General features: G+C 33.0%; 3 protein-coding genes across 5 annotated transcripts; 2 read left to right on the forward strand and 1 right to left on the reverse strand.

The window, feature by feature from the left end:
- The first annotated feature begins 3,212 nt into the window (after nucleotides 1–3,212).
- On the forward strand, nucleotides 3,213–57,812 carry LOC126884521 (zinc finger protein 235-like). Of its 3 annotated transcripts, none has more exons than XM_050650463.1 (3): nucleotides 3,213–4,411; nucleotides 16,664–16,741; nucleotides 54,360–57,812. In XM_050650463.1, exon 3 carries the CDS (start codon nucleotides 54,380–54,382, stop codon nucleotides 55,694–55,696), a length of 1,317 nt encoding a protein of 438 aa, XP_050506420.1. In that variant the 5' UTR covers nucleotides 3,213–4,411; nucleotides 16,664–16,741; nucleotides 54,360–54,379; the 3' UTR covers nucleotides 55,697–57,812. The 3 variants fall into 3 exon arrangements, with proteins under 3 accessions (XP_050506420.1, XP_050506421.1, XP_050506422.1); XM_050650464.1 differs by having other exon boundaries at nucleotides 3,213–4,215; XM_050650465.1 differs by lacking the exon at nucleotides 3,213–4,411 and adding an exon at nucleotides 10,658–10,755.
- Nucleotides 32,913–33,545, reverse strand: LOC126885502 (general transcription factor II-I repeat domain-containing protein 2A-like). The gene has a single exon (XM_050652082.1). It carries the CDS (start codon nucleotides 33,543–33,545, stop codon nucleotides 32,913–32,915), a length of 633 nt encoding a protein of 210 aa, XP_050508039.1.
- Nucleotides 57,813–89,435: 31,623 nt separating the features above from the next.
- On the forward strand, nucleotides 89,436–93,134 carry LOC126885503 (uncharacterized). The gene has a single exon (XM_050652083.1). It carries the CDS (start codon nucleotides 89,436–89,438, stop codon nucleotides 93,132–93,134), a length of 3,699 nt encoding a protein of 1,232 aa, XP_050508040.1.
- Nucleotides 93,135–111,304: the final 18,170 nt, after the last annotated feature.

Here is a 111,304-nt window from a genome sequence, read left to right on the forward strand (position 1 = left end):
GCATACAACATATCCCACCAGAATGAAAACAATGGGAACCTTCTCTGGTTACACCTCCGAGGCTTCTACAATTTGCAAGCCATACGGATGCTGAGACTAAGGAAGATGAGGGAATTCTACAATTTACAATTCACGTCACATCTGCTCAGCGCGGTAAAGTTCCAACGAGACTGGTTCCCTTCATACTCCACACAGAGTAAATGTAAATCAAAAATGAATAACCATTTTCAATTTCGTTGCAAAACGAAAATACAGCCGAACCATATTCCAGTCCAATCAGAGAGTGCTGCAAGCACCTCTACCGGTTTCGAAACTTATTAGTCTCTCATCAGGAGGCACATATGCTGCTCTCCCTGATCCAACCAAAACATACCCCAGCGTGCAGTCCCGAATTGCAACGAACGAAATGGCATAGATGCCCTAGCGGCAACTGCTAGCAAAAGACTAAGTTTTCACTCTAATGGCATACAACATATCCCACCAGAATGAAAACAATGGGAACCTTCTCTGGTTACACCTCCGAGGCTTCTACAATTTGCAAGCCATACGGATGCTGAGACTAAGGAAGATGAGGGAATTCTACAATTTACAATTCACGTCACATCTGCTCAGCGCGGTAAAGTTCCAACGAGACTGGTTCCCTTCTTAGAAACTTAGTCTTTTGCTAGCAGTTGCCGCTAGGGCATCTATGCCATTTCGTTCGTTGCAATTCGGGACTGCACGCTGGGGTATGTTTTGGTTGGATCAGGGAGAGCAGCATATGTGCCTCCTGATGAGAGACTAATAAGTTTCGAAACCGGTAGAGGTGCTTGCAGCACTCTCTGATTGGACTGGAATATGGTTCGGCTGTATTTTCGTTTTGCAACGAAATTGAAAATGGTTATTCATTTTTGATTTACATTTACTCTGTGTGGAGTATGAAGGGAACCAGTCTCGTTGGAACTTTACCGCGCTGAGCAGATGTGACGTGAATTGTAAATTGTAGAATTCCCTCATCTTCCTTAGTCTCAGCATCCGTATGGCTTGCAAATTGTAGAAGCCTCGGAGGTGTAACCAGAGAAGGTTCCCATTGTTTTCATTCTGGTGGGATATGTTGTATGCCATTAGAGTGAAAACTTAGTCTTTTGCTAGCAGTTGCCGCTAGGGCATCTATGCCATTTCGTTCGTTGCAATTCGGGACTGCACGCTGGGGTATGTTTTGGTTGGATCAGGGAGAGCAGCATATGTGCCTCCTGATGAGAGACTAATAAGTTTCGAAACCGGTAGAGGTGCTTGCAGCACTCTCTGATTGGACTGGAATATGGTTCGGCTGTATTTTCGTTTTGCAACGAAATTGAAAATGGTTATTCATTTTTGATTTACATTTACTCTGTGTGGAGTATGAAGGGAACCAGTCTCGTTGGAACTTTACCGCGCTGAGCAGATGTGACGTGAATTGTAAATTGTAGAATTCCCTCATCTTCCTTAGTCTCAGCATCCGTATGGCTTGCAAATTGTAGAAGCCTCGGAGGTGTAACCAGAGAAGGTTCCCATTGTTTTCATTCTGGTGGGATATGTTGTATGCCATTAGAGTGAAAACTTAGTCTTTTGCTAGCAGTTGCCGCTAGGGCATCTATGCCATTTCGTTCGTTGCAATTCGGGACTGCACGCTGGGGTATGTTTTGGTTGGATCAGGGAGAGCAGCATATGTGCCTCCTGATGAGAGACTAATAAGTTTCGAAACCGGTAGAGGTGCTTGCAGCACTCTCTGATTGGACTGGAATATGGTTCGGCTGTATTTTCGTTTTGCAACGAAATTGAAAATGGTTATTCATTTTTGATTTACATTTACTCTGTGTGGAGTATGAAGGGAACCAGTCTCGTTGGAACTTTACCGCGCTGAGCAGATGTGACGTGAATTGTAAATTGTAGAATTCCCTCATCTTCCTTAGTCTCAGCATCCGTATGGCTTGCAAATTGTAGAAGCCTCGGAGGTGTAACCAGAGAAGGTTCCCATTGTTTTCATTCTGGTGGGATATGTTGTATGCCATTAGAGTGAAAACTTAGTCTTTTGCTAGCAGTTGCCGCTAGGGCATCTATGCCATTTCGTTCGTTGCAATTCGGGACTGCACGCTGGGGTATGTTTTGGTTGGATCAGGGAGAGCAGCATATGTGCCTCCTGATGAGAGACTAATAAGTTTCGAAACCGGTAGAGGTGCTTGCAGCACTCTCTGATTGGACTGGAATATGGTTCGGCTGTATTTTCGTTTTGCAACGAAATTGAAAATGGTTATTCATTTTTGATTTACATTTACTCTGTGTGGAGTATGAAGGGAACCAGTCTCGTTGGAACTTTACCGCGCTGAGCAGATGTGACGTGAATTGTAAATTGTAGAATTCCCTCATCTTCCTTAGTCTCAGCATCCGTATGGCTTGCAAATTGTAGAAGCCTCGGAGGTGTAACCAGAGAAGGTTCCCATTGTTTTCATTCTGGTGGGATATGTTGTATGCCATTAGAGTGAAAACTTAGTCTTTTGCTAGCAGTTGCCGCTAGGGCATCTATGCCATTTCGTTCGTTGCAATTCGGGACTGCACGCTGGGGTATGTTTTGGTTGGATCAGGGAGAGCAGCATATGTGCCTCCTGATGAGAGACTAATAAGTTTCGAAACCGGTAGAGGTGCTTGCAGCACTCTCTGATTGGACTGGAATATGGTTCGGCTGTATTTTCGTTTTGCAACGAAATTGAAAATGGTTATTCATTTTTGATTTACATTTACTCTGTGTGGAGTATGAAGGGAACCAGTCTCGTTGGAACTTTACCGCGCTGAGCAGATGTGACGTGAATTGTAAATTGTAGAATTCCCTCATCTTCCTTAGTCTCAGCATCCGTATGGCTTGCAAATTGTAGAAGCCTCGGAGGTGTAACCAGAGAAGGTTCCCATTGTTTTCATTCTGGTGGGATATGTTGTATGCCATTAGAGTGAAAACTTAGTCTTTTGCTAGCAGTTGCCGCTAGGGCATCTATGCCATTTCGTTCGTTGCAATTCGGGACTGCACGCTGGGGTATGTTTTGGTTGGATCAGGGAGAGCAGCATATGTGCCTCCTGATGAGAGACTAATAAGTTTCGAAACCGGTAGAGGTGCTTGCAGCACTCTCTGATTGGACTGGAATATGGTTCGGCTGTATTTTCGTTTTGCAACGAAATTGAAAATGGTTATTCATTTTTAAAAAAGTTAAACTTCATCAAGCAAGTGACTATTTAGCGTGGGCAGTGACTGTATATTTTGATACACGCTATTTTGATATGTTTAGTGTTTGTTTGATAGAAAAATATTTGTTATGACTTTTAAAAGGGCTAATTCTACCTAACTTTTTTATTTGCGTACACGGTAGCGTATACCCTAGACACAACGTGTTTGGAAAATTTTTGACGTTTTGACGTCACACTATCATGGTCCCTATAAAATCTTGGAATTCCTAGCGGTTATTCGCGAACTCAAGCGAGGGTGCTGCCGCTTATTTGGAACTAGAGGAATTGGGATGAAGATTTAAACAAAACATCCGTTAATCTATGTATCAATTTTGTCGATGATTGTCGATTAAATGCTTGTCTGGTGTGTTCATTTAATGAATGATTTATTTATATTAATTAATTACATCAATAAAAATATTAATTATATCAAAATGCGTTATCCCAATTACATCGGCCATTTTCATGCAACTGCACTGCCACCTGTAGTCGACTGAGTTCGCGAATTAACGCTTCGTGATTCAAGTTCATATTCAGGCAACCCAAACCCAAATTACTCGGCACAAAGTAGTGGGTCAGGATTTAGACAAGATACTTGTTTTATGTTTTTTCTTATTGTGGTTCTGTGGTTGTCTAGGACTTTTCATGGATTGTCATTTGTTTCGAGCTTCTGTCATATGTTGTATAATCTGTGTCTAATATTAATATACACGGATTACACGACATTTGGCAGACGCTCGAAACAAATGGCTGTGAATGAAAAGCCCTACTGTTGTTGTTTCTTGTCTGGAATTTGAATTTGGTTTTGGTTCTGGTTCCTTTGTTTTGTTTTTTTTTTGTTGATCCTTTGTTTGGTAGTTTGGCCATTGGTTTGGTCTTGGTCTTGGTCCATCGTCCATCCATTTGGTCGTTTTCATAGATAAGGGGGCTCGTTTTGTGGCCATTTGTGGCAAAAAAGTTCATGAATGGTTAATGTTTAAAAGTGTAAGTTTCTTTATAGTGATTTCACTTTTTGGGTGTAAAATTATTCTTGTATTTTACATAAAATCAAGTTTAATAAAATGGAAGTACCTACATCAAGAAACTTATAAAATAGAAATAGTGGGAAGAAAACCAAACAGTAGTAAACTTAACCCATTTGAAAACCAAAAAACTGAAAAAGGTTAACCCTATATTTAAGGTAGGTATTAAGAAGTAGTTTATAAGGTATATTTTTAACCCTCCAACATAATGTTGATTTAATTTAATGGAATATAAGACATAATTATTGGTGAATAATCATAGGCCCATTAGTATAACTAATGTAATACCAAAAATATATTTGAATGTTTAGTATCTGACTTCTAGCTATCTAAGCTATCTTAAAGCTTCATTTGAAAAAACATCTAGTAGACCAACAATTTGGATTTCGGAGTAACAGATCAATCGAATGTAACATACTAGTGTTTGTGGACTCCCTGAGGAAGGCCTTGGAGGGGGGCTGTAAGGGTACATAATAATAATAATAATAATAATAATAATAATCTCCTTCATCAGGAGATAGCTATCAAGCTGGGACTTCTCCAAACCGACCATCTCCCATATTATCAATACGTCCCTGAGAGTATGCTTGAGGATGGCAACTACAAGCTATACTGGGACCGAACTGTGCTCACAGACCAAACAGTGGCGCATAATAGACCAGATCTCGTATTAGTCAATAAATTAACGAGACAAACAACCCTCATTGATGTGGCGATTCCTAACAACAATAATCTACGTACTAAATTTACTGAAAAGATCGCCAAGTACAGAGATCTGGAAATTCAAATACGGAGACAATGGAGAATGCAAAGTACCCAGACGATACCGATTATTATGTCTACTACTGAAGTCATTCCGAAGACCCTCCTCGAAAGCATAAAAAAGCTGGGTCTTAATGAACATCTTTATAAGACCATGCAGAAAGCAGTACTACTCGCAACGGCCAGATGCGTACGAAAATTTTTGGGAGATACACCTGCATACCAAGTCACCTAGGGCTCGATAACACGGAAAGAGTCCCACCAGAGCTCAATCCTTTTGATACCGTAGGTATCTGGGATGAGTCAATTTTCCCCTTAGAGGGAGTGTGAGCCGTAAGCCGTATGGCTAAATCTGGATAATAATAATAATAGCCTTTATTGCCCAACAGTTTCCCATTTACAGAGCAAATTTTACAATGATTTTTATAACAGCACATACGAATAAAGATACTAAAGTAAAGAAAAATAAAAGAATACTAAAATAAAGAAAGAAACAGAAAAAATAAAATACATACATAAATTTATAACTTACTTTCACACATTCAAAATATGTGCCCGTGATTTATTTTTAAGTTCACATTCGCTGCACGTGAATATATCACAAACACCTACTAATTTATTAGCATTACGGCACATTAGATTTAATGGTGATTTGTACAAAATATTAGTTTGTGCTCTGTTACATAAAAATATATTATTTTGTTGTCTGGATGTTAATCTAGGAACCCATATATTAATTTGTGAAAGTAACTTAGCACAATCTACCTTATTGTTTAACAATTTATGAAGAAATATGACAGAAGCTTGATTTCTACGCTTTTCTAACGAGACAAAGTCAAACTGATTGAGTAAGTTCAAGTAATTACAACCTCTAGGAGGATAAACTCCTGTCAGTTTAAAGCTTAAATGTTTTAAAAATTTCTTTTGAACTTTCTCAATAGTGGATGCATATTGAATGTATATTGGGTTCCAAATAATTGATCAATATTCTAATTTCGGTCTTATTAAACCAGGGTTGTTAACTCTACGGATTTTTCCGTAGATCTACGGATTTTCGAAATTATTTCGGGTTTTCAAATATCGACCACATTTCTACGGATTTTTCAGTTTCAGCCATCAAGAAGCTAAAATGAGGATTTTTTTACTCTTAAGGTGTCATTCTTCTTCTTTTTTGGTCTATCAAGTACCATTCTTCTTCTTTTTTGGTCTGTCAAGTGCCATTCTTCTTCTTATTTGGCCTATCAAGTGTCATTCTTCTTCTTTTTGGTCTGTCAAGTGTCATTCTTCTTCTTTTTTGGTCTGTCAAGTGCCATTCTTCTTCTTTTTTGGCCTATCAAGTGTCATTCTTCTTCTTTTTGGTCTGTCAAGTGTCATTATTCTTCTCTTTTGGTCTGTCAAGTGTCATTCTTCTTCTTTTTTTGGTCTGCCAAGTGTCATTTTCTGTCAGATTTTTGCACTACGGATTTCTACGGATTTTTGAAGCGCCCTCTACGGAAATATTCAGTTGCGTTGTTAACAACCCTGTATTAAACTATTAGGCAATCCAAACCACGTGACCTCTGGTTGGCACACAAACTAAAGAAGAGGTTATGTTTGTGTCTATTTTTCAATGATTTTTCATTGTTTATCGTCGTATTTTGGATTCATTTGGATTTCGTTTCCTGTTTTTGTGAACTTTATAAACTTTACCACAATGCGAACTGATTATTTAAGGAAATTATTATTGGAAACTCCAGATGTTGCGAGAAAGGTAGGCGAAACAATGTTTATTTACTGTTCATTTTGCCCCGATATTTATCAATAATGATGAATTTTGCAAGCAATAACATTATTTCTTTTATTGTTTTAGATATTTATTGAAGCTGAAAATAATTGGGGGGTAATTATTTAGTGTTGACTCACCGCTCCCACAAGTCTGACAACTGTATATATGGTATCTGCCTTACCTTCTTATCATTTTAAAATTAACAATTAACTGCGCTCGGCGTTAATTTTTGTATTTATCTCATTTAAAAATGTGAAATTTTCACATCAATTTCAAATTATGGCCGCCATTACAGTATGCACAGATCGCTTACGTATGGATTGATGACAGTTTATTTCTGCAATGTTTATGTCTGCAATTGATATAATATGCAGTTTATGTCTGCAATTAATATAATATTAATTATTAATAAAATTAAAAAATTAATATATTATGTATTATACAGTACAATTTCTCAAAGGAGGAAGACCTAACCCTTCGGTCCAAACCTAACTTTCGGGTATTAGAGTGTAGAGTGTTTTGTTAATTATTAATAAAATTAAAAAAAAAATAAAGCACCTTCCGTCTTTGCACAAGAAATTATAAAAAATTTTAAATTAGGCAATATTGCAGAAATAAACTGTCATCAATCCATACGTAAGCGATCTGCGCATACTGTAATGGCGGCCATAATTTGAAATTGATGTGAAAATTTCACATTTTTAAATGAGATAAATACAAAAATTAAAGCCGAGCGCAGTTAATTGTTAATTTTAAAATGATAAGAAGGTAAGGCAGATACCATATATACAGTTGTCAGACTTGTGGGAGCGGTGAGTCAACACTAAATAATTACCAATTGGGGATTTAGATCCATACGGAATTGAGTCAGAATTGGATTTTACAGTAAAGTGCAGTCCATCAAGTTACTATTATAGATATGTATTTATACAGATCTGGTGGAGTCTCACAGTTGCTACTCTAAGCAGCAGATGAAAGCATACAAAAGCCTTCAGGCACATAAATATTTTACAGCTGGATTTGTTTTGAATGGAGTAAAAATTGTTAATGATTTCCTGATTTCCATATTATTGTTGGAAAGGTATGCCTTTATTTTATTTATTCACCATTAAGAAATATATGGATAACAGTATTAGTGTCTTTTGGATAAATTGGTTCTAAATATTAGATTTATTTACGTTTATATATCTGTATGAAACCAGACATATTGTCGTCCTAATCTGTAAACTGTGAACTCCATAATTCTCTGAAAATGATTTATTACTGCCATCTATTTGAATTACTGTCATGATTGTTCTAAAATTATATTATATGAATGTCTGATTTTAAATAAAGTATTCTCAATCATTGTAAAGAACGCAAATACTCTAATAAAAATAAATTTTTGTAGTTGAAGAATTTCCAAAAAAAATAAAATATTTTTTTTAGGTGAAGCATTTCCAAAAAGCTAATGCTAAACGACTAAATGCTTGGGTGGGGTGATAGCCAGTTCTGATGACATAGCAAATGCACATTGTATGCGTATGGCCGGTAATAGTGAAGTCTGCAGCCATATTGCAGCAATATATATTGCTGACCTGTAAAAGTACATTTGTACATTATTACCAATAAATACTCTACTCTACTCTACTCTACTCTAATCCTATTTTTAGCTGAGTATGCCCAGAGCAAGACAGACGAAGAAGAACCCAATGCATGTACATATGTTACAGCTACATGGTTTGGAGATAGCAACATATGCATTCTCTGATGAAAAACTAATGAGTTTTGAAACTGTTCGGTCAGAGTGCTTGTTGCGCTCACTAAACGAACTGAAATATAAGAAGTCTTTGGCATTGTGTTGCAGCGATATGAAAATGGTTATTCATTTTTAATTATAATGTACTTCTTCATCATGAGTAATTATGTATTGGTCTTTTAGATGTGTATTTATTTTTGTAATTAGTATCAACTTGTAATGATAATATACATTTATCGTTTAAGGTACGACTATGTTTTGACTCTAAAATAAATGTTTTAAAAATCGAATCCTGCCTCTTTCTGTTAGTAACTACCCATGGATATCACAAATTGTGCTTACTGATAGGTTTGTTCGTAGAACGATCAGCAACTCTTGCCAACCATCAGACACATGCGCATTCGTAGTCTATGAATGCTAACTATTAACTGCACAACGCTAACTGTTAACTGCTCATGCATCTGATGGTTGGCAGCAGTTGCTAATCGTTTGTGTCGTACTACGAACAAACCTATTAGGTCTGGATCCTGTGTACCAAAAAAATTGACTAATAGCAAGCTGAAAATTTGTTAATAGTTTAACGGTGTCCAGTTGGACAAACTTTGATGTATTGTGACACTGGAACAGGGGTAGTTTTAATTGTGAAACAGTTTGGAAACTCAGATTTGGAACATCAGATTACGAAAACATCCCATAAATTTTGTCGGACAGAACATCCAATTGATCTGTTACCCTTTCATTAAATTCTCATGCAAAAATCAGACTGCTATTACTAACCAACATGATTCCTGTAGTTTGACATGGTCTTCGTGTTCTACTCATTAAAATGCCCAGTTGGTGATTTTTTCACCAGTCTGGTTTTTGCATGAGAGTTTAATGAATTGGTAGCAAATCAATTGGAAGTTTTATCTGACAAATTACATAAACATTTTCGTAGTTTGACGTTCCAAATTTTTAACCTGTTCTACAGTTAAAACTTCTAGTGTTCCCATACATCAAAGTTTGTCGGACTAGACACTGTTAAGCTATTAATAAATTTTCAGCTTGCTATTAATCAACTTTTTTTTGGTACGCGGGATCCAGGTCTATATGGAATAAATAAATAACAAAACAAATTCCCTGTCAAAACTGCATTTATTTTGAATAGAATGAAAAACAAAATAATATTGTTTTAACAAAATAGGGGATAAATGTTAAAATTTAGTATTAATAAAGTTTGTCACATTGGCCTAAAATTAATGTCACTAGTTACGTTAGTGTCACATATAAATAATTGTAATAATATTAATAAAAACCATAATTCCTAGCATGAGTGCGTCCTGTTTTTTGATAATTTAGTTAGGCGAGGAAACATAAATGAGTTTCTAATAGGGCTTTTCATTGATTGTCATTTGTTTCGAGCTTCCGTTAGATGTTGTATAATTCGTGTATAATATTACTATACACGGATTATAGGACATATGACAGAAGCTCAAAACAAATGACTGTGAATGAAAAGCCCTATAGAGGGAACACGAAAAAAATTAACATTATCCGATCAGCTCGACTTTCACAGTTCACTACTATACAAGTCACAGGCATGTTGTCAGCTCTCAAAATCACCAAAAACGTAAAGTTTATAAAATAATTAATCCAATGAATGTCTTTAAATACTATATTAAGCTCAAAATCACGACAAAAAACAAATTAAAATTAACATTATTCTGATCAGTTGGACTTCCACAGTTCACTACTATACAAGTCACAGGCATGTTGTCAGCTCTCAAAATCACCAAAAACGTACAGTTTATAAAATAATTAATCCAATGAATGTCTTTAAATACTATATTAAGCTCAAAATCACGACAAAAAACAAATTAAAATTAACATTATTCTGATCAGTTGGACTTCCACAGTTCACTACTATACAAGTCACAGGCATGTTGTCAGCACTCAAAATCACCAAAAACGTAAAGTTTATAAACTAATTAATCTAATGAATGTCTTTTAATACTAAATTAGCTAAAAAATCACGACGAAAAACAAATACGAAAAATCAAAAATTACTTGAGTTTAGGTTAAGAACGGTTTTGTGTGCCAACCAAAGATCACGTGATTTAACTTTGACAGGTCGATGGATTCCCTAATAATATAGTGAGGTTAGTACAAACAGGTTATGAAAATTTTTACAATTACGAGTAACAAATCCATACGTACGATAAGCAGCATTGACAATTACATTGATGTGTTCCTTAAAAGTAAGCTGTGAATCAAAATAAATTCCTAAATCTTTAACAGTGTTGCTTCTCTCCAGTACTGTATCGTCAATCGTATAACGATACACGACTGGATTATTTTTACGACTACATGTTAAAATTTTACATTTAGAAATATTTAAATAAAGGTGATTATTCAGACACCACTCCTGCAACGAGTTAACTTGCCCCTGCAACCTAATACAGTCATTTAAACAGGAAATGGACATATATAACTTCAGATCGTCTGCAAACATTAATTTGTTATCCTCAAGTACGTTACATAGATCATTTATAAAGATTATAAATAACAATGGTCCTAGATTAGACCCTTGGGGAACCCCACTTGTAGCAAGATAAGTGTCCGAACAAAAACCATTATAACAAACACACTGTTTAGGTTGTGTTAAGTAGGATTGTAATAAATTATAATATGTATTATTGATACCCAGAATTTTAAGTTTCTGAAGTAGTATTGAATGGTTAATTTTATCGAAAGCCTTTGAGAAATCCGTGTATACCACGTCAACTTGTCCTCTATCGTCTAAATTTTCACATAGATACTGACTGAACACGGTTAGGTTGGTGACAGTTGATCGTGCGTTCATAAATCCATGTTGATGAACAGATATTATATTTTTAGCTGACAGATATATGCGGGAGTACACAACAGACTCAAAGATTTTAGCAAAATTATTTAAAATGGATATTGGTCTATAATTAGCGATGTTAGTACGATTTTCGGACTTGTATATAGGACAAACTTTAGCTGTTTTCCATACATCTGGAAAAACTGATGATTTTAGAATCAAGTTGAAAAGTGTACAAAGTGGCCTAGTTAGTACATGGAGGCAATCTTTCAATAGAAATGAAGGTATTTTGTCAGGTCCTGAAGTAAATTTATTCTTCAATTTTTTTCCAGCTGCTAAAATTTCAAGTTCACTAATAGGTTCACAACTGATATCTAAAAAAGTATTGGGATCAAAATTGAAATCTAAATCTAAATTTCCCTCATGTATCTCAGGTAGAGAATACACACTTTCAAAAAATGTTCTGAATGCATTTACTATTGTCTGAGGAGTATTAAATATTTCATCATTATAAACCATTTGTCCAGGAATTCTAGAAGACTTTTTATTATTTACAAATTTCCAAAAAAATTTTGGTTCATCTTTTAGTTTCATTTGCACCGTTTGTAAATAAAGTGAATATGCTTCCTTAATTTTTTGTTTTACTAGTAGCCTAACTCCACTGAACTGTACGTAATAATAATTATTTTTGGTTTTTTTAAATTTTTTATGTAATTTAGCTTTTTCCTTAATAAGTTTTATGACCTCACTTGAATACCAACTAGGATATTTATGCTTAAAATTTTTATAAACTGGCACATGGCTATCAATGATTTCATAAAACCTATCATAGAAATTTTGCAATGCTTGGTTGACGTTGCTGAAATTTTCCAGAAAAGCCCAGTCGGTGTAAAAGAATTCAATATACATTGACATATAGTCGGCTTTTTTAAAGTTATAAGTTTTAGCACTCATGCTTGCATCAAAATTGTTTTGTTTAGTAAAGATAGCTTTAAGTTCAATTGATAAAGAGGGGTGGTACGCATCTTCGTGTACCAGTGGAAGAGCATCACGAGATACAGAACAATCAATATTTGAAACTATTAAATCCAGTAATTTATTGTGATTATTTGGAATATTGTTGTATTGTTTCATGTTATAAAACGCTAATAAGTTGTTAATGGAATTTGTTTTACGATCATTAAGATTATTTTGCACATAATTTGGGCAGTTAAAATCACCAATTATCATAACCCTAACCGAATTCAAAATATTCCAATCCTCAAGAACTTCTAAAAAACTGTCAAACTCATCAAGCGATATAGATGGTGGAATGTAAATAACTGCCAAATAAAAAGATTTGAAAGATATATACAATTTGCACACCAAGAAGTCGATTTCGGGAAAATTTTCAGCAAACAGTGACGTATCAACTAACTCAGACTTAATACTAGTATCTACAGCAAAAAGTACACCACCACCACAAGTTAACCCCACTTGATCAAATTTACGATCACTTCGATAAACTTCATAGTTACCCGGAAATAATTCACTAGAATTTACTTCCGGTTTCAACCAGGTTTCACTTAATGCTACAACACTATATTCGCAATCACTCACACTTGAAGAGAACATGTCTATTTTACTGTTAAGTCCTCTGACGTTTTGATAGTAAACTTTGATTTCTTCGTTACAGATACTGTTGGGTTGACTTAGTTTAAAGATACTATTTTTGGAACATCGTTGATATATTTTATCCGACAATTAGTATCACCAGAGTTTTTCCTATCGTATAGCTCTTGTTTAACTTTTTTATAATATTCTAATTGCCGTCTAGTACGATCCGCAGAAATCCCTATATTTTTGTAATTTTTCTTTGCTTTAAGTTTATTAGAGTTTATTAATATTTTCCTCGCAATATCTTCATTTTCAACTGTAATCTTAATTGGCCTATTTTTTGACTTATCGGCAGTACCCAGTCTAACGATACTCATATTAATGTTTGACAGCTCTGGAGACAATGAAGTTAGTATACTTGAAATAACTTCTTTATCGTAATTAGCTTGTTCTTGGGATGGTGTATTTTGTTCCGGTTCAGCAACATTAAAGAACATGACATTTTTCTTACGCTTTAGTCTATCGGTTACTTCCGATACTAAATCTTCAAAATCTACAGAAGTTTCAGTTTTAGCTTTTTCTGCATTTAAGTCTTTTATGTCTTTCTGGAGTTGAATAATAAGAGCCTTTAATTCATTGAGATCTTTACCAATACCTCTACAACCCACACATGTCCAATCACAACCTTTATTACCATTTAGAATACGTACTTCATTTGAAGTAATATCAACACAGGAATGTTTATAGGTATCCTTACAAACACAGCATGTTACCATAAGGTGGCCATCAAATGATAATTCACAACATTTACAAGCAATTTTTGAAGGCATCTTGGATATACAAATCCGTTAGGTAGATAGCAAGAGATACGCCACTGGTAAATTATCAAAGCAATTAAATTGCTAATTGATAAGAAATCGTGGAAATCGAAGTTGAATTGTTGAGGTTATATTTGAAATTCGCACAAAATACTCGATAACAGAAATATTAACTATGCGTTCAAAATGCTGCAGTGATAAATAAACTGTTTATAAATACCTTGATATACTCGAAACAAATTAAACTTGAGCACTTTATACTAAAACTAGTATTTAATTCGGACACAACTGAAACAGGTATAATATCATACAGTACCGTAGTAACAAGTAGGTACATGTACTATACACCGATTTCTTCAAGGCCTTTGATCGTGTGAACCATAATATTTTAATATTTAAACTTCAACAAATGGGTGTTAATGGTCCACTTCTTGAATCGCTGAGAACATACTTGGTTGACCGAGTTCAGATGGTACACATAAGGCATTTTGTTTCTAGTGAGATCAAGGTTCATTCAGGAGTACTTCGCAGGGTTCTCCTTTGGGGCCCCTGTTGTTTAACATATTCATCAATGATATACACCACTGATTCCAGCACAGTTCATCTCTTCTTTTGGCAGATGATTTAAAGTTCTACACAATTATCAACAATACAGCAGATTGTATTAATCTTCAACATTGTATTAATCTTCACAATTTTCTGGAGGGTAAAAACCAATGTCAATTTTTTATTAATTATATTTTAGAGCAACAAGTTACTAATATTTTTTATGTAACAAAAAAAAAATAGTCTTAGGTTACCGATTATTTTTCCAGAAAAAAGTAAGTCTGTTGTATGTATATTCATAAGAAAATATGTATACCTATATCTACATATTGCATACATTTTATACTTATTTGTGTAGGTATGCATGCACAGACAATGTAGTTTGGTGTTTTAATAAAAATAAGTAATAGTTACACTAGGTAGGTACTGTATTATTGACATTAAAAGAAATAAAACCATATACATAATATATATGTATGTACATAATGTATGTGTATGTATGTACATGTACATACATAGTATGTACATGTACAAAGTGTGTTGTACTATTATGACATATATTCGGTACATTTATTTCTGCTAGCCACCACTGATCGGTTGTTAGAATATCCCGGTTATAGGAATATTTTTGCTTGGCACGAAGGCTATTCTAATAAGCGGGTTCGACTGTGTATTGTTCTTTAGTTAGACCTCATCTAGAGTATTGTTCTTGTGTATGGTCTCCATCTTATAATATTTACATATCTAAAATCAAGACAGTCCAACACAAGCTCTTGAAATATGTAGCATATAAAAAGAGCATTGTGACTGTGCAAGTTCGGAAAAGCGACACCTGGTTCATAGCTCAGCAATATTTTTAGCACTTTTAATTATATTGGCCAATTATATTAGTCCTGTTTGCTGGATAATTGTCAAGGCCACAGCCCAAAAAAATTATAAGAAGAAAAAGTAAGACTGAGGTTATGTTATTAAAAGGTAAACAATTGTATATAGTAAATAAATTTAATTATTAAAATGCAGTACTGCAAGCAAAATTCAATTAATTAAATATAATTTTATATAATATTTGCATATCGTATCAGTATTGTGAAGCAAAATATAATTTTTCTTCTTCAATGACAGTAGGTATGAAATATACGTCAATTTGACAATTTCAATTGACAATATGAATTATTTAAGAAAGTTTCAAGATTTCTACGATATTTGCACACAATCGTTTCACGTATCCCCTCACAAGTACTTGCACACTGTGAATACCTTTTGAGTTAAATCAAGTAAATTATCATCAAATTGAAACCCAACTTGGTATTCTCTCATTGCATGACCGACTTTTAAAAATGCAAGTATTCTTTACAGCATAATTAATTTAACAGTTTTGTGTCCTGTGTTCTGAGCTACTTGAGCAGGTTGGTCTCCATGTACCTCTCCATAGAACATGACTAAACCAAACTATCTATGTTCCTTAATGTTGTTCTGAAGCTATTTCCTTGTGGCATTTTTATAATCGACTATTTTCAATGGGAAATGAGCTACAATTTTACCAAAAAATGATTTTATTAACGTTTCGATGCCCAAGTTCTGGTGTCAAAATACAAAATAATACTTTTGTATTTTGACAACGACACCCAACTTGGGCGTCGAAACGTTAATAAAATCATTTTTTTAATAAAATTGTGGCTTATTTCCCGTTGAAAATAGTTGATTTCTATGTTCCTATTTACAGAAGCAACTATGCTTATAACAACTTTCTATCTCGAGCACTAAGATGGGCAAATATTACCCCTGATCTAGTTTTTTTTGTATGGAAGGCTGAATTCATTTCGGGCCTCAGGAGTATGTTTATTTGAGTGGTTATGGAATAGATAGTCATTATTGTGATATGTAAATCAAAATTACGTGATTAAGTTTGTGATATTTAAGTATATTTTATTTTATTGTATTATTATTACTATTTTATTGTATTTTTAAATATTAACACACAAATACAAGTATATTGGAATATATTATTAACTTGTTAATCCTATTAGGCAGTGAAAATAAATAAATTACAAATGAAACACTTAGTTAAATGATATTTTGTTAACAAAAGAAATATGAACTACAGAAATATCAAAAAAATAATTTGCAGTCATGATTCTCTTTGTCTTTATTCCTATCCGGATCAGCTTCCCTAATTACATTTGTGAATTTTATATCTTTGGTCATATCAATACCCTTTACTGTCCTGCCTAAGAGTTTCCCCAGGTCTTCTTTTCCTACTTCTGCCAAAAACCTACAGATCAGCAATTCTTTGTATCAAGTGCTTAATTTCTTAACATTAAACATGACCAAACCATGTTAACCTGCGTTCTCTAATTTTAGCATCAATTGGACAGCACTATGCATAACTCAACCAAGTTCCAAAGGATAGTTTTGAGATAAATTGCTCCAAAGTTTTAGGTATGTTAAAAATACATTTATTAATATATTTGCACAAAATTGTAACAGAAGATTGACCACTTAAAAAAAAAATAAAATTGTAAATACTTGATCTATTCATGCCCTAAATGTATTTTAGGAAGTTTAATTGTTATACACTACTAGACCAACTACCATTTTTATGTCATTTGGTCTATTAATGCAAAACAAAACACTGTGATATGCCTATTGGAATCACTAATATGTATTAAACTATATTTTATAGTATGGGCCATTCCACGAACATACGCCTGTTTTGGATTATTTCGACAACGAATATTTTACTGTGCAACATAAGAAGTACGAAAGTAAATGGCGCTAATAATTATTCCAATAAACAACAATGTAATTTGCAATTTACTTTCGTTCTTCTTATTTTGCACAGTAAAATATTCATTGTCGAAATAATCCAAAACAGGCGTATGTTCGTGGAATAGGGTATATTTTTATTCTTTATACATTAAACATATTATAGTGCGACAACATAATCAATTTAATATATGTTACCTTTTATTGCTCTATTATAAAATATATTAAGAACAAGCTGAAAATGCGAGCATTGTCATAACGAAAACTTTGTATATTTATTTCTATTATGAAAAGTAGTTTAGAATTAATAATTATGTTTTAATGTGCAATTATATCATTCTAATTTAAATGTTATGAACTATAAAGGTAGTTTACTCTTGATCGAAATTCATATTTTTTATATACCTCGTGTAAAATTAATAAAATTTTATACAAGGTGTCCCAAAAGTAGTGGAACGGTGGAATATTTCGCGAACTGAACATCGGATCGAAAAACTGAAAAATACGTATTCAATCATTTTCAAAAATCTATCCAATGACACCAAACACCAACCTCCAATACACCCCCTGGAGGTGGGGTGGGGGTTAACTTTAAAATCTCAAATGGAAACCCCTAGATTTTCTTGCAGATTTAGATTCGTTACGTAAAAGTAAGCAACTTTTATTCAAGACATTTTTTCGAACTGTGGATAGATGGCGCTATAATTGGGAAAAACTATTTATCCTGATACCATGGGTAAATTATAGAAACAGTCTAATATCTCGAGAAATACACTTTCAAATGAGAAACCAAACAAACTTTTTAATACTTTTCGAAAACCTATCGAATAACACTAAACATGACCCTCCAACCCACCCCCTGGAGGTGGGGTGGGGGGTAACTTTAAAATATTAAATAGCAACCCCCCACTTTTTATTACAGATTCGGATTTGTCATGAAAAACTAAGCAACATTTATTCGAAACATTTTTTAGAATTGTTGATAGATGGCGCTTTAATTGGAAAAATACGATTTATTAGCGCCATCTATCAGCATTTTTAAAAAATGTTTCGAATAAATGTTGCTTAATTTTTCATGACGAATTCGAATCTTCAATAAAAAGTGGGGGTTGCTATTTAAGATTTTAAAGTTACCCCCCACCCCACCTCCAGGGGGTGGGTTGGAGGGTCATGTTTAGTGTTTATCGATAGGTTTTCGAAAAATATTAAAAACCTGTTTTTTGGTTTCTTATTTGGAAGTGTATTTCTCGAGATATTAGACCGTTTCTATAATTTACCTATGTATCAGGATAAATCGTTTTTCCCAATTATAGCGCCATCTATTCACAGTTCGAAAAAATGTCTTGCATAAAAGTTGCTTACTTTTACGTAACGAATGCAAATCTGCAAGAAAAACTAGGGGTTTCCATTTAAGATTTTAAAGTTACCCCCCACCCCACCTCCAGGGGGTGTAGTGGGAGTTGGTGTTTGGTGTCATTGGATAGATTTTTGAAAATTATTGAACACGTATTTTTCAGTTTTTCCATCCGATGTTTAGTTCGCGAAATATTCGACCGTTCCCCTACTTTTGGGACACGGTTGCATCATAAATCTTAGAACAAGAAGAGCTTTTTATGAAGAATAACTTTTATTTGTCAAATTAAAAATAAAAGAGTTATAAATGAAAATGTTCTTGGTATCCATAATTTGAGAAAAATCTTCAAATATTATTTTTCCATTAGAAGGATGTACACAGACACAATACTGGCTAGTGATTTTAGTCAATAATTTTGCCAATTCGACAAAAAAATAATTTCTAAATAGTTAATAATTATTACTAAATAATTAGTAATTTTGCCAATTTCGGCAAAATTCTCAAAAAACAAAAAAATTACCTTCTACAATCACTAGCCAGTTGTGTCGAGTTTAGGGAACGACTAGGTATACATAATATTTTAATTTTATAGCAAATGGAACAGTCCATTTATCATAAAGGGGAGGCCGTATTTATACTGGTATAAACCTTTTTAAAACTGTTAATAAATTATTGCTTTTAAAATATTTATACTCAAATTGTATTTTTGAACATCTTATTTATTTTATATAATAATTAAATTCACTATCAAATGTCATTGATGTTTTATTAATACTTAATTTAAAATTTAGTTTGACATTCACGAAGTGTCAAACTCAAATGTAAATAACCTATGCTTGGCAAATCGAGATTTAAAAAAAAAGTAGCCTACTTCCTAATCAACCATTTGAGCTGACGTTTAGTGCGTCTGTAGGAGATAACCGGATTGTGACGTCACATTTTAGACTTTGAGGTCAATTATCTCGAAGACGGTTAGATATATCGAAATGCCGTTTTCAGATTTGGATTCAGAAGGCAAAACTACATAAGAATCCATCGATACACCTGCTCTAAGTATTGCAGGAGCGGCAACGCAATAACACACAGACTTTTGCAAATTTATAAACGAAAAGTTTTCGTTGAAAATGTATGGTGTGTTAAGATTGCTAACTTTATTGGTCATCTATTGAATAATGGGTCTACCTACTTTTCCTTTGTTTTTTAGAAAAATCTATTTCTATGATAGTTTCCTGAATAAACTCACTTTCCATTAAAATAGTGTGAGGTTTTTCTTTTTAAATTTTAATTTCTATGGTTTGGAGCCAACTCTTGCAATTTGTAGTATCATTTTTACGGTTGGTAATTTGTTTTTCCAATATTTGTGTCTCCACGAACTCTTCATTTGTCATTCTGTCCAGAACTAAATGATTTTTTTATGACATCCTTTCATAATTGTAATGTAATTACTTACTATATACAACCGTTGTTGTAGTGTGAGTTGAGATTCGATATTTCCAAAATCTGAGTCGTTAGTTGTCCTGGGAAGATACCTCAATGTAATTTGTTCAAGAGTAGGGTAACTTTCCAAAACTGTTTTCATAATTACCTAATACAATCTTGATGTTTGGTTTTGGTTATCACATGATGTAGTATGGTATAACTAGACCCAAACCCATACATCCAAAGTGAAAGTTATCCTCTAACACCAAATTGTTCTATATGGTCCACATAATGTTCAGAAGAAAGTCACACCATTTTGAGCGTCGGTTTTGGTGGGGAGAAATCGGCAAATTCGTATTTTTTTACGTTTTTCGTCAATATTTCTAAAACTATACCGTTTAGCATGAACAACCTTCTATACAAAAATGTTCTACATTAACTTTGAAATAAAAAAGGCCATATGCATAATCCTTATAAAATTAACGGTTCCAAAATTACGGAGGTAGTATATGGGCCATTCCACGAATATACGTCTGTTCCAGACCATCGCGACAACGAATATTTTAGTGTGCAACATAAGAAGTACGAAAGTAAATGGCTCTAAAAATTATTCCAATAAACAAGAATGTAATTTGCAATTTATTTTCGTACTTCTTATGTTGCACACTAAAATATTCGTTGTCGCGATGTTCTGGAACAGACGTATATTCGTGGAATGGCCCATAGTATAATTGGTCCAAAAAAAGGCCTAACCCAGACATCCAAAGTGAAAGTTATCCTCCAACACCAAATTGTTCTGTATGGTCCATATATTGTTCAGTAAAAAGTTACACCATTTTAAGCGTCCGGTTTGGGGGGGAGAGAGAAGTTGGTAAATTAGTAGTTTTTTTACGTTGTTCGTCAATATTTCTAAAACTATGCTTTAGCGTAAACAATGTTCTATAGAAAAATGTTCTACATAAAATTTAAAACAAAAAAGGTCCTATACATAATTGTTATAAAATCAACGGTTCCAGAGTTACTGAAGGTGAAAAGTGGAGGTTTTCGATACTTTTTATATTTGTTGGGAAATTTATAATATTATTACTGATAAAAGAAATTTTCTTTAACAGGATTGTGTTTTGTAAATAAAATTTGTTATTTCAGTGGCCGATGCTATGTTAGTGATATGCCCTTGAAGAAACGTCAACCTCACCACCCAAGATCATCATCAATTGCCCAAAAAATATAAATAGTATCTAAAACCTCCACTTTTCACACCCCGTAACTCTGGAACCGTTGATTTTATATCAATTATATATCGGACCTTTTTTGTTTTAAATTTTATGTAGAACATTTTTGTATAGAACATTGTTTACGCTAAAACATAGTTTTAGAAATATTGACGAAAAACGTAAAAAAACTACTAATTTACCGACTTCTCCCCCATCTTCCCCAAACCGGACGCTCAAAATGGTGTAACTTTTTACTGAACAATATGTGGACCATATAGAACAATTGGACCGCGTTATGTAATAACGGATTAACCGCCAAAAGTCCAAAATCGAGATAATAGTGCCATCTTGCAGCTAGGGTGCAAATCTATGTAAAAAAATGTTTTTTGTAAAAAAATTTTAAAAAAGCTGTTTTTAAATGCCTGTATTAAGCGACATTTTTTATTTTATTAAAAAAAATCTCACACTAGGATTTGTAATATCGAACTAAACGCCAATAATGGTACATAATCCATTGTCATAAACAAAAATCCGCATCTTTGTAAGTGTAATAACGAATCAAGCGCCACGAATAGTCGGTTAATTCTTTATTACAAAACATAACATATTTACTAACGTTTAAGATATCGAATTAAAAGACATCCTTAGTCAGGTAACATCAGATTAAGCGCCAAATATGTCTCTTAATCCGGTATTCGGATCTTAACTCATGCATATCTTAAAAAATCATTAACGAATTAAGCGACATTTGATCGAATAACTTTTAAAATATAAATTATTATTAAAAAATTTTAAACATATGTAAAAGTCTATTTACATTTGCATTAATATATTAAATATGAAACATGTCAGTCCTATATTTTAGAAATAGTACCAAAAACAAATTTAAAATCTTTAAACCGATTTATCTCAAAACTACATTTTGGCGCTTAATCCGCTATTACATAACGCGGTACAATTTGGTGTTGGAGGGAAACTTTTACTTTGGATGTCGGTTAGGCCTTTTTTTTGGACCAATTATACTATACATACCTTCTTAACTGTGGAACCGTTCATTTTAAAAGGTTTATGCATACATCCTTTTTTATTTCAAATTTAATGTAGAACATTTTTGTATAGAAGGTTGTTCATGCTAAACCGCATAGTTTTAGAAATATTGACGAAAAACGTAAAAAACTGCGAATTTACCGATTTCTCCCCCCTCTCCCCCCAAACCCGACGCTCAAAATGGTGTGACTTTTTTCTGAACATTATGTAGACCATATTGGGACCGTGCAAGTTCGGCAAAGCGACCTCTATTTCTACGCTCTGTACTTTTATTCGCACTTTTAATTATATTGGCCAATTATATTAGTCCTGGTTGCTGGATAATTGTCAAGGCCATAGTCCAAAAAAATAATAAGAAAAAAAAATAAGATGCAGGTTATGTTATGCAAACGTAAACAATTGTATGTAGTAAATAAAATTAGTTATTAAAATGCAGTACTGCAAGCAAAATACAATTAATTAAATTTACCTTTCTATAAAAATTGCATATCATATCAATATTGTGGAGCAATATATAATTTTTCTGCTTCAATGACAGAAGGTATGAAATATAAGTCAATTTGACAATTTCAGTTGACAATATGAATTATTTAAGATAGTTGCAATATTTCTCCGCGACTCGCGCACAGTCGTTTCTCGTTTCCCTTCCAAGTACTTGCACACCGCGAATAGAACAATTTGGTGTTGGAGGATAACTTTCACTTTGGATGTCTGGCTTATGCCATCTTTTGGATCAATTGTATCATACTAATGTCAGATAAAAGGATTAATTTCTTGGAAGTCACATTTTCTTTAAATGTGTTGTCTAAGGCAGCTGCGAAATTGTTGAGAACCCCGACCTGCTTCTCCTTCAATCCAAACATAGCAATGGTCTTTGTTCTTTTGTCCACTGTGTATGCCTATAAGTTATACACACACAACTGCCTTTTATGGTAGACTATATTGGTCGGGATTCTAGGAAGAGGCAGTTTTCTCCAGATCAAAACATAGACTTTCTGTATCAAGCTGATACTTGGCTACAAGCATGTCTTCTCTTCTTTTATTTTGTGTTTTTTTATGTTTCCAAATGCAGATAGTTTTCTTTTTTCAAAATCAGTAGTTTATCATTATTCACACATTGTTTTATTTGACTTTCTAAACGATCACACACATTACAAATATCTATACCTATCTTTACTGAGTTTTTTTCTGCGAAGATTGAATTTTGTCAAAAAAATTTGTTTATAAAGATTGACTGTTTGTCTAAGGGATCAGTCTTATTTTTACCACCATATTTGCCCCTACAGTCAGGAAATCCTTCCGGTCGCTTCATGTTTTTCAAAGCTGAATAAACTATACAACTTGATATTCTTAGCGTTTGTAAAAAGACATTTTTGCAAACAGTTTTGCCACATTTCATTTGATCTCTACTTCTTGGATGTATGAGCATAGTAATGTAAAACTGGCTTGTGCATTAGTCCAACATAATTCTAGCCAAACAGCTTAGTTTAGCATAACTAGACCAGACCAATAATGGCGCTTGCGCTTAATCTACTATTGCAAAACTAAGAATGGCAGTTAAGAATATAGTCTTTTTATGCAAAACAAAAAACTCTTCATAGACAAATTGTGTCTAGGTATAACTTTTTTTTTCGTATGACTACAGAAGAGATTTTTTTCCAGATAGTTTTAGCTATTTGCCATCAGCATTAGCTGTAATCTCGATTTTAAAGAAATGGCACTTGGTCGAGTTATGCAACTGTCCAATTGGTGCCACCCCAGACTTCCCCCAATATCATCATCATGGTTTATTCACTCCAGGCGGAGTGTTTGCCGCCACATACTCATTCTTAATTTTACTCAAGCTTTCTCATTTCCTCTACCTGCATTCATTATCCCTCTTTCTTTTTAACTACCCAATATTCAGTTCCGTACATCCTAGCTGGTCTTATGGCTATTTTATAGAATTTTCTCTTTAGCTTCATTGGAATTTCACTGTCACACAACACACCACTTGCTTTCTTCCACTCCATCCATCCAACCTTAATTCTGCTGTATGCATCTTCATCTATATTCCAATTGCTCTGTAATACCTATCCTAGGTAGAGTCCTTTTCATGAGCATTTTTCAGTGCTTCACAAATGATAGAAAAAAAGGTAAGTCCGTGATAATACACATTTATGATATTTATTCTAACATGACATTTTAGTTAAATCTGACAGTGGTCACATTTTATTTGCAATTTGGCATAAACACAAATCAATTGTGTTTATTGCATTTATAAAATGGTATTTTCTTTGATTTGTATAGTCTTATAAATTGTATAGATTATATTCGTAGATATATATTATATAATAATTCGTAAATAATTTTTTCTTAGATTATAGCGCCATCTATCGACAACTAGAATAACTAGAATAAATGTTATAAATGTCTCTAATCACATACATGCCTTACTTTCTGTCACATACAATTTAATGCGTTAGAAATAAATCGAAAAACTGTGACGCACTTAAAAATGCTCATGAAAAGGACTCTACTTAACCCTTTCAGACCTGACTTTTGATTGTAATACATACATAGTCTATAGTCTAAAATCACATTTTTGTTTAATAGGTAGTCATTTGACAGAAAAACATGAGTTTTCCTTTATTTTATCTATGCGTATTTCCTTCAATGGTCTAATTTCAACTCTGAGTCTTTTGGAGTGTGGGGAGAATTCTCAGTTGATATGTATTTTGGCACGACCAATGCTTCTTTTTTTAGGTTTTTCCACTTATATTTCCATCATCATATAAAAAGAACATTAAAATTTCTTGATCTTTTGGATTATCCGGATTAAAACCTGAAACAAAAATATCAATATAGACCTAAAAAAATCATAAAATCCTTTATAAAAGGTATATTTGTTAAAATCCCTATACAGGGCTACATCACAGAACAGAACTAGTTTTCAATCGGTTGACCGATCATCATCATCAGTGTTTGCTCAGAATCTAACATGCAAACCAACAAGTAAAAAATATTTGGGTAAAAACCCTTTACAAAGTCAAATTTGAGCTCAATGGTACCTAGAGCAGGAAACATTGGATATTTTAAACATCCATGTTTAAATTCACATCATTTTTCTATGTTCCTATGACGGATTATTTGTAGGGGTTTTTACCCAAATATTTTTTACTTTGGTGGTTAGCATGTTAGATTCTGAGCAAACACTGATGATGATCGGTCAACCGATTGAAATCTAGTTCTGTTCTGTGATGTAGCCCTGTATAGGGATTTTAACAAATATGCCTTTTATAAAGGATTTTATGTTTTTTGTAATAAATGGTATGCAGCCAACTACAGGAAAACATTTTTTCCTCGTGGACAATATAGACCTGTTGTCCATTGCAATATACATCATATTTTAATGTTTGTTATCAACAAAAAACAACAATAAATTATCTATGTTGAAAAAGTAGTATATAAATTGATATGTCTACTATTGTATAAAATATAATTTGGTTACTATAAAAATTAACTATTTAGATTGGAAATAAGCCACAATTAAATTGAAAAAAATAATTTTATTAACGTTTCGACGCCCAAATCGGGTGTCGTTGTCAAAATACAAAATACTACTAAATTAAACAAAAATGTTGTTGCTTAGTAAAAAATTCTTCTAATAATTTATTTATATCGGCAATTCAGACATATTAAAATTATTCATTTTGAAGTAGAAGACTTTAAAATGATATTTAGTCCAGGAACCGAAGCTTTTCACCTCGCAATTTTTACAGAATAGATCAATTTGCTTGAAAATTTGAGAATAAGTAGTGGATAGTCAAAGGATCAAAATCTATATCATGCCGAAAGGCGCTTTTACCATGGGGGTGGTTGCCACCCCAACTCGGGGAGGAAATTTATATTATATTTTGACCGCAAAAGTTGATAAAAACATTCATTCTAATCAAAAAATGTTCTATACATTTTTTTGATAAAATTAATAGTTTTCGATTTATTCGCTATCGAAAGTGTTAGTTTTATATCGAAAAAATCAATGTTTTTCGATATATAGGTACTCATTTACGATTCGCTCAATTTTCGCCGTAGAAAAAAATGTTTCAAACCAATTTCTTGGGAATTAAATAACCTTCAATTTCATATTTAAACATTTTTTCGTATCTCTGATGCTAATCTTTGTATTCTGAAAAAAAAATAGCATTTTTTGCCAAACTACAAAAATTAGTTATTCGCTTTTTACTCCAGTTTTTTTAAAAACCAATCATTCTAAGCCAGGCAAACTTCTAGAACCTATTAACAATACATAAATAAAGAAGAATGAATAAGACCAATGACTAAAAACACCGCTAACCTTAATTACTATGCTTCCAATTGGATTTCACCTTTTTTTTTTTCAACAAAATATATTGATTCTTTAACCGTAACTTTTTCATTTTCTAAGCAAGTCTGCTAAAAAAGAATTTTGTAGGTTTTTACAAGATCTATTATAAGGCTATTAATACTAAATCCTTTTAAAATCCTCAGTAGCAAAAAGAGGTGACTTTGAAAGGGTTGGTAAAGGTGGTTTTTGTTTTTGCATGTTATTACATGTTTTAATTGTCAATAGCTCACTCAATTTTTGCCGCAGAAAAAATTTTTGCAAATTAACTTCTTGGGAATTAAATAAGCTACGATTTCATATTGAAATATTTTTTCCTATCTCTGATGCTAATCTTTCTATTCTGAAGAAAAGATGATTTTTTACCGAACTACAAAAATTTGTTATTTGTTTTTAACTCCACTTTTTTAAAAACTGTTCATTCTAAGCCAGTCAAACTTCTGGAACCTATTCATAATACATAAATAAAGAAGACCTAATAAGGTCAATGACTAATTTTAATTAGGGTGGTGATTAGGGAGTGGTTTCCGATCACTTTTTCGCTGAAAAAAATAGGGATTACCATTCTTTTTATTATAAGTCACTTAATTTTTGAGCTATAGACTTTTTTTATTTCTGGATATAGATATTTTTAAATACTTTAAATTAGTGTAAAGAAGTTATCTTCGAGAAATGCACAGGTTTCCCGTCTTTTGACTTTGAAACTACAATATTTAGTATTTGGTGAAGTAGAGCTAACATATACTAAAGTATAGCTCGATTACTATTGATCTTAAAGAAAATTAGAAAAAACGGTTTTGTTTATTTTTTTAAAAGGTTTGTTAAGCAAAGTTGTTTTGATAAAACGAAAACTTTTTGAGTTATTAGCAGAAAACTGATTAAAAACATTGATTTTTTCGATATATTACACTACCGATATATACCGTGACAGTAAAATTCTCGCGTTAGAGATTCCATAGTAAATCACGAGGGAAAACCAGGAAAAAACCTCGTGATACTATCCTGGTTTTTTCTCGTTTTTTTTTCTGGGTTTCCCTCGTGATTTACTAGGGAATCTCTAACGCGAGAATTTTACTGTCACCGTTGCATTTGATTGTCTTTTTAAGACAGATCACATGATATGATATTTTTATGACGGATATTCTTGAGTTGGGGTTGATTTCATGTAATCGAATGAACTATCTTTCAGTAAAGTCGTCCCAGGAGCGCAACTCATAAATATTGGCAATATCATTTTAAAGTCTTCTACTTTAAAATGTATAATATAATATGTCTGAATTGCCGATATAAATGAGTCAGATTAAATAAATTATTGGAAGAATTTTTTACTAAGCAACAGCATTTTTGTTTAATTTAGTAGGTAGTATTTTGTATTCTGACAACGACACCCGATTTGGGCGTCGAAACGTTAATAAAATTATTATTTTTTTTCAATTTAATTGTGGCTTATTTCCCATCTAAATAGTTAATTATAAAAATGCCACAAAGAAATAGCTTCAGAACTACATAATATAATAAATTTACAACGTGAAGAAACATGATATTTATTTACGCTTTCCAGGATATGGTGAATTCGCCATGTCACACTATCTTTAAAAGCACTTAACTTGGTTATGATTCAGACTAGACTGATAAAAGTGTTACGTTTAGTAGTAACTGAAATATGCAAAATAAAAAATAAAACGGCTTACGTAAATGTGTGTACATTACAATGGACACCGGGTCTGAAAGGGTAAAAACTATTACTTTTCTCAATCATTTCACCATCCAAAGATATTTTATTTGTAGTAATTTCATCTTTAAATGAATATTCAAAATACTATGCTTTTGCCCTACTAAGATTTAAACCATTTTCCTCAAGAGCTTGTCTCCTCTGTTCCAGTTTTTATTCTGTCGCTTTCACTATTTCCTACCAACACTGTATTATCAGCATACATTAAGCATAATGGATCGATACCCTGTATTTCTAGTATCACTGGTATCAATCCCTATAAACACCAAGCCTTGGTACAATCCGACTTTCACATGAAATTTATCAGTCTCTAACACTAGGTGTTACTCCCACATACATGTCTCTCATAATCTTTACAAATTCACCGGAGACTCCTTTCTTATCGAGTGCTCACCACACAATATCCAGGGAACTCGTATCATATACTTTCTCAAGACCAATGAATAACATGTGAACGTTTGTTTCTTTATTCTCTTATTTTTCCATCAACTGCCTTATAATGAAAATTGCATCTGTTGTTGATTTGCCTTGCTTAAAGCCAAACTAATTACCGGATATTTCGTTTCATTCACTTATTCATCTATCAATCTCTCACTTGTGGGATCGGTACTCACCAGAGGTATCACAGATGTTCAGATACAATTTAGCGTCTCTTTGTAAAGACAATGAAGTTGACTTAACTAAGTGAAAAGATGTTTACATAACATACACAAACTACAAATTACACTATAACCTGATTGCGAAATCAACTGTGCCATGCGAATGGTACGCATAGACGCATTTAAGCTAAATAAAAAAATTACTCTTCCATATTTTCATGGTGTGACAAGTAGTTTTATTGCCCTGTAGTTTGTACATTGTTGTATATCTCACTTGTTTTTTTTGTAAACGGGTACTAATATACATACTGCTTCTCTATTTGTCTGGAATTTGTTCAACTTCCATAATTATATTACATATGCCTGTTAGCCAACTTGTGTTTCTCCTAATGCTCTCCACACTTCCCCAGGAATATACAAAAATGCAACATCTGCTAAACTCCATGACTTTACCGATAAATATAGAGTTGAGCGAGGGGTTAGACAGGGTGACAGTGGTGACACCATCTCTCCCCAACTGTTTACTGCACCTTCGGAGTATGCATTTGAAAAACTAGATTGGGCTGCACTTGCGCTTTGCAGATGATATTGTCATTATAGCCGAGAGTTTAAATGAAGCTCACAAAATGATGGGAGAGCTGAAACATTCAATAGAACAAGTAGGCCCGAACATACGGTTTCAGAAAACAAAATACATGACCAATTTAGTTCCAAGTGATGTTATTAAGGCGGGTATACATATGCGCTCTGCTCGGTGTGCGAGCCGCTCGCGCGCAGCATATTTGTTAGATTAGTACGTGTTTTCAAGTGGCACACAAACGGCTCGCACACGGCGCACCACGATCTAACTTTTGTCGGCTTTTCAACAAATGCTTTGATGGTTCGCAATACGTATTTGGACGGGTTTGCGAGTGGTTTGTTGGTTTTGGGGCGCCTGAGTTGAATATTTGTTTTTAGTAATGGAGTGGTCGGAAGGAAATATCAAACTTATTGATGTTTACCGTGGAAAATGAAAATGAGATGATGACATTGAATATATTTAAACATGTTAGCTTGCAACCCCCAACTTGCAACCATCTTGCAAAAAACTTGCAACCAACTTGCAACTCCACTTGCAACCAATCGGAATGAAACCAAACACTTCTCCTTTTCGATGAGAATAGGAGAAGCTACTCCCGACTTCGGCCGATATCGGATCTGATTTGATCGGAGAAAAACGGATCCAATGTAGGAACCCACATTTAATACTAATTATCTACAATTACTAAATGTTCGTAAGTTTCCTCTGGATCGCGGAAGGTTCGTCAAAATGAAAAATTTTAACGAACATTAACTGCGCCACGAACGCGAGGCGCTCACACGGATCGGAGTTCGCGGCGCGGATATGTATCTCCGCCTTTAGATTCGGTGGGCACGAAGTAAATCAGGTTTTTAGCTATATCTATTTAGGACATGAAATTAGAATAGGAGAAGATAATCAAACTCGTGAGATCCAGCGTCGTATAGACTTGGGATGGTCAGCATTTAGCGGGATGCGACATATTCTAAAGGGAACGCTACCGATTTGTTTGAAGAAAAAAGTTTACAACCAATGCACGTTTAAATTATAGCAGGTGGACCAAAAGACTCATAGAATGGAGACCTAGGGAAGATAAAAGACACCGAGGTAGATCACCTAAAAGATGGATGGATGACTTTTGAAAAACAGTGGGAATTGGATACAGAAGGCATAAGGTAGGGAACAATGGAATAATGTGGAGGAGACCTATATCCAATAGTGGATGCAAGAGGTTGAGGAATGATGATGATAATGACTTTCGCTTCTGACCTATTTTCTTGTTACTGTATATACAATTTCCACTTCTCATTTAATTTTTCTTCTACTTCCTTGATCACTAACATGTGTCGTTATTCTCAAATGCACAATTAGTGGAGTCACAGAAGGTGGATATGAGCTATTACTTCCGATTTCGTTGAACCTCCATCGATTTGCATGAAAATTGGTGAGTGGTTAGAGGATATCTCAAGGAACAAAGGTGACATGGTGCCAACTTGCGCTTTTACCCTAGGGGTGGATGCCACCCCTTCTCGGGGGTGAAAATTATTTTATTGAAATACCCCATAGTTCGATTGAGGGACAAATTCTAAGCAAAATTTGTTATATAAAGTTATTAAAATAAATCAAAACTTTTTGAGTTATTAAAGATCAAAGATTTTAATTTTTCTTGAGAAAAATGCATGTTTTTAACCGATTTTTCATCAATAACTCAAAAACTATAAGTTTTTACAAAAAAGTTATTATTATCAAAATTGAAGCTAATAAAAAAGGAAATAAACCCCTTACTAGAAAAATATATTAATAATTAACTTAGAGGATAGGATAGTACGAATAGCACGAGATAAGTCACCAAATGGACGAAGAAGTATTGGCAGACCAAGAAAAAGGTGGTGCGATAACCTAAACAATTTAGGAGGATAATATTGAAGAAGAAACAGGCTTTAAAGCCTACATACAAGAAGGAAGAAGAAGAAGAATAATTAACTAAAATTGAGTTAGAGGTAATTGAATGTATATTTTTTTCGGCGACTAAAAAAGTCTAAGTATTCAAGCTGAAATAACGGGAAATTGATGCATCCTATAACATAAACTTATTAAACATTTGTCAAAGTACTTAAAAATATTTAGCAAATGAGCCCCCGAACATGTTGATAGCGTTAAAATTTATGCTCCAAAATTTTTTCAAAATTTATCTTTTACAAATTTTTCCAGAAAATATTGTTTTTTATAATAACTCCGTTCGTGTTTACGATATCAGGTTCATCTAAAAACTGTTTGAAAGCTAATTCCAAGTGTTATTTAAGCACGTTGAACCTAATCTTTTAAACCCCTTATTTTTCTAAAAATAAAAGGATAAATGACCCCGTTTGCATGGTTCCCACGGCAAAATTTAAGATTTAAACGTTTCTATCTCGGTTATTTTTTACCCTATAGAAATAGTAAAACAGGTAAAATATTTGGTCCAGAAAAAACTAAAATTTGATTATATATAATTTTTTACGTATATTCAGTATTTTTAAACTTATTATCAAAAGAATATGAGAATTAATATAATTTTAAAAATTATTATTTTTTTAAATTATATCTTTTTTTCAAAAATATGCTTTCTAAACCGAAAAAAATTATCAAATACATTACTTATGCTAACATAAAGAAGTTCTTGTAAGGATTACTATAAATTTTAATTTTTGTGGAAATGGCGTATGTTATACTTTTCACTTTCTTCTAAAAAATTCGAAACGGTTCTTTTATTTTCATCACAACTTGCTTAATTTTGACGCTATTACCTTGTTCTGAAGCTAATTTGATAGGTATTCCGAACTACTTTTACAAATGTTTAGCAGAAATATTTTAAACATTGCATCGTTTTCTCGTTATTTAAGCTTGGATACTTAGATTTGAGTACTCGTCGAAAAAAATACACATTCAATTGCGAATAACTCACTTTGAACTAACATTAGTTTAGTTCTTTATGTGAGGAGTGTATTCAATTTTTTATTATCTTCAATTTCGGTAATAATAACTTTTTTGTTAAAGCTTATAGTTTTTGATTTATACGTGAAAAACCGATTTAAAACATGCATTTTTTTACGAAAAAATAAAATCTTTGATCTTTAATAACTTAAAAAGTGTTGATTTATTTTAATAACTTTATATAACAAATTTTGCTTATAATTTGTCCCTCTTTCGACTTATGGTATTATTTTTAATAAAATAATTTTCACCCCCGAGAAGGGGTGGCATCCACCCCCAGGGTAAAAGCGCAAGTTGGCATCATGTCACCTTTGTTCCTTCAGGTATCCTCTAATTCAGGGGTGTCCAACTTGCAATGCCTCAAGGGCCAAAACTAAAACCTTTGATGTTGTCGCGGGCCATATAATAATTTTGTTACAAGTAATAACAAAATAAAGTGAGGTATAAAAATAATTAAAACAAAAAAGAGTATTATTTCTTTTATTGCTCAACAACTACATTTTTTTATAAACGGAAAATTTATTCATAACACTTTTCAATAATCAAGACAAACATTGCAAAAGCAACGAAAAAGATGTATCCAATTACTGTGAGGACTGTGGTCGATCGGCTTCATCCACCAATGAAGAAATGTCCACCTCCAGTTCAGTTGTAGACAGTCTCATAAGATGACGTAAGGAAGAATCGGTAAGGTTGCTTCTGTTTTTGTTTTTTATGTATTTCATGGAGGAAAAGGCACTTTCACATGTATATGTGCTTCCGAACATTGACGTCATTTTCAGTCCAAAATCTCGCAGGTTTGGGAATTTCTCCTTTGACAGTAATTTGAAAAATTCAGGTCCCTTTTCTTGTCTGGTGATTAGGAACATGTCTGCTTGAAGATCACATAACTCAATCTGTAAGTTGGGTGGTTGATCATCAATGGTTGCTCCAAGAGGGTTATTATAAAGTAGTACACTGCTTTTGAGACTTTCAATTTCTTCAAATCTTGTATTGAATTCATCAATAACTTGTTCAATTTGTGAAATGCAGGATGAAAACTCAATATTTTCCTCACCGTTGAATTCTTCTGCTATTTGCAGACAGCTAGGGAAGTGTGTCAGGTTGTTCTTTTCCAAAGCACGTTTAAACACGTTCAGCGTATTCCGGAATCCGTTTATCATTCCGATCAAATCTGAAACCGTCTGGTTTCTTCCTTGAAGACTCAAGTTTAACATGTTTAGATGATTAGTCAGATCTGTTATAAAAGCTAACTGTCTTAAGAATTCTGGATCCTTAAACTTCTCCAGTTCAGTTGTGTCAGATGAAACGTATTTGTTGAGGAATGCAGGGATTTCCTTTCTTATGGCAAAAAATCGTTCCATGCACTTTCCTGCACTCAGCCACCTTACATGGTTGTACATTAGCAAGTCTCCATACTCAGCCTCTGTTTCCACTAAAAACTGCTTAAGTTGCCTGTGTAAAAGAGATCGATTTCCACCTCTAATCATATTTATAATCTTAATCACGGTTTGGAAAACTTGATCTTCCTTGACTGATTTTCCACATGAAGCTCCCTGATGTATAATACAATGAATTGTTGGGCAAGTGACACCATTCTCTCGAAGCAGACCCACTAATCCAATTTTTTTACCTGTCATTGATAGGGCCCCGTCTGTTGCTATGGCTGAACATTTATCAAAGCCTCCAATTCTGTCAACTGTTTTCTTCACAGCCTCATAGATGTCTTTTCCTTTTGTTGTTCCATAAATAGGACAAATATCAAATAACTCCTCTTTACTGGTAAAATGATCAAAAGTAGTGCGCACAAATATTAACAGCTGACTAACATCGGTTTGATCAGTGCTTTCATCCAAACAAAGTGAGAAATATGAACTTTTCTTAACCAGGCTAAGCATAGATTTTTCTACTTACTCACCCATAGCAACAATCCTTCTTTGTATGGTTTGATGTGAAAGTGGCACTGATTCAAATTTCTCCGCCATTTTAGAATCACCGAAAGCTTTGGCCATTTCAACAGCACATTTTTTTATCAAATTGCCATCAGTGAAAGGCTTTTTTGCCTTTGCCAGCTCAAGCGACACGGCATAAGATGCATGCAAAGAATGCGTTTGAGAGTGTAATATTTTACTGAACATACCAGTTTGCTGTTTAAGCTTTTTCTTCAAATCTGCAACTAGGGCACGCCGACTTTCATTTGTGTACGTAGCATACTTATTGTCATGCACTGTTGTGTAATGTCTTCTCACATTATATTCTTTAGGCACTGAAACGACATTCATGCACACTAAGCACTGCAACTTTCCATTATTGTTAGCAATCAAGTAATCACTCTCCCAACTTTCTTTGTAAATTCTTTTCTCACTATCAATTTTCCGTTTTACACTCATTATTGTATAAGAGGAATCAAGACAAAGAATTAATCAAGTTCACTGTTCACTAGCAACGTAATAGATTAGCCGACTAGCCTACGTGTCAGTAGCACACTGGCACGATGGCTGCTGGCGACGGATGGTAAGCAGTGGGAGGTGTGGCCTGCATGAACTGTGATGCGCAGTAATCAGTGCAGTTCTCATAGTGGTGGAGGACGATTGTGTTCGTTACACGTCCGCGAAGCGGCACGCGGTACAGTACTTGTGATGTAAAAACACTGCTAAACCATAAAATATAAATTAAAAAATCTTTTTTCACAGTGGCAGAATTTAAAGAAAATATATGCTTTTCGAAAATCTTACGTGGGTCACAACAAATAGCCTCGCGGGCCGGATGCGGCCCGCGGGCCGCCAATTGGACAACCCTGCTCTAATTACTCACCAATTTTCATGAAAATCGATGGAGGTTCAACGAAATCGGAGGTGAAAACCTTCAGTGACTGCACTAAATATTTTTTACAGATTCTTACAGTTTTATAATTTTTAGCTTCTTAAACCGAATGTAGTCACATGATCACTTCAGTAGCCTAGTTTTCAACTAGGTTTAAACTTATAAGTATTCAATGTATTGTTTAAGTTTTTGGTAATATTTTATGTACCTTTATATATTTACACATATTTATTTTTATACTTTTATGGAATAAATAGAAAAAATTCCATAATATTGGCTTTTGGTGCTTTGATATAGGTTTCTAAAACCTGTAAGTATAACTACATATGGGTGTTTCATTGGGAAACGGAAATACTTTAATGGTGAATAGAGGTCACCGAGCCGGTTCAAGATATACTACATTTTTTGCCCTACCGACTTTTATAACCGAGTTACAGGGTGTTTTATCTATTTTGCCCATTTCTTTCCTAAGCCATAACTTTAGAACCACCCTGTATATGTTTTTGATATTTGGTATACATATATCTCATTCAAAACAAAAACGACCGACATACTAACCATAAGAAAAATCCAGGTCCGGATTAACAAAAAATTATAAAGTAATTGTGACCTTAAAACAACACCCTGTATATTCAAATTTTGAAAATATGTTTGCATATTTGAAAAGAGCACAAAAAAGTAAGTTTAATGGTTCGCTTCAATTTTTCGGCCAGACAATTTTATGACTTTAATTTTGAAATTATATTGAATTTTTTAAGAACTCAGACATTAAAAAGCAGAGATTATTAACTTTTAGTTATAAATCATGAAAGTTAATGAATAAATACTCATTTTAAAAATAATCATTACTTATTTACCACATTGGAATGACCCAATTACTAATCACAAGAAAAATCCAGGTCCGGATTAACAAAAAAAAATTTAAATAATTGTGACCTTGAGACAACACCCTGCATTTTGAAATTTTGAAAATTTCTTTGAGTATTTTAAAACAGCATACAAAACTGCGTTAAAAGGTACATGTCAAATTTTTGCAATGATAATTTAATTACGGCAATTTTGAAATCATATTGATTTTCTGTCAAGGTGACAAGAAGCTGCCAGGAAACTTAAGAACAATCCCAATGTAAATTAGATAATCGATTCGAAATCTTTTAAAAAGGAAATGCATCGAACAAAATGGGGGACATTTTGAGCAACTGTTATAGTTAAAATATTTTTACTTTATGTTAAATTGTTGAATTGCTTAAATGATTTTTTTATTGGATATAGCTGTTTTTTTAAATTATTTACTAAATCATTAAAATATCCCAATTCTCGCAATTCTAATTTTTAATGATATGCATACAGCTACAAATCCAGAGAATCAATTAAGCCAGCGTAGTAAATAAGTATTAAGTATTTTTAAAATAAGTATTGATTCATTAACATTAAAATATTAAAAGTTAATAATACCTGGTTTTTAATCTCAGAGTTCTTTAAAATTTCAATATAATTTCAAAATTAATGTAATTAAATCAACGGCGCAAAAAATTAAAATGAATCTTTAATCACAGTTTTTTATGCTCTTTTAAAATGCAGAGACAAATTTTCAAAATTTCAATATACAGTGTGTTGATTCAAGATCACAATTACTTTATATTTTTTTGTTAATCCGGACCTGGATTTTTCTTGTCATTAGTAATTGGGTCGTTCCAATGTGAGTATTTATTCATTTTCTTTAATAATTTATAACTAAAAGTTAATAATATTTGCTTTTTAATGTCAGAGTTCTTAAAAAAATCAATATAATTTCAAAATTAAAGTCATAAAATAGTCTGGCCGAAAAATTGAAGTGAACCATTAAACTTACTTTTTTGTGCTCTTTCCAAGTATGCAAACAGATTTTCAAAATTTGAATATACAGGGTGTTGTTTTAAGGTCACAATTACTTTATAATTTTTTGTTAATCCGGACCTGGATTTTTCTTATGGTTAGTATGTCGGTCGTTTGAGTTTTGGATGAGACATATGTGTAATAAGTATCAAAAAAATATACAGGGTGGTTCTAAAGTTATGGCTTAGGAATGAAATGGGCAAAATCGATAAAACACCCTGTAACTCGGTTATAAAGTCGGTAGGGCAAAAAATGTAGTATATCTAGAACCGGCTCGGTGACCTCTATTCACCTTTAAAGTATTTCCGTTTCCCAATGAAACACCCTGTATAACTAAGTACTTACATATATAATATAAACTATATTTATGATTATTGACTACACTTCAACAGTTTTGCATTTTATTAACCTTTATTTGATTATTGTATTTCCTTGTCTTACATTAATTTTCCGGTGCTACTATAGTAGGCGGTCTAGCGTCGCGTTTCTACTATAGCTTGCGGTCTACCGAAGGATGATGTCCACTGAGGTGAATAAAATGCATGAATCATAAGAATTATAAGCGCGATATTTCTACTATTGTGAGATTAAAAACTTACATGGAAAATGAGGTACATCTGCATAAATTACGAATAGTTGATTCATCACTTTGTTCTTGTGATAATGTTTCGATTAGAGATTTGAATATTTTTTTGGAATGGAAAATCAACGAGATATATATAAACCAATTATATTATAGTCTACGACAAGCATAAAGTGGTTTTTCCAATTAGTATGGAGTATCTAAAGGGTGATTCATTTAGAGGTACTTTTTTCAAAAATAAAAAACAATGAAAAAGAAAAGAATTTTATTTGAAAATCTTTATTACCATAAAAAAGAACCATTCTTGACAGTTACTTCTTAAAAATAATTTATTTTAAATGTTGGTCGTCATCGTTTCAGTCGATGGGCTCTTAATAAGCTTGCGGAATATCCACTGTTTTTGAAAAAAACATTGGTTTCCGATGATGCTCCTTTTTGGCTTAATGGGTACGTAAATAAATAAAATGCCCATATTTGAGATGATGAGCAATCCTAAGAAGTTCAAGAGTTGCCATTACATCCAGAAAAAACAACAACTGTGGTTGTTCGGGAATCCTTATTTCTTTATTTTAATATTGCTATGATTCTACTATTTATTTATTTTCGGGTAGAATAAGCTTTAGACAATTTAATTATATTTAGTTATTTTGGTATGCCCCCTGTAAAATGACGCGGAATAACCTTCTTAATGTCAATTTTTAAAATTATCCACAAGCTCAAAGCTTATCGCTTTCGGTACGCATGTATAAAACTGGACATGCGTTAAGTACTTTAAGGACAAGGTACCACTACTGTGATTTTCGCTTCAAGCTTTCAACGAAAAAGGTACTCCCTTTCGTGATCTTGACGGTACCGTCCCGCGTTCCACGTGCATCGCGAATTCCATGGAAGGAGTCCAGAATTGAGTCACCCATTGGATCTACAAGTTTACCATATCCTAAACATCACCGATTTCCAGGTAAGCGATATTGTGCAAAGCTTGTGGAAACATAATTTTTAAATTCTATTTTTTTACAACTCAGTTTTCATATTTCCTGCAGTTTTCATAACATTTTGAAACATTTCGGTCCTTCGCAGCCATATTTTGAGCCTTTTTTTCTATTTATTTTACATAATATAAGCTTATTTTGCGTCATTTTTAAACCTTGTAAGCTTCTATAAACGACAAACGTTATAGGCTTTTTATTAACAGTCACTTTTTTGTAACTTTTAAAAACTTTACATTACGATACCTAAAGTAAATTCTCGCACATATTTTTGAATCGAGAAATTGAACGGTACATCGCTTTCTAGTTTTTGCTTTTCTAAACCTGTCGCTAATTATTATTATCGGTTAATTTGATGGGTTCACGTTAATTAGGTTTTCTTGTTTATTTTTATGTCGATTTTGATAAATAAAATTACTTGCTGTTGTTCGCTTATTTATAACAAAACAATTATTATTTGAATTACGTTTATTATTTAAACCACTTGTGTCTTTGATTAATAAATTTTTATTCGCTATTTAGAATACAAATCAATCACATTTAAGTAAATTTTATTAGAATATTAATTTGTTAAATTAACTTTCTAACATGTCTGATAAATTAACAAAAGCCAATTTAAAGCGAACTACTGCTTTTAAACGATTACAAGAAACTTACGAGTGTGGTCTTAAAGTTTCGAATGATGAGTCTTTAAAGCCTGAATTTATTGCTAGAGCCAATGCTATTGATGGCACTTATAATGAATTTCAAAGTAATCATAACACTGTTATTTCATTAATCAATGATGATGAATTTTCTTCCTATGATGAGATGAGATTAAATGCTGATAAAGCCTTTTATGGAGTTTTATCACTAAAACATGATTTTTTGTTGAATGACTCATCTTCTCAAGCGGCAAACATGTCTACTGTAGATAATTCTAATTCTTCTAACCGTAGAAGTGTCGTAAACCTTCCAAAGCTTTCCTTGATGCGTTTCGAAGGTTCTTATAAAGATTTTCCTACTTATTTTGATGTCTTAACAGTCTAATCCACAATAATCCTGACATATCTAATGTTGAAAAGTTTCAGTATCTGCTTACTTCTTTGGGTAATGAACCCCTAGCTTTAATCAAAGGCATTCCTCTTACTGAGGGCAATTATACTGTAGCATACGAAAAGTTGGAAAAAAGATATAAAAATACACGTATCTTAGCTAGCCACTATTATAATGAAATTTTTAATGCTCCCTCAATTTCAAAGGCAAATTCTTTTGAACTAAGAAAATTATTAAGTGTCTTTTCAGAAAATGTTGCTGCTCTCAGGGTAATGAAGTTGCCTGTAGATCATTGGGATTTTTTGCTATTTAACATGCTTCTTAATAAATTAGATTCAAAAACCAGAACCAATTTTGAACTGGAACATAGCCTTAGCCAGGAATTGCCAACTTATAGGCAATTAATGTCGTTTTTAGATAGACAATGCATCGCACTGGAGTCTGTTCAGTATATTGCTTCGTCATCTCACAATACAAAGGTGAACAATAAAAAACACGTATCTAGTTTTCTGGTGGAATCCAGCCCTAATTCAGTTGAGCAGTCTAAGTGCATCTTATGTTCTTCGCCTCATGCCTTATATAAGTGCGGAATATTTCTTTCTAAATCCCCTCAAGAGAGGTTTTCAATTGCTAAACAACACAAACTTTGCGTTAATTGTTTAGTTTCGCCACACTCTATGAGGAATTGTGTGTCATCTCATAAATGTCGTGTTTGCAAATTCCCCCATCATACAACATTGCACTTTGATAAAAAATCAAACGATACAGCTTCGGAGCAGAATTCAAACGTTCAGATTACTTCTTCCAACCCCTCTGTTGGTCTGTCAGTGGGTTGCAACCCGTCTACTAGTTCTTCGATTACCAATACCCTTGTAAATACTTACATCAATTCTGACTGTATTACAAGCACCTTATCACTTCCTCAATCAACTATTTTATTGTCAACCTGTGAAGCGGAAGTAAAGGATATTCGAGGTAACTTTACCACAATACGAATTCTTCTTGATACAGGTTCTATGGCGAATTTTATTTCTGAATCTTGTGTTCAACGTCTTGGCCTTTCAAAAAGAAATTTTTCGATTCCTGTTGAAGGTCTCAATGGAATATCATTGGCTGCAAACAGTGGTATAGTGCAGTGCACAATGAAACCGTGTGGACAAATCGATCCAACATTTTCATTTGAAGCCATTGTTCTTCCTAAAGTATGTTCAAATCAGCCAAAATTCCTAATTAATCCTTCTGAGTTGACACATCTTCAAACTTTAAAATTGGCAGATCCTAAGTTCCACATACCTGGTCCTATAGACATGTTAGTTGGTGCAGAACTCACTCCGTTTATTTTAAAATCGGGTAGAATTTTTGGAAATCCAAATCAACCAGTGGCATTAGAAACTGTTTTTGGATACGTTCTTCAAGGTAAAGTAAATTGGCTCCCTAATGATTCTTCTATAAATACTCTTGTTAATTGTCATATGTCTCTTGAAACAAATATCGACACGCAATTAAGAAAATTTTGGGAGCTTGAGGAGATTTCTAAATCCTTACCTTTATCCTCTGAAGATAAAAAATGTGAAGAAATATATAAGTCTTTAACTCTTAGAGATTCTACAGGTCGATTTTTTGTCCCGTTACCTTTTCGTCAAGAAAAACCTAAATTTCTTGATACTTATTCTCAAGCCCATCGACGTTTTTCGATGCTTGAAAATCGTTTTAGAAAAAATCCTGATTTACGCACCAAATATTGTGATTTTATGCAAGATTATTTAAATAAGGGTCACATGTCTCTCGTTCCTACAGAGCATAACCATTCTCCTTCGGCCTATTATATCGCCCATCATGCTATATTTAAGGAACAAATTTCCGAATTCGAGATTGTATCTAAAATAAGGGTAGTCTTTGATGCAAGTTTGCGTGACATAAACGGTGTATCTCTAAATGACACCTTACTTGTAGGTCCAAAGCTTCAGAAGGACATTGCTAGTCTTTTACTTAGATTTCGATTTTATGCCTATGTCTTTGTTTGCGACATTAAGCAAATGTACAGACAAATTAATGTGATTGCCGACTATTGGGACTATCAACGTATTCTATGGCGTTTCTCCCTATCCGAACCTCTTCAGGAGTATCATTTACGCACTGTGACATATGGTATATCTTCTTCACCATATTTGGCATTACGTACCTTGTATGAACTTGCAGCTTCTGAAGAAAATAATTATCCTCATGTAGCTAAAGCTTTAAGAACTCAATTTTATATGGACGATGGTTTACTGGGAGCTAATGATATTCCCTCAGCCTTGACTCTTCAATTTGACTTAATCGCAGTTATGAAAAGAGGAGGTTTTGAACTTGGAAAATGGGCTAGTAATCACCCTGATCTAATTACTCATCTTTCTGCTTCCGATTGTCAGAACTCATCTTATAGTTTTGATAAGGACGAACCTTCATTCATCAAACTGTTGGGATTAAAATGGGATCCGTCATCAGACATATTTTCCTATTCCTATGTCCCTTTTGATCGCTCTTGTACAAAGACACATTTTGTCTGAAATTAGTAGGATTTTTGATCCTCTCGGATTTATTTCACCCTGTCTTCTGTTTGCAAAACGTCTGCTACAAAGATTGTGGGAGCTCAATGTCCCTTGGGATGAAATCTTATCCGACGAGATTACCGAAATTTGGACAAAATTCAAAACGGAATTACCAAATCTCGCTGATATTAAAATTGCTCGTTATTTAGGTTCTGAAGCCATATCTCGCGTCGAGTTACATGGCTTTTGTGACGCCTCTCAAGTAGGTTATGCTAGTGTTGTTTACTTTCGAATTGAAGAAACCACTGGTAATATCAAAACCTTTTTGGTTAGCGCTAAGTGCAAGGTTGCTCCATTAAAGACCCAGTCTATTGCTCGTTTGGAGCTTTTGGCAGCAGTTCTTCTGGCTAACTTAATTAATTTTGTTCAAAGAAGTTATGAGGGCTTCATAATGTTTGACGCTGTATATGCGTGGTCAGATTCTATGATAACTTTGGCTTGGTTGTCTTCTTCACCAAGTCGATGGAAGACTTTTATAGCTAACAGAGTAAGTCATATACAAGAAACTGTCCCTAATTCTAGTTGGCATCATGTGGCGTCTTCACAGAATCCTGCCGATTATGCAAGTCGTGGTCAAAGTCCGCTTCAACTTCTAAATACTTCTATGTGGTGGTCAGGTCCTCCTTTTCTTTCTATGCCTAGAACCACTTGGCCCTGTCAGCCTGCAACTGAATCTTACTCTGATTTATCAATAGAGATCCAAAAGGAGGAAAAACAAGTTGCACTTGCGGTGACAGTTAATAGTGACAATTTTCTATTTAATTTACTTAACCGATTGTCTTCTTTGCTTAAAATTCAAAGAATTTTAGCTTATGTTATAAGGTTTATAAAAAATTCTAGGTCTAAACAAAGACTCAACGAAAACAAAATCCTTACTCCTCAGGAAATAAATTCTTCACTTATACCGATCATTCGATATGTTCAGCTGGATGTTTTTTCTGATATTTTTCTTAAGATTAATCAAAATCAGTTACTGTCAAAACCTTTTCGTAAATTGGCCCCATTTGTGGACCCAGATGGTTTACTTAGAGTGGGTGGTCGGCTTAAAAGATCTTCTTTTAGTTATGACATTAAACATCCTATCCTTTTGCCCAAAACACACAGACTGACAGAATTGATAATAGAATCAGTTCACAGCTCATATTTTCATCCTGGTTTAAAGACTTTGCAATACTTGTTGCTTCAACAATATTGGATCTTATCCCCTAAAGCAGCAATTTATAAATGTTTATCTAGATGTATTACATGTTTTCGTTCTAAACCCAAGTCATATAATCCGTATATGGCTGATTTACCCTCGTTCCGCGTTTCTCAGTTAAAGGCATTCTCATCAGTTTGCATTGATTTCGCTGGTCCATTTTCGCTTTTGATGAGCAAACACAGAGGAGCAAAAACTTTTAAGGGTTATGTCTGTTTATTTGTTTGTACCGCTACTAAGGCCATTCATTTGGAGGCCACATCTGATCTTAGTTCAGAGTCATTCTTAGCAGCTTTTAGACGTTTCATTGCCCGAAGGGGTAGGTGCAATCATATTGTAAGTGATCAGGGCACTAATTTTAAGGGTGCTAATAATCAATTAATAGAACTTGCTCAAATTACAGCACAAACATTAGACATTTCTTGGAATTTTAATCCTCCCGCTTCTCCGCATTTGAATGGATTGGCCGAGGCTGGCGTCAAGTCATTTAAATCATATTTTTACCGAGTTATGGGAAATCAAATTTTAACCTTTGAAGAATTCTATACAGTTCTAACACAAGTCGAGGCTATTCTAAATTCTCGTCCCTTGTGTCCCATTAGCTCAGATCCTAATGATCTGCAGCCACTTACGCCTGGACATTTTCTGATTTTCGAATCGTTAAATAATCCGATTCCTGAACCCAATTTAGAGCATTTAAGTCTTAACAAACTAAGTCGTTGGCAGCTACTGCAACGTATCCAAAGCGATTTCTGGAAACGTTGGTCTTTAGAGTATATTAACACTCTTCAACAAAGACACAAGTGGACTAAACAGTCTCCTCCGGTTTCTAAAGGAGATCTGGTAGTTATTAAGAATGAGCAGCAAGCTCCTTTGCAATGGGAACTTGGTCGTATTGTTAACGTATTTCCGGGACAGGATGATGTAATTCGCGTTGTCGAAGTCAAAACTTCTCGCGGCACGATGAAACGACCGGTGGTCAAGATTTGTCCTCTTCCAGGCAATTAGGCAATGTAACTGCCTTTTGTTTAATTAAGTTTAATTGAGTTTAACTTTAGTTTTATTTTTTTTTCTTTCTCTCTTACTTTGAAAACATTCGTTTTGGCGGGGTGAATGTTCGGGAATCCTTATTTCTTTATTTTAATATTGCTATGATTCTACTATTTATTTATTTTCGGGTAGAATAAGCTTTAGACAATTTAATTATATTTAGTTATTTTGGTATGCCCCCTGTAAAATGACGCGGAATAACCTTCTTAATGTCAATTTTTAAAATTATCCACAAGCTCAAAGCTTATCGCTTTCGGTACGCATGTATAAAACTGGACATGCGTTAAGTACTTTAAGGACAAGGTACCACTACTGTGATTTTCGCTTCAAGCTTTCAACGAAAAAGGTACTCCCTTTCGTGATCTTGACGGTACCGTCCCGCGTTCCACGTGCATCGCGAATTCCATCGAAGAAGTCCAGAATTGAGTCACCCATTGGATCTACAAGTTTACCATATCCTAAACATCACCGATTTCCAGGTAAGCGATATTGTGCAAAGCTTGTGGAAACATAATTTTTAAATTCTATTTTTTTACAACTCAGTTTTCATATTTCCTGCAGTTTTCATAACATTTTGAAACAGTGGTTTATGGGCCGGTGAAATCGTCGGTCCTTATTTCTTTAAAATAGGCCGACCAGAATGTTCCTGTGAATGGAGACCGTTATCGCACCATTTTAAGCGACTAAATGATGCCTAAAATTGAAGCTAGTGGTCTCGACGATATTCGTTTCCAACAAGATGGCGCTACTTGCTATACAGCCTGTGAAAGCCAGAATACTACTGTGAATGGAGACCGTTATCGCATCATTTTAAGCGTCTAAATGATGCCTAAAATTGAAGCTCGTGGTCTCGACGATATTCGTTTCCAACAAGATGGCGCTACTTGCTATACAGCCTGTGAAAGCATGGCTTATCTGCGAGAACCATTCGGTGAACATTGTATTTCACGCTTCGGACCAGTGTATTGGCCGCCTACATCCTGTGACATCATACCTCTAGACTTTCTCCTTTGGGACTACCTAAAGTCCAAAATCTATATGAATAAACTGGCTAGGATTGAGGCATTGGAGACCAATATTAATCGAGTCATTGGTCTGATATTAAACGAAATGCTCGCACATGTTATCGATAATTAGAACTTCAAAATGAACCATCATAACCGCAGTCACGGAAATCCACCTAGATTTTCAAATAAAATTAATTTTTTTCATTGTTTTTTCTTTTTGAAAAAGGTACCTCCAAATGAATCACCCTTTACTAAGTTTCCATAAAGCGGAAAAAATTAAATTGCAGATTAACTATTTGAAAGTCATAAATATTATCATTTAAATGAAACAGGTATGAGTATAGCTAAACTAATAGATAACGGTTAAAAAAATCAATAAAAATCCGTGGCCAACGGACTCGCTTCCAAGCCATCTTTTTACACACCACACGCACGCGCATAAGAATTATTATTTTAATTTTAAAAAAATACTTTACTTAGTTTACTGAAAAGATCAAGTACAGAGATCTGGAAATTCAAATACGAAGACAATGGAAAATGCAAAGTACCCAGGCAATACCTATTATAGTCCCTACTACTGGACTCATTCCGAAGAACCTCCTCGATAACATAAAAATGCTGGTCTGAATTAACTTCTTTATAAGAAAATGCAGACTACTCTCGACGACCAGATGTGTACGAACATTTTTGGGAGACACTCCAGCATGCCAAGTCACCTAGGGCTCGAGAACATGGAAAGAGTCCCACCAGTGCTCAAATGCTTTTGATACCGTAGGTATCTGGAATGAGTAAATTTTCCCTTTTTAGAGGGAGTGTGAGCCGTATGGCTAAATCTGTATAATAATAATTTAATTTGTCATTGGTATCAATTTGCTATTTTAGTTTTGAATAAGCCATTTTGCGACGTGTTCCCAACTAAAATAGTAAATTGATACAAGTATTAATTTGTAAAATTAAAATATTCACTTTTATGTTTCATTTACTTTATGAAGATTCTTTTTGTAGGTATACATGTGAGACTAATCTTAATCACCATAATCTTTTCTCAGAAGAGGGTTTACACCCAATAATGAAAGACACCTTTGTAGGTGAAATATTTATTAGTAAATTTAATGAAAAACATTTTTCTTGGTAAAAGGTATATTTATTTAAAAAATACCCTTCAAACGGCCATAAATATCACAACAAAACGTTTTCGCTCTGTAAAAAGAGCATCATCAATGTTACATGCTAAGCGACCCAAAAATACAAAGGTTAAAACCTTTTAAAAATAGATTAAATGTCTTACATAAATAAATATATGAAATCCAAAGGGGGATTCCGGTCCTGGCAAGAAGCTAACAAACACGGTGTGATAGCAGCTCATGACAAAAGATAGGTTTTAATAATAAAATTAAAAATTTGAAACTTGGAAATATTTTAATAGTGTAAACATAAGTGTAGTGCATCAGTGGACGAAAAGGCATCAAAAACTGTAAGTTATTTGCATGCCAATTTTAATATAAATTACTAAAATTCAAAACTAGACAAAGCTTGGCTATCATTGTCCATAAACTTTTTTGCTAATTACCTAAATTAAGTGATAAGGAACAAGAAACAGATAACAGAGCTTTTGATAGTTGAAAATTTAAATTTAGTTTTAGAAGACAGAGGCGGCATCAGAAAAGTTTAACCGAAATATTTTCACCAAAGATAATAAAATTTGTTAAACGAAGGGAGTAGAGACGGGTATATAGAAGGGTAGCTTAGGTGACTGGTCGGGGGGTGGACTGAGTAGCTTCTCGGCTGGTTTTCCCTGAGACGCCCAATATTGCCCAAGATCCGCAAGGGATTTCTCGAGAAAACCATGAGATCAGACGACTATCCAGATGATCAGAACAAGAAAAGACCTGCTGAAAACTTCGAGATATTTCAAAACAGTAAGAAAACGTATCAAACACCTACCAAAACAAGCGATGAAAAACTCGAGAAAATACTATATTTGATGCAAGAGATGAAAGCAGAAATAAAAGATGAGATGAAATTAATAAGAGAAGACCAAAAATCATATGCAATGGAAATGAAAAAGTTAAAAGAAGAGAACGAGGAACTCAGAAAAGAAAATGAAGATATAAAAGCAGAATTAACACAAATAAAACAGAATATGGAATGGATAGAAAAAGAAAAAAGGAAAAATAATATTGTTGTAAGCGGCCTGAATATTGATACAAAAAATCAAACAGACCTCAAAATAGCCACGGAGAACTTTTTACAAAAAAATCTACAGCTAGAAATAAACATCAGAAATTTAATAAAAATAGGAGAATCCCACTATCTCATCCAACTATATAATTGTGAAGACAAGCAAACAGTCATGGAAAACAAATATAAACTAAAAAATATAAGAAATCAAAAAATCTTCCTAAACAACGACTTGACGAAACAAGAGAGGAAAATACAAAAACAGCTGCGAGAACTAGCTAAAGACGAAAAAGAAAAGGGAAAAGAAGTAAAAATAGGCTACAATAAAGTTACAATAAATGGGGAGGAGTGGAGATGGAATAGAGTAAACGAAAAAATAGAGAAATCTGTTCCAAAAAACTAAGGAAACAACAAACGAGGGATAGTAAAGATGATGACGACAACGCAAAGACAACGGAATGGAATTTGGATAAAGAAAAACATATAGAAGGAAAGGAAAATAAACAAGAACATGGACAAAAGAAAAAGGACATTGAAAAAACAGCTAGCACGATTGACATGGAAATGAAACAAGGACGAGACGCAAAGACAAGAATAAACGAAAATAACAACTTGAAAATTGGTACATGGAATTTAACATCACTTAGAGGAAAGGAATGCGAACTAGTGCAAGAAATGGAAGAATTTAAAATGCAAATAATAGGTATAAGCGAAACAAAGAAATGTGGAAGAGGAAAAGAAAATATATCAGAAAATGTACGATGTATTACTCCGGGGTAGACAAAGAACTTAGAGCAAAAGAAGGAGTAGGCATAGTAGTCACAGAGACAATAGAAAAAATAATATCAGATTTCAAACCGATATCGTCGAGAATAATGTACATAAAAATAGAAATGGAAGAGGAATGGTACATAGTGCAAATATATGCACCAACAGAAGGAACAGAAGAAGAAAAAATGGAAGTTTTCTACAATGAACTACAGAATACCCTAGATGAGATAAGAGAAAAATGTGAAAGAATAGTAATAATGGGTGATTGGAACGCAAGGATAGGGAAAGATGAAAACAAAGGACTTGGTTGCATGGGAAGACATGGTGAAGAGATACTAAACAGAAACGGAATTAAAATGATCAGATTCTGCCAGACAAACGACCTATTAATAAGAAACTCATTTACACAGCAAGTACTACAAGATAAGTATACATTTGTAGCAGAAGGCAGAGATGCAAAAAGTATAGTAGATTACGTAGTCTACACGCAAGAAATGAAACAAAATATAAAACAAGTCTGGACAGAACAGAGAGCAGAGATCGGAACTCATCACAGACTGGTAATGGCAGAGATGACATGGCGAAAACCGGTACACCAAGAACAGATAGAATACAGCAGAATAGCAATAAAAAAGCTAAAAGATGAACAAAAGAAAAGGAGCTATCAAGAAGAAACTGATAAGGAGTTCAAAATGGAGGAGAGAAAGAAAATAGAAATGGATATGGAGGAAAAATGGAAAAAATTTAAAGAAGTAATAATGAAGAAGGCACAAGAGATATGCGGAAATATAACAGTCAGAAAATTAAACAAAAAAAACGGAATGGTGGAATGCAGATATACAGAAAGAAGTGAGGAAAAAGAAAAAGGCATGGAAAAAATACAATAGTACAAGAGAGGAACAAGATAAAAAAGAATACCAAAAACACAGAAACATAGTGAAAGAACTAGTAAGAAAAGAAAAAAAAGAGAGTTGGAAGAAGTTCGGTGAATCACTAAACCAAAATTACAGAGATAACAACAGATGCTTCTGGAATAAAGTAAGGAGTCTAAGAGGAAAGAAAAGAAAAGAACTCAGACGAGTAAAAGACAAACACAACAAACTAAAGACAAATACAACAGAGATACTAGAGGTGTGGAGAGAGTATTATGAAGAGAAATATATGGGCGAGGAAAGTGAAGAAATAGAGACAGAGGGAACCATAGAACAGACAGCAGCAGACGAAAACCAAATGGAAGAAATAAGTACAGAAGAAATGGAAGAAGCGATAAGTAGAATAAAAATAGGAAAAGCGAGCGGAGCAGATAAAATTGATCCCGAAATGATAAAATGGACAGGGAAAGAAGGAAAGAAGTGGTTGCTGGAAATAATGAGAGAAGCATGGAGAACAAACAAAATGCCGAGAGAGTGGGAAGAAAACTTACTGATCCCAATTCACAAGAAAGGAGAAGAATCCACCTGTGGAAACTATAGAGATATATGCCTCTCATCAGTAGTGTTCAAGCTCTATACGAGAATAATAGAAAGAAGATTAAGAACAGAGGTAGAAGGAAAACTGGAAGACGAACAAACAGCATTCAGAGCCAAAAGGCAAACAGTTGACAACATAAGCATATTACGAAATATAATAGAAAAAAATAATGATCGGGGAACAAACATATATATGACCTTCATAGACCTTAAAGCAGCGTTCGACTCAGTAGACCGGAAAGTATTGTGGAATACTGTAGAGGAGCTGGGAATACCGAGGAAAGTATTAGAGATAATTAAAAGTACGTACAGCAGAGTGGTGGGAAAAGTGCAAATGGGAGGTAGCAGATCACTAGAATTTAGGATGAACAAGGGATAAAACAGGGAGATAGCCTAAGCCCACTACTATTCGTCATAATTATGGACAAATTATTTAAAAATGTAAAAAGAAGAACAAACCACTTAAAAACAATAATAGGCTACACGCACCTAACACCAGTTATGATAGAAGGATTACTGTATGCTGACGACGTCGTTCTCCTAGCAGACAACCCGAGAAAAATGCAGCGATTAATTGATATATGGACTGAGGAAATAGAGAAAATGAAATTAGAAATAAACATCAGCAAATGCAAGACGATGAAAATAGGTCAGCAGGAGCAGGAAATTGAAGGCGAAACACGAGTGCTCTGTAAAGGACAAGAATTTGAGAGGGTGACGGCCTACGAGTACCTGGGCACGATAATATCGAATGACGGAAAGCTAGACCTAGAAATTGCAAATAGGACAAAGAAAGCTACGAAAATATACTATGCCATTAATAATACGATACTGGGAAAAAGGGAAATCAGCCAGGAAACAAAAATGCATGTATATAATACAATCACAGTACCAACTCTTCTATATGCAAGCGAGACATGGGTCACAAATAAAAGACATGAAAGTGCCATAAATGCAGCAGAAATGAAGCAGCTGAGAAAAATAGCTGGAAAGACGAAGATGGACAGAGAAAGGAACGAAAACATCAGAAACGTGCTAAGTCAGAAACCAATAGAGAAAAAAATTGAAAAAAGAAAACTAAATTGGTTTGGACATATAACTAGGATGAACGAGAACAGACTAGTAAAGATGGTGACAGATGCCAAAAGACAGGGGAAAAGAAGAAGGGGCAGACCTAGAAAGGGGTGGATGGAACAAATCGAGGAAATCGGGACAAATAGAGGGAAAACAGTGCAACAGATGAAGGAAATGGCAGGAGACCGGAAGGCGTGGAAGAAATGGGTAAAAGATGGATAGGTGATACCAAAGTCCGACGCTCTTATAGGGCATAAGGACAACGAGAAGAAGAAGAAATCCAAAGGATGGATATAGTCGCTATGGATATGGCCTTACGGCAACATATGACTCCCACACGTGGTACGTGGGTTGCTAAGTAGTAAATAGGTCATTACAAGGGGTGAAAGGCAACTGGTAAATTTTTGGGTGGCTTAGCATGTTCTTGTAAAACTAATGATGCTCTTTTTACGGAGCGAGAACGTTATGTTGTGATATTTGTGGGCCTTTTAAGAGATATATAGGGCCGGTATTTCCAACCTCACTTAAGCCAAAGCTTACTTTAAGCCTTTGCTTAAGCTTAGCTGCCTGTATTTCCACTTCAATTTGAGGCTTAAGCCTAGGCTTAAACCATATAATTTTAAGTTCGCGCGGGAGTTGGTTTAAGCCTTCGCTTAAAATTTGTTTTCTGTTTTTTGAGGTTATTTCTATAGATTATTAATTATAGAGTTATTTTGATAACCAACTTTTGAGTAATAACGTTATTATTAGATTATTAAATAATAATCTATTAATCTATTAATTTATTAATCGTAATAACGATTATTAAAATTCTTACTACTTTTGGAAGGTGTATGCACATGAAAATTGTTTATTTTTACAATGCTTGGTAGGCAATATTTATTTTACAAAAATAAACTTACATACATTCCAATTTGACATTTTAAGGAATATATCCAATAAACAAAATTACAAAGACGAATCTATTGCTTATGCAAAATAACAATAAAAAAATAACCGGGTGATTCGCCAAAATAGACGGCAATTTCGAGGTAGAGAAATTTAATTTAAAACATGGTTTAGAATTAGTTCATTTTTAAATATTTTTTATAAAATGAGCTATTCAACTTTCCCATGATACCAGCAGAGATCATTTTTAAATATTTTCCGAAAAACGGAAATGTTGTGACTTCGGAGTTGACTAAGTGTCCAATTCTCTGTTAATTGAAATTTATGATCGTAACAATGAAATAAAAATTGGTATGTAATAAAACTATACAAAACACTTTTATTTTGATATAAAGTACTACAGAAAAACATGAAAAATAGGTAAAATATCAATTGCGTCGAAGTTGATTTAGACCGGCCTTCGTGTTGAAAAAACTTTCCAATATGTAGCCGTGTCTTCTCCGTTAAACTTCAAAAATCTAATCTGATTTTGAACACAATCTTGGCATTTCCTTTCTATACATTCTTCTGTCTTTTCTGCACAACATAATGCTTTGTTATCCGCTTCCACACATGAGCTCCATGTTTTCACATAATGTGCCTACATAGACAGATGTCTCTTTTATCAACATTAGAGAAGACTACCCAAAATTGTATATTCTTACAGAAATAAGCATAGCTTCATAAAATATTACTTTCTTTCATAAAATCTTTATTTAACGATTTTGGGGATTTTCGCCTTCATTTTTCCGTCGTACTCCAGTGCTCCAGTGTATACGAGCCATTTTCTAAAAAAGAAGATAATATCACCAAACCGACCGAAACATCTTGAGAGCTTACCCAGTAACCCTTTTCCTATATCAGACTAAATTTAAATTGTATTTTTTAGTTTAAGAATGACCACTCACACACTTTCAACAACTCCGAGGCACGTTCGTCAACTCACAGGCAAGATTGAGCCTCGGAGTTGATGGCTCCGGTGTTGATGATTTCATACATTTTTAATTCTACTTTCTACAAATATTAAAAATAATTCTGTTTTATTCACGAGGTGTCAAAAAAACTTTATAGCGCATACTTAAAAGAAAAAAATATTAAAAAAATTAGCAAAATTAAGTTTTTACGAAAGCTTCGGTGTTGACTGTTTAAAAAAATATTGACATTGAAAAATTTTCTATTGCTTAACGATATCATGTTCGTCCACTTTCTTCCACAATTTGGGTTAGACTGAAGCGTTCCTCTCTTGTCAAGCTGCCTGCCATACAGTATAGTGCAGTTTGGCCTAAATTTTCATATATTTTCATGAAGCCTCGGTGTTGATGCACAAAGTTGGTTACAGTTTTTAGTAGTAGATTTATATGGTTTAATTTTAAAAATGAAAGTTATTAATTTGACAGTTTTAAATTACATTGGGTTTTTAATTAATTATTGATAAAATAATCTGCATTTTTGTAACTTTTCAGTGTGTAATACTATAAAACAGATCAAAAAACCAGCTGGGTTACAGCCTCGGAGTTGATATTTTGACATTAAAATTGCATAAAATGCTTGTAAAAATACTTTTTTTTTTAAATTAATGTTAAGTGGCGTACATTCATCTATTGTATAACTTAACTTTGGAAACATAATTTGAAACACAGTATGTAAAGGACTTAAGAAAAAAGCGAGTTACACAATATGCCGCTTATTTTGGCGAACCACCCAACCAGAGAAAATATAGACAATAAACTAACAACACATTCATGTACCATGTAGGTAATTACACAAAATTAAGTGAAGTAAATGACATTGATACAGATGACAAGATAAAATTAAATGTCAACAGTAGTGGTTTTTACCTCAGAACAGTTAGTTCTGACATTTTGACGTATTCAGAGGTACCAAACCAATTAATTTACAGCTGAGCATCAGTTTAGTTAAGGGAATGATGGAAATACGGCACCCACCTTAAGCTTTTCCTTTACTTTTGACACAGGCTTAGATAAGCAAAAGCTTAAGTAGCTATTGAAATACCGGCCCTAAATAAATATACCTTTTCCTTGTGGAAAAATGTTTATTACTCCTTGTGGATAAATGTTTATCGCTAACTCTAACTACTAATAAATATTTATACTACTACTATATGCTTTTATTTAGGAATATACAATAAACTTAACGCAAATTTAGTTTCTTTACTATTATACAAATTACACCGTAATCTTTTGCCAGGGTATGCGTAAATATCAACCCTCCTTTTCAAATAAAATAGCCGGTAGTTTTACTTTTCTTTCATTTTACATTTATTTTGCTCTAAATTTTTATTATTTGTGAATAAATATTTTTTTCTACAAGAGTTCCCTTGCATTTCATTATTTTGTGCATATACTTCAGGTAGATCGCACCTTTAAGGTAGACCGCATACTATAGTAGCACCCATTTTTCCTTGTACTCCAATTGGCATTATAGTCAGTTTAATTTTTAGATTATCTCCAAGAGAACAAGATGAAAGTTATGGAGGAACTAAATGAACATTCGTTACACGAAGAAAATTACATGAATCCACATGCTGAAGGCAAAACGGTACATAAAAATATGAAAGTTGTGGAGAAACGTTTGAGAACACACATTGGAAAAAAATCTCACACGTGTGAAATTTGTTTTAAGCAGTTTATTAACGCAAGTAGTTTGACAATACATTTGAGAGTGCACACTGGAGAAAAACCTCACAAGTGTGAGATTTGTTTAAAACAGTTTAGTACAACAAAATATTTGAAAACGCATTTGAGAAAGCACACTGGAGAAAAACCGCACAAGTGTGGAATTTGTTTTAAACAGTTTGCTCATAGAACCGATTTAAATAAACACAGGAATATTCACACTAAAGAAAAAGCTTACAAGTGTAACATTTGTTTTAAGCAACTTACTCAAGCAAGTAATTTGAAAACACATTTGAGAGTGCACACTGGAGAAAAACCTCACAAGTGTGAAATTTGTTTTAAGCAATTTAGTCAAGCAGGTTCTTTGAAAACACATTTGAGAGTGCACACTGAAAAAAAACCTCTCAAGTGTGAAATTTGTTCTAAGCAGTTTATTAACGCAAGTAATTTGACAATACATTTGAGAGTGCACACTGGAGAAAAATCTCATAAGTGTGAAATTTGTTATAAGCAGTTTATTAACGCAAGTAGTTTGACAGTACATTTGAGAGTGCACACTGGAGAAAAACCTCACAAGTGTTACATTTGTTTTAAGCAATTTAGTCAAGCATATAGTTTGAAAACACATTTGAGAATACATACTGGGGAAACACCTTACAAGTGTGAAATTTGTTTTAAGCAGTTCACTACAGCAAGCGATTTAACTAGACACATGAATATTCACACTAGAGAAAAAGCTTACAAGTGTAACATTTGTTTTAAGCAATTTACTCAAGCGAGTAATTTGAAAGCACATTTGAGACTGCACACTGGAGAAAAACCGCACAAGTGTGGAATTTGTTTTAAACAGTTTGCTCATAGAAACGATTTAAATAAACACAGGATTATTCACACTAAAGAAAAAGCTTACAAGTGTAACATTTGTTTTAAGCAACTTACTCAAGCGAGTAGTTTGAAAATACATTTGAGAGTGCACACTGGGGAAAAACCTCACAAGTGTGAGATTTGTTTTAAGCAATTTTCCCATACAAGTACTTTAAAATATCATTTGAAAATACACGCTAGGGAGAAACTTCATGAATGTGACATTTGTTTGGAGGAATTTCGTGAGCGACATAATTTGAAAGCACATTTAAGAGTGCACTCTAAAGAAAAATCTTAACGTTTGTTTTAACATTTTCAAGTCCTCCGACACGGCTACCGTGTTCACACTGTTTTCAATTAGGCGCCGCCGACACGGCTACCGTGTTTACATTTCAACAATTTTCCAATGACTGTATAAATGGTCCCATGAAACAAATATCTGATATTGGCTGAAAGTGTTACGCAATTTAGTGGGGTTTAGACTTTAAAAAGATATTTTGTTGGAAAAAGTAGATTTACTATTAAGATTTAAACTGTAAGGCTTAGAAATATTTTTATACTTTATGTAATATGTTCGATATGTTATACTGTTTAGTTTTAAGTTCATGTGCACTGAGTTTAACAGTCGTTGTTGTCAAGCTTTTAACGCCATATGTTGTATGTTTTAGTTTTTGTTAAGCTCATCACAAAATTTGAGAGTGCACACTGGGGAAAAACCTCACAAGTGTGAGATTTGTTTTAAGTAAGGTCAGGTGGGAAAGTGTGTTTTCGGGGTAAGTGTTTAAAGTCAAAATGTATTTTAATATGGTTATATACTAGTGTCGTCATCTATGATTCGTTAAAGAAGAATACAAATGCTTACAAGTCAACTGAAACCAAGATTCGCCTTGCTTTTATTTAACTAGAAAAGTGTCATTCTGTCTGAACCTAACGTTAAGTGAGCATTTCATGTGAGACGTGCCATTTAAAATCAAGTATGATACCATGGGCATTCTGTGTTGTATTTTAAAACTTTTGTTTGCGCTTTTAAAACTTTTTTGTGTGCACTTTTAAAGTACACACTTACCCAGATTCCATTTCTATTGATTCATGGCTAAAAAATAAATCATAGATACACTTTCTCCATTGCTGTGGAAAGTTATAAAATGAAGCAGTTGTAGGTAATACATATTAAAATATTATATTAAAATATTAGCTCCAAATCTTACTTGGTCTCAAAATGCGGTATGTAAATATTCTAACTTTTAATATTTTGCTATACACTTACCCCACCTGACCTTGCTTAGTTCACTACAGCAAATAATTTGAAAGTATGTACCGGGTGTCACAATAAGAATGGCTCTCGGCCATATCTATATAAAGAACGCCTGGAAATTATGTTCGTAGTTGTATGGGCATAATTGAATATCAAAAATTATAAAATCAAAATTTTACAAAATTTGCCTAATGAAATCTGCACGGCACTGCAAATCCGATCATTGTATGCCTCATAAAATTCTGCGCATATTTGATTTCACACGTTTAAATCTGTTTTTGCAAATAATAGGTGGGGTGGGTGGGAACTTGGTTATAAAAAATGGTTCCCGGCAAACAGACCGGGAACTGTACAAAGTAACTGAGCCCAGTTACGTGATGATTACGTTAAATTAACGGCAAAGGCTATAGCGGGATAAGATGGTAAAATCTGCACTTGGCTGGATTCTTACTTGGGATAGGGCAATCGAAAGTACATATTTAAAAAACCCCATAACCAAATTTTTAGCTCGATATGTTGCCCCACGTGTCCCCTGTCACAAAAATGTGTTTTTTCGAAAATATTTTTTTGAGCGATCCATTACTTTAAAAACTGTAAAAAAAATTTTCTATGTACATTGTTATGCCCAAATACATAATGATTTTTTTCAGATCTTTTGGATCAAAATTGAGCTCAGGAAATTTTTTGGAATTTTCAAAATTTTTTTAGGTTATGTAAATAATTTTTGGCTAGCTGAGAAATAATTGTTTATAGTGTACTTTTCTCCACTCTTTTAAATGGCGGAAATATATTTGCCATTTTATCGCCGGAAATTCCACAAAATTCGAAAAAACCCATTTTTTTAGTGTTCCCCCCTCATATTTTAGCGTTTACTGAGCGATCCTTTGCTTTCAAAAATCTGAAAAAAATTATGACCATACATTGTTATGCCCAAAAACATACTGATTTTTTTTTGAGAATTTTTGAATCAAAATTGAGCTCAAAAAATTTTTTTGAATATTTCAAAAAAAAATTTTAGGTTATGTAGGTAATTTTTGGCTAGCTGCGAAATAATTATTTTTAGTGTATTTCCTTACTTTTTTTTGTGAAAGGCGGGGTTGGATTTTCCATTTTCTTGCCGGAAATTCCTCAAAATTCGAAAAACCCATTTTCTTAGTGTTCTTCCTCATATTTTTAGCGTTTCCTAAGCGATCCTTTGCTTTAAAAAATCTGAAAGAAATTATAACTATATACAGGGTGATTGATTAGTAGGGTAAAGCTCAATAGCTCCGCTATAGTAATAGATAGCAATAAAAGTTAATAACAAAAATTTTAGCCACCTTTGAATTTCACATTACAAAATTAGTTAGAATGTTGCAGGGTGTTCGATAACACAGTGGCACACCAAACTTATGTTTTTTTTTAAATGGAACACCCTATATTTTATTTCAAATTCGAAATCCTGTTAACTTCTCCATGACAAAAATATAAAGGTTTGTTATGTTATACAGGGTATTTACAGAGTTATAACCAATTTTATATGAAAATCGTAACAAGTTCAACTCCCTGTATAAATAAAAATAAGCAAAACAACAATGGTTTATTAATGCCATATTTTTTAACGTATTGTCAAAATTTTCAAGAATGGTCGGTATTGCTAATTTTCTTTATATCAAATACAGGGTGAGTCAAAACGCAAGTACATTATTTTCTCAGTAATTTTAAATGGAACGCCCTGTATTTTATATCACTATTGAAAAGTACCATTACCGTACTTTAATTTTTAGATAACATTCCCTATGTCTAAATTTATTAGTTTTCGAGATATTTTCATTTTTCAATGGACCAGTAGCGTGGCCACCCAAATCACCAGAATTTAATAAACTGCACTGATTGTTTTGGGGTTACGTTAATAATGAAGTTTATAAAATACCTCCAACAACAAGGGATGAGATGAAAAATAGAATACAAAGTGTATTTCGATGTGTTAATTTACAAATGCTCCGTAGAGTAAGTAGCTCATTCAATGATCGTTTTTAGGCGTACATAAATGTGTTAGGAGATAATTTTGAACACCTTATGTAATTAAATATTAAAAATATTTTATTAAAAGTAGCTTCTAATTTTTTCAAACATGTTTTTTTGCAAAATGTATTACTGATAAATTATGTTTCGTTCTTTGTTTGTTACATTGTTACATTTACATACAAAAGTAGTGTTTATAGTCCTGTCGCCAGGGGGCTATAACGGCCTCCTTTATTCAGGTGGACTTACCCAAGTTTTCTTGTGTATTTTGACCCGTAGAACACGAATTTTTTGGGTAACAGTTGATCCGGATGTCGATAAGTTTGTTATAAACAAAGCACTTGAGGAATTACATAACAGCGATTTCTCGCAAAACAAAACATATTTTTGTATTTTTTGGGTCATTCTAAGTAAATAATGTTCTTACAAGTTTTTTCGTAGGATGCATAGTTTTCGAGGTAAACGCGGTTGAACTTTAAAAAAATCGAAAAATTGCAATTTTTGAACCCGAATAACTTTTGATTAAAAAAGAAAATAGCAATTCTCCTTACCGTATTTGAAAGTTCAAGCCAAATTATATCGGTTTTAATTACTTGCATTGCTAAAAATTTATTTTTTTATTGTTAAATTAAGCTATAAACACATAGTGTTTCTCGTGGAAATACATGCGTTTTAACGCATGCTACGTAGAAATAGCCTCGCTTGCACTTGTACCTGCTCTACCTACTCGTTCGATTTTAAATGGGAGATCATTGAAAACAGCACTCAAACACTATGTATCCATAGCTTTGATTAACAGTAAAAAAATTAATTTTTAGCAATACAAATAATCAAAACCGATATAATTTAACTTGAACTTTCAAATACGGTAAGCAGAATTGCTATTTTTTTTTAATCAAAAGTTATTCGGGTTCAAAAATTGCAATTTTTCGATTTTTTTAAAGTTCAACCGCGTTTATCTCGAAAACTATGCATCCTACGAAAAAACTTGTAAGGACATTATTTACTTAGAATGACCCAAAAAATACAAAAATATGTTTTGTTTTGCGAGAAATCGTTGTTATGTAATTCCTCCAGTTCTTTGTTTATAACAATCTTACCGACATCCGGATGAACTGTTACCCAAAAAATTCGTGTTCTACGGGTCAAAATACATAAAAAAACTTGGGTAAGTCCATCTGAATTAAGGAGGCCGTTATACCCCCCCCCCGGCGACACATTCATTGTCTTCACAAAATATTGTATTTTGTGTTTGTGTGTTTTTTTGTAAAATTTATTACTAATTTTCTTTGTTTATTTGTTGCATTTACATAAAACGATAGTTTTTAATTGTTTCAAAAATGTTGCCTGTAGTGGTTGTGCTTTTGTTTGTAAAATGTATTACTAATAAATTATTTTTATTTAAAATATATCGAAAAATATCTCGAAAACTAATAAATTTGGGCATAGGGAATGTTATATAAAAATTAAAGTACGTTAATGATACTTTTCAATAATGATATATATATATATATATATATATATATATATATATATATATATATATATATATATATATATATTATATATATATATATATATATATATATATATATATATATATATATATATATATATATATATATATATATAATACAGGGTGTTCCATTTAACATTACTGAGAAAATAATGTACTTGCGTTTTGAGTCACCCTGTATTTGATATAAAGAAAATTAACAATATCAATAATTCTTAAAAATTTTGACAATAAATAAAAAAATATGGCATTAATACCACAACACAACAGCATATGGCACAACAGCAATGGACCATTGCTGTTGTGCTTATTTTTATTTATACAGGAACTTTGTAAATACCCTGTATAACTTTACAAACCTTTACATTTTTGTGATCGAGAAGTTAACAGGATTTCGAATATAAAATAAAATATAGGGTGTTCCATTTAAAAAAAAACATAAGTTAGGTCTGCCACTGTGTTATCGAACACCCTGTAACATTCTAACTAATTTTGTAATGTGAAGCTCAAATATCAGTTATCTATTACTATAGCGGAGCTATTGAGCTTTACCCTACTAATCAATCACCCTGTATTGTTATGCCCAAAAACATACTGATTTTTTTCAAATTTTTTGGGTCAAAATTGAGATCAGAAATTTTTTTTTAATTTTTCAAAAAAAAATTTAGGTTATGTAGGTAATTTTTGGCTATAGTATTTTTACTACAAAAACGTTATTACGTAGGTCAAAATTTTTGACGTAAGAGAACTGTCAAAACATTAGAATGTGACTTTTCATTATTGCCGTGTTTATAATAAACATAGCAATAATGAAAAGTCACATTCTAATGTTTTGACAGTTCTCTTACGTCAAAAATTTTGACCTACGTAATAACGTTTTTGTAGTAAAAATACTATAGCTGCCAAATAATTATTTTTAGTGTATTTTTCCATTCTTTTGAGTGACGGGGTTAGATTTTCCATTTTCTCTTCGGTAATTCCTTAAAATTCGAAAAACCTCATTTTTTAGTGTTTGCCCCTCATATTTTTAGCGTTTACTGAGCGATTTTTTGCTTTAAAACATCTGAAAAATATCATGAATATATATTATTAGGACCTAAAACATATTGATATTTTCAGATTTTTTGGATTAAAATTGAGCCCAGAAATTTTTTAAAAATTTTTCCAAAATATTTTATGTTAGGTATGTAAGTAATTTTTGGCAGTCTTCGAAATAATTATATTTTCGTGTATTTTTTTTTTCGTTCTTTTGAATGGCAGCGTTAGATTTGCCATTTTCGTCCCGCCGGAAATTCCTCACAATTCGAAAAAAAAAAACACTTTTTTGATGTCTCCCCCTACCCTTATTTTTGCACATAAATTGCATGTCAATAAAAACGATTCTTGATATTTTGTTTATTATTTCTACTGACATGATCAGGTTTGCCATTTTCAAACCAAAACATTCTCAAAATATGTACAACGAAAGCTCTTTTTGATATTTTTTCCCACATTTTAAGCACGTAATCTAAATTATACGTGACCCTCTTAATACTTTTTACTCCAAAATATTTTGGTAAAACATCTTTTTCAAATGAGTTAATCACCGATTTACAAAAATCTGAAACTTTTATTTCATGAAAATATCACCTTCCTTCATGATAGTTCTTATACCAACTGGATCATCCATTATTTTTCTCATAATAGTTGCTTCGTTTTCGGTGGCTAAAAAAGGACCAGAGAGATCTGCCACGAATCTACTACTGTCACTGGTACAAATTGTGAACGGTTGTAACAGTGGACACTCCTTTCTGAACAGAATATGAATTGCGTTGATAATACACATAGTTTCAAAAGTTATGCATCACCCCTCGTATTCACGATGTTTACGTTTTTGTAAATCCGTATCTTTATCACACATTTAATGGGTCTTTTTTTTTTATAAAAAATATACCATTTTTGGTTTTTTATTTTATTTGATTACCCATTTAATTGGCCTGTTTTTGCCAAGGTGTAAACATTTGAAAAATTTATTTTGGTGAAATTTTTGAAAACGCGATTAAAAATGAATCGTACTTTAATTTCTGAGTTGGACCGTATAAGAATTATCGATTTAGTTGAAGAAGGCCATTCACAGCGGTACGTGGAGGAAAGAGTGGGTGTTTCTCAGAGTGATGTCTCACGGATATGAAATAGGTTTCTGGAGACAAACTCGATACGGAATAGAGCTCGGTCTGGTAGACCCCGAGTTACCAATGATCGACAGAATAGATATATTAGAATTTTCATCCGTAGGTATTCTTCTATGTACCAGCCCTCCAAAGAGAATTCAGGCAAGCTACAGGAGTCAGAGTATCGTTGGCTACAATAAGAAGAAGAATTTTAGACTCAGGTTTGAGGAGTCGTCGACCAATAAGAGTTCTTCAGCTACAACCTAGACATGTTTTGGACCGCCTCCAGTGGGCTCAAGAACACATAGAGCTTCCCCAACTGATTTGGAATTTTGTGCTTTTTTCAGACGAGACCAGAATCTGTTTAAATAGTGATAACCAACGAATTCGCCGGTTATCACTATTTAAGAGGATCGGTACGTATTTTCGGCTGCAATGCTATTCAAATGGGGATTCATTTTTTTCGAATCGTGAGAAAACTAATACGTATTTTTGAAAAATTTTAAACGCAGAATGAAAGATTACGTTATTAGCGAGGGCCGAAAGTCCCTGAGAACTTCTATAATGTTTATTTTAATAAGTTACAGGGATGAACAACTAAGAGAAAATTTAGTGTGATTTTTAATTTCAAATATCTCATTCAAAATAAACTTTTTATGTATTCTAAGGGACTTTCGACCCTCGGTAATAATTTAGTCTTTCATTCTGCGTTTAAATTTTTCAAAAATATTTATTGGTTTTTTCAGGATTCGAAAAAATGAACACAATGACGTGGCAATATTTTCCAAATCTATCTTTGTCTTACAACGCACTCAGCCGAATATAATATTGTCAGCATATATTGTCAGTCAGACACTGACAATCAGTGACAATTTTAAATATTTGACATTGCATTGGGAATATTTTGAAATATTGATTAAATATTATTGATAAATAATTGATTTGTATTTGATAAATATATTTTTGATAAATATATTTGATAAATATATGATTGTGTATTTGATAAATAATTGATTTAATACGTGAACTTAATTAAAAGTTATTTATTGTGTATTATTTGTGGAAGATCCAAGCAGAGAATACATCAGAATAATATATTCTGTGATCCAAGTATTTTGTTGTTAAAGATGTTCAAAATTGTAAGCGTTCCATAACAATATATTATTTAAAAAATCACTTTTCCTCTTTTCTCGATTGAGTATTAGTTTTTGTTGTTCAAATAAATTATTACAATCACTGAATACATAGTTAGTGAAAAAATTATCACATTTATTAATTAATAATTTGCAATTATAAAAATAACAGTTATCCAAGAACATTCAAAAGCCATCTCTTTAAATTAATGATGACATTTTCAAGTAGAATGACATTCTAGTAATGTTTACATATCCATACCAGTGTGAATTTTACTACACGTAATTTGCCGTGTAAAGACAGATAAAGTAGGGATACAGGTAAAATATTTGCGAATTATGTACCCATAGCCTTAAACTGATTCTGGTCTCGTCTAAAAAGCGCAAAATTCCAAAACTGTTGGGAGAGCTGTATGTGTTCTTGAGCCCACTGGAGGCGGTCCAAAACATCTCTAGGTTGTAGCTGAGAAACTGTTATTGGTCGAAGATTCCTCATACCTGAGTCTAAAATTCTTCTTCTTCTCTGACTCGTGTAGCATGCCTGAATTCTCTTTGAAGGGGTGGTACAGACAGAAGAATTTCTACAGATGGAAATTCTGATATATCTGTAAGCTTTGTGAATGTTTGGTATTACATTAGGTACGGAACGCAGCCAGCAACTTGTTTCCAAGTGACGCACTTATTCAATGAATTTTATATTTGTCACTCTGTTTTAATTTAGCTATTGTCAGATAGATGAAATAATTTGTTAGATTTTTGGAACAAAACATTTTTGACAAAAAAATACCAAACGTCAGACCGCGTATTTTAAATTTAAGAAATATTTTCCAAAAATTTAATATTTCTAAACTAGACATTACGCTTTCGAGGTGTGAACAGTTTCTGTTTTGCAGCAGTTAAAGTTTGCCACTAGTTTAGGGTCTTAACCTAGCTAACAACCGCCGGTGTTGTTGCTTAAGTGTTTGCATATAGGTAAGTTGAGCATTTTTGCTTATATTTTTTTTCAAGCGGCTTTCTTTTATGCTATTTTGCTTGCTCTTTTTATTTCTTTTTGCTTTCTAGTTATTAATACTTCATTGACTGGTTTTTTCTTACAATGAGTGAGGAAAAGGGGGGCTCAGTCCCCCCTTATCCTGATACTTCTTCTCCGGCTAAAATTGCAATGACTAATAATTCCGAAAAAAATCAAAATCAGACTTCCGACAATAATTCTCAGGAAGAAAAAAAGGTTAATACATACTCCGAAAAAGATCATGGACCTTTTGTAGTATATCTTGAATCTACAAATATACCGAATATAAAAATTGGCACATTCAATACAATTAAAATAGCTCGAGATATATTCAACCTCAAACTTAATGACGTTAAAAAAATAGATAGTAAAGGGCTCAATAGAGTTTCAGTTGAATTTGCCAATTTTCACTCGGCTAACATGCTACTTAAGAACACTCAACTTCTAAATCAGGGATACAAGATATATATACCTTTTAACTTCGTAACCTGCAAAGGTATCGTCAGACAGATTGATACAGATATTGATGAAAAAGAACTTCTTCGGTGTTGCGATACAGGAAATGACATTGAAATTTTACATATAAAAAGATTAAATAGAAGAGTAATTAAAGATGGAGTAACTTCTTATGAACCCACAGGTACGACACTATTTACATTTCGAGGCGTTCTTATGCCCAAAACTGTGTTTTTTTGTGGCATACCAAGACTAGTGGACACATATATTGCCCCAGTGACACAATGCTATAACTGTCTTAGATTTGGCCACACAAAAACAAACTGTAAAGGGAAAGAAAGATGTTTTAATTGCGAGGAAAACAAACATGAAGACGTATGCATGACAAAATGTTTTTACTGCAAGGACTCTCACAAATCTATTGACAAGAGCTGCCCAGAATATACAAGGCAAAAGAATATTAAAGAACTGATGGCGTATGAAAATTTGACATTTTTTGAGGCAAGTGAAGCCATTCCAAAATCATACATCTCAAATAATAAATTTATTTATAACCCGAGAGATTTTCCAAATTTTAAAAATACCAGCAGGCCATTAGAAAATACTCCAACTACCAGTACAAATAATTCTAACACCATAGAACCATCGCAACGAAGAACAAACAATTTTAGATCATCTACAGTAAAACGTTCCTTTCAACAGGTGGTTCTGAACTCCGACAACAAACGGAGAGTCGTGCAAAAACGTCAAGATAAGCAACCAAATGAAAAGAGTACATATACACAGCAATTAAGACCAGAAAAGCCAACCTCTTCCCCCACTAGCTCATTTTCTCGTTCAGAACCTTTCAAATCAAGAACCTCAGCTAATTTATCACAAAACTCCAATCAAGCCTGGCAATCCAGTGCATCGCAAAACTTTCAAAATATTGATACCTTTTCTTCAAATGACTTTTTAAACTCATGCCTAAATTTTATTAGTAATACATCATCAGAAAACTTAAATTTACTTAAAAACCATTTATTTTCCCGATTAAACGTAGAGTCCTATATGGACCAAGAGGATAAATCTGATTCTGATTTTAATTAATTAAACATATATCAAATCACATAATCATGAATTCAAAAAAGAAATTAAAAATTATTCAGTGGAATATTAGAAGTATTAAATCAAACAGGGAAAACATAACGAACTTAATTTTCAAAGAAGACCCTGACATAATTGCTATTAATGAAACTTGGCTTAAACAAGATTTTAATTTTTCTTTGAAGTATTATAATGTTGTCAGACAGGACAGAGATGACGGATATGGTGGAGTAGCTACTTGTATCAAGAAATCTATTATTTTTTCTACAATTCAGAAGTACAACTCAGACCAAATCCAATACATAACAACAAAAATTGGTAACTTATACATAATAAACATTTACTCCAATACAAATAATGCCATAACTCTTCCTTTCTTGACCTCAACAATAGAAAACATACCTACAGAAAACTTAATTATACTAGGTGATCTGAACTCTCACCATCCCCTATGGGATAAATGTCCTACCAATAAGGGAGGAAAAAATATTTATGATTTTATTTTTGATAAAGAATTAATTATCCTAAATGATGGGTCAGCAACATTGTTTCAACCTCCTAATAATAATCTTAGCGCTGTAGATCTAGCCATAGCAAGTAATAATATGGCTCTATGTTCTACTTGGGGTGTCATACAAGATTGTGGAAATAGCAACCATTTCCCCACCTTTGTCATAATAAACAACTGTGAGTTTAACAAAAATGATAGCATCTATACACAAACATACAAAATGAGAAATATTAAAAGAGCAGACTGGTATACATTCCACACTGGGATGATAACAGGAATGCTTGATTTACCGGTAAACTCTAATTACAATGAGTTTTTGGAGGTAGTTAATCAAGTAGCAGATAACTCAATTCCCTATAAAAACTGTAGAACACAGGGTAAACCTTCAAATCCGTGGTGGGATGAAGAATGTTCACTTTGGATTAAAAGCCGCAAACAGGCAATTCAAAACTTTAAACAATCTGTTTCCTTAGAGAACTATATAAACGCTAAACGTATAATCGCCCAAACTAAACGAAACCTCAGAATTAAAAAAAGAAATAAATTCATAAACTTCTGTGAATCATTAAATAAGGAATCTAACACTACCTATGTCTGGAATAAAGTTAAAAAATTCTCAAATAACAAAAATTATGGCCAGACATTTCATAACCCCGCAGATAACATTAAAACAGAAATTCTACAGAACATGTCTGCAGTTTTTATTGATCCAAATTTTGAGCTTGACGATATAAACGAGCAAGTTTCCCCTTTTACAATCTGGGAACTTAACAATGCTGTAAATAATAAAAAAAATCGGCACCAGGTATGGACGACATTCCTTACCTTATGATAAAACATCTACCACTACAAGCTAAACATTTTCTGTTGAATATCTACAATAATTGTCTAAATGGTGACAACCTGCCTGAAGATTGGAAAAACCATAATGTTATAAATATCTTAAAGCCACACAAAAATCCACTCTTGGCCAGTAGTTTCAGACCAATAGTTTTATCCTCATGTGTGCTTAAAACATTAGAAATATTAATCAAGAATCGCCTAGATTGGTCCTTAGAACATAACTGTTCATTCACCAACCATCAGACAGGTTTTAGAAAAGGAAGAGGCACTGCTGACAACTTGACCCTCATTCATTCCACAATTGTGGAAGCCTTTGAATCCTCCCAATCGGTTTTGGCCATCTTTCTTGATATCAAAGCAGCATATGATAATGTCAATATATACAAACTTTATAGCAAACTAAAACTTCGAAATATTCCATCTGCAATAAATAATATTGTGTTCAAAATTTTACAGAACAGACTTTTATATTCAAGATCTAATGATGGTGACTTTTTGGGACCTTTCATGGCAACTAAGGGGCTACCTCAAGGTTCTCCCTTAAGTACCATTTTGTTTAATATTTATATAGCAGAATTGTTTTGTATTAGCAATAATGAAGTTAAAATATGTGGATATGCAGACGACTTGGTTTTGTATATTAAGGGATATGATATCCAAAGCATGGTAAGTAAAATAAACAAAGAATTGGAAAACACATTACACTGGCTTGCAGAACATGACTTGTCCTTATCCAAAGACAAATGTGAAGCTGTATGGTTCACAAAGGGTAGGCGAAGAGATAATCTAACAGAAATCAAAATCAACAACACAGCCATTCCTCTAAAAAATGAAGTGAAATTTCTAGGCATAATTTTCCATAAGCATCTATCATGGGACTTACATGTTGACAATATTATACTCAAGGCAAAGAAAAATATTAACATCCTACGTGCAATATGTAGAGTCTGGTGGGGAGCTGACCCACGAACACTCCTAATGGTTTTTAATGCCTTGATCAGATCTCACCTCGATTATGGTTCCTTCCTATTCAACCCAATATCACAAAAATGCAACAACAAACTCAATGCAGTCTTTTTTGAGGGACTTAAGATATGTTTGGGGTGCATGAAGTCTACACCAAATTTGGCAATCTTGGCAGAGTCTGCCTAAATGGACCTAGAACATAGAAGATTATTGTTAGCCTCTAAATTTTTAAGTAAAATCATCATTATTGAGAATCATCCCATAATATTACTCCTAATTGAAATACGTAAAAGACTTATAAACAAACCTAATTTTTATACAAGGCATAATGTACCATACTTGGTTTCGGCATTAGAATATTTTTTTCCATATTTTAAAAAAATATACAAAAGCCCAAATTTTCCATGCTATGAATTAGACTATGATACACTAATGAATCCACTTCCAATTCTAAATTGTAATATCAAAAAATATGACCCGATGATTAAAGAAAAATTTCTTATGACTACTGAACAATATGGGAAAGACCATACCTTTATATATACTGATGCCTCAAAAAACAAAGAAAGGGTAGGTTTTGGGATATGCATCCCAAGTATTGAATATAATTTCTCCTCAAGACTTCCTGGAGCTCTAAGCATAAGCAAAGCAGAGAGTGTAGCAATACATCAAGCGGTGGAAGTCGCAACTACAAAACATCTAAAGAAAGCTATAATATTTTCTGATTCGCTCAATGCAATAACCAATATTAAAACATGTAACATATCTGCTTCAGCAGATATAAGGGCCCTAAAAACAAAGAAACTTATATCTTCAGCCAATGAGAATGGTACCAAAATTCTCCTTTCCTGGATACCTGGACACTCTAATATATTTGGTAACACCCAGGCTGACATACTGGCAAAAATAGGAAGAGACCTGAATGTACCCATGGAAGTACAACTGAATTCCCAGGATGCCCTATCAGTCATCAGAGGAAAAATTACAAAAGAGTACCAAGAAAAATGGAAATCTTTAGTCCAGAAGAAGACTTCGCAATACAAAACAATTCAAGACTTCTTTCCTACAAAACCTTGGTATTCAAATTTTCCATATAGAAATAGAAGACACACTACCACCATCATTAGAATGCGCACAGGCCATTGTTTAACAAAACAACATCTGTATAAAATGAATATAAAAGATAATCCTTTTTGTGAATGTGGTCGTCTCGAGGATCTAAACCACATCTTTTTTGAATGCCCGATTAATGTGATTCCTAATTTTGATATATACACAAAATTTATTTCCATAAACTTCAAAACACCGCTCTCTATATACAATATTCTAAGTTCCTTAACGGAAGAATCAGTCAATGTAATTATGCGTTTTCTTGCAATTAACCAAATAAGCTTATAAACTGCAATGCGTTTTCTAGCAATTAACAAAATAAGCTTACAAATTGCAAGGCTCAACTGTTTATATGTATCCGTGTTATATTATGTTGCTATTTGTCATTTAATTTATGTTTTAATTTTTAATCATACTTAACCTGACCCAATTAATCTCATTTAATTATAATCATCACACCTCATCAAAAGCTTCCTTACAAGAACATAGTCAGCGATTTTGGTATGGCTTAGAGCCAGACTACGTCAAGATCGCTTATAAATCGTGCTGGTAATCGCCTTGCAGCGAAACCAAAAACAAAAAAGAAGAAGAAGAGATTTTTGGAAGCATAAATTTTTAATTGTTGATTCTCTATTTTTAGGTTTGTATAATTTGTTAGAATATAATTTTGTAATTAATAATAAACTCTATTTTTAGACAATCAACTTTTGTTTTGATGCACCAAGGAACATTATAAATCAACAATTGTCACGTTTGTGCAAGAAATGCGTGAGTATACAATCAATATTTAAATATAACTAAAGAATAAATCCGTTTATTATTTAATTATTAATTGCTATGGAGAGACTAAGATTTGAGTTTGAAGTTGTTGCAGCAGAAGATCAAAAATCCAATATAGTAGCAGTTAAATCAATAATAAATGAACAAAAAGAAAAATTTTACATTCCAAATCACCTATGGTCAATAAAATATCGCACACAACTTGCCAATCTACCTGAATTTAAAAGAGTTTCAACAACACTAAAAAAACGTGGTCAAAAACGAAATGTATGGTTTAATTTAAATCAAAGTACTTTAAACATTTACAAAGATGAGAGTGGAAATATGGCAATAGAAGATTATATTTTAGAAGAAGTTCAACAATGCACATCTCCACACACTTCTCATGAAGATTTAATACAGATTTTGGAAAAATTATCCAAAAATAAAGAAGAAAATCAAATGAAAACAAATCCAAACATAAATAAAATTTCTGAAAAGTTCATAGTTGATAGATTTAATGGTAATAATGTTAATGTAAATCAGTGGCTATCAACATATGAGAGTGAATGTAACCGATTTAATATTACAAAAGATGTTGAAAAAATTGAAATTTTAAGATTGTTTTTAGAAAATACTGCTAAAGACTGGTATACCTCAATGCTGATAAAAAATACACTAGATTCACAATGGATAATTTGGACAGAAAATTTCTTAAAAACCTTTGCAGATAAATGATGGTATCCAGTTACACATGCTATAAATTACAAATTTTTGAATGGTTCACTGTTAGACTATGCCTTAAAGAAAGAATGTCTACTACTAGAAACTAACAAAAATATAGATACCATAACTTTAATAAATCTAATTGTAGTAGGATTACCAAAATTTGTAAGAGAGAAAATAGATAGACAAAATTTAAACAATACACAAGACTTATTTAATGAATTAAGAAGATACGAAAAAAATACTCAATAGGAAGTTTATAGATGAGATAAATGATGTTAAAAAAACTACAAAACCAGTAACTAAGAAAAATTTTAAAACCCCATGCAAAATTTGTGAAGAAAAAGGTAAGAGTAACCCAGAAAATATATGCTGGTACAAATCAGAAACAAATAAAAATATGTCTACAAATTCAATTTTAGAAGTTGAATTAAACAGAAGACCAAAAAAACTAAGTCTCCCACCATTAATCAAAATTGATGTATTGCTGAATAACAAACTGAATGTTACAGGAATTTATGATCCTGGATCAAATGTTACAGTAATAAACTCCAAATAGTCCAGAAAGCCACTGCGCATCCGCTAGGAAAAATATTCTAATTCGGATTTTTTGCACAATCTTACTCAAAAAGGACCCCTTTTAACAAATTTGCATGTTGCCAGGACCAAAAGTTGGTGAAAAATTTTTGAAACGTTTTTTTTGTTTGTTTCCTAAAATTATTTTTTTTTGCATGGAACAAAATTTTTTTAAGTTTTTTGGATCATTCCAAACAGAAAAGGTCTTTAGTGACTTTTCTCTAAAGTTGATAGTTTTTGACATATAAGCGATTAAAAATTGAAAAATTGCGAAATCGGCCATTTTTAACCCTCAAAAACTATGTGAAAAACTGAAAATTTGAATGTTGCTAAGGGAGGCAGATATTCTTTAAACATCGATTGATGAAATCTCGAAGAGTATTTTGCAATACAATATTCAAAACTCCTTTGTTTTTTAATTGCTAACCAAGCGTGCGCGACACTATTTTCCACCGTTGCATGTATATGCAGTATGGCGCAAATGAAAGGAATAAATTCGTTATTTCGTAAACCGGCGACTTTAAGGAAAAATCCCGAAACAGGTCGATTTTTATTTTTAAGTTATGATATTTTGACATATATGGTATACTAGTGACGTCATCCATCTGGGCGTGATGAGGTAATCGATGATTTTTTTAAAAAAGAATAGGGGTCGTGTGCTAGCTCATTTGAAAGGTTCTTCAATTCTCTATTCAGTAATATAAACATTTACATAATTATTTATACAAGGTGTAAAATAATTTAATTTTTTTGTCAATTTGACAAATGATTTAATTTAATAAAAAATTTTTGGACACCTTGTATAAAAATTATGTACATGTTTATATTACTAACTAGAAAATTGAAGATCCTTTCAAATAAACCAGCACACGACCCGTATTCTCATTTAAAAAAATCTTCGATTACGTCATCACGCCCAGATGGATGACGTCACTAGTATACTATATATGCCACAATATCACAACTTAAAAATAAAAACCGACCTGTTTTGGGATTTTTCCTTAAAGTCACCGGTTTACGAAATAACGAATTTATTCCTTTCATTTGCACCATACTGTATACACATGCAACAGTGGAAAATAGTGTCGCGCACGCTTGATTGGCAATTAAAAAACAAAGGAGTTTTTGATATTGTATTGCAAAAAACTCTTCGGGATTTCATCAATCGATGTTTAAAAAATATCTATCTACCTTGGCAACATTCAAATTTTCAGTTTTTGAGGGTAAAAAATAGCCGATTTCGCAATTTTTCAATTTTTAATCGCTTATATGTCAAAAACTATCAACTTTAGTGAAAAGTCACTAAAGACCTTTTCTGTTTCAAATGATCCAAAAAACCTAAAAAAATTTTGTTCCATGCAAAAAATATAATTTTAGGAAAAAAACAAAAAAAAAGCGTTTACAAAATTTTTTACCAACTTTTGGTCCTGGCAACATGCAAATTTGTTAAAAGGGGTCCTTTTTGGGTAAGATTGTGCAAAAAATCCGAATTAGAATATTTTTCCTAGCGGATGCGCAGTGGCTTTCTGGACTAAAATTATTACAAGTAAAAAATCAAGAAAAAGGTGAACAAAGCGGTACATTAAAATCGATTAATGGTAGGGGAAAAACTAATGGCTTAGAACATTAAAAGCAAAAATTTTAGATGCAGAAAATAATATAAATGCATTTATTTTAGAAAGTAAGGAATTTGATAGTGAATTTATTTACAATAAAAAAAATTAGATTGACCCATGATGGGAATCTAAACATACAAAAATTAAAAGATATCGCAGAAATAGAAGAAGACATAAGCAAACCATCTCAAGAATATGAAGTGAATTTCAATGAAGGAATAGACACTAATCAATTTGCAATTAATACAGAACACTTAGAATCAGGTCAAAACGAAATAATAAATGCCCTAGTGAATGAATATGAACAAATATTTGCTAAGAACAAATTTGATGTAGGCAAAGTAAAGAATTATGAAGCCTTCATTGAGCTACAAACAGAAAAATGTTCCTATAAAAGGCCATACAGATGTTCAATAGAAGATAGAACGGAGATAGAAAAACAGATTGCAGAATTATTAAAGCATAATTTGATTGAAGAATCATACAGTCCTTTTGCAGCACCAGTCACTTTGGCATTAAAAAGAGATGAAGGAAAAAGAAATCGACTGTGTATCGACTTTAGAGACCTTAATAAGATAGTAGTTCCTCAATGTCAACCTTTTCCTTTAATAGAAGACTTAATGATTAAGACTATAGATTGCAAATATTTTACAACTCTAGATGTAAACTCTGCTTTTTGGTCCATACCTCTAAGAATTCAAGATAGACCAAAAACAGGATTCGTAACTCAAGAAGGTCATTATCAATGGACATGTCTCCCATTTGGCCTTAAGACTTCCCCAGCAATGTTTCAAAGGATCCTAGGAAATATTATTAAGAAATATGATTTATCTGGAAATGCAGTAAATTATATTGATGACATATTAATTTTTTCAAAAACATTTACTGAACATATAACACACGTTAGAAAATTGCTGGATGCTATACAAAAAGAAGGACTTAGACTGAAATTTACGAAGTGTAGATTTGCATCTAAGTCGGTTAGATATTTGGGTTATTTAATAGAAGATAATACAATTACACCTCTTAAGCATAACTTGAAAGCAATAAATGAATTTCCCACTCCACAAAATAGAAAACATATAAGACAATTTTTAGGAAAAGTCAATTTTCACTGTAAATATATCCCAAATTCTACAATAGTGCTTGAACCCCTGCATAACTTATTGCGTAAAGATACAAAATTTGATTGGTCCAATGAGTGCCAAATAGCCTTTGACATAATAAAAAATCTCTTATGTTCAAGGCCGATTCTTGCAATTTTTAATCCAAAATTACCCATATTTATTTATACTGATGCAAGTATAAATTATTTAGGAGCTGTTCTAAAACAAACACAATTAAATGGAGATCAAAAGCCTGTAGCATACTTTTCAAAGAAATTAAACCAATATCAAAAAAGAGAAAAGCTATTTTTTGGAAACTTTGGCTATAAAAGAAAGTATAAAATTTTGGCAACATTGGTTGCTTGGAAACTTCTTCACTGTATACACAGATCATAAACCACAGGAAAAGCTCAATATTAAAAACAGAACAGATGATGAATTAGGAGATATGATTCACTATTTATCCCAATATAATTATAAAATAGAGTACAAACCAGGAAAAACAAATACAGAAGCAGATTGTCTGAGTAGAAATCCAGTTTTTGAGGATCATGAAAATAATGAAGATATCTTAAAGATATTATCTTATTAGTCTAAAATGTATAAAAAGTGATCAAGCACAAAACCAACAAATAAAAGAAAAAAATAATTTTATTATGGAAAACGATATTTACTACAAGAATGATAAAAGAAAAAGAAAAAAGATAGTATTAAGTGAACAATACAGTAAACTTGTTTTAAAGAAAATTCATGAAACTTATTGTCACAGGAATAAATCAAATGAAAACAATGTTTAAACCTTTTTATATTGCACCAAATGATACTGAAAATATAAAGGTAATATGTAAAAACAAGATTAAACAAGAAATATGGTTTAATGTCACAACTAGGTCCTGCTGAGAAACCGTTTCAAATAATGTCTTTGGATACGATTGGTGGTTTTGGTGGCTGCAGATCGACAAAGAAATACCTACACCTATTTGTAGATCACTTTACAAGATTTGTATTTATCCTCTGTTCAAAAGGTCAAACTGCTCAAGAACTCATAAAGCTGATAGAAAAGGTTTCTGCAGAAAATGAAATAGAGACAATACTTACAGATCAATACCCAGCTCAAAATTCGAATGATTTTAAAAATTATCTTGAACAGAGGAACATCCAACTGATTTCCACAGCAGTAGATGCACCATTCTCAAATGGTTTAAACGAAAGATTGAACCAGACATTAGTAAATAAAATACGATGTAAATTAAATGAAGAGAAAAAAATGGCATGGTCTAAAATAGCACAAGAATGTACAGATAAATATAACGAGACAAATCACACAGTTACAGGATTTTCACCAAAATATCTTTTAAGTGGTGAATCTACTAACTTGTTACCACCTGAGTTAAAAGAGAAAAGCGAAGAAATCAAAAATTTAGAACAAGATCGAAAAATAGCAGCACAGAGATCAACAAGGTATCATCAGTATAACAAATCTGTATTTGATAAGAAGAGAATGCAATGTGAATTCAAAGAAGGAGATCTAGTTTATGTAGCCAATGGTAATAAACTAAACAGAAAAAAAAATGGATGAAGTCCGAATTGGTCCATTCGAAATAATGGAGAAGTGTCTGATTCAGTTTATAAAATCAACACAGGACATGGAAAGAGATCGATTGGTTTGTATCACATCACAAAGCTCATTCCTATGTCTAGTGATATACCATAATTTGCACTACATAGTGAAAATTAGATCTTGTGGAGGGAAGATGTAAGCTTTGTGAATGTTTGGTATTACATTAGGTACGGAACGCAGCCAGCAGCTTGTTTCCACGTGACGCACTTATTCAATGAATTTGATATTTGTCACTCTGTTTTAATTTAGCTATTGTCAGATAGATGAAATAATTTGTTAGATTTTTGGAAGCATAAACTTTTAATTGTTGATTCTCTATTTTTAGGTTTGTATAATTTGTTAGCATATAATTTTGTAATTAATAATATACTCTATTTTTAGACAATCAACTTTTGTTTTGATGCACCAAGGAACATTATACAGGGTGTCCCGAAAAGAATGGTCATAAATTATACCACACATTCTGGGGTCAAAAATAGTTCGGTTGAACCTAACTTACCTTTATACAAATGTGCTCATAAAAAAAGTTACAGCCCTCCGAAGTTACAAAATGAAAATCGTTTTTTTTTAAATATATCGAAAACTCTCAAAGATTTTTTATTGAAAACGGGCATGTATCATTCTTATGGCAGGACCACCTTAAAACAAAATTATAGTGAAATTTGTCTACCCCATAAAAAATTTATGGGGATTTTGTTCCTTTAAACCCCCCCAAACTTTTGTGTACGTTGAACACAACGTTGTTAAAACTTTTTTGCCTCTTAGTATTTTTTCAATAAGCCAGTTTTTATCGAGATGCGGCTTCTTTTTTACTATATTTACATAAAAAATGTATGGGGGTTTTGTTCCTTTAAACCCCCCAAATGTTTGTGTACGTTCCAATTTAGCTATTATTGTGGTACCATTAGTTAAACACAGTGTTTTTAAAACTTTTTTGCCTCCTAGTCTTTTTTTGATAAGTCAACTTTTATCGAGATATAGCTTCTTTTTCAAAATATACCAAAAAATTTAAGTTATAAATAAATTTTCAGATTATTAACAGGTGTCTATAATCATACTTAACCATATACAAATATGTGGTGGATACGACAAATATTCAAAATATCTCGATAAATACTGGCTTATCAAAAAAGTACTAAGAGGCAAGAAAGTTTTTGAAATATTGTGTTTAACTAATGGTGCCACAATGATAATTTAATTGGCACATACATAAAAGTTTGGGGGGGTTTAAGGGAACAAAACACCCATAAAATTTTTATGGGGTGCACAAATTTCACTATAATTTTTTTTAAGATGCTGCTGCGATAAAAATTCCTCATGTCCATTTTCAATAAAAAACCTCTAGGAGTTTTCGATATATGAAAAAAAATCGATTTTCATTTTGTAACTTCAAAGGGCTGTAACTTTTTTTGTGTGCACTATTGTATATAGGTAAGTGAGGTTCAATCAACCTATTTTTGACCCCAGAATCTGTGGTATAATTTATGACCAATCTTTTCGGGACACCCTGTATATCTATTCTGTCGATCATTGGTAACTCGGGGTCTACCAGACCGAGCTCTATTCCGTATCGAGTTTGTCTCCAGGAACTTATTCCATATCCGTTAGACATCACTCTGAGAAATACCCACTCTTTCCTCCACGAACCGCTGTGAATGGCCTTCTTCAACTAAATCGATAAATTCTTATACGGTCCAACTCAGAATTTAAAGTACGATTCATTTTTAATCACGTTTTCAAAAATTTCACCAGAATAAATTTTTCAAATGTTTACACCTTGGCAAAACCAGGTCAATTAAATGGGTAATCAAATAAAATAAAAAACCAAAAATGGTATATTTTTTAAGTATATGGTATGGTATAATGGTATATTGCCAAGAAGCTCTCTCATATGCAAACGAAGGGATAATAGTCAATGGAGAAGTTATCAATAACATTCGATATGCTGACGATACTGTGATAATGGCAAGAACAGCGGAAGATCTACAACATCTAGTTAAAAGTATGAATGAGATATGTAATAACTACGGCATAAGGATGAACGTCAAAAAAACCAAATATATGACCTTCAGTAAGAATCCAATAAATGACACTAGTATCACAATCAACGGTACCCAACTTGAAAAAGTAAACGAATACAAATACTTGGGAACCCTTATCAATGAAACAGGTGACCAAAATCACGAGATAAAAAGACGTATTGAAATTGCCAGGTCTACTTTTATAAAAATGAAAAAATTATTTTGTAATCGTGATATTAGTATTCATCTACGAACTAGAATGTTAAAATGCTATGTATTCAGTACTTTGCTCTACGGTGTTGAGTCATGGACTCTTAAACAGAGGAATATTAAAAATCTTGAAAGCTTTGAGATGTGGTGCTACCGCCGTATACTAAGAATAAGTTGGGTGGATAAAATTACAAATGAAGAAGTAATACGCAGAATAAATAACAAGCCAGAAGTTCTACTGAATATAAAAAAGAGAAAGCTTGAATACTTAGGCCACCTGATGAGGGGACAAAAGTACACATTCCTACAAAACAAGGAAAATCCAAGGACGAAGAAATCCAGGCCGTAGAAGAATGTCCTGGATGAGAAATTTGAGAGAGTGGTTTGGCTGTACCACTAACGAATTGTTCAAAACAGCAGTAAATAAAATCAGAATCGCCCTAATGATATCCAATCTCCGATAGGAGAGGCACTCAAAGAAGAAGAATGGTATATTAAGATACGGATATAAAAGCGTAAACATCGTGAATACGAGGGGTGATGCATAACTTTTGAAACTATGTGTAATTATTTTTACATTTTTAATGATGTAAATATGTCCCATCAAAAATCAAAGCAAGTTCATCATTGAAAAGCTTTTTTACATAAACTGAAGTGTGGTTGGGGAAATCATCCATTTAATAAATATCATTCTAGAGATATAACATAAGCATTTGTTATACAAGTTTACACAAAAACACAACAAACATCAGCTAATGCCAAGCTGCGAAAAGTGCAGCGGCTAGCTTGTCTGGGAATCACAGGGGCAGTGTCAACATGCCCCACGGCAGCCTTAGAGGAGATGCTGAACCTTCCTCCCCTACAGTTCTGCATAAGGAGGGAAGCAGTAACCACCGCCTTAAAGCTGCGACAGACACAAATAATGAAACCTGGCGAACTAGCGAGTCATCTTAAAATCCTGGAAGAAATTCCTTTGAATTCTATGGATAAGCCGACAGACGTCATGCCAGTCAAATTCGACTTTGAAACACCATTTGAAGTGGTCATAAGAAACCGCCAAATGAATGAAACAGTTGAACCGAAACTGGAGGAAGGTTCACTCGTATGGTATACGGATGGATCCAAGATAGATGAAAGGGCAGGAGTGGGAGTTACTGGACCGAATTTCAGGCTATCCAAATCTCTTGGAAACGCCCCAACTATCTTTCAGGCAGAAATACATGCCATACAGATTAGTGCCCAAGAATGTCTCAACCGAGACACTCGTAGGGCAAAAGTCTCCATTTTATCAGACAGCCAAGCTGCCTTAAAGGCTCTAAAGTCATTTACTTGTGAGTCAAAGTTGGTTTGGGAATGTAAACAATCCCTTAAGAAGCTGGCGGAACGCAACAAAGTAACTTTGATGTGGGTGCCAGGTCACAAAGGAATTGCAGGAAATGAGGAAGCTGATAGCCTCGCAAAAGAAGGGGCCAATACCCCATTCCAAGGTCCAGAACCCTTCTGTGGACTACCAAAAAGCCACATCAGAGAGGAACTCCGGACCTGGGAACTCAATCAACTACAACTACACTGGTCCAACACACCAGGACAAAGGCAAGCAAAAAGGCTCATAAAGGTGTCGCCTAGTGCAACAAACCGCCTTCTCGAAATGAGTAAAAAGATATAAAAATGGTCACTGGCCTTCTCACTGGTCACTGCCCTCTGAGATATCATCTCAAAAAAATGGGCAAATCCGATAGTGAGAACTGTCGTTTCTGTGACAACGAAACAAAAACGGCAGAACACATCCTATGCAATTGCGTAGCACTGTTCTGCAAACGACTAAAATTCCTAGAAGAGGTCACCCTAACGCCCTCTGACATAGGAAACAAGTCACCTAGGATGCTAATCAATTTCATCAGAAGTATTGGCATCCTAGAGTTTAACTAGATTAAGGTATACACAAAAGATCTTTATAGGTCGAAGTGCTGAGAGGCTCCATAGCCTTAACGACCTCACATAATCTAATCTAATCTATGTATACAAGTTTATTTAAATTACGAACTGAATCATTAAATAATCTTATTTTATCTGTTTTCGGAATAAAAAATGAAATAAAAGTTTCAAATTTTTGTGAATCGGTGATTAACTCATTTGAAAAAGATGTTTTACCAAAATATTTTGGAGTAAAAAGTAATAAAAGGTCCACGTATAAATTAGATTATGTGCTTAAAATGTGGGAATAAATATCAAAAAGAGCTTTTGTTGTATTTTGAGCATGTTTTGGTTTGAAAATGGCAAATCTGATCATGTCAGTAGAAATAACAAACAAAATATCAAAAATTGTTTTTATTGAGATGCAGTTTAAGTGCAAAAATGTGGGGAGGCGAAGACATCAAAAAAGTTTTTTTTTTATTTTTCGAACTGTGAGGAAGTTTCGGAACGAAAATGGCAAATGTATAGCCGCCATTCAAAAGAACGAAAAAAAAAATACATGAAAATATAATTACATATCGAAGATTGCCAAAAAGTTACTTAGGTACGTAACATAAATTTTTTTGAATAATTCAAAAATTTTTCCTGGGCTCAATTTTAATCCAAAAAATCTGAAAAAATTATTGTTTTTGGGCATAATAATGTATGTTCATAATTTTTTAAAGCAAAGAATCACTCAGTAAACGCTAAAAATATGAGGAGAAACACTAAAATTGCTCAGTAAATGCTAAAAATATGAGGGGGGAACACTAAAAAAATGGGGTTTTTCGAATTTTGAGGAATTTCCGGCGAGAAAATGGCAAATCTATCCTTGCCATTTAAAAGAGTGGAAAAAAGTACACTAAAAATAATTATTTCGCAGCTAGCCAAAAAGTATTTACATAGCCTAAAAAAAATGAAAAATTCAAAAATTTTTCCTGACCACAATTTTGATCCAAAAGAGCTGAAAAAAATCATTATGTATTTGGGCATAACAATGTACATTCAAAAATTTTTTCAGAGTTTTTAACCCGGAAATAGTCGCGCTCACTTCTGTAACGTCGATAGTCGCGTGTGAGATTCTATCTCAAAATACGAATTTAAAACAATTTTTTATTTTGTACTATTTTTATCTACTTTTTATACTGAAAATATATATTTCTAACAATTTTATTAAAAAAACCTGTGTTAACGGCCACCTGCCAACATAGGCCACCTGTCCTAACGGCCAGTTTAAAAATTTCCCAAACCAATTATATGTGGACTACAAAAACTGGCAATACCGTCCACCTTTCTATATCGGCAAATAGTTCTTTCATTTTTAGTGGCCGTTACTAACAAATTTTACTGTACAGTAAAACCTGTGTTAACGGCCACCTGTCCTAACGGCCAGTTTAAAAATTTCCCAAACCAATTATATGTAGACTACAAAAACTGGCAATAGCGGCCACCTGTCTATATCGGCCAATAGTTCTTTCATTTTTAGTGGCCGTTACTGACAGGTTTTACTGTATTACGAAAAAGGATGAAATCTGAGATTCTATCTAACTGCGGGACTACTCGCGGGTTTAAGCTAATTGACTCTCCCCAAAGCCATAAATTCCACAAAAAGAAGAAGAAAAAAAAATCCTACGCATTACTACACCCTTCCTCGAGGCACTTACGAAATTTTTTCAAAATTGCAAAATTTTTCATCAAGTTATCTCGAAAAAGGATAAAAATTGAGATTCTATCTCACCACGCGACTACTCGCGGGTTAAAGCAATGGATCGCTCAAAAAAATTGTTTTCGAAAAAACACATTTTTTATGATAGGGGACACATGGGCAGTGTCGCGCCAGCACGTGGTAGCGCCTGTGTGCAAAACATTTAATGCCGCCCAAAAAAATAGGGAATTTTTTTAAAAATTGTCCTGTTAAATAAAACAATGTGAATAAAAATTAACAAAATTATTTATTATAACCCGACAAAAATAACTAAAAATTCTCGCACATGCAACAGGAAAATAGAGTAAATTAAAATAATTAAATAGAAATAAATCTTTGGCGTAGCAACATGAAAAAGTAACGATATAAGTAAACATGAAATAGCTAATTTATAAAAATTCACTTTTCGCGCTTTCAGTTCGGCAAATCTTTTCAAAACATGGTGATTATCAATTTCGACTAGAAGATCGTTCAGCAGTGACAACCGATATGGACAGAGTGAGCAGAATCAGAAGAGCTATTGTTAAATTTAGGTAAACTGCAGTTAATTCGTTTAAAAACATAAATTTAAAAATTTTACAGACATCATTATTTGATTCTTTTAACAAAGGCTGAAAAACACTGCCTGGGGTGATCGAGTAGCTCTGCGGTTACCACAGCCGGTCCCAAGCCCGGATAAAATGTGGAGGGTTCATTGGTAAGGTTAGCAACCTACCAATCGGAAAAACGAATACTGCTCAAAGAAACAATGTGAAGCCTCGGAACCGGACTGATTATATGAAGACGACCATGGCGAGAAATAAGGACAAAAGAAAAACATTGATGAGAATTACCACATGGAACATCAGATTACTCAACACTAGAGATCAAGAAATCACCCAAGTATTAAAAGAGAAACAAATAGATATATGCGCTCTACAGGAAACAAAAAAGGAAGGAAAAGGACAATCAAGATTAGGCGAATATATACTAATCTACAGTGGAGTAGCAAAAGAAAACAGGGCCAAAGAAGGTGTAGCATTACTAATACATCAAAAATACCAAAATCACATCAAAGAGTGTCAATATATATCGGAAAGAATTGTCACAGCAAAAATTAGAATGGAAAAGGAAGACCTGAACATCATCGGAGTATGCGGATCAGAAGATAACAAGCCTCAAACAACAAGGGAAATCTTTTATGACGAATTACAACAAGTAGTAGATCAAGTTAGATGGAAGATAATAATAATGGGGGATTTTAACGCTCGAATAGGTAACCAAGTAATACCCGGAATTAAGCAAAAACACAATGAAAATGTTAAAAACGAAAATGGAGAACTGATGATAAACTTCTACACAAATAATGAACTTAGAATAAACAACACATTTTTTGACCACAAAGACCAACACAAATATACATTCAATAACACCCGTGGACAAAGATCTATAATAGATTATATTGTAACCAACAGAGATATACATTAGGGTGCATCGAAAAAATAAAAGTTAGAAATGTTATATCTAATAGCGTGAAAAAGTTGCTAGTGTTATTTTTCAGCATATTAGTAATTTTAATTTTTTTTTCTAAGCGAATTTTCTGCCCCCCAACGACGTTGAATTTTATTATATATCTGATTTTTATGGAAATTTCAATTTATATTATTTGGGATAAAATATGTGCTATGTCGATCTAAGATCAATTAAAGAAAAGTTAAAATGTTTTCAATTACAAATTTAAACGATATTTAAAGTTTTATTTGTTTTTTTAGTCTCCCCAACCCCTTTGAAATGTCCCGCTTCGTGAATCCTTACTGCCTTACTTTGTTATTATTGTTGTTTGTAAATTAAAGATTTTTAAAATAGATAAACCAGGACCATGGGAGTAGTGTAATTATGTACTAGCAAAATGAGCAGAAATGAGCAAGGGCCATCTGGCAGTGAACACCTGCATCCGGTCTAAAAATAGGGTGGGGGAATATATGATATTGTATGAGCAAAAGGAGAAACATCTGGCATCCGGTCTAAAAAAATAGGGTGGGGGAATATATGATATTATTGTGTGCAAAATGAGGAACATCTGGCATCCGGTCTAAAAAATAGGGTGTGGGAATATATGATATTGTGTACAAAAATGAGGAGCCCAATGAGGGTATATCTAGTCTAATATTTATCCTTTTAGGGAGAGAAAAAGATTCTAAACAATATCCGCGTTAAAAATAGTCTAATTAACCACTGGTCACCCACCCAGCAGGATATCGATTACTAAACAATAATTTTAAAGGTCATTTCTGGCTGGAGTGGGCATTTTTCAAATAAACAAAAAGAAATTATTTTAATTTTTATCATAAAAAATAAATTACATAACTCCATTACCGATGGACATCATGGACAGTGGTCATTTCTGGTTGGGTTGGACATAGTCCCAAATAAACAAACATAAATTATTTTAATTTTTATCATTAAAAATAAATTACATAACTCCATTATCGATGGGCATCATGGACAGTGGTCATTTCTGGTTGTACTGGACAGTCCCAAATAAACAAAAAGAAATTATTTTAATTTGTATCATTAAATATAAATTACATAACTCCATTACCGATAAATATTGATCACGAAACAATAATTTTAAATGAACTTCTAGCTGGCTGGATTGTCGCAATGCATGTTAATTGCATAAATTAAAAAGTCATTCCCGCCAAATATGAAAACTAATTAGACGGGAATGTAAAATACCATTCGTTCCCAGTGTATAATTACAAAACAAAACAACAAAAAGTTGGTTTTTTAGACAAACATATTCCCCCGGCAAATTAACTGCAATAGTGTCTGACTTTCAATTCCCATCGCATCTTTAATCACATCTGGCTTGCTATTACGCACCATAAAAAATTTTCCATATATGCGGGATGTTTGCCTCTACTTATTATTAAACGTTATAGCAAGCACAGGGGCGTCCTAAGATCTATTTATCTCTCTTTAAGCTATCAATTATGTATACATATTTTTTAAGACAAAAATTATTGAAAATAACCATATAATAATGCTCTTATTAATAATATATGTTATAGCAAGCACAGGGGCGTCCTAAGATCCATTTTCCTCCTCTTTAATCAATTTATGTATTAATATTTTTTAAGACAAAAATTATCGAAAATAACCATATAATAAGTTGTCATACATTGTTTCTGTCTTTTAAAATCAGACTCATTGAAAAATTATTCAATAGATGGCTACGTTTTTATTATAATCGGTTGCATGTGATTTTTTTCAATTATTTAGGTATGCTTCAAAAAATAAGTTTTATAACTTAGTCAAACTTTGGTTAATGCAAAAATCTTTATGTAAAAATTAATAAAGCGTCCTTTTATCTTTTCAAATAATTATCAGAAATACGCAAACACTGTTTAAATTTTTTCTTAATAACAAATGAGAAAAAAAAGAGTAACACATGATATTCATGTGGGAATTCATTTCATGGTTTTTCTCACGCAAATTGGCAGAAAACAGTTGTCGTAAAGCATAAAAGACATCTGGACCTAATTAAAAATTTAACTGAACCCCTACACATACGTGGGTGGTATTTTTTGTGAAAAATATAACTATGCAGAAACATAACACAAACAGACTGTGAGAGACACATGGATGGTGTTTTTTTTGCAAAAATCATATAGATGGTGATTCAGTTCCCACAGTTCCTTAAGAAGGAAGCTCTATTTCCATGGAGGGGGGGTAAAAACTTACAAGCCAAGCACCGATATGGGCGTGGTCTAGCTATCCCATTGGTGTGCCTCGTGGGTAACAAAATGTTCTAAGAAGCGGGGGATTTTAAAATTTTTAGATTGGTCTGCAGATACTCTTTCCCACTTCAAAAAGCTATAAAACCATAGGTACTCCAGCAAGTAGATTAGTTTTATTAAAATCAGTAAGTTCTGTCGAATATTCCAAAATGAAAGTGAAGTTTGCAGTACCTGAATGTTCGAAATCAAGTGCCAAAATTATTTCGCACTTCAGAAAGTCCCCCAATGGGAAAAAATTTAGTGAAGTGAAGTTAAACTCCGGCGCGGACGGGGAAACATTTAATGAAGTGAACTTAGATTCCAGCGTGGAACTAACCGAAGGAGATTTTACTTGCCACAGACCAATGGATTATAAAAAATTTGAGCAACAAGTTATGGCGTCATCCACCCCAATGATCGACCCAAAATACGATACTGTATCATCTGACGACGAAGAAGAAGAAGAAATAGGTAATCTTATTCAGAGTGATGATTTTAATGAAAGCATGGAAGAACAACAACCTCATGGTGAAAAAGAAGAAGACGATCTAAATATTACCACAAATTATGATAATATTGACAAAACTGTCAAAACTACAGATGATGAATATGACAGTCTAGTAAAAACATTTGTAAGTGAAAATACTCGTTATTTGGAAGAAAACCAGATTCAACGGGCTGTGCTACTTAAGAAGATTAGTGGTTATGAGAAAAAACGCGATAGGGCGCAAAGGAGTTTGGACAAAGTTAACCAAAACATTGGCATCTGCAACCAAATTCTGACATCTATAATGACCTGTAAACCTGTGGATAATTAGTGTGGATTGCAGTGATAAAAAACGTTATATTTTTATGTTGTATTCTAAATTGTTTGCTTAACTATGTAAATTAATTGTTTTTTTAACTATGTAAATTAATAGCATTTTTTGCTTATTGGTTTATTTAGTTAAACAAACATATTCCAAAATGAAAATTTTACTTTCATTTTGGAATATTAGACAGAACTTACTGATTTTAATAAAATAAATATTTTATATAATATTTTAGTTTTTTTTACCCACACCTTAATAGCAAATCGTCGGTGACGTGGCAATACCTTCTACCTGCTATTACATGATTTTTTACAGAAGTGATAAAAAACCTTTTTCCTGTTTTTATATGATATTTTTTGACTTATTTTCTAGTAAATTCATAATGAATTTACTAGAAAATAAGTAAAAAAATATCATATAAAAACAGGAAGTGAACCTAAAAAAAGACGCTTGGTCGCTTCTAAAAAATCATGTAATAGCAGGTAGAAGGTATTGTCACATCACCGACGAAGTGAGTTATACTATAATGCACACAATAATAACATGCAAAATTACAAAATAGAGCCAACAATACAACTACCTAGTTTGCCAATAATTACCTCGTAATATATAAACATTCACCTATGTAATATTCCGATATTTGTCATCACAAAACACAAATCAAATTCCCTTTATAAACTTCACTAAACACATTATTTGTCCTTCTCGAATATGACCCGCATTTCAACCGGAGAAGACTAAATTTAAAAATAGGCGCCGTGCTCTCTTCATTATGCGAGAGGTCAGAATGTAGAAATGCATCCTAAAATAATTATGTCATAAACGTACTCGAAAAATTTTTAAGCTAAAATATTTATTGATTTAAAAATTAATTTTTCACTTCATTTATGAAAATTAAGAAAAGATATTTTAGAATCATATTTTAGAAGTATAGGTCTAATCAAAACTTGAAAAACAAATTTTTATTAATAATTTTTAACAGGGACCCATCAACAAAAATTTTGTCAAAACAATATAATGTTGCATATCAATAGGAAAAAAAATAAATTCAAAAATATATAACTTATTTAAAATTTAATACAGGGGGCGTTTCATTTGTACTTAAATAAAATCATTTCACCACTCATTTATGAAAATTAAGAAAAGATATTTTAGAATCATATTTTAGAAGTATAGGCCTAATCAAAACTTGAAAAACAAATTTTTATTAATAATTTTTAACAGGGACCCATCAACAAAAATTTTGTCAAAACAATATAATGTTGCATATCAATAGGAAAAAAAAATAAATTCAAAAATATATAACTTATTTAAAATTTAATACAGGGGGCGTTTCATTTGTACTTAAATAAAATCATTTCACCACTCATTTATGAAAATTAAGAAAAGATATTTTAGAATCATATTTTAGAAGTATAGGCCTAATCAAAACTTGAAAAACAAATTTTTATTAATAATTTTTAACAGGGACCCATCAACAAAAATTTTGTCAAAACAATATCATGTTGCATATCAATAGGAAAAAAAATAAATTCAAAAATATATAACTTATTTAAAATTTAATACAGGGGGCGTTTCATTTGTACTTAAATAAAATCATTTCACCACTCATTTATGAAAATTAAGAAAAGATATTTTAGAATCATATTTTAGAAGTATAGGTCTAATCAAAACTTGGAAAACAAATTTTTATTAATAATTTTTAACAGGGACCCATCAACAAAAATTTTGTCAAAACAATATCATGTTGCATATCAATAGGAAAAAATATCAAATTCGAAAATATATATAACTTATTTAAAATTTAATACAGGGGGCGTTTCATTTGTACTTAAATAAAATCATTTCACCAATCATTTATGAAAATTAAGAAGAGATATTTTAGAATCATATTTTAGAAGAATAGGTCTAATCAAAACTTGGAAAAAAAAATTTTATTAATAATTTTTTACGGGGTCCATCAACAAAAATTTTGTCAAAACAATATAATGTTGCATATCAATAAGGAAAAAATAACAAATTCGAAAATATATAACTTATTTAAAATTTAATACAGGGGGTTTTTCATTTGCACATAAATAAAAATTAAAGGGAAAATGGAAAAGGGAATTGAATAAAAACCTTTTTATTGTTGTAGATTTATATTATTACAAATAATACAGTATTTACATAAGCAGTATATATACAAGTTCATATTGCAACAAAAACAAGTATGTGTACTAAGATTATCTGCCTTCCCACTTGAATGTTCCGTAATATGAACAGCTGGGACGTATGATGGCACTCCGCTAACAGTCTCAAAAAAACAAGAAGGGCACAAACTTTCATTGTCTATTACGTAATAATATTTGGTCATACATACTGTTTGTCCGCTTTCATATGACAGAAAGCGGACATTGTTGACATCATCAACTTTCATTATTTTGTTCTCTGCCTCTGGGGAATCCATATCCAACACCTCACAATCTTCCAGGTCTGACAAATTTTCGGTGGATACCGAAAAAACAAAACTTTCGTTAGAAGAGGCACTATCACTATCTTCAGCTTCATGTGGTGGTATGACATCCAATGGATTAATAACTGCTTCATCCATTGGATTTATAACTGCTTCATCCATTGCTTGGTTTTCATTTTCTAGCACCATTTTGATATTACCACAAAAATTATAAATGCATCAGTTTATATATTTTCAAGTAGAATAAAGAGGGGGGTTAGTGCCATATGCTTTTCACATCTAAAACTAGCTCAAGGGTCAATTAACTGGCCATCTGGCAGTGAACACCTGCATCCGGTCTAAAAATAGGGTGGGGGAATATATGTTACTGTGTGCAAAAAATGAGGAGGAGGACAATGAACTGACCATCTGCTTGTCTAGACAATATCCTGTCTAAAAATAGCTCAAGGTCAATGATCTGGCCATCTGCTTGTCTAGACAATATCCTGTCTAAAAATATCTCAAGGTTAATGACCAATATCTAAAAATAGCACGGTGGCGGGGTAATATTCTCATAATATCTTTATCCTATTTAAGGCAAATTAGCGGAGCTCCTCATTAGTCTATCGTCAATCATGAATACGTGCAGCAGGTGCAACAAATCGTTTTCGCGCTCGTATAACCTGTCGCGACATATGAATATATGTAAAAACGGAAATGTGAATAGTGATAATGAACATAATGGGGATTATTATATTCCCAAAAAAAGATTAAGACCGCTTGGATTGGAAGTGATAGATGCAACTGTAACAAAATTGACACATGCGTTTAAAAACAGAATCGCATCCTATCGTTTTAGTGGTGATAAAAAACTGGATTATCATGGATTTTTAAACGATGTTAAACCCAAAGTTTTGAACATTTTGAGTGAATATCTACATCAGTTCAATAGCATAAAGGTAAATTTTGAAATATTTGGTATTTATCTAAAACCTGACACTAACCTATCAGATATCAAGTCCATGAACACATGCAATAAAATTATAACTATCAGCACTGAACTGGATGAAGTATTTGATGATTTTAGGGAAGAACTGATGACGCAAGCATCAGAATTTCAAGAGAAAGATTCAAATTGGGTATTGCAGGAAATAATGTTTTTAGATGTTAACATAAACAAATATAGTAGTATGTCCGCATCAACGTATATTCGTCTCCCAACACCTATAGTAAGAAAACAAGCTATTTTAAATATCGAAAACAAAGATAATAAGTGTTTTGCATGGAGTATTATTGCAGCTATTTTTCCTGCTAGTGGCAACCCAAACAAACCAGAATCATATCCACCATACGATACTTTGTTGAATTTTGAAGGAATTGACTTTCCGATGAAACTAAAAGACATTAAAAAGTTTGAGATCCTCAATAATATTTCAGTAAATGTTTATGGGCTAGAATCCAATTTCGTAAATAATAAAAGGCAATATGAAATAGTTGGACCATTGCATTTTACAAGTAATCGCCATGCCACTCACGTGAACCTTTTGCTTATAACAAATGATAAACAAAGTCATTATTGTCTGATTCTAGATATGTTGAGACTTGTAAAAATTCAAAAAACAAAAAACCATCGCAAAGAATATTTATGTGATGGATGTCTACAATTCTTTGTTAGCGAAGAAAAGCTAAATAATCACCAAAAAAGCGACTGTTCTCACATTTACACAGAACTTCCCACAACGAAACCTAAAATCAATAAGTTTGGTGAAATGGTGCCAGAAAATATACTAAAATTTATAAATATCCAAAAAATGTTACCTGTGCCATTTGTGATCTATGCTGATTTTGAAAGTTTGCTAAAGCCCATAGACCATGCTGAACCTTTCAATGGAAATTCATATTCCGTTAAAACTGCTGAACACCAAGCATATTCGTTTGCATTTTACCTTAAATGCAACTACGATGATTCACTTTCTAAACTAATAAAATATGAAGGAGAGGATGCTCCCAAAGTGTTTATACAGAAATTGGATGATTTAGTGCATGAACTATATACCAATCACCTTAAACATGTTAAACCAATGTCACCGTTAACAAAAGAAGAAATTGAAAAACATGTGAGCGCTACCGAGTGTTACTTGTGTGGAAAGCCATTCAATCCTTTCAATCATAAGGTGAAAGATCACCACCATCTAAATTCAAAATATCTTGGGGCTTCACATAACTCCTGTAATATAAATAACAAACTCTCAAATACAATACCTGTGTTCTTTCACAACATGAGTAATTATGATTGTCATCTTTTTATTAAAGAGCTTTCAACAACTGGTGAAAAAGTTTCAGTAATTGCACAGACGAAAGAAAAATATATCACAATTTCTAAAAGAATTCTGGTAGAAAAGTCGAAAAATGGCCTAGATAAATACATAACTCTGAAATTTGTTGATTCATACAGATTTTTGGCAAAATCTTTGGATATTCTGAGCACAACTTTAGACTCGGAGCAGTGTACAGAAATTAGAAAGTATTTCCCAGATACTAAACACTTTGAACTTGTGAGACGTAAGGGTGTCTTTCCTTATTCATATATGGATGGATTTGACAGACTTAAAGAAAAAACACTTCCACCTAAAGAAAATTTTTACAATAATCTAACTAACAAACACATTTCTGATGAAGATTATGCAAGAGCAATTGATGTATGGCACACATTTGATTGTAAATCTATGAGTGACTATGCTATGGTGTACTTAGTATCAGATGTCTTATTACTGGCTGATGTGTTTGAAAATTTTAGAAAAATATGTCACAAAGAATACAATTTGGATCCTTGTCATTACATAACTGCTCCTGCATTAAGTTGGGATGCTATGTTAAGATACACTGAAATTGAACTGGAGCTTCTTACAGATGTGGACATGGTACACTTTTTTAAGAAAGGAGTAAGAGGAGGCGTCGCACAATGTAGCAAACGAGAAGCGGTGGCAAATAATCAATATGTACCCAACTATGATCCACAACAACCCGAGTCTTACATCATGTATCTAGATGCCACAAATTTATATGGTGCAGCCATGTGTCAATATCTTCCATATGGAAATTTTAAATGGGTAACCGATGTAGAAAACTTCGACTGTTTTTCGGTGGAGGATGATGCGAATAAAGGGTATGTGTTGGAAGTGGATTTGGAATATCCAGCTCATTTACATTCTTTACATAATGATTTGCCATTCTGCCCCGAGAGCATGGTACCTCCAGGAAGCAAATGTCCTAAACTTATCCCAAATTTCAACAATAAAACTAAATACATTATCCATTATCGCAATCTTAAGCAGTGTCTTAGGTATGGTCTGGTACTAAAAAGGATTCATCGTATACTAGAGTTTTTGCAATCACCATGGTTAAAAAAATATATTGATCTAAACACATCACTCAGAAACAAAGCCAAAAACGAGTTTGAACGGGATCTTTTTAAGCTTCTGGTTAATGCAATATTCGGTAAAACTCTAGAGAACGTTGAAAAAAGAAGAGATATCCGCCTGTGCACCCGCTGGGAAACAAAAACAAATTCATTGGGAGCCAGGGCACTTATCTCTAAACCAGAATTCAAGTCTTGTTCCGTGTTTAATGAGAATTTGGTGGCAGTCCATTTGGGTAAAACCAAAATAGTTTATGACAAGCCTCTCTATGTTGGATTTACAATTTTAGATTTATCAAAAACAGTGATATATGATTTTTATTATGGATATATCAAAAAGAAATATGGGGAAGCCGCAAACTTGTTATACACAGACACAGACTCCCTGATTATGGAGATATACACCCCCAATTTCTATAAGGACATGAAAAGAAATTTAGAACATTTCGACACCTCCAACTATCCAACTGATAATGTTCACGGGATACCGAAAACACCGTCAATACTAGGAAAAATGAAAGATGAATTTGCATCTCTACCCATTAAATGTTTCTATGGTACAGGTGCTAAAGCTTATTGCATAGAAGCAAATAAAATAATAAAAAAAGCAAAAGGCATTTCAAAACACGTAACCAAAACACAGTTGCAAAAGAGCGATTATGTACTATTAGTAAAAAAAGGTGGTGTAATCTTTAGAAAAATGTATGTATTTGTGTCTAATTTACATACCATATATACGGAACTTAGGAATAAAGTGGCACTATCTTCTAAGGATGATAAACGCTGTGTAATAAACGGTGACGTAAAAACTCTTGCGTGGGGGCATTTTTTAATTAGTCCACATAATGGTACCATAGATGATCTCATAATGTTTGGGAATGAGCTGTTATACACCCCGGAATTAGCCGATTTAGAAAAGATTCCTCTTGAAGAATTGTTTCAAGTCGATTCTTTTCAATATGATTCATACTTGTAAAATTTGTAAATTGTATATTTTTATGTATCAATAAAACGCATATATAAAAACAAATATTTTTATTTAAAACCTTACACAATTCTATTAATACCATAATTATTGAAAAAGTCGAACATAGGGCTATATAATAAAATATTGGAGATATGACTGTATCCTTTCTAGGTCTTTCATTATAAAGTTCTAACCATTTGGAGTCACTGCTTCTACCACTCATATGTCTAAAACGCAATTTATATTTAGTGCTATTTAATGGTATTTCAGCTTGTAAAGTTGGTAAAAAATTGTTTCCCGGATATGATTCCATTCTTGACCATGTCTCAGGCCATGTCTCATTTAGTGTACCATTACTGTCAAAGCACACAAAAACTTCTCTAACATTGATGGGTTGCTGAATTAAAAGCAGATTTTGCAGAATTGCTTGTAAAACAATAAAGTCTAATGATACCATCTTAATAATCTCTACCAAGATTTTAGCATCTATTTATAGTAAATCTAACTTTGGACGTGGGGAGTCACACGTATATGGTGGAGATTCCATTAACCCATCACGATAACCTACGCTTCGATGAGATAATCCCATAGGTCTAGTCTCGCTACAAAATACACAAAATTCAAATACCAATTTCCACCCTTTAAATATTAAGCTTCTTGGAATAAGTTTAGTCCCCGACATTTTACGACAAATAAGACAAAGCTTTTGTCGTACAATATAAAAAGGGAGTCTCGTTTCCCACTCGTCACAATTATCCGCATATTTGTATGACATATTATATTTGAACATAACACGTGGTTTCACGTGGCTTACAACGAACTGGTTTATAATTTAGCTTAGCAAGCTACAAAGGGAATGAGTCCCGCAAGCTGATAAAGTCTGGTATAATCTAGGAGTTTTATTAGGAGTGGGGGGGGGGTAGTGAGCCATGCATCTGCAACTGCTATGGATGAGAGTAGGGAGGATATATAATTAGGAGTGGGGGGTAGGGGGCAGTGAGCCACACATTTGCAACTGGTATCAACGAGAGTGGGGAGGATATAAGCAGAGGCGGCTTTACCTATTGTGCAGGGTGTGCGGTGCACACGGGCGCCGGGATGTTGGGGGCGCCGATCGCCAAAGAGCGGGTCCTTTACTTTGTTTCAACATAAAATATGCTTTAAAACGATTAATAAAAAATTACATTGGCACTTAAGCGCGATTTATAGATACGCGATTTATAAGACATACCGACAATGGTTCCGAAATCTGTTGTGGGACCTATAAAGGTCAAATTGCTTGGAACATGTCGGGTATTTTCAAAGACGTTTGTACAGGTGTCGCGGGATAATTTTGCGAAATAAGCTTTGACGGAATGGATTAAGCATTTTATTTAAGTTAACATGTAATTATAAAGTAAAGCGGCTTTTCATTTGATTAAAATTATTTAAAAGAAAGATTTTCTTTTATTACTACCACAATTTACCGAAAATGTGAAGAACAAATTGCGCCCAATCAGTTTGGATTTGTGAACAATGTTGGTACGAGGGAGGCTTTATTTAGCGTATAGGTGTTGTTTCAGAAATGTAGAGATGTCAGCTGTGATGTTTTGCATGCCTGATTGCCTACAAGATGGCTTTCGATAGAGTCAGGCATGGACAAATAATGGAAGTGCTGAAAGGGACAGGGATTGACGGAAGAGACCTGAAAATAATAGCTAACCTGTATTGGAATCAATCAGCAGTGCTCCAAATAGATGGAGACTATACAGATCAGGTCAAAATCTTAAGAGGAGTGAGACAGATATGCATATTTTCACCGCTGATGTTCAATCTGTACTCAAAGCACATTTTTGAAGAGGCTCTAAACTCTAAAAGAGATTGATGAAGGCATCTCAATAAAAATGGAATCAAGTTCAGTAACCTGCGGTATGCAGATGATACAATAGTGTTTTCCAATACCATAGAAGGGCTGCAAAACTTAATGAACAAAATAACGGAAACAAGTAGAACATATGGATTAGATATAAACACCAATAAATCCAAGCTAATGATCATCAGCAAGCAAAACATAACTGGAGCAAATCTGTATGTGAACCAAATGAGAATTGAACGTGTCTCACAATACAACTACTTGGGAACTATAATCAATGAGTCATGGGACAATACTTAAGAGATTAGATGTCACATCGGAAATGCAAAACGTGCATTATTGACTATGAGCTCTGTGTTCAAGAGCCATGACCTCACCCTAAAAACAAAAATAAGGCTCCTTAAATGTTACTTGTACTCAGTGCGTCTATACGGAGTAGAAACGTGGACATTGAAGGCAGAAACTCTATCGAAACTTCAGGATTGCGAGCTACAGTTATACAGAAGGATCCGGAAGATACCATGGACAGACAAAGTCACCAATGAAGAAGTACTACGGAGGATAAACACAACCGCAGATTTAGTCAACATCGCGAAGGCCCGTAAGCTGCAGTACTTGGGACATATAGTGAGAAATCGAGGCAGATACGAGCTTCTCCAATGCACTTTACAAGGTAAAATTGAAGGAAAAGGGCCCCAGGACGAAGAAAAATATCCTGGCTTGCTAACCTGAGAGCATGGTATGGAAAGACCTCAACACAACTATTCGGTATAGCAACCAACAATGTCATCATAGCCAGAATGATCGCCAACGTTCGGAACGGACAGGCACTCTAAGAAGAAGACTACCAATTATTGCGACTTTCAGCGGAGTCGATGCTCTAGAGCTCCTCAAAAATTATCCATATTACCAATTTGTTGTTCGTTTTTCAAGTAATACTGAAAATACGTAGTATGTATTTCATCATTTTATCAACCTCAACCAATTTTCAACCTTACCTCATAGATAAAAAGTTCATTTTTAATTAAATATTAACAGATTTGGGTAGGTTGTTCTGACGCCGTGAATATCTATTGGCTCCCGACATCGACATCATTTAATATTGCACTATTTGCATCTGAATTTTTGTTTACATTATAAGAGCACCTAATACCCAATGTATAAATATTAGGTAGGTACCTATTCGACTATTCCATTTTGACTGCGCGTCTACCAAAGGGCGCCAGAGCATCGACTGCACACGGGCGCTACATGGGCTGGAGCCGCCCCTGGATATAAGAGTACAGAAACATCGATAATGTGAACAGTATGTGCTCAAGAAGTCTTCGTGAACGTGTTGAACAATTTAGTAAAGGTATTAACAGAATAAAGCGTGATATTTTAGTTTATGAAATAACAAGAAATATTAAAGAGTTAGAGAAGAGTATTAACCAGTTAATAAGAAAATATAAAGACAAAGAATATATGTTTAAAAACTTTTCACGACTTAGTATAAGTGATGCGTTTGCGTAGTGGAAGAGTTTATCCAGCAGAAGAAGAAAATAGACTATTTTTTGTTTCTGCAATCGAGGAGCAAAAGTGGATAGACTTGGTGTTTAAAAACATTAATCGTTTTAACAATAATGGAATGTTGCCAGAAAAGAATTGTGATGAATCAACACCCACAAAAACCTTTGTACCTATTCACAGAAGCAGAACTACAAAACTTTACCATACCATACATTAGAAAATTTGTGGATCCATATGAACTACTTCAGTCTTGGCATCTCCTACCCCAGAAATTTGTGCAAGATTTTGAAATTCGAACTCGACTTCCGTGTTTTGTTCATTTCAATCGTCCCGAATGGAGAACAGAGGAAGAAGGATTAGCTCCTGCTCAATCCAGTTGCCGTTTATGCAGATTTGCACTGGAAAATTTATGTAACAATTATAGCGGTTAAATAAAGTACTATTTTTTATTAAGGTTTTTTATTAATAAAACAAAATGTCAAAAAAATTCTTTATTGCATCATAAAAGTATCATACAAATAAAATACGTTAGATAACGCACATACACTATTATTATTTAAATGGTAAGGACATTTGGGTTCCATTTTCTCCAAAGCTGGTTGTTCATCAAATTCCACAACTGGAGCTAAACTATACTTTTTTATATACTGAGACTTTTCTCTTCCTTTGACATAAACTATATCGACATTACTTGTCAAGCATTGGATAATATTATGAACTTGATGTACCGGGGTAAATCCATGATCCCAGTTAAGACCATGATAATTATTCATTAACCATACAGCTTGTTTATGGAACTCTGGATTCAGCAACCTCATTGGATATGGTGGTTTGAAGAAATAATGACTAATTTTTTGTCCATCATAAGTGGCCAACTCTTTTGCGATAAATTTATTTTTCTCGGTATTAAAACCTTGTACGTCTACTATTAGGTACATGTTAAAGTCTGTCTTTGTGTGGTGTCTAACCTATATTTATAAACATATTTTGAATCATGCGCATGAGAGGGTCCCCCAAATAATGTTATAGTCTCATGACTTCATTAATTATGTACATATACCTTAACTTGCCCACCATAATATAAATATTTAGTTTTATAATTGTTTTACTATTTTAGTTAAGGGATTATACGTAAATTCTTTTTCATGTAATATCAGACAATAAGCAGAGATATCAGAGGTTGTTGGGTCATCTGTCTCAAATTCTATACGTAACACAACAGACCCCGATTGAATGATTTCTTTTTGACGAGAGCAGTCAATATGTATAAGCGGGGCAATCATTTTAAAGTCATGTGGATTAAATATAGGTTGATTCAGCACCATGTGATAATAACTTTCTTGAAAATTAGCAAACATTTCATAAAGTTTCGCAAATCTATTTGTTTTAAAATCTATTTGTAGGTCATTATAAGGATATCTTTCAGAATTTAAAAACACTTTAATATTTTTTAAATTGCAATGATCAAATTTACTCATATCTTTTGTTAATTTCGATTTTCTGTTATTTTGGAAAGCAACAATGATGTGACGAGGTGTTTCAATTTTCGTACTAGTGCGCACAGACCACGTATGGCGGGTAGAGTTGTTTAGGGCAGGATATTCAATCATTTGCCATGAGCGAAATTTAATAGGAAGTTCTTGATTTGTATGTGAAATCTTATTAAGCCGTAACTGTTCTTGTATACTTGGTGTTACATGTGGAACCTCCCAATATAATTTATTAATATCAATCTTCGGTCGTTCGCTTTCATCTTCGCTTACTACAGCATCAATATCATCATTTGATCTAATAAGTATTAATTCCATTTTCAAATTCATTATGATTTTTCTAAAATCTTCGAAGAAACCTGATAGCAGTCTTAGAGGTATACATACGTTAAAGTTTCCATTTGCATCCACCAACACACTGTTTGTGGGGACTTCATTATTAGTTTCCAGTCTACCCCTTTTTGGAAACCATCCCGAGTTTTCCAATTGCAGGCTTTGGTTTTCGTTAAGACTAAGGTAGTTTTTAATACTTGATACTAAGCCTACATCACGTACTGAGTCAATTACTACCCCATTTAATTCAAAACGTATTTCGCGAAACAAGTAAGCTATAGCATTATTAATAAATTTTAGTTTTGTTGGGACTTTATTATCATGGGTAAGAAGTTGACCTTCAATATAGAGATAACTATTTGCTGGATATGTGAATGCATCTAAATCTTGAATTGGAATACGTATTTCATCATTATAACCTAACTTTCCAGGAATGTATGGTTGATATGTGTGAAATTGATACTCTTCAATAGTGTTGTCATTGAAAGGTTGGCCAGTAACATGTAGAATTTCCATTATATTAAGACTTTAAATCCCAACGATTGCAGAAAGTGGCGATTTGATGATGTTATTATTTTGGAAGGTAATCTCCTTTTATATGTTTTTGCTATAGATGGTTTTTTAGAAGGTGATCTCCGTTTATATGTTTTTTTTATAGATGGCGTTACTATTTTAGAAGGTAATTTCTTTATATATGTTTTTGGTATGTGAGAAAAAACTAAAACCATTATTTATATACGTTTTCTAAGATGTAAATTTACTGTTACTTCTTCTCCCCCAAAGTTAATAGGTTTACCTGCTTGGTTAATAATCTTTACTGTAAGGTTGGTGATTGTCTTGATACCAACTGGATAATACAAAATATTTTGAGGTGCATCCACTATTTTATACCCAATCGGTACTGTTGGAAAGAACTGATGGATAATGTGAACTGGATTCCCATTTAAATAGCATCCCGAAGCAATGTTACAATCAACACATAGGGTGTTTGCTCCCCATATTTCCACGGGTTTATCTGAAACATGTGTTTGGTTTGGAGCTAGTTGTCGTGATTTAAAACCAAATAATAGTCCAATAGAATTTACGGGAAGAAAAGAAATTTCTCGGTTACTCTTAATAACAACTTTTGAAGTTGATAATTGTGGAGTAATTTCTAAAGTCGCATCATTATCAATCTTTTTCATGTTTTCTTGAATAAGCTTTGTAATATCATCCAACTCATAGGCCCCCTCAGGTAACTTGTAGTTATGGGTAAAATTTTTGAAATTCCAGAGAAAAAGGTTATTGCTTTCATCAACATTTGGAATAGTATTAAAACTATAGAAACTGGTTAGACCAATTTCATAATCAAATTCATCTTCAAGGTAAATTGGGGGATTAAAATTGTAGCTCAGATTTGAAGAGCTTCCAGTAAGCGTAAAGTTTAAAGACATTTTACGCAAGCAATTAACATTATTTGCTATTTATAGTAGTTGAATAGGAAATCTAATGAGTAATGACCGCACTTGTATGAATCGTTTTGGATTTTATCATAGTTGTAATATATTTGTACATCACCATTACTTAAAAAATATTTGATTACATTTTGTGGTGGAGGCAAATCCCCATACGAATCAAAGTAAATTATATGGGATTTAGATTTTGCATAGGCTACCCAGTGTGTACCCTCACCATGTTTTGAATCTAAATTTATAACACCACACTCGTTTTTATGAATACTTTTAGGTAGCATGTCTCTCATAAATACACCTCTAAAATATGGGAATGTTTTACCATACTTCATTATATCTGTATTTGTTAAAGCGTGATGAGGAAGGTTTAGTTTTTTGAATAAGGTTTTAAGTATAATCCATACCCTTTATACGGTCTTAAATACAATCCTTTGCCTTTTTGTTCCATGGCTAGATTATGGCGTTTTTGTTCTTCAAGATTCATTCGATTGGCTTTCGCATCACCGATGGCCTTGTAAATTCCTGCACCCATTCCTCCGACGGCTCCGAGTGCGCTTAATAAAGGTAAAAGTAATGGTAGAAATCCTCCCTTTTTAGGTGCTTTAATTATTCGTTTTTTTTTATTTATCCTTTTACGAAGAGAACCACCTTTTTTGCGTTTAAGACCCATTCCCAACTTACGTTTTCCTTTCATAGCTGTCGTAACAAACCAGGCGGCTGCTTTTTGTCCAAATGGGGTGTCTTTCGATTTCACAATATCCCACGCTTTGTTTTCTAAGATTTTATCCGCTTCGTGTCTGGTTGATAAATCAGTATGTTTAGAGTATTCAATATCGTGTTCTTTACAAGCCTCGTCTAGTTTATTGATTCCCTTATCCCCTCGCTTTAATCTCTGTTTTAAACGAGTTCCTGGTCCACAAAATGAATATCCGGGGAGATGTAGTTCTAGAGAGAGCTTGTTAATGAGTGAGTTTAATACCCCACGTCCTTTTCTTTTAGTAGTTCGTTGAAACTTTTTTTTCATGGTCTGCCTCTTATATATATAGGTGTTGGGCTATATATACCCAAAGTTTTAAACTCATTTTCTCAATGAAGATTGAACCACAAAAACTCTCTCTTCCCATTACAAACCATGATGATATTACCAAAGAGCTTCAGGTAAAACATGGTTATCTCTTTAATGGGCTCAAAAGGGTTCTAATTGTTGGACCAAGTGGGTGTGGCAAGACTAACGTATTATTGTCTTTAATTGAACATCCAAATGGTCTTAGATTTGAAAATATTTATTTATATTCCAAATCTTTGTACCAACCAAAGTATATATACTTGCGAAACTTGATTGAGCCTGTAAACGAAATTGGCTATAAAGAATATGATGATTCCATTAATGTACCACCTCCTGATGATATTAAAGAAAATTCAGTAGTTATTTTTGACGATATTCCGTCATGTGATCAAAAAATTATACAAAATTATTATTGTTACGGAAGACATAAACACTTGGATTGTTTTTATCTATGTCAAACTTATAGTGCAATTCCAAAACAATTAATTAGAGATAATTCTAATTTACTTGTAGTTTTTCACCAAGACTTTACGAATTTAAAACATATCTTTGATGATCATGTAAATATTGATATGACTTTTCAACAATTTAAGGATTTGTGCTCATTCTGCTGGAAAGATAAACATGGATTTCTTGTCATTGATAAAGACTCCCCCAAATCTAACGGGCGATATCGGTGTGGGTTCGATAAGTATATAAGGCTGTAAAGAAGTGGTTTAGAATACACAATGGATCCCAAAGTTACACGAAAACTGCTTTTATCGCGACAAGCATTAAAGAAAAAGTATCGCAGTTTAAAAAGGGATATAGCTCAATCTCAGTCTACATTAGAAAAAAACTATAAGCCAATTACTCAACCACTTAATGAACTTTTACACAAACTCGATACTGTTCCATCTATTAAACAAGAACCAAATATTAAATATGAACCACTCACACCAAAGGACTATAAAATACGAAAATCTAATTATCGTTTAGCATTTTCATCTCCAAATAAGAGTGTATTTTCTGAAAATTCATCTCCAAATAAGAGTGTAATTTATGAACAATCGAAAACACCTACTAATTTTGGAAATGAATCTATTATTCCGAGGGAAGTAACAATACAACCAGAAGAAACTTTTGTGTCGGAAGGACAAGCAAATACCACGGATGAGGATATTAATCGGTATTTTGAGGATACACTTAGAGAATTTAATGAGATGATCAATAATCCAGCTGTAATGAAAAAATTTTATGAAAATTATACTTCACCCTTGCCAAAGAATTATATTAAAGCTAACATTGAAGACACTGAAGGTAATTTCGACCACGACCTGGGAGTTTACCACGACCTTGAAACTGAGAAATTTTCTATTGGAGATTCTCAAATTACTTTTGAAGGACCTGACTTAAATATCAACGACGTTACATATCGCGGAACACCTGGTTTATACGAGCTTTTATTTAAAGCTAATCCCGTATCGTTTAAAAAAGAAGATGTTAATGAATATATTGATATATTACGTAGAACAAATGCGATACATAGAAACAATAATCCTGCATTACCTACAAAAAGTATTCCATCAAAAATAAAGGATAAATATAATTTTATTATTAAACCAGCTTTGGAGACTAGACCTCAACCACCTAGAACTCGTTTAAATTCGCTTCCTGGAAATATATCAGGAATAATAACACGAAAGCTAGCTAAAGAATTATTGAATAAAAAAGGCGGTACACTTTACAAAAAATTTAGTGGCAAACAATTAGAGTATAAATACTTTGATGATTTTAATGAACTAATAGATAGATTACAACTGCTCCTAGCATCACTGGCTGCAGGAAACGACGGAGTGGTGAATGAAATTATATCTATAATTGAGGAACTTCGAGAAGGTGGTATAATACAGTAATGCCTATGAATAGATTTGGAAGTCATTTTTTAAAAAGTTGTCAAACTTCTGATTTATCTCCATCACCATTATATTTTGTGTGTGATCCTTCTTCTTTCTATAGTAAATGTGTGTTAACTTTCAAAGGAACGAAAGAAACAAATTTGAACAAACAATATTATATGTTGGAAAGTGGTTTATTTTCATACCAATTTACACTAAGTGGTACTGTTGATCAAGTGCAAATTAATGTTTCAAGTGGAAATGTAATGATAAAATCTAAATCAGTTAATACAGAGTATAAATATGAGCAATTACCAGGAGTAAAGATTTTTAAAGGTGATACAATTTCTTTTAAACTAGATAAAGATTCTACTTTTGTAGTTTATATTACTCTTCGTTGTCCTTTAGAAAAAGATGTCAAACATTAAATCACAAGTCGTACACGAACTGCATAAACCGGCAAAAAAAAATTTTAGACGGAGACATGTAATCATCAAAGGATTAAACGATCTGATTCAAGCAGATTTAGCTATAATGATTCCTTATGCCAAAGTAAATAGTGGATACCAATATATTCTCGTTGTAATTAATGCGTTTAGTAAATTTGTGTGGGCGGAACCGGTTAAAAGAAAAACAGGGACTGAAATTACTAAAGCCATGGAAAAAATTTTAAATCAAATGAAGAAGACACCAAAAAACCTTCAAACAGATTTGGGTAAAGAGTTTTACAATTCTCAGTTTCATGAGCTCATGAAGTCACATGGTATTAACCACTACAGCACATTCTCGAATTTAAAAGCCTCTATTGCTGAGAGAGTCATCAGAACAATAAAATCAATGTTGTGGAGGCAGTTCAGCTTGCAAGGTACTTACAAATGGGTGAATAATCTTCCTAATATAGTTAAAAAGTACAATAATACTAAACATTCAACCACAGGTGCCATTCCTAGCAAAGTTAATGAAAAGAATTCCAGGAATATAACAGCATATAATTACCTTAAAATCATTGACCCTCGAAAAAATAAATACAAAGTTGGTGATTATGTCAGAATTTCGAGATATAGAAATTTGTTTTCTAAGGGTTATTTACCCAACTGGACAAATGAGATTTTTAAAATAAGAAAAGTCAAGCAGACAAATCCAGTGACTTACTTACTAGAAGATTCACGCAAAGAAGAAATTCAAGGGGCGTTTTACAGCGAAGAATTAATGAAAACCCAGCACCCTGATGTCTACTTAGTCGAGAAGGTATTGAAAAGAAAGGGTAACAAGGTGTTTGTGAAATGGTTAGGGATGGATTCTACTCATAATTCATGGATTAATAAAAATAATGTATTATAATATTAAAATAAAAAACTTTTTTACAAAAAAATTATTTTTATTTCACTGACGTAAATAATTTAACATACACAGTTTTTGTTTATATCTACATATTGGATCATATTTTTCTACTTACGTAGATACTTAATAGCAAAAACACAAAATGTACCACACTAAGAAGCACATTTACATATAAATTAATTTTTCCATTTAGTTGATTGTTTTCGGTTTGGATTTCTTTATTGATCTGGTATTTCGGAAATTTGGAGTGAATTATTTGTGCGAAACTGCAGTTTGGACTAAATTTGATGTGTTCTTTATACACATCATCAGTAGCCAACCAATGATAAATTTCTACATGACACCAAAAGCACCTTACAATATCTTCTTTTTGTAAATAGTAAAATCCATATGCTGCTAACTCAATCGAAGGAACCAACCCTCTCCAGTTTTTAAATGTGGATAACCTTCCATAAAAACTATTCAGTTTGTCTGACTCGTCTTCTAGACACATGGTGACTATTAGTTTTTAAAAGATGTGCTCCTACATATAAAATAATTTATTTCTGTAGTGGAAGGGGGGTGTGGTAAATTAATATATTCAATTTTTATATAAATATTTATTTCTATGGCTTACATCTAATACAGGATTAATAATTTTAGCAAGTTCTTTTATTCTACGTTGAAATCTTACTCTGTCAGCAGCCACAAACTCCCAGTACCTTGTTCTGCAGGAACAAGTTGATTCAATGTAGTGAATACGAACATTTTCATTAAATTTGATCATAGAGTAGCTCTGGATATCTATGAATTAACTCTAGCGCCATCCCATAAGTTGTTTTATTTATATTCTTTATTGGTTCCATTATTTTCACCCCAGTTTCAATAGGATTATTTGAATCAATTCCCATCTTTAGTATTTTTAACGAAGCGATAAAGTTTTCCTTTTTCAAAGTTTCCAAAAGGTAGTTAACTATTGGAAGTGTTGTCCACAGCGATGCAATGGAATTGGCACCCAAAATTATCTGTGACTCACCATTGGTAACTTTCACAACTGACATGTGGGGTAGATGCATGAACTCTAGTTGTACTTTACCATCATTAATCGATTGTTGAGGATTCCCTGCCATGAAACTGTCAATTACACTTTTATGCGATAAAAAGTTTAACCACTCAGGTTCACTAAACAAAACACGATCTTGTTTGTTACCACTGATAACAACTACCGGTTCAAAATTTAATTCATGTGCTAGGCAAACAGAAACAAATTTTGAGTTCGATGGGTTCAGGTAAAACCGGCGTTCACCCAGGAATACGTTTCGATATGTAGCACTCATTTTATAATTATGATCCATGTCTACATGTCTCGGGTTCTTATACACATTAACCCTCCCCCTACTCTATCCACTACCCCTACTTCTCGATGTTGCGTGTCAAGACTTGTTAAAAGGACCGTGAGTTTGATTGGTCGAATGCTATTTTTAACCCGGATATTGTCTAGACAAGCAGATGCCCAGGTCGCTGACCTTGAGCTATTTTTAGATATTGGTCATTAACCTTGAGTTATTTTTAGACCGGATGCAGGTGTTCACTGCCAGATGTTCCACCACATTTTGCTCATACAATATCATATATTCCCCCACCCTATTTTTAGACCGGATGTCGAGACTGCCAGATGGCCAGGTCGTTGACCCTGCTCATTTTGCTAGTACATAATTACACTACTCATGGGGAATAAAATCAAGATGTACTGTGGACCGCCCCATTTTAGGGCAACCACCAAATATACCTGAAAATGTTTTACCGAAATACAAACAAGCGATGAAGTTTTTTGGTTGCAAAAAGATAAAAAACTCAGCAAGAAAGACCCAGCATTTTCTGGTATTGCCGAACAGGTTGCAATTACATTGGAGGAAATATGGAAAAAGGTTTAATTCCAATAATTTAACATACAAGAATTATTCAGCTTTTAAAAGCCTATCATGACAAATATATGAAACTTATGAAACCATTTAAGAACAGACAAAATAGTGAATTTTACAAAAATAACATTCAATGCTTTAAGAACAAAACTAAAACTACACGTTTCGATCTTTCAGCATGCAATAGTGACACTCTGATTAATTGTCTTTGTAGCAAATTTTAAAAAGTGCCTCTGGATGAGCGCGAATTTCTATTAAATCAAAGAGGTCCCAGAAAAATGGTGATAAGCTCGATTGATAGGGAAAACAAAAACAGATATAATCAGAGAGAACAACGGTAAAAGAAGAAAGTTACCGACGCAAAGACAAAACTTTAGCTCAAGTAAAAAACAGTACCAAGTGTTATGGTCAATCGATCGTGGAAGAACACATAACATTTGTGCATGGGCCAGGGTCCAAATATTTCGGATATGGGTATCCGCTCTCTGGTATATGAGAAAGTATCAAATCCAGCTATTGCATGTGACGAAACAGTCGTAAATACTGGAGCTAAGGGTGATGTAATACGGCTGTTAGAAGAACATCTTAAAAACCGCTTCAGTGGTTTATATGTCTGCGACATTCAAATGATCTACTTCTTGGACATCAAAAAAAGTTTGCCAGTGACCAAATCAAAAACGTGAGGGTCTTCAAACTTTCTCCCATAAAAATTTTTATTCAAACGACTACTTTGAGTTAATTAACTAACAAGAATAACACCTTACAAAACCACCTATATTCTCTAGATTTTCGAGTGACAATCTGCGAGATTTTATTAACAATCTTAACTTAGACCCTTTTAACATTGAGATTAAGGAATATCACTGCCACAAACATTGTGTAAAACGATGTGTCAAGCTTGTGACACAAGCTTCTCTAGCAGTTTGTGGAGGGTATTCGAGGGTTGGATTTATAAAAACTCGAATTGATTCCAGAAAAACTATGTCTCACTTTAATGCTAAATCGGAAGACATCTTCGAATAGATTGCTTTTACCATATTTTTTTGTAATATTTATATACCTAATTTTGTACTTTGCTTTATATTTATTTTAGTATTAAAAAACTTGGGTTACGTCAGGGAGACGGATAAGTTAGGCTATTTAGTTTTAAAAATAATGTTTTAGTATACTTTTCTTAAGTAAACTTTTTAATTGCCTTGTGAAACCAGAAAATATTTTCCAATTTAAACCGAATTTATTTATTCAAGTTATATAAGATATTACATTTCCCTTACAAAAAAATTCGCATATTAATGTATCTTTTCTAATTATCAGTTGCCGTAATTTTAGTAAACTACTAAATAGTGTGTTAGGCAACATTTGTGAGCTATTACACTTTCGTTTCGAAATAAAATTTTTTTTCGTCTGTTAACATTTTTTCAAAATTTTTAATTGTCTTGAGGGGGGGGGGGCAGAAGATATTTTATTTTACCAAAATACTTACCAGTTGATTAGGCAACTTTTGTGAGGTATTACTTTTCCATCGCAAACAAAAAATTTTTTTTCGCCTTTTTCGATGCACCCTAATATACATCCATCAAAAATAATCGACGTAAAATGCCTCAACTCAGCAGATGTACCCCAAAACTTTCCTAGTCAAAACACAATTTTATTGAATCATGATTATTTAACATTTTTATGTTGACAATGATATGTTTAATGGTTACGCCACAATTGGTTATAATAATAATTATATTTTTGTTAGTTTTTGACGTTTCGACTTCCAATCATTCTCAAAAAAGGAAAAAATTAGAAAATAAAGTGATGTTGGATTTCCATGCAAATAGAACCTTAGGTTAAAAATATAATTGCCAAACAGGCCACAAAAAAACAGTTTCAAAACATTTAAAAATCAATCCATTCATATTTTAAATTGACTTCAACAAACAAAATATGATGTATTCTTGCAATGTAATTCTTTACATTGCTTATTTTTTAAAATCATAATTATTGTCGATTTTTTTTTCATCCAACAATATAATTTGATGTGTATTCTTAAAAGAATAACGAAAAAATAGAATTTTACCAAAAAGTTGAAAACTCGGATGACCCGGAAGCCTTTTCCGGGACGCCGGGACACGACTTTGTAATTCGGGCCATGTCCCGGATTTTTCGGGCTAGTTGGTCACACTATACATATCCCTACCCCCTACCCTACATTAATGGATTCTCCGAACAAATGTCGAAAATGTTGACAAAATATGACATCAATGTTGGACATAAATAATCTAAAACATCCGGAAAATATTGTTAAAAAAAGTCGGACATTGTTTATAAAGTAAATTGCAAAGCTTGCAATTCAACATACATTGGACAAACACACCAATACCTACATAGAGGGCATATGTAAAATATATAAAGAATAGTAGGAAAATGTAACTTGTCTTTCACAAACAATACAAAAAAATGTCGATGCCCAAGCCGAAATTTTAATCCCCAAAAAAAATACTAGGTGCGCTACTGATTGTAACTAAACAAAAATAACTAAAAATTCTCACACATTTAACAGGAAAATAAAGTAAGTTAAAATAATTAAATAAAAGTAAATCTTTGGCGTAACAACATAAAAAAACTAAAGATATAGGTAACCATGAAATAAATAGCTATTTTATAAAAAATTAACTTTTAGGGCCTTCCGTTCGGAAAATCTTTTTATAATAAATATGGTGAGCTGCATTAAATCCGTTTAAAAATGCAAATTTTAAAATTTTACAAACAACACTATTTAATATAATTCTTTTAACAAAGGCCGAAGCTATATTCAAACACTTCTCCTGCTACATCTAGACGATCTTGAATCTCATTTTTTTAACATTTCTACAAAAAAGTTTTAATTATGAGTTTTCTGTATGTTGTTTAAATTATATATCAATAATAGAATCAACATGATTTTCCAATATAGCTCAATAAATGACCGTTTTGGAGTGTAAATTTCAGTGGCAACTCCGAATTGCATGAAAATTTGGATTTAGGTTCTACTTACAATCCACTTCAAAGTTGAATTTGTGCCGTTGGTTGCTTTTACCTGGGGGGTGACAGGCACCCCTTCTTGCGGGGTCAAAAACGCATGTCTAAAATAAACCCAGAAATGGATAAACTGACAGATTATAAGCAACTTTAGTTCTATAAAGTTTTTTACGTGTCTATACTTTTCGAGTTATTCGCGATTTAAAATGTTGATTTTTCGACAAAAAAAAAAAACTACGTTTTCAGACCGTTTTTCGAAAATAACTCAAAAAGTAAATATTTTATTGAAAAAAATATTCCTATCAAAACTGTAGCTTATAAAAAAACGAAAAAAAAATGGTTTATCAGTAAAGTCTATAAATTGAGTAAAAGCAAAGTTGTAGCTCATGATAAATACGTTCTTATTCGTCTAATTCCAAATCAAATAATTCAACGCGAAATCACCGAAAAATTAAGCACTTTTCGGAAAAAGCTTTTAACATTTTTAAAGTATCTAAAAAAAGCTTTACATTTGTTTTTTACAAAAGTTTCTAACACAAAAAATAACGAGTTACACTGAAAAAAAAAGTTGGCCCCTTTTGGTAAAAAAAATCGTGAAAATCTCCCTCTATTTATCACCCTAGATAAAATTAATCGTTACCGCTTTACCATTTATTTTAACTGTATGTGTATTGTTTATATGATCTGTAAGTTTGATTGGTTTAAAGTGCATATTTTTGAAAAAATTTGGTTTTATAGTAAAAATAATTTTCTAATAATTTTTGAAAAATTTGCTTTTTTCAAAATAATTTAGAAAGTATTAGTGATAAGAAAAAAGAGTAAAAAAATGTAGGTTTTGCTATTATAAATATGCCAGTTTTATTTTGTTTTTCCGTGAGACAAGAAGTGGTTAAGATATGGCTGTTCAAAATTTTCATACACTCGTGATTAGTGACCCGTTCAAGCTTTTTCAACTATAACCCTTTCAAAAATAAGCACTTTAAACCGGCGCGACTGACAGATCATATAAAAAATAGATAAGTACGTAAATTATTTGTAAAGCGGTAGCGATGAATTTCATTTGGGGAGCTAAACACGGGGAGATTTTAATGATTTTTTTACAAAAAAAAAGAGGGCCAACTTTATTTTGGGCGTATGCTAGAAACTTTTGTAAACAATTAAAATAAAGCATTTTATAAACACTTTAAAAAAGTTTGAATGGGTTTTCCCGAAAAGTGCTTAATTCTTCGGTGATCTCACCTCGAAATATTCGATTTGGAATTAGACGTATTTTTCATGAGCTACAAATTTGTTTTTACTTGATTGATAGACTTAACTGATACACCAATTTTTTTTTTATAAGCTACACTTTTGCTAAGTAGAATCTAAACCCAAAATTTCATGCAATTCGGAGTTGCCCCTTAAAAATTACAAGGTATCGCCGTATTTCCCGTTCATTTACTGGGCTAATATGGAAAATCTTTTATTTACTGAAATTAATACTTAGATCGAGAACACAATAAAAGAAATAAATTTTATATGACATTTTAGGATCCAAAATCAGTTTTTGTGCCGTAGCTGTGGCTGGTTAAAAATTGAGCTCCACATCCAGTTTCTCTGCAGTTACATTTGCTGTGGTAGTAACATCATTTCATTTTCTATCTGTCCGAAACCGTAGCGCTCTTTTAAAGCATTTAAGGCAGGCTGCACATTCATTGTTTTTGATTGTAAAATTTTGCTAACGAAGTTAACTTTCATCAGAACTTCATACCAAATCATATAGGCATGTGGACTGAGCATATGAATAAATGTTGATATTTTATCTCCTAAACATCATCATTCTCTTTGCCTTAATCCCTATGTGGGGTCGGCTTCCCTAATTGCATTTCTCCATACAATTCTATCTTGAGTGATATCAATATTAATCCCCTTTACCAACATGTCCTGCCTAATCGTCTCCCCCCACGTCTTCTTTGGTCTTCCTCTCCTACTCCTTCCAGGAATCCGCACTTCAACAATTCTTCGTATTTGGTGATTAGCGTCTCGACGTTAAACATGACCAAACCATCTCAACCTATGCTCTCTCATTTTGGCATCAATTGGTGCCACACCTAGACTTCCCCTAATATACTCATTTTTAATTTTATCCTTTTTTGTCACTCCACTCATCCATCTAAGCATTCTCATTTCCGCCACATGCATTCGTTGTTCCTCTTTCTTTTTCACTGCCCAACATTCAGTTCCGTACATCATAGCTGGTCTTATGGCTGTTTTATAGAATTTTCCCTTCAACTTCATTGGAATTTTCCTGTAACACAGCACACCACTCGCTTCCTTCCACTTCATCCATCCAGCCCTAATTCAACTGCATGCA

The sequence above is a fragment of the Diabrotica virgifera genome, chromosome 5 (assembly GCF_917563875.1).
Source record: "Diabrotica virgifera virgifera chromosome 5, PGI_DIABVI_V3a".
Classification (NCBI taxonomy): Eukaryota; Metazoa; Arthropoda; class Insecta; order Coleoptera; family Chrysomelidae; genus Diabrotica; species Diabrotica virgifera.

Bases quoted from the DNA above. Each gene is read 5' to 3' on its own strand.
- LOC126884521 (XM_050650463.1), top strand. From the start codon at position 54,380: ATGAAAGTTATGGAGGAACTAAATGAACATTCGTTACACGAAGAAAAT.
- LOC126885502 (XM_050652082.1), bottom strand. From the start codon at position 33,545: ATGTTAAACTTGAGTCTTCAAGGAAGAAACCAGACGGTTTCAGATTTG.
- LOC126885503 (XM_050652083.1), top strand. From the start codon at position 89,436: ATGAATATATGTAAAAACGGAAATGTGAATAGTGATAATGAACATAAT.